The sequence below is a fragment of the Cetorhinus maximus genome, chromosome 3 (genome assembly GCF_964194155.1).
Source record: "Cetorhinus maximus chromosome 3, sCetMax3.hap1.1, whole genome shotgun sequence".
In the NCBI taxonomy this organism is placed as follows: Eukaryota; Metazoa; Chordata; class Chondrichthyes; order Lamniformes; family Cetorhinidae; genus Cetorhinus; species Cetorhinus maximus.
This window is the reverse complement of record NC_135881.1, coordinates 94,999,749-95,143,927: the sequence shown is the minus strand read 5'-3', so window position 1 is coordinate 95,143,927 and position 144,179 is coordinate 94,999,749. Positions and strand designations below refer to the sequence as shown.

General features: G+C 43.6%; 1 protein-coding gene across 1 annotated transcript; it reads right to left on the bottom strand.

Moving 5' to 3' along the window:
- Positions 1–75,002: 75,002 nt before the first annotated feature.
- Positions 75,003–138,509, bottom strand: galnt12 (UDP-N-acetyl-alpha-D-galactosamine:polypeptide N-acetylgalactosaminyltransferase 12). Its single transcript, XM_078538742.1, has 10 exons — positions 138,060–138,509; positions 110,205–110,374; positions 105,236–105,425; positions 102,105–102,290; positions 93,329–93,446; positions 92,172–92,348; positions 91,768–91,899; positions 83,842–83,955; positions 78,741–78,896; positions 75,003–78,266 (listed from the first exon to the last, which is right to left on the bottom strand). Exons 1-10 carry the CDS (start codon positions 138,443–138,445, stop codon positions 78,126–78,128), a joined length of 1,770 nt encoding a protein of 589 aa, XP_078394868.1. The 5' UTR covers positions 138,446–138,509; the 3' UTR covers positions 75,003–78,125.
- Positions 138,510–144,179: the final 5,670 nt, after the last annotated feature.

Below are 144,179 nucleotides of genomic sequence, written 5' to 3'. Positions count from 1 at the left end.
GCCCACTGTTATTGGGGCCAGAAAATTCCACCCATTACTTCAGGATCAAGGATGACTTGCTTCCAGTTCGTTGGGTTCTGAGATGGCTGATAAATCCAATGTGCAATCTGCAGATCTGCCACAGGCGGGGCAGGTGGTACTTGAAGGGTCAAGTAGATGAAGTGTTTGGAGCCTTGTGCAATTAACTAATGTGATGTACATGGCGTACACTTAGGGCCTGCTCAAAGCTGTCATCTATCTCTCCTATGCCCTCCACTTCCTCCTCACTTACAATAATGCTTCATCCGGTATCCATTCTTTAAACTTTGGGGTGCTAGTTGCTAACTTTTGAAGGAGTGTTTGTTGTAATGTACAGTGCTGCACAAAAGATTGTTTTTACTTGGCACAGCACATAGCAACAGCACAGATGAAGGCCATTTGGCCCATCATATCCATGTTGGCTCTCTGGAAGAGCAGCTCAGCTGCTCCATTCCCCCACCTTTTTCCTGTGGTCCTGAATTTTTTTTCTCTTCAGCTGCTTATCCATGAAAGCCATGATTGAATCTGCCTCAACCACATTCTCAAGCAATGCATTCCAGATCCTAACTACTTGCTGCATAAAACAGTTGTTCCTCATATAGCTATAGGCTCTTTTGCCAATCACTTTAAATCAGTGTCCCCAAGTTAAACTATCCTGCCTCTTCCTTCCCAGTCTGTCTGCAGCCTTTGACAGGATTGACCTCCCCATTCCCTTCCAATGTTGTCTAGTTGGGTGGGACTGCACTCACCTGGTTCCATTCCTATCTATCTAGTTTTAGCCAGAGATAACCTGCAATGGCTTCTCTTCCTGCTCCCACACAGTTACCTCTGGCCTCCCTAAAGGATCTCTCCTTGGCCCCCTCATGCAGATTGCCCCTTCGGCAACATAATTCAAAAGCAAAGTGTTGATTTTCACATGTACACTGACAACACTCAGCTGTACCTCACCACCATCTGTCTCAACTCCTCCACTGTTGCTAAATTATCAGACTGCATATCTGACATCCAGTAAGGAAGAACAGAAATTCCCTCCAATTAAATATTGCGAAGGCTGAGGCCACTGTCTATGATTCTCACTACAAACTCCTTTCCCTACAGTCCGACTTCATTCCTCTCCCAGGCAACAGTCTGAGGCTGAACCAGACTGTTCACAACAAAATAAAAACAGAATTACCTGGAAAAACTCAGCAAGTCTGGCAGCATCGGCGGAGAAGAAATCAGTCAACGTTTCGAGCCCTCATGGCCCTTCAGCAGAACTGAAGCATAGTTTCAACAAGGGAGAAATATAAATTGGTTTAAGGTGGGTGGGGGGGAAGAGACACATTGAGGGTGTGGTGTGGACTGTTCACAACCTTGGTGTCAGATTTCGCCCCAAGGCGAGCTTCCAACCATATGTCCAAGCCTTCATTATGATCACCTATTTTCACCTCCATAACATTACCTGACTCTGCCCAGCCTCAGCTCAAACGCTCTGTAGCCCTCATCGTTTCCTCTAGACTTAACTATTTCAAGACACTTGTAGCCAGCCTATCACATTCTACCCTCCATAAACTTGAGGCTATCCAAAACTCTGCTGCCCATTCACACATCACGCCTCTGCTTCCTGACCTACATCGGCTCCTAGTTAAGCAATGCCTCAATTTTAAAATCTCATCCTCATTTTCAAATTGCTCCATGGTCTCTCTCACCCCTCCCTATCTCTGTAATTCCCCCAACCCTACTTGCCTTCAAAATATCTGCACTCATCTAATTCTGGTCAATTATTGGTCATCCTTAATTTTAATTAGTCCATCATTACATTGGCAATGGTGTCCTCAGCTAGGCCCTAATCTTTGGAATTCCCTCCCTAAACCTATTTGCCTCACTATCTCTCTTTCTCCCCTTAAGACATTCCTTAAAACCTGCCTCTTTGACCAAGTTTTTGGCCATCTGCCCACAAATCACCTTACCTGGTTCGGTGTCAAATTTTGCTTGATAACACTCCTGTGAAGTGCCTTGGGATGTTTTATTGCATTAAAGGCACTATATAAATACAAGTTGCTGTTGTAGTATCACTACCACTGTGCTATGAGTGTATTGAGAGTAACAGGGTACTTGCCTGCTGTGTTCTCATTTGGCACAAGCAGCCTTGGGCTGCAAACTGAACATAATGAAGAATATGCAGATTAGTACAGCTTCTCAAACAACGCCATTGTGACCACAATTTCAACCCACCTACCTCACCCTCCACCGGCATCACCACTTTGGGAAGAGAGCATATCCTCTTTGATGGAACAGACTTTGTAAATATAAATGAAAGATGTTAGACTATCTCTGTATCTTCCATCACATTTAAGACTACTGTGAAAAGGAAACATGTTTTCATCCTAAACAAAAACAGAATTACCTGGAAAAACTCAGCAGGTCTGGCAGCATCGGCGGAGAAGAAAGGAGTTGACGTTTCGAGTCCTCATGACCCTTCAACAGAAGAAGGGTCATGAGGACTCGAAACTTCAACTCCTTTCTTCTCCGCCGATGCTGCCAGACCTGTTGAGTTTTTCCAGGTAATTCTGTTTTTGTTTTGGATTTCCAGCATCCGCAGTAGTTTTTTGTTTTTATCTCTATGTTTTCATCCTACATCAATGAGAGGGGAGGGTGGAGGGGGTGGTGGGTGTACAAACTCTGTGTGCCGCACCCTTGCTGGAGACGGCAGCAATAAATGTGCAAGGGTAAGCCTACTTACCTTAGCACTTCTGCAGATGCCCAAAAACTCCTTACCTATGATATCACATTCACCTATCTGCCTTCACCTTGCAGGCTATTTGAGTTATTGGCCAGGAATTTCCGCTAGGTTGTGCATGAAATTGGCCAAACCAGTGCAACTGATCACAGAATTTCAAATGCAAATTACGTCCAGCGCAAATCAAGTTTCCACAATCTTTGGCACTAGTTTTAAAACATTGCACTAGAAATCGACTTTATCTACAAAACTGGCAACATCCCACCCCTCTGGATCAAATGAATCACCATAGAGAGTTTACAAACAGTTGTTTGGTAGACAGAACTGGGATATTGCTGAAAGAGAGACATGTTGCTGAAGCTTTTTGGAACAAACGCAAGAATGCCAAATTTCAGACGATCACAACAATTTATACTACAGGAGAAAAGGAGGATCATTGGCAAATTGACTCTGATTGACCAAGGTGTTGCCATGGAGAAAGCAATGGGGAACCATAGGCTCCCCAAGCTCCTGGGTAATTCAGAAGAGGTGCAAGGCTTGAACATATTCCCTTTGTTTACAGAGAACGGGGCCCTGCCTATGAATGTATGTCACTTTGAGCAAGCGTAAATGAGCCACATTAAGAGCTTGACTGATTATCTTAAATTGGTTGTTCATGTAGCAATTAGTACACTCAGGATTGTTCAGCAAGTGCTGTCCAATCACAGGGTCACATCTATTACACCTGACAGTAGATGTTTTGTTTTGGGTTTTGCAAGCACCGACTGGTTGACTGCAAGATGAAAAGCTTCAGCAACATGTCTCCCTTTTCAGCAATATCCATTGTGAGTTTCTGTTAACTGTGTCTTTTATAGGCCTTTTAACAGGGTAGGTATGTTTTAAAAGCTTTTGAATGCAATTTTTTAGTTTATTACGAAATTCGCTTCTAATATAATTGAAAAATAGTTCTGTATAGTTTTTCTTTAAAGACATTTCAGTTATTTAAAATGAGGTTACTCACGGGTGGTGGATTGATACAGTGCTGAAAAATGTTTATTGTTTACAATAAGCTATTTTCTGCTTTATTTATCAAATTGCACCAAGTAATCACTGTGTTGGTTCATGATTTTACATTCTGTAATATGTAAACAAATTTGAGGGTAAACTTGAGAAAGAAAACACTTCTTGAAACTAGCAGCACTCTGGGCTCAATTTGCGCCCGAATCGCCGATTGTCCCCAAAGGTGAAACTCTTGCCCACCCATGTTTACAGGATAGTGACTCCCTGTCCATAAAAGAGCCACCTTCTTTTGTTGCACCTCCACATAAATGAAAGGGCAATTTCACCTCCTTTGTTGTTCCCCCTGTTATTTGGAGAATAAGAATGCATCCTCTTTTAAAAAGAACATCCTCCCTTTAAATGGCTGGATGTATTTTGTGAGTGTCAGCCGATGAATTTGCAGGAAACGTGACCAACATCCTTCTGCTATGAACATAGATGTGTCCATGAGACAAGCACTCAGTGCTCACATTGACAAGACTGCAAATCAGTGCTGTTAGCCATTCAATATATTAAATAGATATAATGGTAATGTAGTGAACATTACAACATTAAAAATCTTGAGCTGAAAGATGCTTTGACAAATCCCTCATTTCCACTCCCCGGTGTTCTAGCATAAATGTTCACACTCTTCATCTCACCTGTACATTATTTTTACTGCTGTCTTGTGGCTCCTTTGTCTCTTTTATGATACAACATGGTCTGCAATGACAGGATCAACGCTGCTATATAAACAGAGCAACAATCTTAACTGTCAGAAACAACTCTTGGAATGGGAATTTTACTCATTACCTCTCACTCAAGCTGCCACTGGCAGCAAATGCAACAAGGTCCACTAATCTAGACTCTAAAAGGAATCCAATAACACAGTATTCAATACTTGGAATAATCTTATTTCGAACTTCATTATCCTTTTCTTTACCTAAGATGGTCTTTAGATGGGAAAATAGATGGAAATAGTCTGTCCTATATTGCAAATTTCAGAGGGATCCAATAGACTACCATAAAATATAATTTGATTTTGATCATTCCCAGTACACAGTATAGTAATACCATTAAACTATTCCCTGAAGCCCATGTGATAATGTCAACCTGCCATTTTTACTTTTTGTTGGTAATTTTATGCTGGTTCAGATAAGGCTATATCTCTCCACATTTAACTATGTTTTTACATCTGCCAGGTATACCAATTATGACTGAAGACATTACACTTAGCATTTGATTAATGTTCCCACCTTTCTTTGAACTTGGTGAACAAAAAATAAATCCAGCACAAAGTAATCGAAGATGCACAATGTGACACTGCAGAAAACTGATTTTGTTCCACAAGTGACAAAAAGCTCAACCCAGCAAAAATTCTTTTCAAAGGTTTCTCTTTTCATTCTTTTCACATTAGGAATAAGAATGCATGAGTTACAATCTCAGTGAGTTAGACATCCGTCCACCTTGGGAGACGATGGACTGCGCTCAGGGTGTATGTCACTTCATGATTGAACATCGTCTGTAGGGCTATAGAGGCCAATTGGTGAGTGGCAATCCCTTCCGTAGTTGGCACAGATGAACAGCGTTGGCCTGAGATCGCTTGATGACGTTTCCTTCCTGCGGGTGCTCTTTTCCGCCATCTGGTCATTTCTTTTGTCTTCTGCTTTTTCCACACCTTTGTCTCCAGGCACTCCAGTCGGCAGCAAAGGCTTCCCATGCATCAGCTGCAATCCCGGTCAATTTGAAGTCTCACTTGCAGACATCCTTGTTTTGCAGACGTGTTTCTGGCAGCTCTGAGAGCATCTAGATTTTGTTTGCTGGGGACTTGCTTGTAGTCCCTGAGGGCTCTCCTCTTGGTTGCAGTAACTAGCTCCATTTCAGTCCAGTACACCTCAAACCAGTCAGCATTCCTCTGATCTCTATTCCGTGCAGAGTTATAGATGTACTTGTTCAAATGATCCCACTTTGACACGCTGGCCTTAGGCTTAATGGCTGAAAAAGCCTGATTGAGGATGTTGAGAAACTCCTGGGTCTTTTCTGGATCAGTGGTATGGTAAGTGACAATCTGAGGATGACCTTTCTTCTTGGACTGGGTATAGTTTCCTTGTCTGAAGCGTAAGCCTTACTACACACCAGGGAGAGGTCAGTGTCACAGTCAGCGCTGTGGTAACTATGAGTGACAAGGACATTATTAAGGGTGGTGCTGCTGGTGATGATGAGGTCTAGCTGGTGCCAGTGGTGTGATCTCAGATGTCTCCGGGACACTTATGGCACAGCTTGGTTTGGAAATAGCTTTCATCACACAGCGTCCATGGTAACAGCATAGCTCCAGCAACTTCTGTCCATTTTCGTTCATCTTGCCAATTCCCTGGTGCCCTGTGCACATTGGCCAACCTATGTAATTGGTACCCATCTTTGTGTAGAAGTCCCCAAAAGGTACAGTCCCTTGGTGCTGGGAGTTCTGCTGAAGGCAGCATCAATGGCCTCACGGAGGTTCATTCATCACTAGTGGTGTGTTTTTTCACCACGAAGCCCATTCCATGCTCATATGTTGCCCATTGGGCTTTCCCCTGCCAGAAGAACATGTGGTGTTTCTTTTTAAGGATCCACTTTGAGCAAGTCTAGTTTCTTGCAGCTCAGTGATGTCCACATTGAGCCTTGTAAGTTCACCAACCTGCAGAAGGTCTTCGGTAAGGCCAGGTCGCTTGGCCCTTATGTTCCAGTTTGCGATGCAAAAGACTGGGTACTTCTTTGTTGAGTTTGTCATACTTGGTGCATACATTGGCAACCCGCCTCTCAAAAGATTGAGGGATGACTCAAGGCTCCGAACATGCATTGAAGTGAGCAGGCCATGATGGGACAGCACCTAATGGACTGGGGGCTGCCCAGCTTGAGGTAGGCAGTAGCTATCCAATGAGACATGATCATCTCTCCCACCATCGGAAGGAATCCCTAATGCTTGTGTTGTACACCAATTGAGTGAGAGCCTTCCACCGTTGTGCCAATGTAAACCATGAAGCTGGAGTGTCGTCTCCAGGGCACAGGCCTGGGAAAATAGAATGGAGACACTGAGTTGCCGAAGCATCAGGGCTGCCCTCTCACTATTGCGAGTATTGTCCAAAGGAAAGGATGAAACCAGTACTGCTTGGTACGAGCTATGCTGCAGGAGTTGCCAGAAAGCTACCTGACAGATTATCTGTGGGACTCCACTCTGGATTTTCTGTCAGGATTTACTCCCTCACCCTTCTTATCTCCTGAGACATCCATAAGATAGTGGGGCTATTTACACAGGTCTTGTTTGTGGGCACCAGGAAGTAACCACAGGCCACTGGGCCTGTTTGCCATGTGCCCAGGGTTCAGGCCCACTCCGAGTCCCCTGTGGTTTAGCCTGGATCCACATAGTACAGTTTACATATGTCGCCATGGGGAGGCACTGCATCAGGCTTGCTGATGAAGAGGCTACTGGCAGGAAAGGCTTATGCCATCTTACATGAGTAAAATAGCTTCTAACTTTCCTCCAGCATTTATAATCCCTTCATCTCAGCAAAGACCTTGACAGCTTTCCCTTTAACAATACTTTACATCTAACCACTCTCTCCCTCTCTCTCTCCAATATCACCTCCAATATGTTCCCAGACAAAAGAGGATCAAGTGGATTTTCAATACAATGGGTGTGATGTGTTTTCTAATTATCCTGACAAGTTAAACATTGCTCGCCCTTCGGTCTCTGAGAAAAACAATTTCCATTTAGAATATCAACTATCTTTTGTCTTAGTGGCTGTTTATAAACTTCTGAGAATAGACAGTGAAAGGGTGTCTAATTTCTAAATTCTCGCTATGAAAAATGGTCAAACTATCCTGAAATTTGACTGTAATGTTATTCTATTGATTTACGAATTAAAAGCAGGAGTAGGTCATTTGGCCCCTTCGAGCCTGTTCCACAATTTAATAAGAACATGGCTGATCTGAATGTGGCCTAAACTCCCGCTTAACCCCAATACCCTTTGACTCCCTTCTTAGTCAAGAACTTATCTACCTCTGCCTTAAAGATATTCAATGACCCAACCTCCACTGCTCTCTGGGGCAGAGAGTTCCAAACACTCCCAGCACACTGGGAGAAAAAAATTCTCCTCATCTCCATCTTAAATGGGAAACCCCTTATTTTTAAAACTGTGTCCCCTAGTTCTAGTCACCCACAAGGGGAAACAAATTTTCAGCATTTACCCTGTCAATTTCCCTCAGGATATTATGGTTCAATAAGATCACCTCTCAATCTTCTAAACTCCAATGGACACAGGCCCCAACTTCTCCAACCTTTCCTCGTAAGAAGGTTTATTAACGAGAAAATAATTACTTTAAGAACTATTAGATTCCATTGGAATCTAAACTTGTTTTCCTTTTATTATTTAAATATATTCATGACTATAAATATAAAGTCATTCTTACAAATTCCATACTAAAATCAGGGTTGTATTCCTATATTCTCTTCTGTGTCTAAGTTCACATATTGCATTTTTCAATACTTGAACAATTTAAACCTACTCTGTTCTAGGTGCAGGACTGTTAATACTGATCAAACCTCAGGCGTAATATTTTCCGCTATAAGTCATATTCTGAGGTATTATCTTTCATAAAGGCGTAAATATTGTTAAAAGAGGAAAGCTTTGTTCATCACATCAGTTTCAGAACAGAGGTAAGTGACACTACCTGTACGACTACTTTCATATAATGGGGGAAGATTATAATTGGATGTCTAGTTTGGCTATCCATTTAATGACCTCCTGATCTGCCGAGTGGAGGAATGAGGTGCCTACCACAGCAGATCTTAGTGGGAAAGTTAATGATGTCATAGAGTCATTGCAGAATAGAGGAGGCCATTTGGCACATTACTTCCATGCTGGGAAGAAGTGACTTAAGTTCAGGCAGCAGTGGTATTTGGCGGCTTCGCCACACTACCACACATGTGTTCCATGGTCTGGGATGCATGGCCACAATCACTTTTCAGGCCATCTCTCATCTTACACTTGTGGAACAGGTGACTGCATTGTCCATGTTCTGTATGGATTTGGTTGAACGCCGTCCAGTGTCTTTGAGGGAAGTTGAAACCAGGAACCTCTGCAATTGGGTTAGTGATGAGGTGTTGGTTTCTTGCACTGCATGTGTCCCATGATTCTGGATAGTGAGCTGATATCAGCTGCATGAATATTAGTTGCAGAATAGCTGGCACCATTTTATACATGATTTTTCCATCTCTCACGGCACGATGGCATCATGGTGAATGGGAGCACCGGGGCCACTCAGTTGGAGTGGTCTTTAGCATCACTGACACTGTCCTCATGGCGGTGTTTAGCTGCATGTCCAAGATCTTTGTGTGGTGGCTGCAGGGCCATGAGGCGGAAAGATATTCAGCAGCAGAATAGACTAGGTTGAGTTAAAAGCAAAATACTGCGGATGCTGGAAATCTGAAACAAAAACAAAAATTGCTGGAAAAACTCAGCAGGTCTGACAGCATCTGTGGAGAGGAAGACAGAGTTAACGTTTCGAGTACGAATGACTCTTCTTCAGAACTAAAGAGAAATAGAAATGTGGTGAAATATACATTGTTTAAGGGGGGGGTGGGACAGGTGGAGCTGAATAGAGGGCCAGTGATAGGTGGAGGCAAAAGAGAGATTGCCAAAGATGTCATAAACGAAAGATCAAAGGGGTGTTGGCGGTGGTGATATTAGCTAGGGATGTGCTAATGGTGACATTAAGGGTAGAAAGCAGGATGAGCAAGTGACAGATAGCCCAAGTGGGGGTGGGGTGGGGTAGGGGGGATCAAAAACTTTAAAAATAATAATAGAAATAAGTGGGAAAAGAAAAAAGTATGTATAAAAAATAATTATTATTATTAGAAAAAAGGGGATCAAAAAGGGGTGAGGATGGAGGAGAGAGTTCATGATCTGAAGTTGTTGAACTCACTGTTAAGTCCAGAAGGCTGTAAAGTGCCTAATCGGAAGATGAGGTGCTGTTCCTCCAGTTTGCATTGAGCTTCACTGGAACATTGCAGCAGGCCAAGGACAGACATGTGGGCATGAGAGCAGGGTGGAGTGTTGAAATGGCAAGCAACAGGAAGGTCTGGGTCTTGCTTGCGGACAGACCAAAAGTGTTCTGCAAACGGTCACCCAGTCTGCGTTTGGTCTCTCCAGTGTAGAGGAAACCACATTGGGAGCAACGAATGCAGTAGACTAAATTGAGGGAAATACAAGTGGTGCTGCTTCACTTGAAAGGAGTGTTTGGGCCCCTGGACGGAGAGGAGGGGGAAGTAAAGAGTCAGGTGTTGCACCTTCTGCGGTTGCATGGGAAGGTGCCATGGGAGGGGGTTGAAGAGGTGATGGAGGAGTGGACCAGGGTGTCCCGGAGGGAACGGTCCCTACGGAATGCCGCCGGGGGGTTGAAGGGAAGATGTGTTTGGTGGTGGCATCATGCTAGAGTTGGCGGAAATGGCGGAGGATGATCCTTTGAGGCTGGTGGGATGATGTGAGGACAAGGGAGACCCTATCATGGTTCTGGGAGGGAGAGGACGGTGTGAGGGCAGATGCGCGGGAGATGGGCCGGACATGGTTGAGGGCCCTGTCAACCACTGTGGGTGGAAAACCTCGGTTAAGGAAGAAGGAAGACATGTCAGAAGAACTGCTTTGGAAAGTGGAATCATCAGAACAGATGCAACTAAGGCGAAGGAACTGAGAGAATGGGATGGAGTCCTTACAGGAAGCAGGGTGTGAGGAGCTGTATTCGAGGTAGCTGTGGGAGTCAACTAGGGTCAGTATTGCGGTGAGAAGTGCCATGGCTGTGCTTTCCATTGAGGTTCCAGTGAGTTTCTGGCCCAGGTTCACTCTGATGTTTTTTTTTTGTCCAGTGCAACCTCTAAAACATTAACTAATTTTTACCAGTAATGATGAGATGAAATTGAGAGGTAACAGTTCCGTCCAGAGTGACACCCAGGTATTTTGGGTGGGAGTCATGAATAAGTTGCCCTCCAAAGAAGGCAAGTTGTGCTCTTTTCTAGTGGTATTGTTTCAGATGGAACGACAATGCAACTGTCTTCTCTGGATTGATGCGGAGATGCTGGTCCTGGAAGTAGCATTCCAGAATGTCCAGGTTGCTGTGAGTATCCTATTTGCTTCCTCTAGAGTTGATGCCTGTGTGAGCAGTGCTATGTCACCAACATGGCCACACTCCTAGGATCTAGTGTGGGGCATGTCTACTGTACAGATGTTGAAAAAGGCTGGTTAGAGCACTGACTGCTGTAACACGAATACATTGTTGTCTCCTTCTCTCACCTTTTCTGCATTTCTCTTTATTTTCCTCATTTTTCTTTCTATTCTTTTCTTCTCATCTTTTTGTCTGTCTTTCTTTTAATCTATTTTTTCTTTTTAACAGTTCAGGTGACTGTGGAATTTATGGTTCCTTTCACTTTCTATGACACGGGACAGAAAGGATGCAAGAAAACACAAGGGACACAGTGCCTTTTCAGCATTCTTCTTGTTTTTATTCATTCAGGGGATGTGGGCATCACTGGCTGGGCCAGCATTTATTGCCCACCCCTAACTGCCCTTGAGAACTGAGTGGCTTGCTAGGCCATTTCAGAGGGCATCAAAATCAACCACATTGCTGTGTGTCTGAAGTCACATGTAGGTCAGACCAGTTAACCTAAAGGACATTAGTGAACCAGATGGGATTTTACAACAGTCAACAATGGTTTCATGGTTGAATGGTTTTAATTCCAGATTTTTATTGAACTCAAATTTCACCATCTGTCGTAGCAGGATTTGAACCCAGGTCCCCAGAGCATTACAACAAAAACAAAAACAAAAATAGCTGGAAAAACTCAGCAGGTCTGACAGCATCTGTAGAGAGGAAATCTTCCTCTCCACAGATGCTGTCAAACTCGTTGAGTTGTTCCAGCTGTTTTTGTTTTTGTTTCAGGTTTCCGACATCCGCAGTATTTTGCTTTTATCCCCAGAACATTACCCTGGGTGTCAGGAGTACTGATCCAGTGACAATACCACTATGCCACCATCTAAAGACCCTAAAATTAAACCAGAAATCATTTCTCTGCTACCTCAAACACTCTCATTCGCCTGCCAGAGGAAGCAGCAGAAATATCACAATTACAGTTGGAATTAACCTTTCATTCGCACATGACATTGCAAAGCTGGAGGATGAGAGACTACAATCCCATGTGTGAGGCTCCCACCAAATGTGGGAATTACCTGAGGGCTGAGTCCTAGTGCCAAATCTAGAAAATCAATTTATAGCAAAAAAGATCACCTGGTCATCATCACATTGTTGGGCGTGGGAGCTTGCTGTGCGTAAATTGGCTGCCATATTTCCCATACTACAACGGTGACCACACTTCAAAAGTATCTTATTGGCTGTAAAGCACTTTGGGACCAATGTTTCATTTAATTTTCCTTCACTGCGAACCACCCATTAGTTGCACTGTGCTCTTCCTTCAAGACTACCATTTAGCTGTAGAGACACACATTTTAAAGGGAATGCTTCTTTTATGCAGCTGTTTTCCCCCTGTGTGGTGAGTCCTGAACTGCTGTATGGCTGTGAAGCTTAGAGGGAACAATGTTTAAGACATCCTGAATTGTCGTGAAAGGTGTTACGTAAATGCAAGCCATTCTTTTTTTTATTCCTATGAACCGCTCTGCAGGATAATAGATTAACTAAATCTTCCCAACAGTCCCTATTCCTTAAATTTTCAGATCACCTTCTTGTCCTGTGGTTTAAGTCTCAGAGGAAGAACTTATTCATTTTCATTTCAATAGTTCTGGTTGTGACATACCTGTCTCGTGATCCCGAGTGTTTGCCCTGACATCCAACAAAATTATTAGTTACCAACATTTTACTGGCAGCCCGAATCCCAGGGATGTTACAGGGATGATTGGATTCAGGCCTGTCCTGCCATTCCCCCACAGATAGCTTTTAATTTTGACAGTGAGGTTCCTAGTGGTAGTCAGATATTTGCCACAGGAAAATGGAAAAGAAAATGATAATCACCATTCAGTAAAGTAGTTCTATTGCAATAGGACCCTTTCATTGCTGTATGACAGCTAGGATAAGTCTGACATTCCTTTTTGTTTTGCAATTAAGCAATGAATCACAATTCAGCCAGCACTCAGGCAAGCCCACAAATGAAGAGCCAGAGGAGCCAGTGGGGAAAAAACAGTAAAGGCTGGAAAATAAGAATCTTGGAAATAAGAAATAAGAAATAAGAACTGGTTGTGTATACCTTAAAATGGAATGCCAGTTCAGACCAGGACCCTTACTTCCCAGTTTTTTTCCTTCAAAGGCAGGAAGTCTTTTTATTCATTCATGAGACATGAACATCACTGCCTAGGCCAGCATTTATTCCCCCTTGTTCAGAGGGCATTTAAGAGTCAACCACATTGTTATAGGTCTGGAGTCACATGTAGGCCAGACCAAGTAAGGGTGGCAGATTTCCTTCCCTAAAGAACATTAGTGAACCAAACAGATTTTTACAACTTTCATGGTCATCATCAGACTTTCAATTCCAGATTTCTCCTGAATTCAAATTTCACCAGCTGCTGTGGTGGGGTTCAAACCCGGGTCCCCAGAGCATTACCCCAGGTCTCTGGAATACTAGCACAGTGATAATACCGTGATAATACCACTATACCACCACCGCCACCACCAAAGGACAAGGGTGTGTACACAACTCCATAGCCACCTATAAGCAGCACTGATCAAGTTTACAAGGACAGCTTGGCCAACTCTTCAGTGGTCTAGGGACATTACACATCAAATATTCTACAGGGAGATGTTGCATCCTAACTACAATGGACAGTGCAATTTTCCTTCAAAATTTATGCAAAAAGATTACTATTTAATAAAATATGAAAACATCCCAAGTGAAGAGTTTGATACCTTGTAAACTGTTAGGATGAAGGAAAGATATGTAGAAGGTACAACTATTAAGGCACAGGAGAAAAATTAGGGGGATGGAAGCATTGTGAGAACAATATTAGCCTAGATATCCAGAGGCCTGGCCTAATGCTCCGGCGACATGCATTCAAATCCCACCACCACTACAGCTAGTGACATATACATGCAATGTATGAATAAATCTGGAATAAGATGCTTCTCTCAGTAATGGTGACCATGAAATTACAAAATGCATGTTTGGAGTGTCCCTTTAAATATTGGAATTGAAATCGACTCATGCAGGTTGTCACCACCACATCAAGCTGATTGGTCAAAAATCTTGGAACTCATATGTTAAGTAGTGAAAGGGTTAAAAAGCTGCTAACAGATATATTACACTTACTTGGGTTTCCCCCATGCTGCCAGATGTTCCCATTCCCAGCACGTCAAGAACTTAAAATCCAACCCAAAGTTCCATCCTTATACCGAGGACACCTTCCATCATTTTGTGTGATATTGCAATTGTACAAAATGGAATAGATTTAGAAGAAATCTAGTAGATCAAAACTGGGCATCCATGAGAACTGTATCATCAGCAGCAGAATTGTATTCAACCAGAATCCCTCTGGTCCAGCATTGCCCTCACTTTACCATCAGCATCAAAGCAGGGGATCAAACCTGGTTTAATGAACACTGTAGGAGAGCATGCCAAGGGCTACAACAGAGGATTATATGCATGCTAAACAATAGAAGCAATAACAGGCATAGCTAAGCGATTCCATAACCAACAGATCAGGTCAAAGCATCACAGTCTGTTCACATTCAAAGTAAATGGTGGTGGACAATTAAACGACTAATGGAATGAGGAAATCCAAGGACGTCCCCATCCTCAAAGATGGGGGAGCCCAGCAAGTCAGTGCAAAACACAAATCTGAAACATTTGCAACCATCTTCAGCCAAAAGTGTTGAGTGGATGATTCATCTCGGCATCCTCCTGAGGACCCCAGCATCACAGATGCCAGTTTTCAGCCAAGTCAATTCACTCCATGTGATATCAAAAGAAATAGCAGAAGGCACTTGATACAGCAAAGGCCAAGATCCTGGATGACATCCAGGTCGTAATTCTGAAGATTCATGCTCCAGAACTAACCATGCCCCTTGACAAGGTGCAGCTACAAAAGTGCCATCTGCTCAACAAAGTGGAAGATTGCCCAAGTATGTCCTGTACACAAAAAGCAGGACAAATCTAACCCAGCCAATTACCTCCACATAAGTTTCCTCTCAATCATTAGCAAAGTGATGGAATGGACATTATTATCAAGTGGCACTTACTCGTCAATAACCTGCTCACCAATGCATTGTTTGGGTTCTGCTATGGCACTCAACTGCAGACCTCATTACAGACTTGATCCAAACATGCATAAAAGAGCTGAATTCCAAAGGTGAGGTGACAGTGACGACCCTTAACATCAAGGTAGTTTTTGACCAAATGTGGCACCAAGGAGCCCTAGCAAAATTGGAATCAATGGGAATCGGGGGTGGGGGGAATCTCTCCAGTGGTTGGAGTCATACCTATCACAATGGAAGATGGTTGTGGCTGTTGGTCAATCATCTCAGTCTCAGGACATCACTGCAGGAGTTTATCAGGGGAGTGGCCTCAGCCCAATCATCTTCAGCTGTTTCATCAACGACCTTCCCCCCACCATAAGGCCAGAAGTGAGGATGTTCATTGATGATTTCACAATGTTCAGCTCCATTCACAACTACTCAGATAATGAAGCAGTCTGTGCTCACATGCAGCAGGACCTGAACAACATTTAGGCATGGTTTGAGAAGTGGCAAGTAACATTCATAGCACACAAGTGCCAGGTAATGACCATCTCCAACAACCTCTCAGTGTCGACCCTGTCAAGTCTCTTCAGAGTCATGCATGTTTCAATGAGATCACCTCTCATTCTTCTAGACTCTAGAAAGGACAGAGGCAATTTACTCAGCCTCTGATCATAGGACAATCTGCTCAATCCAGGAACAAATCTAGTGAACATTCACTGTACTGCCTCTAATGCAAGTATATCCTTTCTTAAATACAGAGACCAAAACTGTGCACAGTACAGCTGTGGTCTCACCAAAGCCCTGTACAATTGTAGCAAGATTTCCTTATTCTTGTATCCTAATCCCCTTGCAATAAAGGCCAGCATGCCATTTGCCTTTCTAATTGCTTGCTGCACCTGCGTGCCAATTTTCATATTCCTTGTGCAAGTATACCCAAGTCTCTCTGAGCATCAGAATTTTAAAATTTATGGAAAAAAAAATTCTGCTTTTCCATTCTTACTACCAAAGTGAATAACCTCACACTTCCCCACATTATACTCTGCCTGCCACTTTGTCACCCCCTCGCTTAACCTGTCTGTATTTCTTTGCAGCTTCTTTGTGTCCTCCCACCTAATTTTGTTTTGTCAACAAACTTAAATGCGTTAGTCTTGGTCTCTTCATCTAAAACAGAGGTGGCAACCTTTTTTAGCTGAAGAGTCTACTTTAAAAAAAAAATTGTCTAAAGTCATTCAGAGAGATGATGCAGACATGATGGAACATCCATGACATGCTGGGTGGATTCTCATGGACATGGCTCTGCTGCTAAGCAACTCACAGAAGTTGGAAAGTCATCGTTGATGCTCACAACGGCTGATGGCTGAGGGGGTGGGAGAGTAAGGTCTAGGATTGACTGTGAGAGGAAGAGATGTCAGGGGGTGAGGTTGGGAGGGGGGAATGAAGGGGGAAGGTTCGGGGGGAGGGAGTACAGGGGGAAGAAAGGGTAATAAGGGAGAAGATGGCAACTGGGGAGGTAGGTGTGAGTGGGGTGGAAGGTTTAAGGGAAGGAGCTCGGAGGGCAGGAAGGAGTGCAGAAAGGGGAGGGAGTCCGGGGGGAAGAAGAAGTAAGGGTGGAGGGAGAAGTCGGGAAGGGGGAAGGCTGCAGGAAGGAGTTGGTGGGGAGGACTAAGGGTGGCAGAAGAAGTAAGGGTGCCTGAGGGGGTCAGGAAGGGGAAGGGGCTAAACAGGGTTGGAGTGTGGGGGGGGTGCAGTTGGTGGAAGGACTAAGGGGAGGGAAGGGGCTCCAGGGGGAAAAGGGTCCAGACGGGGGGGGAAAGGTCTGAGGAAGGGGTTTCGGGGGTGGGAAGGAGTTCTGGGGAGGGGAAGGGATTCCGGGGTGGAAGGGGTCCGGAGTGGGGATGCACAGGTGAACGCGCAAGGGAGGGGACTGATGAGTGCATGACTGCCTTTTGGGGAGCGAACTGAGGGTGGGTGTGGTATGAGGGAATGGTGAGAATGACCGAGGGCAGAGTGAGGTGAGGGTTCGATGGTAGCAGTAGAAGGGACGGCGAGGGTGGGGACTCAAGTGCAGACATGGACCCTGGGGCTAGGAAGGAGGACGTCAGTGATTTTAATGTGAATGGGGGTGGGATTTTTGGGGAGGAAGGAAACGTGGACGTTCACCTGGACATCCCCAAAGGAAAAGGGTTGTGGCTGGTAGGTCACAGAGGGGAGGTGGAAGGTGATGCCGGGGGGTCAACTGAGATGGGGGAAAGGAAATGGGTGATTGGGGGAGGGGAAAGGACGAGGGAGCGAAAGTAAAACTGAATTAGCACCATGATGTCCAAATCGAAAGTGAAACGAGAGTCATGGTGGGCAAGATCAGGTGGTGCATGGGAGTGTGATCAGTGGGTAGGTGGTGATGCAGATCAGTTCAGATGGACAACTGAAAATGAACCCCAGCAGGCAGCTTTGAAAATGCTCAGGACATTGAGATGAGTGTGATACAAGAAGGATCTGCAGGTGAGGGAGAGTGCTTGCACAAGGCTCCAAAAAGCCCTGCCACACACACACTTCTCCCTCCAGAATCACTCATGGGCCGGCTGCTCCCTCTGTGGTGACAGAGGATGAGGTTGAGGGGCTCACAGGCAAAGGGGACTCGGAGGAAATGGGTAGCCTCTTCGGTTGCTGAGTGATTCCAGGGGTGTCCAGCTGCTGCCCCTCCTCCCTTCGGATGCCCAAGGGCTCCAGCCTGACTCCTCGAGCAGAAGGAGCACCTGGAAGAGCATTGAGGTGCCCTATTTCCCTCTCACGTTGCCACTGCAGGAACTCACCCATGGCTCTTGCAATGAGCGCAGGTCTGCGTGCATCTCTGCGTCCTGCTGGACCAGGGTCACGATGGCGTCCGCCATCCTCCCCATGAAATCTCCATACAGGCTCATGTGGACACCAGTTCATTAGAGAGCAGATGGATGCACTCTTCTGACTCGCAAGCCACTCTGTTGAGGGCTTCCAACAGCTCTGCGTGATGTTCCCTCACTTTCTGCCGACTCTCCAGGATGAGTTGGGAGGTCAAATCCAGAGGCTCTTCATCTGACTCGGACGTCATGGATGCCTCTTCCCCAGCAGCCCTCCGAGTGCCAGCAAGCTCGGCCGAACCTGCCTCCTCCTGCTGCGGATGCATGTCCTGTGGTGACCACCGGACTGTGAACTCGAGCCTGCTCTAGGTCTAGGTCCCACTGAGGGATGTGTCTCTGCGCTGGTGCAGGGTGTGGGTCAGTGCTGTGATGGATCTTCCAGGCTGTTTATTTCCAGCTCTTCAATGGAGGAGGTGCCCTCTTGGCTGGAGGTGAGGACATGGATGGAGCTGAGGGACTGGCTGGCTGAGGGTATCGGTCACTTGGCAGAGCTCCCTGTGAACCAAAGTAGAGATAATTAGTTCATGGCAGCAGAGTCAGAAACAGGAGAGAGAGCACTCACAGTTGCATTGAGAGAGGGATGATGTAGTGCAGGATCCTCTGGTGGGTGCTCACTGCCAACCTCACCATCGCCTCAGGGAGGGTCCACATCCTCACCAGTCAGCGCGATGGCACACTCCTCAAAGTGAGTGATGGCCTAATGTGGGCCAATCCACCCCTGGTCTGGGACCTCTTCCTGCTGATGTGAGCAGGCTCCTCCTGCATGGAAATGGATGGAGAGAGTGTGAGCAGGACACATGGCACTGCGTGGAATGTTTGTGTGGTGAGTGGAGCCATGCATGGGATAAGGAAGCGAGCTCGAGAGGATATGAGCCTAATGGAGATGTGAGGGTGTGTGAGAGAGTTAGTGGTGTTGTCCCTTGGGGTGTGAGATTCCTGTGGATGTGTGTGAAAGAGTAGGGCCCATAAGGGACCAAGGGGGCAATCTATGCATGGAGCCAGAGGGCATCGCTAGAGTGTTGAATGAATACTTCACATCTGTCTTCACCCAAGAGAATGAGGATAAAGGTATCGAACTCAGGGAGAGAGACTGAGGTTCTTAAGCAAATTGATATAGGGAGTGACAAGGTATTGAAGGTGTTGGCAGGCTTAAAAGTGGACAAATCTCCAGGTCTGGATGATTTGTGTCCCAGACTGCTGAGGGAGGCAAGGGAGGAGATCGCAGGGGCTCTGACCCAAATTTTTAATTCCTCTCTGGCCATGGGGGAGGTGCCAGAGGACTGGAGAACAGCTAATGTGGTTCCGCTATTTAAGAAGGGTTATAGAGATAAGCCAGGGAACTACAGGCCAGTGAGTCTCACATCAATGGTAGGGAAACTATTGGAGAAAATTCTGAAGGAGAGAATCTATCTCCACTTGGAGAGGCAAGGTTTGATCAGGGATAGTCAGCATGGCTTTGTCAGAGGGAGGTCATGTCTAACAAATTTGATTGAATTTTTTGAGGAGGTGACTAGGTGTGTAGATGAGGGTAGTGCAGCTGATGTAGTCTATATAGATTAGGTCCCACATGGGAGGCTTATAAAAAAAGAAAATGCACATGGGATACAGGGTAATTTGATGAGGTGGATTCAAAATTGACTTAGTTGTAGGAGACAGAGGGTGATGACAGAAGGATGCTTTACTGACTGGAAGCCAGTGTCCAGTGGCGTACCACAGGAATCCGTGCTCGGTCCCTATTATTTGTCATTTATATAAATGACATAGATGACTATGTGGGGAGTAGGATTAGTAAGTTTGCGAATGACGCAAAGATTGGCCGGGTGGTTAACAGTGAGGTTGAGTGTCTTGGGCTATAGGAAGATATAGACGGGATGGTCTGATGGGCAGTTAAGTGGCAGATGAAATTTAACCCTGAAAAGTGTGAGGTGATATACTTTGGAAGGAGTAATTTGACTAGGAAGTATTCAATGAACAGCATGACACTAGGAAGTTCTGAGGAACAAAGGGACCTTGGCGTGTGTGTCCATAGATCTCTGAAGGCGGAGGGGCATGTTAGTGGGGTGGTGAAAAAGTCATATGGGACACTTGCCTTAATCAATTGAGGTATAGATTACAAAAGTAGGGAGGTCATGTTGGAGTTGTATAGAACCTTGGTGAGGCCACAGCAGGTGTACTGTGTGCAGTTCTGGTCACCACATTATAGGAAGAATGTGATTTCACAGGAGGGGGTGCAGAGGAGATTCACCAGGATGTTGCCTGGGATGAAACATTTAAGTTATGAAGAGAGATTGGATAGACTTGAGTTGTTTTCGTTGGAGCAGAGAAGACTGAGGGGCGACCTGATCGAGTGTGCAAGATTATGAGGGGCATGGACAGGGTGGATAAGGAGCAGCTGTTCCCCTTCGTTGAAGGGTCAGTCACGAGGGCACATAAGTTCAAGGTGAGGGGCAGGAGGTTTAGTGGGAATGTGTGGAAAAATGTTTTTACCCAGAGGATGGTGATGGTCTGGAATGCGCTGCCTGGGAGGGTGGTGGAGGCGGGTTGCCTCACATCCTTTAAAAAGTACCTGGATGAGCACTTGGCGAGTCATAACATTCAAGGCTATGGACCAAGTACTGGCAAATGGGATTAGGTAGGTAGATCAGGTGTTTCTCAAGTGTCGGTGCAGACTTGATGGGCCGAAGGGCCTCTTCTGCACTCTGTGATTCTGTGAATGTGTGATGGGTTTGTGAGTGTGTGAGTTGAGAGTGATGAGAAGAGTGACTTACCCTGGCGGAACGGATGAGACCATTCACCCTCTTGCGGAAATGGGTGGCTGTCCTCTTTTGCAGAACGTTGGCGCTGACCACCGCTGCCACCACCTCCCATACTGGATTAGTGATGTTACTGACCATCCTGCGGCCAGAGCGGGAGTAGAGGACATCATGGCAGTTCTCCAAAAGGCACTCAAGGGATGTGTCACTAAACGGGGGGCCTGCAGTCTTCTTGCCTTTCGGGGCCATGTCTTCCATGCAGCAGTCATAGGCTGGAAGCACTGAGAGGTGTGCACGTGGCTGGATTTTAAATATGATGCCAGGCGTGATGAAGCAGCGAGGTGATGGTGCAACGGGCAAATGAGAGCCTGCCCGCCAGGGAAACGGTGTTTTTCCCGGAAATGCATAATTAATGCGCCGGGTTTGGGATGATATGGCATGAAAAGCCGCCATTGCAGCCGGCAGGTAAAACATCATTTTACCTGCCCACTACCACACAGTGCAAATCTGGGATGATTCCGCCAATTGTTTCTATTTAAATAATCATCTAATGCCCTCTTGAATGCCTCGATTGAACCTGTCTCCACCACACTTACAGGCAGTGCATTCCAGACCCGAACCACTCATTGTGTGAAAAAGTTTGTTCTTACGTCACACTTGCTTCTTTTGCAAATCACTTTAAATCTGTGCTCACTTGTTCCCAATCCTTTTACGAGCAGGAGCAGTTTCTCCCTATCTACTCTGTCCAGCCCCCTTATGGTTTTGCACGTCTCTATCAAATCTCCTCTCAGCCTTCTTCTCTCCAAGGAGAACAGTCCCAACCTCTCCAATCTATTTTGATAACTGAAGTCTCTCATCCCTGGAATCTTTTTTGTAAGCCTCTTCTGCACTCTCTCCGATGTGCTCACATCCTTCCTAAAGCGTGGTGCCCAGAACTGTGCGCAATACTCCAGCTGAGGTCTAATTAGTGTCCTATACAAGTTGAAGTTACTACAGAATTTTATGCAATTTCAATTTTGTATACAGGTTGGGCAAAAATCCAGTTTCTACACTCCAGAAATAGGTAAAATTTGTTCTTTTTCTTTTTAAAGTTGAAACTTGATGCTACCCAATTTGTCTTCAGCTTTGTCAATAATTTTCCTGGAGAATCATAACAACATGTTTTCTCTCAGAAGCTAGGTGATATTTTTCAGCAAGGTTTGAGTTTTGCTAACTCACTGCAGTGAATTTAACTGCCAAGTATTATCTGAACATGTTAAGATATAAGGTCCATGACAGGTGCTCTATATATATCTGGATTACAGTTAAAGCAGATCTTGGATTAATTAATGCAATGATGGCATGAACCGTTAGAAAGTCTTGCTTAACTGCTGCGGTTGACTGAATTGCATGTGTGGGTAAGAAAGAATTCTGCACATTTTTCTGTTTCAAAACACAGTCGTAAAATAGCATGATAGGAACAGAAACGTTGTTCACTAACTGTTATTGCACCATTACAAATTGTTAACTAAAACACCCATTAAACGCAGCCACAAATAGACATTAAAGAATCGCACGTGGCTCCTGAGCCTAATGATATTAAATTAATATAGATTGTAAATAGCTGAGGCCCCAGCACTGATCCTTGTGGCACTCCACTTGTTACAGCCTGCCAACTTGAAAATGCCCCATTTACCCCTACTCTCTGCCTCTTGCTCATTAACCAATTGATTAGCCTGGAACTTAATTAGACAAGCCATATAAATACTGTGGCTACAAATGCAAGCCAGAAGCTAGGAATTCTGCAGTAAATAACTCACTTCCTGACTCCCCAAAGCCTGTCCACCACCTACAAGACACAAGTCAGGAGTGTGATGGAATACTCTCCACTTGCCTGGATGAGTGCAGCTCCAACTGTGCAGCTCTCAAGAAGCTTGACACTATCCAGGACAAAGCTGCCTGCTTAACTGGCACACTCTCCAACAGCTTAAACATTCACTCCCTCAGCCACCAACATTCTGTGGCTATCGTGTGTATCACCTACAAGATGCGTTGCATCGATAACCCTTTCAAAACTCATGACCCCTGCTTCCTAGAAGGACAAGGGCAGCTGGCGGAACAAACACCACCACCTGCAAATTCTCCAAGTCACACCTCATCCTGATCACCTTTACTGAAATCATTTTTTTTACTGTGGTAATTATAACTTTTATCAAAATTGTTATTCCTTCCTTTCTTAATTACTTTATTCTTTCTAAAGATTAATTACTGGAATATATATTTCACTCGCAATGATTTGCAGTTTGATAATATGATATCTGTAATGGTTATGTCACACTATTTAAGTTGAATTTCTGCTTCTAACTCACTTAATTTATTTCTTAAAGCGTATGGCATTTGTGCACAGAACTCTTAATTGGGTAACAGTCCCCACAATATCCATAAGTCAAGCTGATCTTTTTCTCACACTTTTGACCTACAGTGTGGATTCTCTCCTCCCACCTGCTTAACAACAGGATAATAAAGAGTACATACACTATATTTTGTTTTCCGAATCTCATGAGATCATAGATAAAAAATATACACCCAGGAATACTGTCAGATGTACAGTATGTGCCTGTGCTATATATGCATTTGCATTTTCTTAATGACAAGCGTTGTCAATAAATAATTGAAACAGCTTATTCTATCTGGTAGAAACTCTTATGAGCCATCAACTATGCCTATAGCTCAGATACATGAACAGTTAGTGAATGAATTACAATTGTCACAAGTTGAGGTTTTATATCAATGCTTACCTGTACTTCGCAGTGGCATCACAACACACTACCATGGATTAGTGAATGTTCAGACAAATCTCTGGGAACACAAAGGGTAGGTTTACTTATTAGGATTTCAAACTGTTAGCCCTTAAACCTTCACAGAGTCTTCCTGTGGATAAATCTGAGATCTCAACATGAGGGTTAAAATTCAGAATTTGGAGAGCAAACCATTTAAAGGTACAGATGACGGAGATGCTTGGATCGAACAAACTCTTTCACAAACATACCATAGTCTTTGTTGTTATTATTACTTTGTAAAATAATGGAACACAAATTCCTTATGGCTTAATGCATTGCACTTGGATGTTATCTTAACTTGGGATGTGTAAAAAGTGCAGTTTTGGTTTTTCTTTGTCCTCTCCACCCTCAGTCTATTTCACATTCCTGCTCCTGCTCTCAACATTGAGGATCCACTCTGAAGCACTGTGAAGCACCTCACCCAAATGGCTATTCTTTATATGTTAGTCTTAACAGAATACTGGCAGGCTATTTGGATGCAAGGGACATTACAGAATAACAAACAGGAGCAGAAATTTGGGTTGATCTTTCCTCTCTTTAACCCAGAATTGATTACTCTGTGTGGAGAACCAGTACCACAACCTTGTCTGAGACCAGGTAAGTCAACACAGATCAGGGGTCAAACCTGAGAAGCTAGGAATTATCAACCACATGACTAAGTGGCCTGCAGGCAGTGCATTCACCTACTTCACCCCTTTCCAAATTTCCAGCATCTGCAGTATTTTGCTTTTATCTTAGTGTTACAAAAGTAGAAATAGGTGGCCTTAGTGATGGCACAGATATATAAGTTCAGTTCAGGGCCAAATACGACACCAATGTTTTGAAAAGTCTAGCTCAGCCTCAAGTATCTGTCCAAGTCCCTTTTAAAATTATTTATGGATTCAACTTCCAACAGCTTTTTAGGTGGAGCCTTGCAAGTTTTGACAATTCTCTGAGTGACAAAATTCCTTCTCATATCCCCTCTAGGTCTTTTGCCAATGATTTTAAAACAATGATCTCTAGTTATTGACCAACATGCCAGAGTGAACAGCCTTTCTCTATCTACCCTATAAAAACCCCTCAACATTTTGAAATCCTCTATTAGGTCACCTCATAACCTTCTCTGTTCCAAGGAGAAGAGTCCTAACTGAAGGGACCGAAGGTATGATTGCTAAATTTGCTGAAGGCACAAAGCTAGGTAGGAAAGTAAGTTGTGAAGAGGACATAAGGAGGCTACAAAGAGATATAGATAGGTTAAGTGAGTGGGCAAAGATCTTGCTAATGGAGTATAATGTGGGAAAAAGTGAAATTGTCCATTTTGACAGGAAGAATAAAAAAGAAGCATATTATCTAAATGGTGTGAGATTGCAGGGCTCTGAGATGCAGAGGGACCTGGGTGTCCTAATGCATGAATCGCACAAGGGTTACTATGCAGGTACAGCAAGTAATTAGGAAAGCTAATAGAATGTTATCATTTATTGCGAGAGGAATTGAATATAAAAGTAGAGAGGTTATGCTTCAGTTATACGGGGCATTGGTGAGACCATATCTGGAGTACTATGTACAGTATTGGTCTCCTAATTTAAGGAAGGATGTAAATGCATTGGAAGCAGTTCAGAGAAGGTTGACTAGACGAATACCTGGAACGGGCGGGTTGTCTTATCAAGAAAGGTTGGGCAGGCTAGACTTGTTTCTGCTGGAGTTTAGAAGATTTAGAGGTGACTGGATTGAAACATATAAGATCCTGAGGGGTGGATGTGGAAAAGTTGTTTCCTCTTGCGGGAGAATCTAGGACCAGGGTTCACAGTTTAAAAATCAGAAGTGGCCTATTTAAGTCAGAGATTAGGAGGATGTTTTGCTCTCAGAGGGTCGTGAATCTTTGGAACCCTCTTCCTTAAATGATGGTAAACAAAACAAGAATATTATATGGTAGCAGCAAGTACAAGAACAAGCATCAAAAGGTCTCTGCCATTACCAGAAAGCCTTGAGCAGGTCAAAGGTCTCAACCAGGCAGAAGCATGGCTTAATTGACGCCAAAGATTTTCCAGATATCGCACAGCATTGAGCCTCATAGCGAAGCTGAATGCAAGCAGGTCAGTACCCTATTATACACAGCGGGTGGCTATGCAGATAATACCCAGTCAGGCAAGAGATCGTTGAAGAAAAAGTTAGATATGATGAAGTAATAAAAGCACTTGATGCCTTCTTCAATCTGCCTTCAATCTTCATTGCCAAGCAAGCTAAATTTAACAGATGTGCCCAAAGGCAAAGGGAAAGTATTGATACCTTTATCAATGATCTGTATAGACTTTCAGAAAACTGTGAATATGGCAGCTTAAAAGGTGAACTGATCAGGGGGAGAATTTTTGTCAGAGTCATAAAGCAATGTCTGACCACGTGCAGTAGAGAGATGATTTAACCTTAACAAAGGCAATTCAACTGAGCAGACAAGCTGAGGTCAGACAGTAAAGTCGATTGGTGATTCAGGGTGACAGAGAGAATCATATCTCAAGAACAACAGACTCAGTGGGGTATGAACATCAAGGGGCGATGGTTGAATTCTCTCTTGCTGGAGATGGTCATTGCCTGTCCACCATCCTTTAAAAAGTACCTGGATGAGCACTTGGCACGTCATAACATTCAAGGATATGGGCCAAGTGCTGGTAAATGGGATTAGGTAGGTAGATCAGGTGTTTCTCAAGTGTCAGTGCAGACTTGATGGGCTGAAGGGCCTCTTCTGCACTCTGTGATTCTGTGATTCTGTTAAACTTAAAAGCAGAGAGGTGGCCATAAAAAAACAGGGCAGGCAGGAAGAGTGTCTATTGACTACCCCAGCTAACTGTACCCAGTTTTTTTAAATATTCATTCTTGGGATGTGGGCTTCGCTGGCTGGGCCACCATTTATTGCCCATCCCTAGCTGCCCTTGAGAAGGTGGTGGTGAGCTGCCTTCTTGAAACACTGCAGTCCATGTGGTGCAGTTACACCTACAGTGCTATTAGGAAGGAAGTTCCAGGATTTTGACCTGGCGACAGTGAAGAAACGGTGATATATTTCCAAGTCAGGATGGTGAGTTACTTGGAGGGGAACTTCCAGGTGGTGGTGTTCTCATCTATCTGCTGCCCTTGTCCTTCTAGAAGGTAGTGGTCATGGGTTTGGAAGATGCTGTCGAAGGAGCCTTGGTGCGTTCCTGCAGTGCATCTTGTAGATGGTACACACTGGTGCCACTGTGCGTCAGTGTTGGAGGGAGTGAATGTTTGTGGCTGTGGTGCCAATCAAGCGGGCTGCTTTGTCCTGGGCGGCGTCAAGCTTCTTGTGGGAGCTGCACTCATCCAGGCAAGTGGAGAGTATTACATCACACTCCTGACTTGTCCCTCGTAGGTGGTGGACAGGCTTTGGGGAGTCAGGAGGTGAGTTACTCATCGCAGGATTCCTAGCCTCTGACCACAGTGTTGATGTGGCTAGTCCAGTTCAGTTTCTGATCAATGGTAAACCCAGCGTATTGATAACGGAGAATTCAGTGATGGTAATGTCATTGAACATCAAGGGGCGATGGTTGAATTCTCTCTTGTTGGAGATGGTCACTGCCTGACACTTGTATGGCGCAAATGTTACTTACCACTTGTCAGCCCAAGCCTGGATATTGTCTAAGTCTTATTTGGACATGGACTGCTTCAGTATCTGAACATTGGGCAATCATCAGCGAACATCCCCACTTCTGACCTTACGATGGAAGGAAGGTCATTGATGAAGCAGCTGAATGTGGTTGGGCCGAGGACACCACCCTGAGGAACTCCTACAGTGATGTCCTGGAGCTGAGATGACTGACCTGCAACAGCCACAACCATCTTCCTTAGTGCCAGTGGAGAGTTTTCCCCCTGATTCCCATTGACTCCAGTTTTGCTAGGTCTCCTTGACGCCACATTTGGTCAAATGTGACCTTGATGTCAAGGGCAATAATTCTCACGTCATCTCGGGAGTTCAGCTCTTATGTCCATGTTTTAACCAAGTCTGTCATAAGTGACCCTGGCAGAACCTAAACTGGGCATCAGTGAGCAGGTCATTGCTAAGCAGGTGCCGCTTGTTAGCACTGTTGATGACCCCTTCCATTACTTTACTGATGATCAATAGTAGACTGATGGGGCGATAATTGGCTGGGTTGGATTTGTCTTGCTTTTTGTGTACAGGACATACCTGGGCAATTTTCCACATAGCCAGGTAGATGCCTATGTTGTACCTGTACGGGAACAGCCTGGCTAGGGGTGCAGCAAGTTCTGGAGCACAAGTCTTCAACACAAGTTGGGGCCCATAGCCTTTGCAGTATCCAGTGCCTTCAGCTATTTCTTGATATTACATGCAGTGAATCGAATTGGATGAAGACGGCGTCTGTGATGCTGGGGATCTCCAGAGGAGGCCGAGATGGATCATCCACTTGACACTTCGGGCTGAAAATTATTGCGAATGCTTCAGCCTTATCTTTTACACTGCTGTGCTGGGCTCCTCCATCATTGAGGATGGGGGTATTTGTGGATCCTCCTCCCCCAGTGAGTTCTTTAATTGTCCACCAGCGCCTCATGGATGCCAAGTCTTGAGATGCTAAATCTGTTTGAAATCTATCCCATTTAGCCTGGTGCTGGTGCCATACAACATGATGGAGGGTATCCTCAATTTGAAGGTGAGACTTCATCTCCACAATGACTGTGCGGTGGTCACTACTACTGATACTATCATGGACAGATGAATCTGCAGCAGGCAGGTTGGTGAGGATGAGGTCAAGTATGTTTTTCCCTCTTGTTAGTTCCCTCAGCACCTGCCGCAGACCCAGTCTAGCAGCTATGTCACTTAGGACTTGGGAAGCTCGGTCAGCAGTGGTGCTACCAAGTCACTCTCGGTGATGGACATTGAAGTCCCCCACCCAGGGTACATTCTGCAGTCTTGCCACCCTCAGTGCTTCCTCCAAGTGATGTTCAACATGGAGGAGCACTGATTCATCAGCTGAGGGAGGGCTGAATGTGGTAATCAACAACAGGTATCCTTGCCCATGTTTGACTTGATGGCATGAGACTTCATGAGGTACAGAGTTGATGTTGAGGACTCCCAGGGCAACTCCCTCCTGACTGTATGCTACTGTGCTGCTACCTCTGCTGGGTCCGTCCTGCCGGTGGGACAGTGCATACCAGGGATGGGGATGGTGAGTCTGGGACATTATCTGTAAGGTATGATTCCATGAGGATGATTATGTCAGCCTGTTGCTTGACTAATCTGTTAGACAGCTCTCCCAATTTTGGCACTAGCCCCCAGATGTTAGTAAGGAGGACTTTGCTGAGTCAACAGGGACAGGATTGCCGTTGTCATTTCCGGTGCCTAGGTCGATGCCGGGTGTTCCACCCAGTTTCATTCCTTTGAGACTTTGTAGCGGTTTGTTATAACTGAATGGCTTGCTGGGCCATTTCAGAGGGCATTTAAGAGTCAACCACATTGCTGTGGGTCTGGAGTCACATGTAGGCTAGACCAGGTTAGGATGACAGATTTCCATCTCTAAAGGACATTAGTGAACCAGGTGGGTTTTTGAAACAATTGTTTCATGGTCATCATTAGACTTTTAATTCCAGATTTTTATTGAATTCAAATTCCACCATCTGCCATGGCGGGATTTGAACCCAAGTCCCCAGAGCTTTACCCTGGGTTCTCTGGATTACTAGTTCAGTGACAATACCACTATGTCAACAGCAGGAGGGGGCATGTGTTCAAATCCCACCACAGCAGCTGGTGGAATTTAAATTCAGTTAATAAAAACCTGGAATTAAAAAGCTATTCTCAGTCATAGTGACCATGAAATGATTGACGTAAAAACTAATGTCCTTTAGGAAAGGAAATCTGCCGTCCTTACCTGTTCTGACCGACATATGACTCCAGACCCACAGCAATGTGGTTGACTCTGAAATGGCGTAGCAAGACACTCAGTTGTATCAAATCGCTACAAAGCCTAAAAAGGGAATGAAACTGGATGGACAATCCGTCATCGGCCTAGGCATCGAAAACGGCAACCACAAACCCAGCCATGTCAATCCAAGTTCTCCTTACTAACGTTTGGGGGCTTGTGTCAAAACTGAGAGATCTGTCTCACAAACTTACCTAGCAATAGCCTGACAAAGTCATACCGATACACCACCATACCCTGGGTATGTACTGTCCACCGGCAGGACAGAGCCAGCAGAGGTGGTGACACAATGCTATACAGTCAGGAGGGAGTAGCCCCAGGAGCTCTCAGCATTGATTCCAGACCCCATGAAGTCTCATGACATCAGGTCAAACATAGGCAAGGAAGATTCCAGCTGTTTACCACATACTGACCGTGCAACTGCACCCCCCTGCCCCTCAGCTGATCAATTGGTAATCTGCCATGTTGAACACCACTTAGAGGAAGCATTGAGAGTGGCAAGGATGCAGAATGTACTCTGGGTGTGGGACTTCCACGTCCATCACCAAGAGTGGCTCAGTAGCACCACCACAGACTGAGTTGGCCGAGTCCTAAATGATATAGCTGCTAGACTGGATAGTGACGGAACCAACAAGTGGGAAAAACCGAGATGATCTTATCCTCACCAATCTACTTGTCGCAGATGCATCTTTCCATGACAGTGTCAGTAGGAGTGACAAGTGCACAGTCCTGTGGAGATGATGTTCAGTATTCACATTGAGAATACCTTCCATCATGTTGTGTGGTAAATAGGATAGAATTCAAACAGACCTAGCAACTCAAAACTGAAGTGCTGTGGGCCATCAGCAGTAGCAGAATTGTACTCAGCCACCATCTGTAACCTCATGGCCTGGCATATCCCCCACTCTACCATTACTGCCAAACCAGGGGATCAACCCTGGTTCAATGAAGAGTTTAGGAGGTCATGCCAAGAGCAGCACCAGACATACCTAAAAATAAGGCATCAACCTGGTGAAGCTACAACACAGGACTACTTGCATACCAAACAGTGCAAAGCAGCAAGCGATATACAGAACTAAGCGATTCCACAACCACCAGATCAGTTCTAAGCTTTGCATTCCTGCCACATCCAGTCTTGAATGCTGGTGGGCAATTAAAAAACTAACTGGAGGAGGATGCTCCACAAATACTCCATTCTCAATGATCAGGGAGGCCAGCACATCAATGCAAAAGGCAAGACTGAAGCATTTGCAGCCACCTTCAGCCAGAAGTGCCGAGTGGACGATCCATCTTGGCCTCCTCCCGAGGTCCCCAGCATCACAGATTCCAGTCTTCAGCCAATTTGATTCACTCCACACAATATCAAGAAATGGCTGAAGACATTGGATAATGTAAAGGCTATGGGCCCCGACAACATTCCAGCAATAGTACTGAAGACTTGTGCTCCAGATCTTGCTGCACTCCTAGCCAAGCTTTTCCAGCACAGCTACTACACTGGCATCTACCCAGCTATGCCGAAAACTGCCCAGGTATGCCCTGTCCACAAAAGCAGGACAAATCCAATCAAGCCAATTACCAACAAGTCTACTCTCCATCATCAGTAAAGTGATAGAAGATGTCGTCGACAGTGCTATCAAGTGGCACATACTCAGAAATAACCTGCTCACTGATGGTCAGTTTGGGTTCCACCAGGGCCACTCTGCTCCTGACCTCATTGCTGCCCTAGTCCAAACATGGACAAAAGAGCTGAACTCAAGAAGTGAGGTGAGAGTGACTGCCCTTGACATCAAGGCAGCATTTAACCAAGTGTGGCATCAAGGAGCCCTAGCAAACCTGGAGTCAATGGGAATCAAGGGGAAAACTCTCCACTGGTTGGAGCATTACCTAGCACAAAGGAAGATGGCTGTGGTTGTTGGAGGTCAATCATTTCCGCCCTAGGACATCACTGCAGGAGTTCCTCAGGGTAGTGTCCTAGGCCCAACCATCTTCAGCTGCTTTATCAATGACCTTCCTTCCATCATAAGGTCAGAAGTGGGGATGTTCGCTGATGAGTGCACAATGTTCAGCACCATTCACGACTCCTCAGATGCTGAACCAGGCATATCCATATGTAACAAGACCTGGACAATATTCTGGCTCGGTCTGATAAGTGGCAAGTAACATTCCTGCCACAGAAGTGTCAGGCAATGACCATCTAGAACAAAAGAGAACCTAACCATCTCCCATTGACATTCAATGGCATTACCATCAATGAATTCAGACCATCAACACTCTGTGGGTTACTGTTGGTCAGTCATATAAATACTGTGCCTACAAGAGCAGGTCAAAGGCAGGAATCGTGTGAGAAGTAACTCACCTCCTGACTCCCCAAAGCCTGACAACCAAAAACAAGGCACAAGTCAGGAGTGTGATAGAATACTCTCCACTTGCCTGGATGAATGCAGCTCCGACAACACTCAAGAAGCTCGACGCCTTAGTACTGATGAATTAGTACTACTCCATGTTGAACACCATTTGGAGGAAGCACTGAGGGTGGCAATGATGCAGAATATATCCTGGGTGGGGGCTTCAATGTCCATCACACACAGTTGGTCAGTAGCACCAGTACTGACCGAGCTGGCCGAGTCCTAAATGACATAGCTTCTAGACTGAGTCTGCGGCAGGTGGTGAGAGAACCAACAAGGGGGAAAAACATACTTGACCTCATCCTCACAAACCTGCCTGCCACAGATGAGTCTGTCCATGACAGTATAGGTAGCAGTGACCTCCTTGTAGAGACAAAGCCCATCTTCACATTACGAATATCCTCCATCGAATTGTGTGGCACTGCCATCATGCTAAATGGAATAGACTTTGAACAGATCTAGCAACCCAAGACTGGGCATCTATGAGGCGCTGTGGGCCATCAGCAGCAGCAGAATTGTACTCGAACACAATCTGTAACCTCATGGCCTGGCATATCCCCCACTCTACCATTACCGCCAAACCAGGGGATAAACCCTGGTTCAATGAAGAGTGCAGGAGGGCTTGCCAGGAACAGCACCAGGTATACCTAAAAATGAGGTGTCAACCTGGTGAAGCTACAACACAGGACTACTTGCGTGCCAAACAGCATAAGCAGCAAGTGATAGACAGAGCTAAGCGATCCCACAGCTTACGGATCAACTCTAAGCTCTGCAGTCCTGCCACATCCAGTCGTGAATGGTGGTGGACAATTAAAGAACTCACTGGAGGAGAAGGCTCCACAAATATCCCCATCCTCAATGATGGGGGTGCACACCACATCAGTGCAAAAGATAAGGCTGAAGCATTCGCAATAATCTTCAGCCAGAAGTGCTGAGTGGATGATCCATCTTGGCCTCCTCCGGAGGTCCCCAGCATCACACATGCCAGTCTTCAGCCAATTCAATTCACTCCATGCAATATCTAGAAGCAGCTGAAGGCACTGGATACTGCAAAGGCTACGGGCCCTGATAATATTTTGGCAATAGTACTGAAGACTTGTGCCCCAGAACTTGCTGCGCCCCTAGCCAAGCTGTTCCAGTACAGCTACAACACTGGCATCTACCCAGCTTTGTGGAAAATTGCCCAGGTATGTCCTGTACACAAAATGCAGAATAAATCCAACTCGGCCAATTACCGCCCCATCAGTCTACTCGCAATCATCAGTCAAGTGATGGAAGGGGTCATCAACAGTGCTATCAAGCAGCATTTGCTTAGCAATGACCTGCTCACTGATGCTCAGTTTGGTTTCTGGCAAAGCCACTCTGCTCCTGACCTCATCACAGCCTTGGTTCAAACATGGACAAAAGACCTGAACTCCCAAGATGAGGTGAGAGTGACTGCCCTTGACATCAAGGCAGCATTTGACCAAGTGTGGCATCAAGAAACCCTAGCAAAATTGGGGTCAATGGAAATCGGGGGAAAACTCTCCACTGGTTGGAGTCACACCCAGCACAAAGGAAGATAGTTGTAATTGTTGGAGGTCAATCATCTTAGTTCCAGGACATCTCTGCAGGAGTTCCTCAGGGTAGTGTCCTAGGCCCAACCATCTTCAGTTGCTTTATAAATGACCTTTCCTCCATCGTAAGGTCAGAAGTGGGGATGTTCGCTGATGATTGCACAATGTTTAGTACCATTTGTGACTCCTCAGATACTGAAGCAGTCCATATCCAAATGCAGCAAGACCTGGACAATATCCAGGCTTGGGCTGACAAGTGGCAAATGCCAAACAAGGGCCAGGCAATTACCATCTCCAACAAGAGTGAATCTAACCATCACCCCTTGACATCCAATGGCATTACCATCATAGAACCTCCCACTATCGATATCCTGGGGGTTGCCATTGACCAGAACCTGAACTGGACTAGCCATATAAATACTGTGGCTACAAGAGCAGGTCAGAGACTAGGAATCCTGCGGCAAGTAACTCATCTCCTGACTCTCCAAAGCCTGTCCACCATCTACAAGGCACAAGTCAGGAGTGCAATGGAATACTCTCCAATTGCCTGGATGAGTGCAGCTCCCACTACACTGAAGAAGCTTGACACCATCCACGACAAAGCAACACACTTAATTGGCACCACACCCACAAGCATTCACTCCCTCCACCACCGAAGCACAGAGGCAGCAGTGTGTACCATCTAGAAGGACAAGGGCATCATATACATGGGAACACCACCACCTGGAAGTTCCCCTCCAAGCCACTCACCATCCTGAGTTGGAAATATATTGCCGTTCCTTCACTGTCGCTGGGTCAAAATCCTGGAATTTTGCTCCCAACAGTACTATGGGTGAACCTACACCACATGGACTGTAGAAGTTCAAGAAGGCAGCTCACCACCACCTTATTAGGGATAGCAATTAGGGATGGATAATAAATACTGGCCTAGCCAGTAATGCCCACATCCCATAAATGAATGATAAAAAAAAATCCAGGAAAAAGCAGCCCGCTTGATCGGCACCCCATCCACCACCTTCAACATCCACTCCCTACACCACCGATGTACAGCGGCAGCAGTGTGTACCATCTACAAGATGCACTGCAACAATCCACCATGGCTCCCTCAACAGCAGCTTCCAAACCCAAGACCATTACCATCTAGAAGGACAAGGGCAGCAGACACATGGGAACACCACCACCACCACCTGGAAGTTCTCCTCCAAGTCACTCACCATCCTGACCTAGAAATATATCACCTTTCCTTCTCTGTCACTGGATTAAATTCATGGAACTCTTTTCTAAACAGCACTATGGGTGCACCTACCCCACATGGACTGCAGTGGTTCAGGAAGGCAGCTCACCACCACCTTCTCAAGAGCAATTAGGGATGGGATGAAAATGCTGGTCTGGTCTGTGATGCCCACATCCCATGAAAGAATGAAAAAAACACAGGCCAGAATTTCATGTCCTGCGTGCGGGCGCATGCCCGACCCGAACGGGCATGAAATTGCACAAGATGATGTCAGGCGAGCGTCCTAACTTCATCGTGCACTCGCGTGATATTTAACTCGGCAGGCGCGTGAAAAAGTCAGTAGCGTGCCCACTGACAATTATGTGGGCAATTAAGCCCATTAACATCCCAATTTTCAGCGATTTTTCATGGCCCCTCCAACCTTACCGTTGGTGGATGGGCGAATTGGCCAGACAGTCTTTACGTTTTTGATGAAACCTCATCCAAGGGCGGGATGAAATCTCCATTAGAATTTAAAATAAAAAGAAATATCTGGGAACTTTATTTTTTTTTTAGGTCTGCTTTCAGGTGCTTGATTCTGCTGCGTGGACATTTTTTGCAGTCTTTTGGGCTTTATTTTACTATTTGCAGGTTTGCAGCTCCCTGAGGCAGCTGTCTGCCTTCAGGGAGCTCACTGGAAGCGCTCACCAGCACCCACAGTGATGTTGGTGCCCGCCCTCTTCTTGCCCCCTAACGGCAATGCTGAGCCTTTCTCCAGGTGTGTTTCACGCTGGCTGGACGTTAATTGATCAGCCAGTGTGAAAACACGGTCGGGGGCCGATTGCAGGCGGAAGCGCATTTCACGCCAGCTTCCCTGCCCGCCAATTGCACGCGCCCGACAAGCGCAACATTCAGGCCCTTGTGTTTATGATAGAGAGTGTGTGTGACTGTTTCTGTTCTGTGTATGTGTGTGTGTGTGTGTGTGCGCGTGTGTCTGTTCTGGTGCATGTGTGTGTGTTCTGGGGTGTGTGTGTGAATGTGTGTGCGTGTGTGTGTGTGTTCTGGGGTGTGTGTGTGTGTCTGTCTGTTCTGTGCGTGTGTGTCTGTGTGTGTATGTGTGTGTCTGTTCTGTGTGTCTGTGTGTGTGTCTGTGTGGGTGTGTCTGTTCTGTGTCTGTGTGTGTGTGTCTGTTCTGTCTGTGTGTGTGTGTGTGTGTGTGTGTGTGTCTGTTCTGTCTGTCTGTCTGTGTGTGTGTGTGTGTATGTGTGTCTGTTCTGTCTGTCTGTGTGTGTGTGTGTGTGTGTGTGTGATTGCATGGACAGAATTTTACGTCCTGCGGCAGACGTGCGCCCGGCCTGCTCGGGTGTGAAATCGCGCGAAATGATGCCGGCCGAGCATCCTGACATCATCCCACACGGGCAATATTTCAGTCGGCAGGCACGCACTGGCGTCGGGCCTGTGCCCACCATCAATTAAAAGGCCATTAAAAGGGCAATTCACCAAGATTTCACGTTGCCTGTGCAATTTAGCAATCATCGCACAGGCAAAATGGGCAGGTGGGCAGCCAACATTTCGCAAATCCACATCCAAGTGTGGGATATAAAGGGTCAGCAGCATTGCCAATAGGAGTAGTGAGGAGTTTTGGAGATAGTTTGCTGCTGGTTGCTTATTGGTACTTGGCAGCTTCATCTCTGTTTGGGGCTACATTCTCAGCATTTCCAGGCTTAATTTCAGGACTCATTGCTATCTGCCAGGCAGGATTCAGATCATGTGGACCCTTCCAGGTATCAGACAGCCTTCCCTTACCCTGGTAATGGGGTTTGTGGTCTCCACTGGAGGCACCTCCTCTGAGGAGGAAGAGAGGGGCAAAAGGGAGATGGGGCCAGGTGTCCCAATGCAGCGTCCTGTGGGAGGAGAGGCGCAGGCACAAGGGGCGCAGGGCCAGCAGGGAGTCCAAGGCAGAAGGGGCCGCAGAAGTCGCCACTATCCTGCTGCCAGGGTTTACTAGCGGCGATGCAGCTACCTCAATATGTCCGGGGTGCAATGCCGAAAGAGTCTGTGCCTCACCAGGGAGACCATTTGTCAGATGATTGGGCCTGAGATCACCTCCAACTGTGTGGGTGGACACCCCATGCCAGTGGCTCTGAAGGTCACAGTGGCCCTCAACTTCTATGCCCCTGACACTTTCCAGGGCTCAGTGGGGTATCTTTGTGGAGTCTCCCAATCAGTTGTCCACAGTTGCGTCAAGTTGGTGACAGAAGCTCTGTTCAGCCAGGTAATGACATTTATTAATTTCCGTACAGACAATTCCAGCCAGGCTGAGCAAGCCAGAGGCTTTGCAGCAATTGCTGGCTTCCCTTGTGCGCTGGGTGCAATTGACTGCACACATGTGGCCATCAAGGTGCCAGCGGGTCAGCTGGGTGCCTTCGTCAACAGGAAGGGATTCCACTCCATGAACATGCAGATAGTGTGTGACCACAGGATGCAGATTCTGCAAGTCTTTGCAAAGTACCCTGGCAGCTCCCATTATGCTTACATCCTCAGACACTCCCACATGCTGAGGCTCTTCTGTGCTCCAGCCCGACTGGATGGATGGCTGCTGGGTGACAAGGGCTATCCGTTGTAAGGATGGCTCATGGCGCCTCTCCACCACCCAAGAACAGAGGCAGAGCAACATTATAATAGGAGTCATTCCTCCACAAGGGCAGTGATAGAGAGGACCATAGGTCTTCTGAAGAGGCATTTATGATGCCTGGACTATACAGGGGAAGAACTACAATAGCCCCCAGAGCGAGTGTCACTGATAGTCGTTGCATTCTGCGCTTTCCACAACCTAGCACTGGCAAGGGGGGACCCACTGGAGGAAGAGGATCTTGACATAGCTCCATAGGCCACAGAGGATAAGTCCAGAAGTGAGTCAGAAGAGGAGCACGATGAGGAGAACACTGAGGGCATGGAGGCAGTCCCCTGTATCCTTCATGGAGGCATGGGCACCAGGGACCCCTTGATCCAACGCTCCTTCAGCTAGGCTGCCAAAGCCTTGCTTCCACATCATGCCACAGCTGCCACCTCCATCCCAGATGTCTGAAATGACTCTTTCATTTGAACCCAAAGTCCACTCAGTGCCTGTGCAATAAAGTTTAGAGCCACTCGCATCCAGCATTACATACTGGTGTACCCTGCACCAAGAAAATGCAAAGGTGAAGCAGACTTAGGCCATTAGCACAAAACCAAAATCTATCTCATTTTGACAATCCAAAAAAATTAACATCACCTACTCTGGTCTTAATTCCCAGACCAGCCTCCATCTCCTACACTGGAACTGACCACCTGAGTTCTTTGCCTATGTGAGGGCTTGCAGGCCCATGCACAACCCCAGGAAACCCTTGATTCTGTCCCTGGAGCTGCTTCTCCATGAGAGTCGCCACTTTCTCAATGGAGGAGGCAGTGTGCTCGGCCATGAGAGTCAATGAAGTGCTCATGCTCTGCATAGACTCTTCCACAACAGAGACCATGGCACACGTACCCTCACGGATCTCCGCCAGATCTTCCTGCACATCTTGCTGGACATCCAGAACCTGCCTCTAATGGATGATTCCAGAGGCTCATCATCAGCCTTTGACTCAGCATCATCCTGGTCTCCAGCAGTCCTCTGACTACCGGTGCCCTGGGCACTCTCTGCCTCTGTCTTCTCATCAAGTGAGTGTGAAGTGCCCTCACCACTGTGCTCCAACACTCTAGCCCACCGAGCTGCTGGTATCTGCACTGGATCAGAGAGCTGGTGTGACGCAGATGCATGTTAAGTCCAGCGGTCCTCTGGCATCAGGGGTAGCTCTTTGAGGTCCTGCGACTGAGTGCATGCTGGCAAATCTAAGGGAAGAACAACAACATGTCATTGGTTTAAGTGATTACACTGTCACTGTGCATGCCAGGCAACCTGGTGAGGCAATGGAGATCTGCATCATGGTGTTATTGTCTTTCAATAATCAATGGGGAATCCAGCTTTTAGCCTCCCATCAATGATGAGACTGTCATGAAGCTATTAATGTATATAACGTTATTGGAAATTATTTTTTTTATAAATAGAGGGTTAGTCTGTGGATGTCTTAATTGGATTAAAACCAACTAGTCTTAGTGCTTTGATGTGTACTAGTTTTGAGATGTAAGAGAGGTAGAGTGCATTTGCATTTTGTTGAATAGAGCATTCAAGAAGGGGAGTGAAATCTGGCACCTAGCTAGCAGAGACCAAGCAATGTTTATATTACTAATAAAATTGGTCCTATGAAAACACTTATATTGCTAGAAGAGGTGGAGTGATACAATGCTGACAATACAAGAGCTGGTGATACAATGAGAATTTACAGTTAATGAAATGTGCTGGGTATAACCAAAAGCAGTTTTGTGTGTGCAGGGCAGAGGCAATGTAAAATTAAGCCTATAAGCCGACCACTGTGTCTGCAAAGGAATCAAGACGAAGGGAACCTCATTTTGAATTTGTAAAATGAAAATATTTTTCCCGGTCTCTGCTTAAAGTCTATGGGTTGCTGTTGCCTTAATTGAGATTACTTTGGGAATTTGTTAAAAGTTATGATAGCACTAATTTGTAGCCATGTGTGTATATTTAACTTGTGTAAATTAATAAATGTCTCATGTATTTTGATATAAAACCTCTCGAGAACTGATGGTCTGATTCCTGAGTTTAGAGCTGTGTCTCAAACATACCACTTAAAAATATAGGTTATGACAGTTGTTTAAAGTTTGTTATGGGTCGTCTTCTCCTGAAAGGACAGAGGAGCATTCATTAGTCCACTCTCTACCTGCAGCGCCATTGCAGCCTGGGCAAACCCACCTGAGGAACACCTTGCAGGGCACAGCTGAGTTGTGGCCCTTGAGCTGCAAGGCTCAGTCCAAGCAGCCAGGGCTCACCCCCTTGGCCAGCTCCAGCAACATTGACAGTTCACACTCAGACTCTAATGCCTTTGAGCTTTACAGGGGGACAGCCAGCCCTTAACACTTCACCACACTGATCCATGCCAACACGGTACTCACTCTTCCCAAGCACAAAGGTTCTTAAACTTTTTGCTGCACTGCGCCCATGAGTGTCACACCACATTGTGGCTGCTGACCAGCACTGCCACCTCCTCCCAAGCTCTTTTCGTTAGGTGCGGTGGTCTCCTCTTTCCATCTCTGGGACAAGGTTGTCCCTCCTGGCAGCCACTTCCTGCAGGAGGACCGCGAGGCGCTCATCCAAAGACCGGGGTTGGTGGAGGGAAAAGGGGGGGGGGGGGAGGGGAGTGCCCACCCGACCTGCCCTCCCGCCTGGCATCTCCAGCAGCACTTGATGCCATAATTTCAGTGCTCACAATGCAGAAGATACGTTCTTCCCAGGCAGCCTTCAAGGAGCTTCCTGTGCATTCTTTAAATCCTCCCAAAGTCTCCCAAATCAAGGAATGAAGGTTGCGAGGGATAGTTTCCAAAATTTTCATCTAGCTTCATGAAGCTAGAACTCTTTCCCAATTTAGTGAAGCTCTCATCCACAGACGACACAGGATCAACTTTGCGTTCAAGTGCTTTGTTCAGTTGTGTAAGATCTACGCAAATTCTGGTCGATCTGTTGGGTTTTTGCATTTTGCATTTTTTAAACCAGCCGCCAGGTCACCATTTGACCCTTCGGCCGACAGGCCCCCAATCCCGCCCCCGATCCTGCCCGGCCCTTCACCACCTTTGGGAGGGCGCGTTTCATGCTGGGTGGGCCTTAATTGGCCAGGCAGCGTGAAATTGTGGTTGGGGGCCTATCACGGGCAACAGCTTGTTTCCCAACCGGTCAAGGGCCCGCCGATCACACCTGCCTGTCAAGCGTAGAACTCAGGCCACAGGTGTGAAAATTGCCCCGCCAAAGAGGCTGAATGCCATTTTTGCAGAAAGAAGGGTTACTTTCGCACTGTGTGTTGCAGCAAGAAGCCTGTACACAACAAGCAAAAAGAGAATACTTCAAAAGGTAGCAGGATCCTTGAAATGGGAGATATCAATGATACTGATAACGCCTTTCCTTGGATAAATCCAGGAACTACTCGAATGCTGAAAGTAGGGGGAAACAAGGCTCACTTTAAGTTAGAACCAAAACCACTGCATTGTGTCTTACTGTTGCTGAACCGTGGTTGGACAGAAATTCTCTTCAGCCATCATGCAAAAACTACACGGGCCAGGTGGTATAGAACTCAAGGTCATAGGACTGACTGAAATCCTTCAACACATGGAGAGAAAAATCACAGAAACATTATGCGTGATGCTGAGCCAGAGTATTCACTCTTAAGCAGGAAAGCCTGTATCAGCTTACATCTGGTTGGCAGAGTAGAGGAACTGGAAAGCGGAGAAAATCAGCCTGAAAACCTCAGAGCTGAATTTCCACAGCTGCTCACAGCACCAGGAAAGCTGAAGACAACATATCACATCAGTCTACCTCCAGAAACAGAGCCAGTGTTCCTGCTTACACCCAGAAAAGTTCCTCATCCACTCTTGCCAAAGGTTAAAGCAAGGAATTATTTCACCTGTGACTGAACCAACAAGCTGGTGCTTGGGGATGGTCCCAGTGCAAAAACCCAACAGATCGATCAGAATTTGTGTAGATCTTACACGACTGAACAAAGCACTTGAACGCAAAGTTCATCCTGTGTCGTCTGTGGATGAAAGCTTAGCTAAATTGGGGAAGAGTTTGAAGGGTTCTCAAAATTCCCACATTTTTCATATCATCAACAAGGATATGACTTTTGGACTTTTACCTGAAACCAGACAATGAGAGGAAACAGAATACGCATTCTTCCCTTTAAAAAAATCAACACAAAACTAAAGCCCATCAAAATCTTGCATAAATAATCGCTACTAACTATGGGGGCAGGAAGACCACAATCAATGCAATTTTGCGAACCCATCAATACTCCACACATACAATGACTTTCAGTTCAAGACTAGTTACAGGTGCAGGAAGACAATGATAAACATCATGCAAGCCTATTAAAAACAATGAGACAACAATCACCTGGGGAAGCCCACCAAAATCAAACAAAGAACTAACCTTGATTTGGATTGAGATAAGAAATTCCAAAAAAACAGTATAACTGGGCCAGGAGATCTGAAGTGAGGCAGTTTTGGGCAGGGACACAGAAGGGTGAGCAGTTTTGAAAGCTGACACAGGGTAGTGAGCAGTTGGGAGCGGTTGAAGCCGAGTTTAAGCAGGGAGCTGAGCCAAGCGGAGGAAGGAGATCTGGAGGTTTGCAGGCCCACAGGCAACATCACGGCGAGGGGCACAGGGTGGCAGGCTTAACCGAAGACAGCAAGGCCGCATCCGCAGCCCTCCACGACGATCGACCACCCACAGCCGCGCCCTCCACCCAACTGAAGAACCATCGCAGATTCCACAGACCAGGACCACGTGGGGACGACGGGCCCCAGAGGACACAAAGAGCGTACCCCAAAACTGCAACCGGCTTACCTGGCTGGATTTCGAAGCATGATCCCTGACCTATCCTAGTTCCATTTAGTTAGGTTTTGGGGGTGGGACAAGGGTAAGGGGATTAGTAGCGTGATTTTCCCTCATTATGCCGTGTGTTCCCCATTCTTAACTAAGTGTACTTTGTAGGTCTGTATAATATCAGCGTAATCCTAATGTTATAAGTCCAATTGTGACTTCAATAAACTCAGTTTTTTTCTTGCACCAAAACCAGTTGTCTGCTGCACTTTGTCACAACCCCCAAATAAGTCCAAGGTCTAGAACCCAGGGAGTGGGAGCGATTCGAACCGCTCAGAAGTCAGAGGTGAAGCTGACACACACCACCACCCCCTACAAGTTCTAGCTTCATGAAGCTAGATGCAAATTGTGTTTTTTGGCAACTATCCCTCGATGAAAAATCTAAGTTTCTCACAACCTTCACTCCTCTATTTGGGAGGTTTGCTTTAACAGATTACCCTTCAGCATCACATCAGCAGCAGAAATTTTCCAGTGGACAATGTCAAGCATACTAGAGGGACTGGATGGAGTCGTATGTCACATAACTCATGTCCTGATCCATGGATCCACTCAGACAGAATATGACACAAGAGTGCGAGCTGTGCTGTGACTCCTATAGGAAGCAGGACTTAAATTCAACAACAAAGACAAATTTTCACTGCTGACTGTCAAGTTCCTTGGGCATATTGTGGATGAATCTGGTGTCAGAGTTGATCCACAGAAAACAAGAACAATCAAGGAGTTTCCAGCTCCTTGGAATGTGACTGAGCTCCAGAGATTGATGGATATGATAAACCAAGTCGGAAAGTTCTTGCCCAAACCAGCTATTGTCAATGAGCCACTACATCAGCTGTTATGGCAGGACAATACACAGAGCTGCAAGGAAGTACAACAGCGCTTTTATAAGAAAGTCAAAGAGGTGTTGATATCACCTGATATTTTAGCCCGCTATGACCCAGGGCTACCCACTATCATTGCTGCTAATGCATCTTCCACAGGATTGGGAGCTGTACTCTTTCAGATACAGATAGATGGAAAGCATAGACCAGTTTACCAAGCATCCCATTCACTGATAGAGACTGAACAGAGATATTCAGTGATAGAGAAAGAAGTGCTCACTGCTTGTGAAAAGTTTGCAGATTGTATTCTTGGTCTCCACTTCAAGATAGAGACAGACACAAACCTGCAGCAACACCCTTAAATTCTAAGGAGTTGGCAAAAATTCCTTCACGAGTATAACGATTCAGGCTGAGGATGATGTAGGTTTGATGCAAAGACAGAGTATGTTTCAGGGAAGCAGATTACAGCAGATGCTTTGTCTCGTATCCCAGTGGCAATGCCTGAGCAAGGAGATATAGTCGTTGTTGAAAAGGTGGAAACCTTTGCATTGACAACAACTACAACTCCACAACTAAATGAAATCAGAGAGACACAGGAATCTAAAGAAGATTGTGCACAGGTCAGAGAGTGGCCAGCATACATGCCACACATTCCCATTCTCAGATCGTACTATAGAACAGAGGGGAAACCTCAGTGTAGTTGATGATTGGCTCATCTATGATGAGAGATTGGTCATTCCGCGAGTTCACAGATTTGATATACTACAACAACTGCACCAAAGACATTTGGGCATCACAAAATGTTGAGCCAGAGAAAGCTATTCTGTTAGTGGCCAAGTCTCACAAAGTTGCTAGATGAGATTATGTCAGACTGTATTACATTCATTGTCAGGAGCCAAGAGAACCATTGATGTCATTTTCATTCCCATCATGACCATGGGAATGTCTTAGGATGGACCTTTTTGAACACAGAAGTGAGATGTTCCTGATCATAGCAGACCACTACTCAAGATGGATAGCAGTCAAGCAACTACAGGGTCACACTTCTGATTATTGCTGAAGAAGATATTTGCAACACATGGCAACCCAGACATTGTAATCTCAGACAATGAATCGCAGTTTGCTCATGAATAATTTAAAGAGTTCAAGACATTGTCAGGATTTGTCCACGCTACCAGATCACCAAAATACCCTCCAGCCAATGGTGAAGCTGGTGGAGGAGTGTGTACAGTGAAAGCATTGCTAAATAATGATGACACCCAACTTGCACTTCTGAGCTATTATTCGACTGCACTTGGAAATGGTTCAGCAACATGTGAACTCATAATTGGAAGAAAACTGAAAGCTCAACTCCCTGTTCTCCCACACACACTCATGCCATAAGTACAAGCTGATGACTTGGACTAGGTGAGGGGGAAAGAGGATGGGTATAATTTTAGCCTGATGAGGAGCTATGACAAACACCACAAAGCAAGTGACCTGCCAGACCTCCAAACAGGAAAGCAAGTTTTGATCTGATACCAAGCTCACTGTGGACAAGTGGTTGAACAAATCCATGGTCTTATCTCATCCAAACAGAGCATAGCACAGTGAGATGGAACCGAAGAGGCCATCTACGCAGCTGAAGCAGTCATCCACCAAATCGAACTGACCAGAAATGCTGCATTCACTCATCAATCCAGATCACTACTGGACTGGTGAACCTGATTCATTTATTAATCCTTCTTCTGCTCAGCAGACTCTGAGAGATCACACACAGGATTCAAATCCCCAATCTCCTAAAAAGAACCTGAGGACCTGTTCAGGTAGACTAGTGAAACCACCACAGCAGCTGTCCCTATAAAATAGAAATGGAAGTCAGAAACTTAGCAAGAGATGTTGATAATGGAATCAAAGAATCTTGGGGGAGGCGTAGTATAGGGGTTAATTCTAACTTTGTGATAAGCTCTCCCCTCAGCTCTCCTCAGACTCCCACTCCGAGGCTTCTCAGGCCTTGCAAGGGCTCGCAAGACTGCCCTGCAGCAGCAGGGTGTAGCAGCCTGTAGGTCCCCAGAAACCCTTCTCTTCCTTCTTCTGGCCAGAATGCTTCTTCCAGAAATACGGGGCAGAGCAGAAACTCCACAAAAGCAGTAGTAGCAGTAGCAGCAGCATCTCCAGCTCCATAGCTTGAGGAGGGTGCCACTGCCACACAGCAGGTCCCTGAAAGCAGGCTGGAGCTGTCCAGGTCTCAGCCCTCCAAAGGATACCTGTTAAGGTCATCACAGACAGGGCACAGCCATCAGCAGGCTACCTCCATCTCTGCTGCGGATGTCCAGGGAGCAGCAAGGCATAGCGGCAGGGTTAGGAAGGTTAAGAAGATGTAGTTGCACAGCCTGGGCATGGGTGTGAATCACTTGTTCACTATTGTAAGTAAACTCCCAGGAATGTCTCCCTGCCTATGGCTCCTTGTTCTGATGAACAGTGTTCTTGTACCTCAGATGTGAAACCTTTCTGCACAAGATAAAGGCAGGTGTCTCAGTCCAGGGCCTCTTCCCTGTGCTTTGTGCAGCCTTCAGACCACAGTGATGGTCCAGCCTCACACTCTCTGGGCACATTACTGATGTCTGCACCTCGATGGTGCTGGTCATTGCTGCCAGAATGTCGTGGGCAGGTATCACAGAGTTCCATCTTTCTCTCCGTGTGCTCTCAGCACCTTTAAGGTGGGGCTGGCCCCCATCTCTTCAGCATCTGTGACGTTGTGCTCCTGAAGGGCTCAGGTGCTGAAGGCAGATAAAGGATCAGATGCTTTTAAAGTTTCATGGCTGCATCTCTATAATATGACCCTGATCACAGAGCACAAGCGAGCTGCCCTCGGCCAGACAGGAGTCAGGCATTCTCAGAGACTATGTGAAGACCTATGGAGTGTCCTCATTTTTTTTATTCATTCACGGGGTGTGGGCTTCGCTGCCTGGGCCAGCATTTATTGCCCATCCCTAGTTGCCCTTGAGAAGGTGGTGGTGAGCTGCCTTCTTGAACTGCTGCAGTCCATGTGGTGTAGGTACACCAACAGTGCTGTTGGGGGGGTGTTCCAGGATTTTGACCCAGCGACAGTGAAGGAACGGCGAAAAGTTTCCAAGTCAGGATGGTGAGTTACTTTGAGGGGAACTTACAGGTGGTGGTGTTCCCATCTATCTGTTGCCCTTGTCCTTCTAGATGGTAGTGGTCATGGGTTTGGAAGGTGCTATCGAAGGAGCCTTGGTGAATTCCTGCAATGCATCATGTAGATGGTACACACTGCTGCTACTGTGTGTCTGTGAAGGAGGGAGTGAATGTTTGTGGATGTGGTGCCAATCAAGCAGGCTGCTTTGTCCTGGATGGTGTTAAACTTCTTATCCAGGCAAGTGGGGAGTATTCCATCATGCTCCTGACTTGTGCCTTGTAGATGGTGGACAGGCTTTGGGGGGTCAGGAGGTGAGTTACTCAAAGCACGATTCCTAGCCTCTGACCTGCTTTTGTAGCCACAGTATTTATTTGGCTAGTCCAGTTCAGTTTCTGGTCAATGGTAGGATGTTGATAGTGGGATATTCAGTGATGGTAATGCCATTGAATGTCAAGGGGTGATGGTTGGATTTTCTCTTGTTGGAGATGGTCATTGCCTGACGCAAATGTTATTGCCCCTTGGCAGCCCAAGCCTGGATATTGTCCAGCTCTTGCTGCATTTGGACATGGATTGCTTCAGTATCTGAGGAGTTGTGAATGGCAGTGAACATCAGCAAATATTCTCACTTGTGTCCTTATGATGGAAGGAAGGTCATTGATGAAGCAGCTGAAGATGGCTGGGCCAAGGACACTACCCTGAGGAACTCCTGCAGTGATGTCCTGGAGCTGAGATGACCAACCTCCAACAACCACAACCATCTTCCTTTGTGTTAGGATTGACTTCAACCGTCAGCTTTCATTTCTTTTTTGTGACTTTGTAGCAGTTTGATACAACTGAGTGGCTTGCCATTTCAGAGGGCATTTAAGAGTCAACCACATTGCTGTGTGTCTGGAGTAAGGTAAGGATGGACAGATTCCCTTCCCTAAAGGGCATTAGTAAATCAGATGGGTTTTTATGGTCATCATTGGTTTCATCATTAGACTTTTAATTCCAGATTTTTATTGAACTCAAATTCCACCATCTGCCATGGTGGGATTTAAACCCGGGTCCCCAGAGCATTACCCTAGGTTTCAGGATTACTAATCCAGCGGACAATACCACTACGCTGTCACCTCCCCAGTGCCTCCTGCATGTTGTCATCATACTCCTGCAATCGAGCAACTAGTAGGGCCTCTGCTGTGTCTCCATGACAGGAACATTATCACCGAGGGTATTTGCACTGCCGTAAGACAGGCTGGAGTCAAATGCTCATAGATGCAATGTGAGCATCCATGCTGTCTCCTCACTGCCTGTCGTCATCATCCTCCATAAATCTAACAGCTATGAGGGCCTGCCAAGCATGCCTGCCTCATCTGGCTGGTGCGAGGGCCTCATCACCATCATCATCACCTTCAAGGGCCTCTTCATCCTCATCACCATCGACATCCTCCTCATTGGAAGGGACTTCTGCAGCTCCTGCAGCTCCTCCTCAGCCAGCTCCTCTCCCCGTTGCAGCGCCAGGTTGTAAAGGGTGCAGCAGACGATGACGGTGCAGGACACCCTCTGTGGATTATATTGCAGGGCTTCACCAGACCGGTCCAGGCACTGGATCCTCATTTTCAGCTTCCCAATGGTTTGCTCCACCAAGTTACGAGTTGCAGCATAAACCTCGTTATACCCTCGCTCTGCTGCAGTCTGAGGCCGCCGCACGGGTGTCATCAGCTGCGTCCTCTGTGGGCGGCCCTTATCCCTGAAGAGCCATCCCTGCAGCTTCTGTGGACCCTGGAAGACGTAGGGATCTGTGACCAATTGAGAATGTAGGAGTCGTGGACACTCCCTGGAAACCATGCGTAGACCTGCAGGATGCATTTGTGGTGATCACACACCAGCTGCATATTCATGGAATGGAATCCCTTGTGGTTGACATAGTTGACCAAATGTTGCGATGGAGATCTGAGCACCACATGAGCGCAGTCGATGGCACCCTGCACCTGTGGGAAACCCAAGACCTGGGCAATTCGCATCACTCTTGCATCCTGGCTTTCCTGGTCCCAGGCGAAATGCACAAAGCTGTGTGCCCTCATGAAGATAACGTCCATGACTTCATTGATGCATTTGTGGGTGGAGGCTTGTGATATCCCACAGAAGGTCACCTGTGCAGCCCTGAAAGTAGTCACTGGCATAGAAGTTGAGCACCGCTTTCACTTTCACGGCCACCGGCGGTGGATGCTCTCCATGTCCCTGTGGCGCCAAGTCCTGCAGTAGGTGGCAGATGTGACTGACCAGTTGCCTAGACATGCGCAGCCTTCGACAACACTGTTTCTCAGCCATCTGCAGAAATGAAAGATGGCATCTATATACCCTGGATCTGGCTAGGCGCTGACCTAGGGACGGCTCACTGTGGCTCTTCGGCGGTGTGTTTGGGATCCCCGGCCATCCCTTCTTCCTCAGGGTGCTGCTCCTGCCTCCGCACAGCCAGGCGCCTCTCAATTGCCCTCTTCTCCATCGTCTCTGCTGTCTGTGTGCCACAAGGCATACAGCTAGTTCACCAGGCTCCATGATCCCTCCTTCAGGATGAAAGAGAGAGACACATGGTTTAGCTTGGGTGTACTAAGAACCTCTCTTTGTTAAGCCTGAAGGCCCCTTTATTCATCCTGGAGTGTGCTGGCCACCACTTGGATGGCCAGAGATCAGTGCACTGCATGGCTGCCCGAAACCCCACCAACCTCCACCCCACTCCACCTGACCGATTGGCAGCAGTTTTGCCCACTGGACTGCATGCTGTGCTCTCAGCTCAGGTGCAGGCATTCTCCTAACCCACACTGCAAGGCTGCACTGTTAGCTTGAACCATCGGGGAGACTGGTCCAAACCGGGATGATGACATTGCAAGGGGCTGTGAGCACCTCCAGCAGTGACTGCTCCATGGCCAGCTTTAGCAAGGAGATTGTACAATGTGCCCAGTCATCCAACTGCTCTGCAGCCCACTAAAACACTCATTAGTTTGCAGTCTGTGCCCGAGGAGTGAAAAGCTCTGGAGAACTTGGTGGCACTTTCATGCCTCTGCGTTCCTTAAGTCTGCAGATATGCTAGAGGCCTGACTCCAGTCCTATCAATGTGGCTGCACCTGAACTGTCTCAGCTGCAAGGAAATGGTCACTTTATACAAAATATCCCTAATGCGTGGCCACTTCCCTCGCATCCCCACCCCACCCCCCCCACACCCCACCTCCCACACCCCACTCCCCACTCCCCACCCCCCACTCCCTGCCCCCCAACCCCCACACCCCAGCCCCCACCCCCCACCCCCTACACACCACCATCTACGATCTTGCACATGCATGTGCACTACCTTCAACCGCAGGATATCTCTTGCCCCCTCCCGACACCCAAAGTCGCCTCAACCGTAGGGCAGCCTTTGCACCACCACCCCCTCCAAAGCACCCCTACCTTGAAGTCCAACAAGTGCCCCTCCTGAGGACTCCATAATGTTACTGTGCACTCACCTCTGAGTTCAGAGTGCAGCCCTCCAAGTGCACGCCTTTTTATATGCTGTTGTGAAACATGTCGGCATGTAATCACGCCAACGTGGGCAAACAATCTGACGGGGGGGGATGAGCCCGGTGGGCTGGCCTTATAATAATATGCTGATGTATTACAATGAGGTTCTCGACGTCAAATGGTGGGAAACACAACCCGCCATCGATGGGCTGAGCGGACAATCACAAACTGGTTTCACCACATCATGAAATCGATTTTTGGCCTTCTCGCCATATTGTCTGCTCACGCCACCGAATGCGCCCGATGCCAATGGGCAGAGATGATTCTGCCCTTAAACTTAACATATGGGAGCTAGTGCTGGAAAAAGTGGGCATGCCCTGTCTACCCCTGCTCTACAGCTGCAGTGCTGTGATGGAGTTCTCCAATGGATGCAGCACTGCTCAGAAGACCCAGCAAGAAATTCAGAGCAGCATCAGGGCAGGGAAAAATCCAAGCGGAGCAGCAATCCTACAACGATTACCATTTCACAGAAGATTGAGCCATTGGACAGGCCATGCCCAGTAAATTGCAGGTCAGGGACCAGAACTTCCGAGGGATGGCAGTCACAGTCAGATTGCCACTCCAGTCCTTTTTACCTACACTGGAATGCAGCTGCCCAAGCTGCCGACTCAGACCAGGTGAGAACAGTTCACTGCGCGCTGGTTGCCAATACCTTCAGTCGAGTGCAGCAGTGTCAAAGGGAAGAAAGCCACACCTCCTTTTTTACAGCTGCTGTAAAGCAGGTATGTTTAAAGGTCCCAGCCACTTTGAGCAGAGAGGGAGAAGGTAAGTGGGTAAGATTGGGGCAACGTCGGATGGTCAGTGGGGGTGTTGGGTGGTCAGTGAGGAGATCGGATGGTCAGTGGGTGGGGGGCTGGAGGTCGGGTGGTCAGTGTGGGTTTTGGATGAACAGGTGGGGTAGGATGGGTTGGGGAGGGTGGTCAGTGATTAGTTGGGGCATGGGGATTAGTCAGAGGCGGGGTATTAATCAGGATGTGCGGAGGCAGGGGTCAGGAGGGTAGTTGTGGGCTCATCGGGAGTGGAAGGTAATCGGAGGAGGTGGGGGACTAGTCGGGTGATGGGGGGTAGTCGAGTGGGGTGTGGGTAGTGGTGGGGGTTCAGTACTATAGTTACCCAGGAGTTAGAAGTGGTTTTAATTCTTCTAACTTTTCCTGGGCAACTATTCTGGTAAGACAGTCAGAAACATTCAAAGTCTCCAATTTAAATCGAAGTATCGGCTGGTTCCCAGTGCAGAGTAATTGCCCATCAAAAGTTTGAACTTCCCGGGCAATTCCCATGCAGTCCTTGTGTAGGGTTTTCCGGAGGTTCCTCCAGCACATTTTCTGGGGTGCTTCCCGTGTACAGCCCCCTGGAGATCGGAAGTTATGGGCCTGTGTTAGGAATGGTAGTTATGAAACACATAGCTTCTTTTTAACTGTACACCTCCGGTGCCTTGAGGAATGCATTTAAATGAGAATCATTTTAAAAGATAATACAAAAACACTTTTAACGTGAAATGAATATTTAATGCTTGCTATTGACTTTTTATACTGTAGTATTCATTTCAACAAGCATTAATCTTTAATAGAATTGTGTAACACAGCTTTAGATACTATCTTCCCAACTGCAAATAAAAGATGTTAAAATACTTAATGGACAGAATTTTATGCCCGCCCCCATGGGAGAGTTTGCAGGCAGCGGGGGATGGGGGGCTATAAGATTCTGCACGTGCCTTTCCCACCCCTGACCTCACCACAATTGTACAGGTGGCAGGCAAAGCCTAGAATGGCCTGCATGCCCTTGCCCCAGTTGAGGCCTTTAAATGGCCAATTAATAGCCACTGCCTGCCCTGGCTGCAATTTTACAGCCAGCAGGAGGATGTGGGAGTGGATGGGTGGAGGAAGCCCACTCGGGCCTCGGACAGAAAAGGGGGAGTGCCTCCTTCACGGGGTCTTTTTTGCGATCAGAAACCCCTTCTCACCCCTCCCCCGAGGTGCCCTCTCCCCACCTGGGCTTTGCACCCATTCCACACCCCTTCTCCCCGGGGTCTCCAGTCCTGGCCCACTTAGTACCCCCCAGATTTACTTTGCATTCAACTCCTGGCTCTTCTTTCCTGGAACTAGAAACAGTCCTAACAGTGGACAACACTCCCATTCATACTGCTGGCACCAGAGATTTGCTGGCCAATCAAATGGCCTCAGGCCAATTAATGCCCCTCAGAGTATTCAAATGCAGCAGGACTGCCAGGTTGAGCAAGATTGAGTTCCCCACTGACTTTTCCCCCCACCCTTAAATGTTGTCCAATGTTTCCTGTGAGCTGAAACTTGCTGTGCATATATAACATGTGGATCTTTTCCACATTCTGGATCGCTAAAAACAAAGAAGGTAGAATGTGTAGTCCCTGAAAATGGACGAGGGGATCATGATTTGCAATTATCCCACACCCATTCTAGGCAATGAAGGCAACGGGAAATCTTCATGCTGCCTGCTCATTAGCATGATTTCTGCATGCAGTCAGCTCTAACTACATTGCTTATTGGCTGCAGGGTCCCCAAACTGGTAACTCACAAACACTACTTAAAGCTCGCCTGTGCTACTTAAAGCTAAACTGCATCTCTAAAGGGGAGGTGCATTGTGGCTGGAGCAGGCACTTTGGGAGCTGAGGTTGTCCTGGGACAGACAGAACAATGGATGAACATGAGTGAAAGCAGGCACTCAGATTGTATGATGATGCGTTGAAAGTCTTGTTGGAAGAGGTGGAAAGCAGAAATGTTCTGCATCTGCAGGGCACCAGAAGCCATTCCAGACCCACAATAAAGACAATTAGAGCAGCTGATCATGGAGGTTATGTGTTAGGAATGCAGCCCCAATAATCTGGATGCACTGTTGGAAGATGTTTAATGACCTCACACAAGTGGTCATGGTCAATGAATGCACCCTAAAATGCCATATCCCACCAAGTATGTCACTAGCCTCAGCCACTGCTCAATTCACTAGAGCCTCCCATTCACCCACTAGCAATCTCTTATCAATCACATCTCATACCTCACATTCATAGATTCACTTCACCCTCACACACTCAGAACCGTTGCAAATCTCACACCCACACCTCACAGCTTACACATACTGCCAGCTATATAACCATGACAGCCACATCACCCAAACATATTGCACAGCACTCACTGACACACTTGCCCCTCTCTTGCAGGAGAAGTTAATGCATAGCCGGAGTTTCCAGGAGCCAGCTGGAGGTGCAGAGGCATAGTGTTGTGTTCTAGCTCCCTTAGAGGAAAGAATGTTGGCCATTCTTAACAGCCTTAACTAAGGCCAGAGCCAGCGGCAGGTTTGAATACATGAAAAATTATGCTAACTTATACATTATCTTCCTTCTCACTTCCCCCTCATCCCATAATCTCGTTTGATTTATAAGCTGCAAATAGTGTAAACATGCACTTCTTACTTACCCGCCTCCACTCGTGCTTTTTTTCTTTCAGATACCCAAGAAATGCCTAGCCAGGAAGTGGAGGAACATCAAGAAGAGAGTATTGATGAAAGGACAGCTTTCACACTTGATTTCACACTTGCAGCCATCAGCTCAGATACTGGCACTTAACTTATCATAGCATAAAGGAGGGATCGGCTCATGGTGAGACACTGGGTAAGAGTGAACGACAGCCAGGGCGGGGGCGTGGAGGGTAAGGATAATTCAGGTGTCAGCTCACTGGACAGTGAGATCACTCAATAGTCCTGCTGCAGAGGACTCAGATGAGAATTTTGACAGGCCAAGCTACAGGAGAGGACTGATGGTAAGTAAAACAAAATGCTTGGTGCATTGGGAAGCCTTGACAGAAAGTCTGCATTCAATGTCAAGGAGCACAGAGGAGTCTGAGACCAACCTGACTTAGCACTTTGCGCAGTGGGTGGAAATGTTGGCCAACTCCATCAACATACTTGTGGACTCAACCATGATGCAGCCGTGTGATGGCTGATGCATCAGCTTCCAACAAAAGTCCGAGTGCTGCAATGGAAGCTCCGACTGATGTCATCATGGCTGTGGATACCAGTATTCAAAAGGGCTGCAAGGTATCATAGCACTCTAGCATAATAATCTCCTGCAGCAGGTAAGTGGATTGCTGAGGTGCCACCCTGGGAAAGTGGCATGTGGCTCCCTGGAGAATGAACTTGCTGTCCTCTCTCAGCATTCGTCCTCCTAGCACTGTCTTACGGCCAATGCCCTTGCTGTTGCTTGTCAACCAACCAGCCCAGACTACCAAGATGATGCAGTCCAAAGCCAGGCCTTCAAGGTCCAGAGCTTCATGAAGTCATCCTCCAAGGCCATCAGCAGCTTTTCACCAACCTTGCTGTAGCCATTGAAATAGCATTGCTTGGAGCACTGGGACAGGAAAAGGCACATAGAAGATAGACACTAAGGGAATACACAAGAATTATTGGTTTGGCTGTATGCAATATGGCATGATTCCATTCATAAACCTGGTCAGTAATGTCTATTTTGTGTTGGTTTTATTCTTGCATTGTGGTCAAGAGGGTGATGTGATGATGAGAGATGAAGGGAAGTAAAGGAACGTGGGACTGTTGGTGAATGGGGAATTGGGATTGAGGTTACTGGTATGGCAATTGAATTTGGGCAGCCCGGCAACAAAGGGGTTGTCTGAGTTATCGTCTCCCTCCCTCTTCGTGCTCCTCATGCTCCTTAGCTTCTCACTTAATAGGTATTGGCAAGATCTATACCCTCATGATTGCAAGTTTATGCAGCATGCAGCAGACCACCACAAATCTTGACAAGCATCAGCTGAGTACAGCAGGGCTCCTCTAGGGCTGTTCAGGCAACAGAAGTATTGCTCCAGCAGTAAATGATCTGTTCTATCACAATTCTTATGGCAGCATGTGTAGAGTAAAGGGTTAATAGTATTGTTAATGAGGCAATGATGTTAATGATGATGTAAGCATGACATCAGGTCACATGACCAAGAAGCTCCAAGAGAGCAAGAAGCAGAATAGACTGTATCCTTGGAACTAAAAACTTACTATGAAATCTTGTAAATAGTGTAAATAAATAGTTTGTAGAAAAACTATATACCAACTCTTTCAAATCACTCATAGGCTAAGTTAAAACTCTTCAAATCATGGTGGCGGCATTGGAGGCTACAGTTTAAGAAAACTGAGCTCACAGATTGGTAATCCATGGGTGAAGACCTTTGAACAGATCGACTTCACAATGACAAAGAACAACACCGAAAAGTATCGCTGTGAGGGGACAGTGAGGCACACATGTCGTCGATAGCCACTGAACAGCCACTAACCTTTCCACAGCCTTTCCAACATATAGAGGGTCCACAGCAAGGACAATGATGGGAGCTCTCGAAGAGATAGTTCGAAAGGTACAGGACGGCTTCAGGTTAACATGAAAAAGCACAGAAATACCAGGTCTGCACCCTTTTATATGTAATTGAGACCATAGCTGAGATGTCCTGGCATGGCAAGACCTCGGCATCCTATGAGAAGGTTATGGGGGCCGTCAGTGAGTACTTCAGCCCTAAAAAGAAAATAGCCGTAGAAAGTGCAAGTTTCAACTAGGAGAGCCAAAGGCTGAGTGAATCCATTGATTCCTCTAATAACGATTTATATCAATTGGCTAATACTTACAGTTACGGAGCCTTAAAGCATGATTTTATTTGCAACCGCATCATATTCAGTGCACTTGGTGACACGTTGTCCAATCTTTTGCAATCCAAAGAGGATTTTACATAAGAGAAAGCCAAACAGTTTGCAAGGCAGGCGTAGTTGCAACAGCAGGATCAGGGCCTTATTCAAGGAGATGTTGAGGCTCAGGTGGGGTTGATTATGTAGGCCCAAAGTCAGAAGATCCATCCACTGAAAAGCTTGCAAAAAAGACCACCAAAACCGCTGAAGGGGCAGGAAGAACCCTCCACCTATTTTAAAATGCTTCAGATGTGGCGCCAAAACACAGCACCACCCTCAGGAAATGCCCAGCCGGGGGAGCGGAATGTTTTCAAAGTGACATGTCAGGATATTTTAAACAATTCTGCAGATCTAAAATGCAATTGAAAGGAAGAGAGAGGGAACAAGCTTCTCATCATTCTGAAATACAGAAGATTGGAAAAAGAGACATGCAGGATAAAAATTTCCTGGGGTAAATAAAAGATCCCAATAAACAGTTCTGGTCTGTAGAGCCAGATGTAAAAAGTTATAGGACAGAATTTAAATTAGACACAGGCTGAGGTCACAGTCTTATCAGACAAATTGGACTGGCTTAATAATTAATAATGGCTTAATAATCCAGCTGACAAAAATAAAGCTACAGGGGCCAGGAGGCACGGACCTCAAAGTGAAGGACCAGGTCACTACTACCCTTAAATATAAAGAAATTAATGAAACACTTTCTATCCTACAGAATCAGCAACTTTCTCTGCTCACCAGGGCAGTGTGTTCAGGCCTTGGTCTTGTACAAAGGGTCAATAAGGTGACACCAGGCAACAGCAGAGCCGTATTTAGGAATGAATTTTTTAGGTTGTTCTGGGGACTGGGAAAACTTAAAAGTGAGTACCACATCTCTCTACTCCCAGATGCTAAACACATTTGCTTATTTACTCCTAGGAGAGCAGCATACCTGCTGATTGGAAAAGTCAAAGAGTAAATTGACAGGATGCTGCATTAAAGAGCTATGTCTCCTGTTACACTGTCTACAAAGTGGTGCTCAGGTCTAGTGACAGTCCCTAACCTAGTGGCGAAATCAGGCTCTGTGTTGATCTGACAAAGCTAAATAAAGGCGTCCAAAGAGAGATCTGAAGTTGAGTGCCAATCGAGGTTTTTGGCAGATTCCCCTTGACCAACAATCAAGGTTATTAACTATGTTTTGTCATGACCATGAATATTATCCCCAAATTACTTATGGACATATTGAACTTTTAAGTAAGACATGTTTTTTTTTAAAAAAGGGACTTATAAGCAAAATCTGCCTGAGACTGTAAGGTAACCACTTGCTGGAAAATTCCTCTGTGGATTACTTGACCAACTAGTTCAGAGAGAGCAGAATGTCACACCTAAAAGGTGACACAGCCTACTTCAGACAGAGGCACTTCAAAGGAAAAGATACAATGCAAACTGAACTGTAATCTCCTGTGGTTGCAGAAATGATAGAAAAATGATTACCATCTCAACTGAAACCATCTCCTGTCGAGTTGTATCCCAGACTGTGAACATAAACTGAGTTAAAAAGAAAACAGATCTGAGTGAAAGGCATGTTTTTTCCCTTCCAGGAATACACAAGGAAAGGGGTTTTAAAAAACCAACTGCAACTCTAGTTCTGTTTTGCTAGTCTGGTGTTCTGGTGTGGGTGTGCTGTGAAAGTCACAACTGAAAACACCAACAGGGCATCCCTGCAGTTTGTAGGTTAAAAAAGGTCATCTCTCTCTGTTTGCTGGAAGCAAGTCACAAGTCGGCAAAGCCATGGTCAAAAAGGAAATAGGACAACTCCTTTCAGCTAACCTGCAGAACAAAGGATCTCCAACCCAACTACTGAACTGCCAAAGTCAGCGCTACCAGAATCACCCAACTTAGCGGCCGCAATGTTTCACCATCTACTCCTCACGGACAAGCCAAAGGACTGATTCATATATCTTATTAACTTTTATTTTTGCACTCAATTTCTCATTTCTAATCTGTGTGTATGTGTGTAGCATTTTTATTATTTTTCTTTGCATTTAATAACTAATAAACTCACTCTTTCCTTGACTCAAGATAGCCTGGTTAAATTGGCTCCTTTTAAAATGTACATACATTTGGAATGGAAAAATGTATCCACAAGGGAAGGGATCCTTTTTAAATTAACCTTGTTGCGACCAACCGAGGGGATCGAATAAAAAACGGGAGCCAGTTCAGCCCTCCTCACCTGGGAGCATAACAATTTGGGATACCTCATCTGGGATCATAACAAATTGGGGGATCTCGCCCGGTGACTGGTCATAACAGCTTATCACTGCTTTTGGTCGCTTTTGTTTCAATCAACTTCCCTTCGACATTTCCTTTACACCAGAAATCTTTCAACACATTATGTCCAACATTTCTCGAAGGCAACGAAGGCATTATTTGTCACGTGGATGATTTGTTCATCCATGGTACTACTAAAGAGGAACACAACCATAAAGCCCAGGAAGTTTTAAAAGTGCTTGAACAAGCAGGCCTCACTCCGAATGACCAGCGCAAATTTGGGAAGGCCACCATCAGGTTTTTAGCTCACATTATCCACCGAAAAAGTATAACGGTAGATCTGCAAAAGACAAAGGCAATCAAAGAGTTTTTATAGCCCAAGAGCATTGCTGACCTACAATGCTTTTTGGGCATGGTCAATCAGGTGGGAAAATTCATCCCACACCTGTCTGCCATCAATGAACCTGTATGAGACCTGCTGAGAAAAGGTCAGCAATGGTATTGGGGAGTTGAGCAGAAGAATGCCTTTGACAAGATTAATGAGCTGCTTGTCTCTTTTGAAATGCTGGCACATCATGACCCCAAACTGCCGACAATAGTGGCAATTGATGCATCAGTGACAGGGCTTAGAACCGTTCTGCTTCAGGTCCAAGAGGATAGCAGGAAATAATGGTTTACTATGCCTCTTGATCATTAAAAGAAACTGTAAAACATTATTGAAAAGGAGGCATTAGCGGCAACATGGGCCTGCGAAAAATTTTCAGACTATTTAATGAGCTTGCAATTCAGGATTGAGACCGACCACAAGGCTCTGGTCACTCTCCTGAACTCCAAACAAATCGCCAAGATGCCACCAAGGATACAGCATTTCTGGTCGGACTCATTTACTTCAACTCTACAACAGAGTACATGGCAGAGAGAAGTCAGACAACTGCCGACACACTGTCAAGAGTTACAGTCAGCCAGACTACAGGACATCACTTGACACTCCTCTGGGGTGGAAGTGTACACCTCATCAATTACAGATACCCTGTCGGCCTCTGCAAGTAAACTCCAGGAGATCAGACACGCCAGCTGAAGGGCATGAAATGCAGCCTGGTCAGAACATACTGTCGAGAATGTTAGCCTGAATATGTCCCAAGCATCCAGGTTTATTCCATGAACGACAAAGGCATCTGCCAATTGTTGACAACCTCATCTTTAATGAAAGGCTCGTAATCCTGAGAGCGATGCAAGAAGACATTCTCCAAAACCTCCATGCTGGTCATTTGGGCATTACCAAATGCACAACATGGGCACAACAATCGCATTGGTGGATGGGAATTTCAAAACCTATTGAAGCGTTTATTTCAACATACCATACCTGTGCCATCAACAGCCAAGAACCAACAAAACCGTTGTTACTTTCAATATTTGCAGTGCAATGGCAAAGGCTTAGAATGGATCTGTTTAACTTCGGAGGAAAAGCCTATCTTCTAGTCATCGACTATTATTCTCACTGGTTGGAAATCTGCAGTCTCCATACCACAACTGCAGAAGCTGTGGTAAAAGCTTTGAAACACATCTACTCTACGCATGGCATCCTAGATGAGGGAATGTTGGACAACGGTCCAGTTAATGAACGAGCATTTTTGACAATTCACAGCAGAATACGGATTCCGCCACATTGACTAGTTCACTACAACATCCACAGGCGAATGGTAAAGTTAAGCAAGGGGTAAAAACCATTAAAATGTTGATGGAAAAGAACAACGACCTTGAGCTAGCCTTACAGGGTGACATTAATGAATGGCTTTTTACCAGCCAAATTACTGATGGACAGAAGGCTAAAGACCCAACTTCCTTCACTCTAACATCAACTCAGGCCCAACATCAATTTGCAAGGCCAAGGTGCCACAAGCAAACACACAAAGTGAAGCAGTCCAACTGGCAAAACCATCAACATAGAGCAAGAATACGGTCCACATTGGAACCAGGACAAAAGGTCTAGATCAGAGACCATCAGCCACTAGGTACACCAAACCCAGCAGCCTGGTTCATACCTTGTCAAAACTTGGGTTCTATGAAGGAATAAAAAGGCCCTGATACCCCTGGATGATAGAAGGAGCCAATCCTTCCAGCTTTATCATGATGAGGCTAAAAATGAAAAGAGCAAGTCTTCTAGAGAGTGACAATGGGGAGTTAATAGTAGACAATAAGGAAATGACGGATGAAATGAACCAATATTTTGCTTCTGCCTTCACTGTAGAGATACAAAAAACATCCCAGTAATAGCTGTAAATCAGGAGATGGAAGGGAGAGGGGAACTTTGTCAAATTACAATCACTAGGGAAGCGGTACTGAGCAAACTGATGGAGCTGCGGATTGGTAAGTCTCCGGATCCTGATGGACTTCATCTGAGGGTCTTAAAAGAGGTGCTAATGAGGTAGTAGATGCGTTGGTGTTAATTTTCCAAATTTCGCTAGATTCTGGAAAGGTTCCATCAGACTGGAAAGTGGCAAATATAACCCCTCAATTCAAGAAGCAAGGAGGCAAAAAACAGGAAATTGTAAACCACTTATCTTGACATCTGTTATGGGGAAGTTGTTAGAATCAATCTAAGAGATTATAGCTGGGCACTTAGAGAAACTCAAGGTAATCAGGAAAAGTCAGCATGGTCTTATGAAAGGGAAGTCATGTTTAACCAATTTATAGGAGTTCTTTGAAGGAGTCACATGTGCTGTGGATAAAGGTGGGCCTGTAGGCATGCTCTACTTCAGCTTCCAAAAGGCATTTGATAAAGTGCCACATCAAAGGTTATTGCAGAAAATAAAAGCTCATGGTATGGGGGTAACATGGACAGAGGATTGGCTGACTAGCAGAAAACAGAGTATGCATAAATGGGTCTTTTTCTGATTGGCAGGATGTGACGAGTGGAGCCTCGCAGGGGTCTGTGCTAGGACCTCAACATTTTACAATTTACATCAATAACTTAGTTGAGGGGAGTGAAGGCTTTGTAACCAAATTTGAAGAAGACACAAAGATAGGTCAGAAAGTATGTAATGAAGAGCACATAAGAGGGTTGCAGATGGATATAATGAGTGGGCAAAAATCTGGCAGATGGTGTATAATGTGGGAAAATGTCAAGTTGTTCACTTTGGCAGGAAGAATAAAAAAGAGATTATTACTTAAATGGAGATCAGCTGCAGAATTCTGAGGTGCAGAGAGTTCTAGGTGTTCTAGTGCATGAATCACAAATGGTTAGTATGCAGGTACAGCAAGTTATTAAGAAGGCTAATGGAATTCTATGATAAAAGCAAAATATTGCAGATGCTGGAAATCAGAAATAAAAAAACAGAAAGTGCTGGAAAAACTCAGCAGGTCTAGCAGCATCTGTGGAGAGAGAAACAGAGTCAACATTTTGAGTCCATATGACTCTGCTATCCTTTATTATGAGAGAGATTGAACATAAAAGTGAGGATGTTATTCTTCAGTTATCCAGGGCAATAGTGAGATCATATCTTGAATACCAAATGCAGCTTTGGTCTCCTTATTCAAAAAAGGATGTAAATGTGTTGGAGGCAGTTCAGAGGAGGTTTACAAGATTGATACCTGGAATGAGTGGGCTGTTTTATGATGAAAGGTTAGACAGACTGGCTTGTTTCCACTGGAGTTTAGAAGAGTGAGGGGTGATTTGATTGAAGCACATAAGATCTTGAATGGCCTTGACAAGGTGGAAGTGGAAAGATGTTTCCTCTTGTCGGTAAGTCCAGAACTAGGGGGCAGTGTTTCAAAATTAGGGGTTGCCCTTTTAGGACAGAGATGAGAAGAAATTTTTTTCTCTCAGAGGGCTGTGTGACTCTGGACCTCTGCCTCAGAAGATGGTGGAGACGGGGTCATTGAATATTTTTAAGGCAGTGGTAGTTAGATTCTCGTTAGGCAAGAGAAGCAAAAGTTATTGTGGGTAGGTGGGAATGTGGAATTCGAAACACAAACAGATCAGCCATGATCTTATTGAATGGCGGAGCAGGCTCAAGGGGGCCAAATGGCCTACTTCTGCTCCTATTTTATTTGTTCATGAGTCATAGACTCTATTGCAAATGCCCCCAAAAATGATGCTTAAGTCCAGGAACCAGGCGTACTCCAGCAACTCCAACCGAGAATACTCAAGATGAGATCAGGGAAAGTCATCAAAGCACTAGACAGGCTCAACCTGTGACATTATAACTTTGGAGAGAGGTGGCTGGAATGTAAATAGTTTTGTAAATGGGTTTAACAAAATAATTAAACAGTTTTGAGATTATACTTGAGAGGAGATGTAAAAGGTTAATAGTTATGTAATGAGACAATGATGTTAATGATGATGTATGCATGACATCAGGGTCAGATGACTAAGAGAACAAGGCACAGGATAGAATGTGTCCTTGGAACCATGTACTTACTATGAAGTCTTGTAAAGAGTGTAAATAAATTATTTCTAGAAAAACTACATACCGACTATCTCAAGTCACTCATGGGTTAAGTTAAACCTCTTCAAAACAGCATGGCTCCATTGTAAGCATGCTGCACATTTGAGGCTGGGTTGCAAATCAGATGCATGAGCCATGTTGTCAGCACGTCGTCCTGAATACCCAGTAGCCAACCTTTGGTTTCCCATGGTGGCTAGAATGCAACTGGCACAGCAGACTGCTGCACAATGAAGGCATTTTGACTGTTGCCATGATACCAAGCATTGACCTGCATGACTCACTGACTATGGTTACCATGCACCATATGGAAACCTGCACCATATGGAGACCTGCAAACTTTGCAAGCCCACATACTTGTGTCATTTGCTTGTCTCTGGTAAGTGAATTGAGAGCTTAATGCAGTCTTATGCAACAGCTGACTGCAAACAGATTTTTTTTGATTCTTTCATGGGATGTGAGCATCACTGGCAAAGCCAGCATTTATTACCCATCCCTAATTGCCCTCAAGATGGTGGTGGTGAGCTGCCTGCATGAACCACAGCAATCCATCTGGTATTGGTACCACAATGTTGCTAGGAAGGGGTTCCAGTTTTTTGACCCAGCGACTGTGAAGGAACGAGGGTACAGCTCAAAGTCAGGATGCAGTGTAGCTTGGAAGGGAACTTGCAGGTGTGACCTGCTGCTCATTCAACCAGTCATGCTTGATTCCAAAGGCCTCATTGTGCATCCATGTCTGGGAGCAACTGGTCTGTGCTGAAGCTTTGAAGTCAACAAGAAATATTCAGCATTAGCTACATCCCTCCCTGTAGACTTTTGAAAATTAAAACAACTATGGAAAACACCAAAAGCATGTAAAATTGCTGTAGCAGCCCGAAGAAATCAACCAACAACCAGCCTGTAAATAGCCTAGTTTCCCTTTCTTTCCCATACTTTGACAGTTGCTTGATTCAGGAAGCTACTTGCACCATGATGAGACTAGAAAGTGACTGCCTTATTAGTAAGAGAAGAATGCACAACAAATGTAGCATCATTGCTCATTTGAAGATGCATTGATTCAAAAAGCTGTTTGTGCAAATAAGTTAGATGATATTTCCATAACAACACTACTTTCTGCTGTAAACTAAGATTCACTTCAGTGTATTTCAGCAGAAATACATCAAAGAACACAAATGAATGGTTCATGAATATTCACATCAAGGCCAGGTTTTCAAAATCTTAATAAATGAAGCCAGAGCAAATTTAGTCACCCGATATAGGTATTAATATTTTCAAACTCTTGCTTTGATGTAATTCATGGAACAAAATACTTATTGTTTTATATCTATGCAACACTGCTATATTCTATGTTACAAGCCACTTGAAAGGGTCCCTCCTTTGAAAAATAAATTGATTTTTAAACTGGGATGCAAATCTTTGCATACTTGGGTTTCAAGATGACTAGCAGCTATCAGGCATATGCCTTGATCACTGTATGATGAAAATAATTAGTGATATTTATGCAATTGAACTTTATCATGTTAACTTGACATTCAAAGTTGACATTGAAAGTACCCCAATAATTAGAATCCTAGTCACGGTTCTTCGATCCAGTTTTTCCTTCTTTTCTTCCTCACTTGAAGATATGGCTCCTTGCTGGGGTATGATTCCACAGCTTCCAGCCATCCCATGCTACCTCAGCCAAGTGAGCATCCCCAGGCTGCTTGTCTACAAGGGCCACCACAGCGAAACCCAGGACAATCTTCACTTGCCATCCACATGCACATTTTCATCAGAGGTCACTGGATAGCAATCAGGAGCAGGAACCCTGCTTCATCTTTTCCCATCCTTAACCCAGGTCTATCGCTGTTACCTCAGAGACAGCTGATATCAGTTAAATCAATGCAAATTAGGAATCAGATCAGGGACACTTTTGGATTGTATGGTTCCACTATTCATTGGGTATATTCAAAGTACCCTACAGGGAAAAAAAAAACCTAGAGTCAGTCCAATCTCAGCCGTGTCGACCCTGCAAATTCCTCCTTACCAACATCTGGGAGCTAGTGCCGAAATTGGGAGAGTGTCTCACAGACTAGTCAAGCAACAGCCTGACATAGTCATCCTCACGGAATCATATCTTACAGATAGTGTCCCAGACATTCCCCTGAGGGGAAGGTGGGGGCATAGTAGTATTGTCACTAGACTGGTATTCCAAAGACTCAGGGTAAAGCTCTGGGGACCCAGGTTTGAATCTCACCACGGCAGATGGTGAAATTTGAATTCAATATATATTTTTTAAAAATCTGGAATTAAAAGTCTGATGATGACCATGAAACCATTGTCGATTGTTGTAAAAACCCATCTGGTTCACTATTAGGGAAAGAAATCTGCTGCCCTTACCTAGTCTGGCCTACATGTGACTCCAGACCCACAGTAATGTGGTTGATTCTTAAAATGCCCTCTGAACAAGGGCAATTAGGAATGGGCAATAAATGCTGGGCTAGCCAGTGATGCCCACATCCCATGAAAGAATAAAAAAAACCACTATCACCATCCCTGGTATGTCCAGTCCCACCAGCAGGACAAGCCCAGCAGAGGCGGCAGCAAAGTGGTATACAGTTGGGAGAGAGTTGCCCTGGGAGTCCTCAACATCGACTCTGGGCCCCATGAAGTCTCATGGTATCAGGTCAAACATGGGTAAGGAAACCTCCTGCTGATCACCACGTACCGCCCTCCCTCAGCTGATGAAACATTGCTCCCCATGTTGAACACCACTTGGAGGAAGCACTGAGGGTGGCAAGGGCACAGAATGTACTCTGGATGGGGGGACTTCAAGGTTCATCACCACGAATGGCTCGGTAGCACCACTACTGACTGAGCTGGCTGAGTCCTAAATCACATTGCTGCTAGACTGGGTCTGTGGCAGATCGTGAGTGAACCAACAAGATGCAAAAACATACTTGACCTCATCCTCACCAACCTGCCTGCCGCAGATGCATCTGTCCATGACAGTATCGGTAGGAGTGACCACCGCACAGTAGTTGTGGAGACTTCACATTGAGGATACCCTCCAACGTGTTGTGTGGCACTACTACCGTGCTAAATGGGATAGATTTTGAATAGATCTAGTGACTCAAGACTGGGCATCCATCAGGTGCTGGGGCCATCAGCAGCAGCAGAATTGTAGTCGAACACAATCTGTAATCTAATGGCCCGGCATATTCCCCCACTTTACCATTACCATTAGTCCAGGGGATCAACCCTGGTTCAATGAAGAGTGCAGGAGGGCATGCCAGGATCAGTACCAGGCATACCTAAAAATGGGGTGTCAACCTGGTGAGGCTACAACACAGGACGACTTGTGTGCCAAACAGCATAAACAGCAAGTGACAGACGGAGCTAAGCGATCCCACAACCAACAGGTCAGATCTAAGTTCTGCAGTCCTGCCAAATCCAGTTGTGAATGGTGGTGGACAATTAAACAACTCACTGGAGGAGGAGGCTGCACAAATATCCCCATCCTCAATGATGGAGGAGCCCAGCACGTTAGTGCAAAAGATAAGGCTAAGGCATTTGCTACAATCTTCAGCAAGAAGTGCCAAGTGGATGATCCATCTCGGACTCCTCCGGAGGTCCCCAGCATCATAGATGCCAGTCTTCAGCCAATTCGATTCACTCCACATGATATCAAGAAACGGCTGAAGACACAGGACGGTGCAAATGCTATGGGCCCTAACAACATTCCAGCAATAGTACTGAAGACTTGTGCTCCAGAACTTGCTGCATCCATAGCCAAGCTGTTCCAGTATAGCTACAACACTGGCATCAACCCGGCTATGTGGAAAATTGCCCAGCTATGTCCCGCACACAAAAAGCAGGACAAATCCAACCCAACCAATTATTGCCCCATCAGTCTACTCTCGATCATTAGTAAAGTAATGCAAGGGGTCATCAACAGTGCTATCAAGTGGCACTTTCTTAGCAATATATATGAGCAAATGCTTACTGATGCCCAGTTTGGGTTCTGCCAGGGCCACTCAGCTCCTGATCTCATTACAGCCTTGGTTCAAACATGAACAAAAGAGCTGAACTCCCGAGGTGAAGTGAGAGTGACTGCCCTTGACATCAAGGCAGCATTTGACCGAGTGTGGCATCAAGGAGTCCTAGCAAAACTGAAGTCAATGGGAATCAGGGGAAAACTCTGTTCTGTTGAAGAGTCATACGGACTCGAAACGTTAACTGTATTCCTCTCCGCAGATGCTGTCAGACCTGCTGAGTTTTTCCATGTTTTTTTATTTTTGTTTTTGTTTTGAAAACTCTCCACTCGTTGGAGTCACACCTAGCACAAAGGAAGATGGCTGTGGTTGTTGGAGGTCAGTCATCAGGACATCACTGGACATCACTGCAGGAGTTCCTCAGGGTAGTTTCCTAGGCCCAACCGTCTTCAGCTACTTCATCAGTGACCTTCCTTCCATCATAAGGTCAGAAGTGGGGATGTTCACTGATGATTGCACAATATTCAGCACCATTTTTGCGACTCCTCAGATACTGAAGCAGTATATCCAAATGCAGCAAGACCTGGACAATATCCAGGCTTGGGCTGACAAGTAGCAAGTAACATTCGTGCCACACAAGTGCCAGGCAATGAGCATCTCCAACAAGAGTGAATCCAACCATCACCCCTTGATGTTCAATGGCATTACCATCACTGAATCCCCCACTACACCATCCTGGGGGTTACCATTGGCCAGAAACCGAACTGGACTAGCCATATAAATACTGTGGCTACAAGAGCAGGTCAGAGGCTAGGAGTCGTGTGACGAGTAACCCATTTCCTGACTCCCCAAAGCCTGTCCACTATCTACAAGGCACAAATCAGGAGTGTTATGGAATACTCCCCACTTGCCTGGATGAGTACAGCTCCGACAACACTGAAGAAGCTTGACAACCATGCAGGACAAAGGAACCCACTTGATTGGCACCACATTCACAAGCAATCACTCCCTCCACCACTGACGCACTGTAGCAGCAGTGTCTATCATCTACAAGATGCATTGCAGGAATTCACCAAGGTTCCTTTGGTAGCATCTTTCAAACCCACGACCACTACCACCTAGAAGGACAAGGGCAGCAGATAGCTGGAAACACCACCACCTGGAAGTTCCCCTCCAAGCCACTCACCATCCTGACTTGGAAATATATCACCATTCCTTCACTGTCGCTGGTTCAAAATCCTGGAACTCCCTTCCTAACAGCACTGTGGGTGTACCTACACCACATGGACTGCAGCGGTTCAAGAAGGCAGCTCACCACCACCTTCTCAAGGGCAACTTGGGAAGCCAGCAAAGCCCACATTCCGTGAATGAATAAAAAAAAGTTTCATCTTTGCACTGAGGATACCCTCCTACATATTGTGTGGCACTACCACTTGTGCTCAATAAGATAGGTTCAAAGCAAACCTAGCAGCTCAAAACTGGGCCTCCATGAGGCACTGTAGGCCATCAGCAGCAGAAATGTATTCCATCACAACCTATAACCTTATGACTTGGCATATCTTTCACTCTTCCATTACCATAAATCCAGGTGACCAATCCTAGTTCAATTGCAAATGTCGATAAACATATCAGGGGCAGCACTCAGCATACCCAAAGGTGAGATGCCAACCTGGTGAAGCTACAACACAGAACTACATGCATTTTAAACAATGGAAGCAGCATGCCATCTGTTGTGATATTGCTTTAGTGGAATATGTAAATAGTGAGTGTGCATCATGACTGCCGGAAGTGATGTCATACACCACGTAACACAGGGTAGGAGTTGTGATGATTGCCTAGTAAGATGTGCATGTAGAGCTTTCCTGTAACTGGTATATATTCCTTCAATAAAAGGAACCCAAAGCATTTGTTACCATTCATCAATGTGTAATTAGTAAGTTTGTGTGAAGAACTCAGTAACACAACCAATGGATCAGGTCAAAGCTGTGCAGTTCTGCCACATCCACTCATGAATCGTGGTGGACAATTAAATAATTAATTAGAGGAGCAGAATCTATAAATATCCCCAACCTCAATGAAACTCTTTCGAGTTATCAACAGTCACAGATTGCAACTCTTTCGAGTACAATCACAGTTCTTGGTTTTCCGGGAGTGGGACATGAACCCACAACCCCCAACCTCAATGAAGGTGAAGTCCAGCACGTGTTAACAGCATTGGCATCTACTAAGTATGTCCTGACCACAAAAACAGGACAAAGCCAATCTGGCCAATTAGTGCCCCAGCAGTCTACTCTCAATCATCAAAGTGATGAAAGGTGTTGTCAACAGTACTATCAAGCAGCATTTATTCAACAACCTGCTAACTTATACAAAGAACAAAGAACAAAGAAAAGTACAGCAGAGGAACAGGCCCTTCGGCCCTCCAAGCCTGCGCCGATCATATTGCCCGTCAACTAAAATATTTTGCACTTCCAGGGTCCGTATCCCTTTATTCCCATCCTTTTCATGTATTTGTCAAGCTGCCTCTTAAACACCACTATCGTACCTGCTTCCACCACCTCCTCTGGCAGTGAATTCCAGACATTCACTACCCTCTGCGTAAAAAACTTGCCCCTCACATCTCCTCTATAGTTTTCTCCTCTCACCTTAAATCTATGTCCCCTAGTAATTGACTCTTCCACCCTGGGAAAAAGCTTCTGACTATCTACTCTGTCCATGCCACTCATAATTTTGTAAACTTCTATCAAGTCGCCCCTCAATCTCCGTCGCTCTAGTGAGAACAATCCGAGTTTCTCCAACCTCCCCTCATAGCTAATAACCTCCAGACCAGGCAGCATCCTAGTAAACCTCCTCTGCACCCTCTCCAATGCCTCCATATCCTTCTGGTAATGTGGTGACCAGAATTGCACGCAATATTCCAAGTGTGGCCTAACCAAGGTTCTATACAGCTGCAGCATGACTTCCCAGCTTTTATACTCAATACCCTTGCCAATGAATGCAAGCATGCCATATGTCTTCCTGACTACCTTATCCACCTGCGTTGCCACTTTCAGTGACCTGTGGACTTGTACACCCAGATCCCTCTGCCCGTCGATGCACTTAAGGGTTCTGCCATTTACTGTATAATTCCTGCCTGTATTAGACCTTCCAAAATGCATTACCTCGCATTTGTCCGGATTAAACTCCATCTGCCTTTTCTCCGCCCAAGTCTCCAACCGATCTATATCCCGTTGTATCCTTTGACAATCCTCTTCACTATCTGCAACTCCTCCAACCTTAGTGTCGTCTGCAAACTTACTAATTAGCCCAGTTACATTTTCCTCCAAATCATTTATTTATACTACAAACAGCAAAAGTCCCAGCACGAGAAGCCATGCAGCATTCTCCAGGATGTGTAAAGGGGCCTCCAGTCTAAGCCAAGAGAGAGGTTCTTAGTATACCCCAAGCTAACCCATGCATCTCTCTCTTTCATCCAGCAGGTGTAGTGCATCAGGAGCATGGAGCCTGGCCAACTAACTGTATGCCTGGTGGTGTACAGGGAGTGGAGACGATGGAGAAGAGGGCAACAGAGGTGCCTGGCTACACAGAGGGAGGGACAGCACCCTCAGGAAGAAGGGGCAGAGTGGACTCCTGAACATGCTGTTTAAGAGCCACAGTGAGCCGTCACTGGTCAGCACCTAGCTAGACCCAGGGTCTACAGACGTCGCCTTTCATTCTTGCAGATGACCAACAACTGGTGTTGATGAAGACTGCGCATGTCTAGGGAACTGGTCGGTCACATCTGCCAGCTACTGCAGGATTTGGCACCACAGGTACATGGGAGGACATCCACTGCCACTGGCCATGAAAGTGACCAATTTTTACATCAATGGTTCCTTTCAGGGCTCCACAGATAACCTCTGTGGGATATTCCAAGCCTCCACCCACAAAAGATCCCTGACATCTTCCAGGGTCCACAGAGGCTGTAGAGATGGCTCCTCGGGGACAAGGACTACCCGCAGAGGAAGTGGCTGATGACACCAGTGTGGCGGCCTCAGACTGCAGCAGAGGCTTATGCTGCAATTCGCAACTTGGTGGAGCAATCCATCGGGATGCTGAAAATGAGGTTCCAGTGCCTGGACCAGTCTGGTGGAGCCCTGCAATATCGTCCACCAAGGGTGTCATGCATCGTCATCACCTGCTACACCCTTTACAACCTGGCATTGCAACAGGGCGAGGAGCTGGCTGAGGAGGAGATGCGGGAGCTGGAGGGCTCCTCTGATGCGGAGGACATCGATGGTGATGAGGGTGAAGTGGTCCTCGAAGGTGATGAGGCCCTCACACTGACCAGATGAGGCAGGCGTTCGGGAGTCCCTCATAGCTGCTAGATTTATGGAGGATGATGACAATGACATGTAGTGGGCAGACACCATAGATCCTCACATTGCATCTATGAACATTTAACTCCAGTCTGGCTTATGGCAGTGGACATACCCTCTGTGAGAATGCTCCTGTCATGGAGACGCATTGGAGGCCCTAATAGTCTCGGTCTCAGGAGGATGATGACGACATGCAGTGAGGACACTCTATAGATCTTACATAGCCTCTGAGGTCTGACTCCTGTCTGACTGAGGGCAGCTCGTTTGCACACTGTTATCAGGGTCATATCATGGAGATGCAGCCATCAAACTTTAAATGTACCTGATCCTTTGTCAACCTTCAGCACCTGACCCTTTCAGGAACACAGCATCCAAATACTTCTTAAATGTTATGAGGGTTTCTGCCTCCAACACCCTTTCAGACAGAGTTCCAGATTCCCACCACGCTCTGGTTGAAAAAATTCTTCCTCATGTTCCATCTAAGCCTCCTGCCTCTTACCTTAAATCTATGCCCTCTGGTTATTGATCCCTCCGCCAAGGGGATAAGTTCCTTCCTGTCTACCTTATCTATGCTCCATAATTTTATACACCTCAATCATGTCCCCCCTCAATCTCCTCTGCTCCAGGGAAAATAACCCCAGTCTATCCAATCTCTCCTCATAACTAAAACTCTCCAGCCCAGGCAACATCCTGGTAAATCTCCTCTGCACTCTCTCTAGTGCAATCATATCCTTCCTATAATGCAAATTCCAGAACTGCACACAATACTCTAGCTGTGGCCTAACCAGTGTTTTATACAGTTCCAGCATAACCTCCCTGCTGTTACATTCTATGCCTCGGCTAATAAAGACATGTATCCCATATGCCTTTTTAACCACCTTATCTACCTGTCCCGCTACCTTAAGGGACCGGTGGACATGCGCACCAAGGTCCCACTGATCCTCAGTACTTCCCAGAGTCCTACCATTCATCGTGTATTCCCGTACCTTGTTTGTCCTGCCCAAGTGCATCACCTCACACTTATCTGGATTAAATCCCATTTGCCACTGATCAGCCCATCTGACCAGCCCGTCTATATCCTCCTCAATATTTACCACCCCACCAATTTTTGTGTCATCCGCGAACTTACTGATTAACCCTCCTACATTCAGTTCTAATGAAAGATCATTGGCCTGAAAAGCTAACCTCATAATCCTGCCTCCATAAACCCTGCCTAACCCGCCAAGTGTTTCCAGCCTTTTTTGTTAGAATTAGGAGATGGGACAAACAGCTTATCGAGAGGAACAGGGCCAGGGAGAAAGGGGTGAAATGAGAAAATAAAACAGGTCTGTAATTAGATAGGTTACCAGGGAATTATTAAATGACGTGATAAAAGGATCTGAAGAAAAACAGTATTGAAGTATTGAAATTTTACAAATTTAAGATGTGCCTTAGACAATGCACTGCACATCCTCTACATGTAACTGTATACATTTATTGCTGAGTATTTGGTTATACAACAAAATCCAAGGACCATAACAATTCAGACCCATCAATACCTGTACCGGATAACATGATTTCACACACACAGTTTCTTCCACCTCTCAAAAGGCAAAAGAGATGAGGCCAATAGTAAACCAATAAATTTATCATCTATTGGCTTATTTTACACAAGCCGTGTGACATAACTGAACAGCATGATTTACCTATTTCCCTTTGCTCCTTGTCAGGTGTAAAGAAAAAAAAGGACACAAACATTTCCCTCAATATGAGTAAGTCTTCACTTTACAAATTAGTTGTCACTGAACTGACACTAACTTTTGAAAGAGATTTCTCTACCGTCACATTTCCATATTCAAAACCTGCTGCGGACTGACATCCCCCCAGCATCTACCCTCTCAAGCCCTTTAATATTGCTGAAAAAAAAAGAGACTTCTCCGTCTTGCACTCATCAGGACACTTCGCAAGAATACCAATAAAAGGGGAAAACTACAAATTTTGATCAACAGGTGAAGCTAGCCATTTCATGCTGCTAGTATGCAATAGCAACACGAGTGGGATTAGCCACCAACAGGATGCTGCCATCAAGTCAAAAAGATGCGTTGCCTATTACACAAATGAGTAATGTGGTGTGTGAATTTCAGTGCCAATGTGATGCTAGGTATGTAGGCCATACATCCCAAAAACTGGCAGATCGTATCAAACTGTTCACAGTGGGCTAGGTGCTGTAGGATCGAAATCCCCTCCAACTGGGAAATTTATGGAACATAATTTCAAACCCACAGACATGTTTTGACCTCATGATTGGAACTATAAATTTCACAAAGATAAGCTGCAGTCAGCTTTACAGGGTTGGGCAGCAAGGGGTTAATTCGGACATTTGGTGAAAAGAGTGTGACTCATCAAAAGGATAAAGGCAAAATACTGCAGATGTTGCTGGAAAAACTCAGCAGGTCTGACAACATCTGTGGAGAGAAAGACAGAGATAACGTTTCAAGTCTCCACAGATGCTGTCAGACCTGCTGAGTTTTTCCAGCAATTTTTTGTTTTTGATTCATCAAAAGGGTTTGGACATTGACTAGCGCAATCAAAAAGTCTGATTACCCAATACAAATTGCACAAAGGGCATATCATTAATACAATACACTCAAGAAATTATTCAACCACCACAGACAATAGTACTGGAATAGGGTCATTCAAACCCTCATTAACTTTGGTGCCAGCTGTTGTTACTGTGCCACCTCAAACCGCAGAATTGCTCATACAATGAGAACTGATCATATTCGTCTGGATACATCTTCCTTGGAAAACCCTATATTGTTTCAACCAGCAGGAGCTGATGACATTTGTCTGGACTTTGCGTGGAATCAACTAAATGGACATCGGAACAACAGGAAATTTGTTTTGACATGTCTGAGTTAAATTATTACAAAAGCAGAGCAGATCTGAACATCTGGGCTACAGTTGAAGGAGGTGTCATTTTGGTCACCTTGACTCCTATAGTCAACACCGGGCAGACCAGCCGTGCTGGGGATTGTGAGTGTTTTCAGCCATACCGTGGTGATACTGGCCTGAAGGCTTTGGGCTGCAGTCAGAAGCAGGGTCAAGTTTGGTCACCTTGACTCAGGTCTACAGTCAGCACCGGAAAGACCAGCCATGTTGGGGATTGCCAAGTTTCAGCCAAATCATAGTGATATTGGCCTGAGGGTCTTGTGAAGGTATGGGTGAAAACTTGGTGTATTTTGCTGGTACCTTGTAGCTTGTTTCAGCCATATCTTGGTGATATTGGTCTGAAGGTTTTTTCTCAAGCTTTCAGGACAGGATGTGGTGTTTTGCCTGTGTTTTTGTAAGTTTTAACCAAGTCGTGGTGATTGTGTCGGGTACTGGGAATAGGTTATTTTAAAGTTGGGATTTTAAACTGTGGAGTTGTGGATGATTCAATAAAACAATTGTGAATTATCAGAAGAAACTTGCCTCACTGGTCATTCAGTTCAAGCCATACACTTGTGAATCTGGTGTCACGAACTTGAGTGTGGGGAGGGTCTGTGAGGGAAAAGGGGAACCCCCACAGTGCAGACCGTACCCAAACAGCTTGTGCTTGCAAAACTCAAAACACAGTGTCCAACATTAGATGTGATTCTGCAATTGGACATTTGCTAAATAATCCTCAGTGTGCTAAGAATTACACTAACAACTAATTTAAGATTGTCAGTCGGGCTCGCAATGTGGTGCATTTGCGTGTACTGAAAGCTACATATACAGATCCCTGGTCTTTGCTGACAGAAAGAACATGTGCACACGTCTGATTTAAATTTCAAACTATGCTCATCAGTTAACCATAAGTCACCATCACTGATGCATTCTCCATGGCAACGCCTCTACCAATCAGAATCCATTTGCCAATCAATCAGCACTCTCTTCACATACAGTATAAATTGTTGTTTTCTCCCTATACTGGTATTCTTGCAAAGTGTCCTGATGAGTGCAAGACAAAAAGGCTTGACATGTCTCAATACTCTATGCTAGCCAGTTCCACATTCTCACCACTCTCTGGTAAATAATTTTCTCCTGAATTCTTTATTAGGTTTATTAGTGACTATCTAGTGTTTATGGGCACTGGTTTTGAACACCCCCACAGGTGGAAACATCCTCTCCATGTCTACCCTATCAAATCCCTTCATAATTTTAAAGATAGCTAAATGGTCTCCTCAGTCTTTTTTCTAGAAAAAACCACCAGCATGTTCCGCCTTTCCCATCAGAAATAGTTCATAGCTCTGGTATCATCGCATATCGATTAACCCTTTCTCCAGTGCTTCTGTATCCTTTTTATAATATTGATGTATATCCAATATTTGTCAAAGTATTACTGAGGAAATAAGCAAGATTGTTTAATATTTCTATCGAAAAATATAGCAAGCACCTAATCTTATGTGCCACACGTTCCCATATCTCTCGCCCCTTTAATTACCTATCTGACCTATTATTAAATATTATCATCTCTGCTTCAATCACCAACTCTGGTAGTGCAATCTATAGCCTCACAACCCTTAAGTGTAAGGACATCTGCACTATACCAGGTCCACTGCCTCACAGCCCAAACCTTCACACAGTACTTCACTGTGGTCCTAAATTTTTTTTAATAGGTTCATCATTACATCCTGATAATCAAAGGTCCAAGCAAAAAACAGATCTCTCAATTTTTAAATATATAAATTGCAGTTCCCTGCAATAATTTTATTGCTGAAGAAAATGGCAGGACACAGTTGTGCATTTTGCAAAATTATTCCCATAAAAACTCTTAAAGACATACCTGAAAGTGTGGGGCATTGTTTTTGCAATTTGCAAAAAATATTTTATTTTAAAAAAAGTGTTCGTTCAATGTTCAAATCAGTTGGATGGCGAATTCTCAGAGAAAAACCATTGTCTCAAATCTGACCAACATCTGTAGAGCACATGGTGTTTGTGACTGTACTCTCAAAATGTTATTGAAAAATCCATCAGATGTTCATTTTATAATAATTAATGTTAATCAATCCATTATTTCTCTCGCAGCTGCATTTAAACTTTAGTTAGCCCGCCAGCGAGCGAACAACTGGAGAATCAAAAATAAATATCCTCCATTTTCATTGCATTAATGCTGGGACATCTCTGGGCAACAAAGCGACCTCTGTAAGAGGCTGTGCATTCTTTTTGCTGAGACTCGGGTTAAATGCTGGAGAGTAGCAATGCTATGACTATTTATAAAACGGGTTGATTAGAAAGTTGTGTTCATTAAAAAAAGATATGCACCAAAACTTGACAAAATACAAATTCTCACATTTAAATTCACATCCAAAGTAGTAAACTCTGCAAACATTTGCAGTCACAACCCAGTTCTTCTCAAGACCAGGTATAGTTCTAACGCCAACATGTCTGCTTGGCAATAGCAACTGAAACATTTTACAATCTTTCACCTTAATTATAAGTCCTTAAAACTGCTGCACAAAGATATGTCAATACAAGAACAGTGAATAGATTTATCAAATATTACACATTATGGAAGCCCAAGAGATAATTATTTTTTTAGAAGTCAATAAAGCCCTTTAGCACAGTGATTTGCTGCCTGGATCAATCAATATCTATCAAAAGCAATTATTTAAAACTGTTTAGTACATTCTCCAGTACATTCAGGATACAGTTAGTTTTATGTCAAAGGTAAGTAAGGAGAGGAAGGCCATTCAGCTCATCCTTCCACAGGCTACTATATTGCTATGGTTTGGTAAGCAAGTCTTTTCATACACATATGCAGCATTTGTAAATTCTATAAACATTTTTGGCTACTTAGTTCATTTTATAAGTTGTTGGGGAAGAAAATAGAACATATTTTCTACACAATATGAGATTAGCAGTAACTCTCATAAGATAACGACATTTTGCAATTAGAGTGCAAAAATAGAGCTCCTTCAAATTTTGTATCAAAATAAAAAGCATCTACTGTATTCAAATGAGTCATTGCACATTTTCACTTGTGACATATGATGTTACAGTGACATATGGAGGAGTGATCCAATGTACATTAACCTAAAAGGAGAGAACGTGAAATCATTTTTTGTCACAATCTACCCTGCCTGGTGTGGTTACAAACCAAAATTATAGGTAGAGGTCTTCCAAAACATTTTTAAAAATTAATTCTCATCAAACTGAAGCACATTTATCATCCCACATCCAGGCATAGAATCGTTTAAAAATGTAAAGCTTGAGCTTTTCCAGACCCTAATCTCAAACCGACTGCTGGCGATTTTGCCACAAGTGCTCACATATATAGTTAATTCTAAATCAAAGACTAATTGGGGCAGTGAGATTTAGCAATATGCTTGAGTCACATTGTAATGATTCCTCTCATGTCCCTATTTCACACCTCATTTAGGTTAGGGCCTATGTTTTAAGGGTAAAAAAGGGTTCCACCATTGCAGTTGGTCTCAGTGGTAGCACTTTCGTCTTTGAGTCAGAAAGTCGTGGTTTCAGTCCAGGAACTTGTGCCTATGATCTAGACTAACAGTTCAGTACAGTATTGAGTGAGTGTTGCATGTTTGAGGTGCTGCCCTTCAAGTAAGATATTAAACCCAGCCCCATCTACCTATTCAAGTGAATGTCAAAGATCCCAAGGCACTAACTGAAGAAGAGCAAAGGAGTTTTTTCAGAGTTCGGGTCAATCTTCAACCCTCAATTAACACTGCCAAAATAGATTAAAAAGTAATTTACCTTATTGTCTGAAAAACAACAGCAAATGCACTTCAAAAATCATTCCTTGGCTGTAAAGCACTGCACAAAACATATTTTTTTCCTCACTGGGCCTACAAAACCAGGTTGTGTTTAGAGAGCTCTGTCCGACTCTGTAGACTTGGTACAAGACCTCAGTTTACTCTTAGTGTTCTCCATGCATGGTGCAAAAATTCAAACCTCCTCACACCAGAATCAGGGCAAAAATCGGTCTCAGTTCCAGCTGTAAATTTCAGATATTCTCTCTCCTCTCACCCCTTTTAAACCCTACAGGTATTTCCTTGACATTTCTACTGCTGAAAGTCAAGTGTTAAAATAAATATTACAAGAACAACTTCTAAGACATGTCTTTAGTTTCAAACTGATTGTGGACACCGAGCTTCAATTTCACAACAGGCTGGAAGGCGGCAAGATTATGGAATTTGAAAGATCAGTATCAAAAGATATAATATTCCCTAAAGTGCACTAAATCAAGCTGATACGCTCAAAACTGCAAAGTTTCACTGAAAAATATCTACATTTCCTACCCCTTCCTTGTCTCAGCCTTGGCAAAAAAAAAAAGTTGTCTGTTGTTCTTTTAAATGAGCCGGGTATTGCAGTTTTGTCTCCCTTTACATAGCTGTAACATCATAGATCACGGACTTCAAAAATACAAAAAAGGACTTGTACAAAGTTCACTTTTAGTTTCCAAACACAAAATTGTTTTAAAGCCTTTAACAAGTCATATTGAAACCAGTAGATTCTTCACCATATATATTCAAATAGACACACCGTCAGGTCACCAATGAATTGCACAAATAAACGATGCACTTAAATTATTCTTTGGAAATTTAGGTGGTTTTTTTGTAAGTTCAAGGCATTGTTAAAAATAAATTGCTCTCAGTGATAAAATCAGTACAAAGATCCTACTATATTATGCAAATCTTAAAATCCCATCCTGAAGTATTCTAAGGGAGAATATTCAAAGATCTGATATGATCATATAGTTCATAGTAAAATTCAGTAGTATTTTTGGTAACGGTAGCTTTCTGAAGTTGTTAATGAATTTGAATATGTACAAATCATTTTCTTTCTTGAAAGAACCATTTCTGGTGGTCGATATCTGTACATGGCCGTAGTAATGGTCCTGGACGACCATTACTGAATGCATTGGGTACAGCCTGCAGACATCTCTGCGTTTGGACATGGTAAATCGAGCCATCCTTCAAAGACAAAAAAAAGTTCAAAACAAAAATAATCACAATTAAAGACTAATTAAAATAAGATTTCCAACTGAATGCAGTCCTGTAATCTTGCCTTAACCTTCACATCTGCAATTGTCATAATCTTACAACAGAAATTAAAGTCTATGACTATATATATTTCTCACAAGTTTTCATTGTTATCGAAAAAAGAATAATTTGCTGCTTAAAGCAAAATAGCGGTAGTCTCACTCTTGGGAGATTTTTATATGTGGCACTTGTTTGAAGCTTTGGCACCCACTACTGACAGGCAGTTACTCTGTCATTCTTAACTCACATTACCACAGCTAGCTGTCATCTAGCAAAAATATGGAAGTCTTGAAAATTAGAAAATGTATACATGATCATCACCTTTGGAAGCGCATCATGGATAATGAGAGTAGTTTAAAATTTATATTTTTAAAAAAGCACAAAATCTTTTAGAATGGGTCTTACCTCCTTAAAAATGAATTTCTGGCTTTCAGGTACAGGCCAATTAGTCTCTCGGCAAAGGTACAGTGTCAGATAGTCATTTCCAGCATCTGCTGCAGCACATGACTCAGGTTGGCGAGTATTATAACGGATTTCATTGTGTGACGAGAATTCAAAAAACTAGAAACACAAAAGTGTTTGTTGTTTAAAGAACACCAATGGAGTCAGAGTTTCATTTGTGATAAGTCGGAGGTTACTGCAATGGCTGCCCAACCCTCTACACATTGGAAGCACTATTCTGGAATCTAAACTTTGGTCAAGGATTCTTAAATTAATTGTCTTCTGTTGGGTCCCTATGGCATGAAAACAAATCCAAAACTTTATTCTTTTGCCATTTTTAAAACATGGACTTTCTGCTGAACCAAAAAAGATGGCTGCTGCAAGTCACATGACCACAGTATTGGCCTTTTGTCCTGGGAACTACCACCAGGAATTACAAGAACAAAAGAATTGTGGAATCTCACCTCTAATGGTACAGGCCCCTTGTAATCAATGAAACCAGAGGAAGTGTAGAGAAACTGGCTCCCCAACCTAAACTATCACAAAAGTGAGGGAGATCGAAACTCCTTTTCGGGAAAGGGATGCTAATAACCACCTCGTCTCCCTCCTAAGGAGGAATAATGGAATGCTGCCCAGAAGCACAGAAACTGATTGTTAAGCTCAAATTAACCATTAATACGTCATGACCCAAGCCTCTGGCCTTTTGGACAGTTTTAACATTACATCTTTGGCCTCACAGGTAGTCTGCTGTTTAACATCCAACCGGTGAACCACCAAAAGAGAGAGCTCCAGGCAGAACAACAGCCTGCTCCTCAAAACCCGTCTCTGCTGGATGATTTCCTATCATTGCCTGCAGAACTGACCCAGTCTCTGTGTACCTACTTCATCTGCAATATCAGCACCAACTGTAAAGTGAACTTTACCACTCCAATTGTCAGCCAGCTGAATTAGAGCTCTTACGTGAAAGAACTCCTCATTGGACTTTACTCTGGAAATCACGTGCACTAATATCCATTTGTGGTTCTTGTACTGTTGCTATCCATAGTTGTAAAACTCTTTTTTTCTATCCAACCCGCAACCTCCCTCCCCTTTGCTATATGCGTGTAGTAAAGTGGGAAGTAGCGAACACTCCTCCCTCAGGTTTTGAGTGTGAAATAAACTAACCTTCTGAGTTAATCATAATGCGAGTTTTCTGTAGGTTATTAGTAAACTGGATCACACAAACAGAGGGTTTGGGAAAACTCACCACCGTATGCTTTAAAAATAATTCAAAATACCTCATGCTTACCGACAGTTAGAGAGAGGAAATAAGTAGTTTGCCTGTCTCTCTCCTGCCCATCACACTTCTTAAATTGATGCATTGTAGTTAAGGAGGAGTCCGAAATATTGGATATGTTAAACATAGGGAGAGAGGAGGTAATAAGGGGATCAGCATCCTTGAAAGTGGATAAATCACCAGGGCCGGATGAAATGTACCCTTGGCTGTTAAAAGATACCAGGGAGGAAATAGCAGCTGCTCTGACCATCATTTGCCAATCCTCACTAGATGCAGGTATGGTGGCAGAGGATTGAAGGACTGCTTAGGTTGTACCTTTGTTTAAAAATGGAGTGAGGGATAGACCGATTAATTATAGGCCAGTCAGTGGGCAAATTATTGGAATCAATTCTGAGAGACAAGATAAACTGGCACTTAGAAAGGCATGGGGTAATTAAGGACAGTCAGCATGGATTTAAGGGAAGATAGTGTCTGGTTAACTTGAGTTTTTTGAGGAAGTAACAAGGTGGATTCATTAGGTTTGTGCAGTCGATGTGATCTATATGAATTTTAGCAAGGCTTTGGACAAGGTCCTACATGGCAGACTGGTTAAAAAAATGTCCATGGGATCCAGGGGAATGCAGCAAGCTGGATACAAGATTGACTCATTGTCAGGAAACAAAGGATAATGGTTGACAGGTGTTTTTTGTGATTACAAGGTTTTATCCAGTGGGGTTCTGCAGTGCTTAGTACTGGGTCCCCTGCTTTTTGAGGTATATATTAATGATTTGGACTTAAACGTAGGGGGAACGAACAAGATGTTTGCAGCCGACACATAAATTGGTCGCATAGTTGGGGAGGGAAGCAGGAAGATATCCATGGACAGATCAGGTGGGCAGGAAAGTGGCAAATGGAATTCAACCCGGAGAAGAAGTGTGAGGTGATGCATTTGGAGAGGTCAAACAAGGCAAAGGAATACACAATAAATGGGAGGAAATTGAGATGTATAGAGGAAGAGGGAGACCTTGGAGTGAATGTCTACAGATCCCTGGAGGTAGCAGGGCAAGTCAAGAAGGAAGTTAAGGCAGCACATAGAATTCTTTCCTTTATTAGCTGAGGCATAGAATACACAAGCATGGAGGTTATGATGGAGCTTTATAAAACACAAGTTAGGCCACAACTTGAGTACTGCATGCAGTTCTGGTCCTCATTACAGAGATTACAGAGGGGTGTAATTGCATTAGAAATGGTACAGAGGAGATTTACAAGGATGTTGCCAGGACTGGAAAATTGCAGCTATGAGGAAAGATTGGATAGGCTGGGGTTGTTTTCCCTGGAACAGAGGAGGCTGAGGGGAGATTTGGTTGAAGTGTACAAGGTTGTGAGACGTCTGGATAGAGTGGATGGGAAGGACCTATTTCCCTTACCAGAGAGGTCAGTGACTAAGGGGCATGGTTTTAATGTGCTAGGTAAAAGGATTAGAGAAGAGATGTGGAAATATTTTTTTCACCCAGAGGATGGTAGGGATTTCAAACTCACGGCATGAAAGGGCAGAAACTTTCAACTCATTTAAAAAGATGTCCAGATATGCACCTGAAGTCCTGTAACCTCCAGGGCTACAGACCAAGTGTTGGAAAATGGAATTAGGCTGGGTGGCTTGTTTATTGGCTGGCACAGACACAGAGACAGAGTGGCCTCCTTCTGTGCTGTAATTTTTTCTACATATTTCAAATTATTGAACCGGGGAATGTGCAGGGATGCAGGAAGAGTCCGGCAGTATGCGAATTGCTCTTTAGGAGAGCCAGCATGGACACGATGGACCAAATGGCCTTCTTCTGTGCTGTAACTATTTTATGACTTTATGATTCCATAATGAAATGAAGGACATCGGAAAAGGAAGTAAATGGTAGCTATCATTTTTGTTGAATTCACTTGCAGGATTATAACAAAAATATTCAAAAGAATGCTGCATGAATATAGAATTGGCTCAAAGCGAAATAAGCTGACGTGGCATTAAGAGGAATCCAATTGACAAGAATGTGGTTTGAATCCTATGAAAAGACCTGAAGATCAGGGCAGAGTGGTTTGTACAGACCGTTCTTGATGCATTGCAATGTAAACACAATAATCGCATCTGCATCACTATGTATATAAGTTTCAAAAAAGTAACAAAAAAATCCCTATACAAAGTTATAAATTTCACAAATACCTCAGGAAGCCTCATTAATAGGGTAAATGAGCTGCACCTACACAAACTGTCTGATTTCCATGATGGGCAGGGGAATAATTTTAATTTAAGGCATTCATTCCTTCCTTCTCACCAAGTACTATAAGAAGATTACATGGATAGAGAATGCATTTTCTCTCTCAGGGAAAACTATTTCACTTAACTGAGGCAAAAATAGCTGTAATGAGACTGGTCAGATCAGAATTCCCGGCTCATATTAGTCAATAAGGAATTAACATAACACTTTATATCCTTTTTCAGAGTGGTGGAAGTGGACAAAATGTCAACACTACAAGTGAACTTAAACATAACTTACAGGGGGAAAACTTAGTTTTAAATAATTCAAGTTAAAAAAGAAAGAAAATAATGAGATTTAATATCAATACATCTTCAAGACTTGATGGTTTTCACCCAAAATATTTTTTAAAATTGGTGTAGAAATTGCAGGAGCGTTTATCATAATTTTCCTAAATTCTCCAGATTCAGGAAATGCGCCTTTGGATTGGATTGGAAAATTGCAAATGTCACATTATTTAAGAATGCAGTAGATGGAGAAACCAGGTAATTATAGACCTACCAGTTTAGTATAAATTGTGAAGAAGTTAGTGGAATGTATCAGAGACTGAGTGACTGAGCATGTGGACAAACATAAGCTGATAAAAGAGAGTCAGCGTGGAAGTGCAAAGAGTCAGCATGGATGTGAGAAAAGTAGGTCATATCTGACTAATCTCGCTGAATTTTTAAAGATGTTGTCTATATGGCCGTCCAGAAGACATAAGGTTCTGCACAAGATATTAACAAAAATGACATGGGTTGAGAATTGGTTGGAATATAGGAAGCAAAATGTAGGGATAAACCGAATGTGTTCTGATTGTTGGGATGTGACAGGAACTGTCCCCCGAGGATCTGACAAGCAATACGGAGTAGATTTCATCCTCGAATCCAGGGATAGCCGATGTAAGATTATTCTTCAAACGCTGGGAAGTAAACATAGTAAGCTACCAAGCATACAAAATTCTGCTGCCTGCACCTTCAACAACTCCCACTTATCCATCACCCCTATCGTAAGTGGATCCCAATCCCTACCAATGCTTCAGATTAAAAATGCTCATCCCTCTATTAAGTCCCCTCTTGGCCTACCTCTTCTCATCTCCCTTCTAAGGGAGGACAAAGAAAACGCTACAAAGACACTCTGAAGCTCTTGAAGTACAGTGGCATTGACCTTAAATGACTGGGAGGAGCTTGCTACCAATCGCTGAGAATAGCAACAACTTGTCCATCAAGCTGCAGGCTCGAGTCCCTGCTCCTTAATGGTGAAACTGGGCAGCAGTAGAGGAGGAAAGAAAAGGAAACAAATCCTGCACTTCGGATCCCATCACACCGTGGGAAGTCCTGCTTCACATGCCCAAAGATCTGCAAGTCAAGTATCAGCCTACTTGGTCACATAAAGATCCATGGCAGAAACAAGCAACCCTGAGTAGATGTCATCCTTGAACTGAGGGACAGTCAACCTGGCAATATTATTTAAACATTGGTAAGCAAACAAAATCGTTGGTAAGCAAACAAAATAAGCTACCACTCACCTGATTTTGGCCCATGCCATGACACTGATACAGGATGATTTTTCCTCCTGCAACATTGTGTTCATTTGGTGGATTGTAATCAAAGCAGTAGTTCATCATCCCCTTGTTCTTTAACTGGGGAAAACAAACAGAAGGGTGGATATTAGGTTATACTGCAGTGAACAGGCAGTAAGGTATAGATCCCTATTCATTTCTGAAAACTGAAATAGAATACTTTTTTAAAAAGCAAAACTATAATGTTCTTGGTCAAATTGGTGTTACATCAGCCAAAACCTCCCTCAGTTTGAACTGTATAATGAAAATAATCTTTAATTGCAGTAATTGTGCTTTCCACTATCCAAAGACAATAATAATGGTAAATGGTTGAATATTCCTTAATGTGTTCATGGGGTAAGGGCTTCTTGAGATCATAGTGAAAAGACATTTTAGCCAATATCCTTAAGAGGCAATTTTAAAGCATCAACTTAAATAGTTAATTTCTGGAAATTACTTCAAGACATGAGCTAGTTTCTTTAAAAAAAAACAACTATCTATATTTCTTCATAAATGCAATGAAAAAGCCAAGGGTATATTTTCCCCACAAATTTCAAATGGAAAATGCCATCTTCAGTAGCTCCTTTCCCTGCTATGCTATCCAACTTCCTACCTGCAAGGAAAGACCAGAGAGAGAAGAGAACAGAGAAAAGCAAAGGGTTAAGAACATAGAAACAGGAGTAGGCCATTTAGCCCCCCCGAGCCTTTCCTTCCATTCAATCAGGTGATGGCCAATCTGTGACTTAATTCTATACACCAACTCGCCTTTGTCCCACATTCCTCGACACCTTTGGGTAGCAAAAGTATATCAATGTCAGTTTTTTAAAATAAGCAATTGATCTAGCATTAATTGACTTTTCAAAGACAGAGCCAACTCTACCACTCTCAGTTTGAAGTGGTTCCTAATTTCACTCGTGAAAAGTCTGGGTCTAATTTTTTGACTATATTTTCTACTCCTAAACTGCCCAGCTAGCAGAAATCATTTCCATTGACCATGGGTGTTCCCCTTAATATTTTGAAAAGAAGGCCAGAATATATAGAGAAAGACCGACCTTATCCTTAAACTTTATACAGAAGATATATCAGTAATCTGCAATGTGTGTCCACACAGATATTGCATTGGCAACTATAGAAAATTCTAGTCATGAAGCACAATCAAAAGGACCACAGTGGTTCAAGACAGCAGCTCAACACCATCACGTAAGGTCAACTAGAGATGGGCAATTAACAAAGCCTTGCTATTGTTGTCCACGTCCTGAGAATACTTTTTTTTAAAATTATTTGCTAGGGATGTCCCCATTCTTTTGAAATCGTATGCATTCTAAGAGAAACTGTAGGCTCTAACCTAACCTACATCTATGAAGAATGCAAGAACACAAGAATTAGCAGCAGGAGAAAGCCATTCGGTCCCTCGAGCCTGCTCCACCATTTGATAAGATTATGGCTGATCTGATTGTGGTCTCAACTCCATTTTGTCTGCCCCCCATAACCCTTGGCTCCCTTGCTGATCTAAAATCTACCGAACTCAGCCTAGAACATATTTAATAACACAGCCACCACTGTTTTCTGGGGAACAGAGTTGCATAGACTAACAGCCCTTTGAGAGAAAAAAAAGTCCTCTTTCTCTCAGTCTTAATGGGAAACCCCTAATTTTTAAAACGTGTCCCCTAGTTCTAGACACCCCCCTCAAGGGGAAACATTCTCTCAAGTCCACCCTGTCAAGTCCCCTCAGGATCTTATATGTTTCAATAAGATCACCTCTCATTCTTCTAAACTCCAATGGGTATGTGCCAGGCTTGTCGACCCCTTTTGCGTGGGGAGCACATTTCCATTTTTTTCCTCACTCGGTGGGGAGGGGATGACAAGATCACATAAAGCAATAAATTGATATTTTTTAAAAAGTGTAACTAATAAAAATGTGTTAGGAAATAGAAATAGTTTAAGTAAGTTATATTTATATTTGGGTGTGTTAAGGATAAGGTATCTTTCAGTTAAGGCTGATTTGTGTTTCTGCTTGTGTGTGTTAAAAAAAGAAGTTGAGTTTGTAAAAAACATATCTTTTTATTTTCTGTTGGATTGTGGATTAAAATTACAATGGTAGCAGTTTGAAAGACATGTCCACTGGAACAGGAGGAGAGATATTTACAATGTTGCAGTCCTGAAACAGAGTATGCCATAAAAGACAGGATGGTGCCAGAAAGGAGTCCTGAACCAAGGGAGCTGCCTGGCAACAACATCTGAATTGGCTCCTGACCAGGTGACCAGGGTTTGTGTGAGAAGCAGTGCAGCCGAATGGCTCCTAGCCTGAAAGGAACAAGACCTAAAACCTCTTTCTCCTGCGTGCGGAAGATTCCAGTAATTCCATAATAGCAGCTAGCTGGCTTTTCTCCTTATATCTCTACAACCTGCTCTCTCTGGGAAAACCCCTGTCAAGAGGCAAAGGGGAAAATCATTGTTAGAGGCATTGAAAGACAAGTGCTCAACCAGTGAACTAAATACTGTAAGTGCAGGAAGACCACCTCGTGTCATCAACAAGAACTGAAAGGAATTTGGAAGACATCAACCAAAATAAACCCATTGACCCTGTACTCCGGAATTGGTGCTATTGAATTGTTTTATCCCACCCTTAAAACCCATGTTTTGTGTGTCTTGTGTGTGTGTGTGTGTGTGCGCGCGCCCGTGTGTGTATATATATTAAGAAGGATTTAAGGGGGTAGAGTTTAAGTTATAGTGTTAGAAGTTAACAGTTCATATTTCTTTCTTTTGCCACTCGTTAACAACAGTTTGTTCAATAAAGTTATTCACTTGTTAAGTTTACAAACCTGGTGCTCAATTTCTGTTCACCTAAATTAAACAGTTGGGTAGAATTGGGGCAATCTGGTGGTTTGGTCAAACTTTTTCACATTTTTCACGGCTCGGGGAACAGTGGGGCTTGATACTACAGCCCTCTATCCCCGGTGGCTCGTAACAAGTTGCAGTTCAACTTTTAAAGGTGCCTGCATTGTAATGAGATTTTTATGACTCTTGAAGGGAACTCAAAACAAAGTAAAAAAGAACTGCGCTGGTGCCTAGCAACAGGGGCCCAGGGAGACAGATGCACACGCACACACAAGCAGTTTGAGTACAGTTGAACGCAGCTGCCAGAGAGAGACAAGGAGGAACAGGAACCTGGAAAAGCTCCTGTTAAGTGAAGTTACGAGTGAGGAGCAGAGGAAGGCTCCAAGCTTCAAGCTTAAAGGGAGAAAGCTGCAGGAAGCAGATTTAAAATGATAAAAGCTTGCAAGAAGCTTGAAGGTCCAAGGTGATAGCTGAAGGCCTGTAACTCTTTGCTATCGGCATGTGAAGCAGTGGTGTACTGTTGATGGTTGAGTCCATGAGAGAGAGTGCATGGAAGCAAGCTTGAATGCATGTGGTGTCCCAGGAGAGAGGAACATGGGTTCGAAAGCCAGGAGGTGGACCCTTGCGGAAAGCATCTGAGAGAAAGCGTCGGTTTGGGAGAAAATTTCAGAAGCAATTTCTTGGAAATTGGAAACCCTCGTGTGAAAGACGGAGTTCAGTGAGACTGGTTGGCTCACAGTGTGACAAGGATGTAGGGAGAGTTGAAGAGAGATCCATAGTATCTGTTTGGAGTGGTATCTGTCACTTGGTTTCAGAGTGTGGTCTGTCTGACCACAGGTCGCCTATTGGTTTACATGGACTGTGTGCTTACTGTGAACATTAGTGTATAAGGTGGTTTTTGTAACTTGTGTTATCCTTACAAGTCTTTATATATCTGTAAAAGTATAGTTGTGGATTGTTACAAAAGTACAATAATTTTGTAATATTTTTCTGGTTTATTATAAAGTAGGTTTATGGGTGCCAGTATAGTGAGTCTCTCTGTGTAATTTAATTACATTTGGAGTCAGGCAGATTGCAAGTTTGGAATTATCAAAAAAAGCTAGGTGTAGAAATGCACTTGAAATGCTCATGAGTAAACATAGATGCTGGCTTAGCATGTAAGGTGTGAAGGAAATTTCCATTTTTTAGAAAATGAAGGGATTGTTTGGATTTCAAAGGGATGTTAGTCTGTCTACAACTAGCCAAATAAGCAAAGCTAAAGATTATGCTTATTTTTCCCCAAAGGTTAATGACAATATTGGCAACATGAAAGTTTCTATATTATGAGAAAGGTACAGTTTCAACAACATACGGAACAATAGAATTTACATATTAAAGAGGGAGAAACGTATATAAAGATGAATGAAAGGCTATCTGAGGAGAGGGCCTTTTTTTAAAATTCATTCATGGGATGTGGGTGTTGCTGGCTAGGCCAGCATTTATTGCTCATCCCTAAATGCACTGTTCAGAGGGCATTTAAGAGTCAACCGCATTGCTGTGGGTCGGGAGTCACATGTAGGCCAGACCAGGTAAGGGCAGCAGATTTCCTTCCCTTCCCTCTCTCTCCCCCTGGGCCCACAGCCTGCCCCTCTCTCTCCCCCTCCAGGCCCTGCAGCACCTTCTCCCTTCGTGCCACACAGCACCTTCTCCCCTTGGGGTCCCATGCACAATCTCTCCCCATGTCCCACAGCACCTTCTTCCCTCGGGCCCCGCAGCCCCTTTCTCTCTCCCTGTGCCCTGCAGCACCTTCTCTCTCTTCTTTCCCCCTGAAATCCTCTCTCTCACCGCACAATTAGGCCCATGGATCGTGTTGGGCAAGCCTGATAATAGGCCAACCTGCTCAAGCTTAATTGTGCAATGAGAAAGGGTTAATTAATAATCTTGATGTGTGGGGTCCTCTAGGGAAGTGACCATAACATGATTGAATTCTTCATTAGGATGGAAAGTGAAGTAGTCTGTTCTGAAACTAGGGTCCTAAATCTAAACAAAGGCGTGACGAAGGTATGAGGCATGAGTTGGCTAAGACAGATTGGGGGACATCATTAAAAGGCAATAGCTAATATTTAAGGAACAAATGTATGCATTGCAACAGTTACACATTCCTTTCTGGTGCAAAAACACAACAGGAAAAGTAGCTCAACCATGGCTAACAAAAGAAATTAAGGATAGTATTAGATCCAAAGAGGAGTCATATAAAGTTGCTAGAAAAACTAGCAAGCCTGAGGATTGGCAGCAGTTTAGAATTCAGCGAAGGTGGGCCAAAAGGTTAATTAAGAGAGGAAAAATGGAGTATGAGAGTAAACTTGCAAGGAACATAAAAGCAGACTGTAAAAGCTTCCATAGGTATGTAAAAAGAAAAAGATTAGTGAAGACAAATGTAGGTACCTTACAGTCTGAAACAGGAGAATTTATAATAGAGAACAAGGAAGTGGCAGAGCAATTAAACAATTGCTTTAGTTCTGTCTTCACAGAGGAAGACACAAATAACTTCCCAGAAATACTAGGGAACAAAGCATCTGGTGAGAAGGAGGAATTGAAGGAAATTAGTATTACTAAAATAATAGTGCTGGAGAAATGGGACTGAAAGCCAACACATCCCAGAGCCTGCTAATCTACATCCCAGGGTACTAAAGGAGGCGGTCAAGGAAATAGTGGACGCGTTGGTTGTCATCTTCCAAAATTCTGTAGATTCTGGAAAAATAACGGCAGATTGGAGGGTGGCAAATGTAACCACACTATTTAAAAAGAGAGAGAAAACAGCGAATTACAGACCAGTTAGCCTAACATCAGTAGTAGGGAAAATGCTAGAATCTATTATAAAGGATGTGATAACAGCACACTTAGAAAATATCAACAGGATTAAACTGTGTCAACATGAATTTATGAAAGGGAAATCATGTTTGACAAATCTACTGGAGTTTTTTTGAGGACATAACTAGCAGAATAGATAAAGGAGAATAGCAGATGTGATGTATTTGGATTTTCAGAAAGCTTTTGATAAAGTCCCACATAAGAGGTTAGTGCGTAAAATTAAAGCACATGGGATTGGAGGCAATATATTGGGATGGATTGAGAATTAGTTAGCAGACAGGAAACAGTAGGAATGAATAGGTCTTTTTCGGAGTGGCGGGTGGTGACTAGTTGGGTACCACAGGGATCAGTGCTTGGGCCCCAGCTGTTCACGATATATATCAATGATTTGTATGAAGGAACCAATTGTAATATTTCCAAGTTTGCTGATGACATAAAAATTGGCGGGAATGAGAGTGGTCAGGAGGATGTTAAGAGCCTTCAAAGTGATTTAGACAGGCTTAGTGAATGGGCAAATACATGGCAGATGCAGTATAACATGGATAAGTGTGGAGTTTTCCACTTCCGTAGGAAGAACAGAATTGCAAAGTATTATTTAAATAGTGATAGGTTGGGAAATGTTGATGTACAAAGGGACTTGGGTGTTCTTGTACACCAATCACTGAAAACAAGCATGCAGATGCAGTAAGCAGATAAGAAGGAAAATGGTATGTTGGCCTTCATTGCGAGAGGACTTGAGTACAGGAGCAAGGATGTCTTACTGCAGCTGTACAGGGCCTTGGTGAAACCTGGAGTAGTGTGCGCAGTTTTGGTCTCCTTCCCTAAGAAAGGATATACATGTCATAGTGGGAGAGCAGCGAAGGTTCACCAGACTGATTCCTGGGATGGCAGGATTATAGTATGAGGAGAGATTGAGTCGACTAGGCCTGTATTCACTGGAGTTAAGGATGGGAGGGGTCTCATTGAAACGTATAAAACTCTGACAAGGCTGGACAGATTGGATGCAGTGGTGATGTTTCCTCTGCCTGGGGGGTCTAGAATAAGGTCACAGTCCCAGAATATGGGATAGATGAGGAGAAACTTCTTCACTCAGAGGTTGGTGAACCTATGGAAGGCTGTGGAGGCCAAGTCACTGAATATATTTAAGAAGGAAATAGATATATTTCTGGACTCTAAAGGCACCAAGGGTCATGGGGAGAGAGTGGGAGTATGGCGTCGAGATAGAGGATCAGCCATGATCATATTGAATGACGGAGCAGGCTCAAAGGGCCAAATGACCTACTCCTGCTCCTATTTTCTATGTTTCATAAGATAACCCCTTCATCCCAGGAAACAGTCAAGTGAACCTCCTCTGAACTGCTTCTAATGTAATTTTATGCTTTCTTAAGGAGACCAAAAATATACACAGTACTCCAGATGTGGTCTTACCAACGCCCTGTACAACTGTAGCATAACCTCCTTACTTTCATACTCGATTCCCCTTGCTATAAAAATGTCAACATTCCATCTACCTTCCTAATCACTTCTGCACCTGCATACCAACATTTTGTAACTCATGTACCAGGACACACACATCCTTCTGTACTGTAGGGCTCTGCAGTCTTTCGCCATTCAAATAACATACTGCTTTTCTATTCTTCTTGCCAAAGTGAACAAGTTCACATTTTCCTACATTATACTCCATCTGCCAAATTTGTGCCTACTCACGAACTATCCAAATTGATCTGTAGACTCTTAATGTCCTCTTAAAAATTTAGTTTTCTCCCCATCTTTGTGTTATCAGCAAATGTAGCTACTAGAGGCAAGAGAATTTGTCCAAAAATTCAGTAATAAGAGTTTTGTTGCAACAAGCAAAAAACATTTACTCAGGAGGGTAAAAGAGTAAGGCAAAGTTCTTTGATGACACCCCTGATAGTGCAGGGCTCCCTCAGTACTGCACTGCAGTGTCAGCCTTTGATTTTAGTGCTTAAGTGTCTGAAATAGGACTGGACCCCACAACGTTCTGACACAGAGGTGAGGATACTACCAACCAAGCCATGGCTGACAAACAAACCAAACTGAAAAGAAAGTAGTTTGCCCTTCTAGTGCAAGTGCAAAAGTTCAGTGAAGACCTGTAAAGTTTATCGGTTCAGATAAAACTGACACTTGGACAACAACTCAGTATTTGGGATTGGGAATTGCCCAGGTTTAGCACAATATATTTACCATTCCAAAGAAACCTGGTCGATCCTCAGGTACATGGATATCTGGGTAAACATTCTCCAATAACCATTTGAAGTTTTTACATTGTAGCTTCTCTCTGAGTTTTCTTCTCTCTGTTACATCACCATATGGCTCCTGTAAATCCAGAAACGTGGGGGAGAAAATTAAAGCCATGTCACAGTAACTTCAAAAATATGAAATGACAGTTATTTTGCCTCTGCATTTTTACCAATTTTAAACCAGCTTACTGATTCCTTACCTTTCAAAAATCAAAAAGTGGGTGTCTACACTTAATCAAGTTCAACTCCTAAAACAGGTACAATGCTTTAAGTTTTAAAATCAGCTATTGTATACTGGTAATATTGGAACACTGACTTAACTATACAACTTTAATGAATACAACTCACCAAACGGGCATGTGGATTTCTGTGAAAATACAGTTCTTTATATTCATCCATCCAGACTTCTGCAGCACGTACGCTATTTGCCAGGGCTTTACTCCTTGAATAAGGAGCTTGTTTGGGAAAAACATGACCTACATGAGAACAGGGATGAATTTCTAAGGAACCTCCACACTGCCATATCTGAAAAACAAACAAGTTGTTTTGATAGAATATACACAAATTTAGGTTTTAAATTGACTAATATTTTATACTCCCATTAGTTACATCTTGTATATTACATCATTTTCTGGACTTGCTCCAAATTGAATTTTCCATGCTATGATTCCTTAAACTTGAGCATTTCTAGGATGGGTTTTTTGGTGGGTGGGGGGAGAAGAGAGAATGGAGGGGGGTCGTGTATGAACTAGTGGTAATTAGGACAAGAGCACTGGCCAATTTTTCTCATTCCTTGCGCAGATGTTGAGATTAATTGCAACTTCCCACAACCATGACTGAGATTAGTGCACAGACTAGGGATCAGCGCCAAGGCGTCCCAGGTCTATATAACTCACCACCAAGCCAAGAGTAAATTTAGACATTTAGCTAGCAGAAGACCTTCATCTGAGGCATTAAAAAGCTTCAGGAACTTTCAAGGAATTGCTATGTGCCAAATACATTCACAGAATCAAAAATGCATTTAGTATCTTATGACATTACTAAGTATAGCATGAATTTAGGTACCTGTATGTAAACAGCAAAGAGTTTGTAATTAAATGATTCCTTAATGAAAATGATTTAAATTAAATACAGAATTGAAATAGTAATACCTGGGCACACCAGCACCAAATCTAATTATATTAACTTTTTCCCTTTAAATCAGGAAATGAGGCAAGGTAATTAAATCACAGGTCTGTCAGGAAACTGGCGTGACAGTTTTGAAAATTATTTTCTGCTCACCCCAGCCCCAACTATACTGCAATGAGGTGGCAATGGGTATGAGAAAATTAGGGGAAGATCAAATGTATGTCACTGCCATTACCAAAGCAGTACCTCAAGCAGGACGGGTCCCCTCTGGAAAATTAGCCCAAGACCATCTAATTTTTCCTCCAAAGTGAGGCCAAAGGAATTATTTTCCATTTAAAATTCAACATTTCTAATGTAAGGACAAATTAAGCTCTTACTCTGAAAGAAAATTCCAAGTTCTCTCCTCCCCAGACCTCCATTCCTGTGTCATACGTGCCCAGATACTCAAAGTACTTCTTACTGACAGCGAACAGTCCGCCAGCCATGGTGGGAGATCTGGTGAGATAGAGCTACTTCAATTATTTAGAAATAACTTTTATGACTGGATTCTAATCAGCAAAATACATGATCAAATTAGTAAAAGCTGTAATTTTAACCAATATTCCCATTTATCTGTTGAGATAATCTAAAGCACACTCCTCAAAGAACCAGTTCTTTGTGCTGATTATAAGCTAACATTTGAATAGTTCCATTAAGCATTAGTTTTAGATGGTTAATTTTAGGTCACATGCTGTTTATTAGACACAATGCTAATATAGTAGCACATATAGGTAAGGAATCACTTAATGAATAAGCTTACAACAGGGAACAAATAGCAAATTAATAGCTAGCTGACTACAAGACAGAAAGCAGGCAGAGGTAAGTGGTGGTTATTCAGAGTGCCAGATGGTAAAACATGGGGTCTCAAGGATCAGTGCTGGGACCACTGTTGTCCACAATTTATATCAGAATTGAGGCTTTGAAATCAAAAACACAATTTGAAATTTAGTGGCCATCACAGTCAACACTGAGGACTACAACCAATTACTTGAAGATACTAATAAACTTGTAGAATGGGCATATATTTGGCAAATGAATTCCGACATGGGTAAGTGTGGTACTACATTTTGCTAAGAAAAATAAGGAGGTGCCACATTAATTGGAAAACAAAAGTCCAAATGTGGTGGAGGAGCAAAGGGATCTGGAAGTACAAACACACAAATCACAAAGTTGTGACATAGTTCAATAAGGCCACACCAAAAGCAAATCAAGTACAAGATTTATTTCTAGAGGGATAGAATTGAAAAATAGAGATGTTAAAATTGTATCAAAGCTTGGTTAGGCCACACTTGTGTACAGTTCTAGTTGCTATGCTATAAAAAGCATAGCGAGACACTTGGAGAGATGCAAAAATGATTTACAAGGGTGATACCAGAACCACAATGTTATAACCATCAGGAAAGGATGAACAGGCTGGATGTTTTTTTCTCCTGAAAAAATGAAGGCTTAAGGAGTAACCTAACAGCAGTCTACAAAATTATGAAAAGCTTTGATGCAGTACACACAGAGGGTGTTTCCACTTTTGGAGAAAAGCAAAACTGAAGGCCATCAATCCAAGATTGTGAACAAGAAACCAGATAGGGATTTCAGAAGAAACGTCTTTAACTAGATGGTGAGAAAGTGGAATTCACAGAGCACAAGCAGGAGTTAAGACTAATAGTATGGATGCACTTAAGTGAAGCTAGAAAAGCATGAGAGAGAAGGAAACAGAGGGCTGTATTGATAGAGTTAGATGAGGAAGGAGGCTTGAAAATAAATTACAAACTTATATCATTCATTAAACACTAAATTTGTGTTTATACTAGAAGATACCACTCTCAAAACCATGAATAAAGTAACTTAGTAGAAAAGCACAGATCTAATGATTATGGAGGAGTGGAACCAGTGGGTAAACTACATGAAAAGAAAAATACAACAGGGGATCTTTCCTGCAAAAACAGAAGGCAAGATAATTTATCCAAAGATTATTAGAATGATTATTTAAATACATCACACAGCTCTCACGCATTGGCTTCAGGTCTGCCCACCTGGGGATGACAATTTCTCACAATGTGTCTAGTAGTATTTTTGTCATTTCAAAGGCCATGTTAAAAGTATTACAGTGGGAATTTATAGATTGTTTTCCTCAGAGATCTCTTCTGGGAATGTGCATGTCCATCAAACAAATTTCATAATCAACTATATCCTTCAATAAAGGTTCTGTGTTAGACATCCATTGTGGCAAACAAATGTCACATTTTCCCTCCAATTTAATTGACTGACAAACTTGTGTATTTTAAAATATTGCTAGCAAAAAAAAAATTAATCACCAAGTTCCTCCACGGATGGTGTCACATACAGCAGACTGCTTTAAATTCTCACAAAATTAAAATGAGTTCTAATATAACAGATGGCGTATCATTAGTATTAGTTCGGGAGGTGGGGCTTTCGGGGGGGGGGGGGGGGTGCGCGGCGGGGACAGGATGTATCTTACACATAGGTGGTACTAGAGCTTAAAATTTCCACTGTGATATAGAAGGTTCTAGCTTCAATCTCCAGTTGGTGCAGAGTTTGTTGATCATAGCCAAAATAATCCTTTAGGCACAACAGGCATCAGCACTCAGAAGCTGATGGAGAAGGCAAGGTGAGGCTCGGTTCTCAGTCCTGATTGCTATCTAGTGAGAGCTGTTGAAACGTGTGAATGTTAGTTGTGAACAGGATCCAGCAGCGGTGTGATGTTCCCAATGGTCTGTGACCAAGGATACATGAAAATGATTGTGAAAGTTTATGCTGGCTAACTCATCACTGTCTTAAAAGGGAGGAATAAAAACAACTTTCGCTTCATAAGAATGACTAAACTCTACCAGCTACTTTTGTTTTTAAATGATAAAAATGCTTGCAACGTCGCTTAATTCTGTGGTCCAGTTTATTATACACTGGATATATTCCTGCTAGCAAGCATGAACCAGTAGGGTGGACTAGAGAGATACCCCACCATCTGTATTCCAAACCCTACTAAGAGACAGGTACAGAGATATGCTTGCAGACTCTGAAAAAATTATCAGACCTACCAATCTTGATACATTGGAAACAAAATTTGGCCCAGTGGCAAATAAACAGCACCAGCCATTCAGAACAAAACACCTGCACATTAACTTTCTACGGGATATTGCACTGGAATTTACTTTGGACAGCCAAAATGGTATTGCATCTTCCATAGGGGATCTGGAACCTGTGTGAACAGGACAAGCAACTGTGCACCAGCAGCACAGAGTCTGAACTTTAGAACTGTTTGTTAAAGTGAAATACAGGGAAGAAATATGAGATTAACAGTGTGAGATAAGAGACAGAAAAAAAAAAGTGTTTAAAGAAAAATGTTCTTTTAAAATCTCCAAAAACTGAAAGAATGAGGCTCTATATCTGTAAAAGTCAATTTTCAGTGGCAGAGAGGTTGTTTGGCAGGAATTAAGACTTATCACATCATTAAAAGCTGGCTTACATTGGAATGGGCAAGCCCAGAGGGTCTCCTTATCCATAAGTGAAAGGCTGGAGGCCTTTCAAGTGGGAAGCCTGCTTAGCAGGGCCGAAGCCTACAACAAGTCAGTATATAAGGGGTGTGATGGAGGTCATGGTATGTGTGCATGCACATATTTGGGGTGGGGGGGTGGCGGTGAGGGTCGGATGGTGGTCCATATTGTTCTAAATTGTGGAAGGGGGATAGGATGGTGTTCAGGACAGTCGGAGCACACAGATCGCAGGGCAGTGGGGTGGGAGGTAAGGAGAAGGAAGGTGGCATATTAAACAGGAGTAAGCTTGTTGCTCCTGCTCCTTCTGGCCCATAAGCAGTATTGTAAAAGGGATTTAACTCATGGATTAAGCCTTTGTCACACCTTTAACTTGCCAAGTTTCCCAAGGCCCAGAGAACACTTTGGTTGTCACAATTGTAACAACCAACCTCATTATAATATTTAAATAATCAACCCTCTTCCTTTTAGGAAGTTGCCATACACACACCTCCTGCATTAAAACCAAAGTTGGCAGGTTCAGTTTCTGTTCTAGATTTTTTTTTGTACTTGAACCTTTGAGACGATCTGAACTTGTCCATTTTTGGGAACTAAGTTGTGTGTCTTAGTGTTTTTTTTTAATTCTTTCCTGGGATGTGGACATCATTGGCAAAGCCAGCATTTGTTGCCCATCCTGAATCGCCCCTTGAGAAGGTGGTAGTGAGTCACCTATTTGAACTGCTGCAGTCCATGTGGCGTAGATACCCTCACAGCGCTGTTAGGAAACGATTTTCAGGATTTTGATCCAGTGACAGCAATATAGTTCCAAGGCAGGATGGTGTGGCATGGGGGGCGGGGGGGAGTTTGCAGCTGGTGTTTCCATGCGCCTATTGTGCTGTCCATCTAGGTGGTAGAGGTCGCAGGCTTGTAAGGTGTTGAAGGAGCTTTGGTAAGTTGCTGCAAATGCATCTTGTACATAGCACACATTGTTGCCACTGTGTGTCAGTGGTAGCAGAAGTGGATCTTTAAGGTGGTGGATGGGGTGCCAATTAAGCATCTGTTTTGTCCTGGATGGTGTTGAGCTTCTTCAGTGTTGCTGGAGCCGCACTCATGCAGGCAAGTGGACAGTATTCCACCACACATCTGACTTGTGCCTAGTAGATGGACAGGCTTTGGGGAAGTCAGGAGGTGAGTTACTCACCACAGGATTCCAAGCCTCTGATCTGCTCTTGTAGCCACAGTATTTATATGGCTAGTCCAGTTCAGGTTCTGGTCAATGGTAACCCCCAGGATGTTTATAGTGGGGGTTCAGCCATGGGAATGCCACTGAATGTCAAGGGTAGGTAATTAGGTTCTTTCTTGCTGGAGATGGTCATTGCCTGGCACCTATATGGCACAAAGGTCACTTACCACTTAGCAATCCAAGCCTGAACTTTGTTCAGCTCTTGCTGCATATAGACATGGACTGCTTCGGTTTGAGTTGTGAATGGTACTGAACACTGTAATCATCAGCAAACATGCCCATTTCTGACTTTATGATGGAGGGAAGGTAATTGATGAAGCAGCTGAAGATAGTTGGGCCTAGGACATTACCCTGAGGAACTCCTGCAGTGATGTCACAGGACCGTGATGTTTAGCCTCCAACAGCCACAACCATCTTCCTTCGTGCTAGGTATGACTCCAAATGGTGCAGAGTTCTCCCCACGCCGCCCACCCCCAACCACTGATTCCCATTGACTTCAATTTTGCCAGGGCTCCTTGATGTCAAACTCGGTCAATATCTGCCTTGACATCAAGGGGAGTCAACTTTCACCTCACCTCTGGAATTCAGCTCTTTTGTCCATGCTTGGACCAACAATGAAATGAGGTCAGGAGTCCAGTGGCCCTGGTGGAACCCAAACTGAGCATCAGTGAGCAGGTTGCTGCTGTGAAAGTGCTACTAGATGGCACTGTGAATAACACTTTGCCGATGATCGAGAGGAGGCTGATGGGGTGGTAATTGGCTGGATCGGATTTGTCCTGCTTTTTGTGAAAATACTGGGACAATTTTCCACATTGTCAGGTGGATACCACTGTTGTGGCTGTACTGGAACAGTTTGGCCAGGGACGAGGCTAGTCCTGGAACACAAATCTTCAGCATTATTGCCTAAATGTTGTCAGGGCCCAAAGCCTTTGCAGTATCCAGTGCCCTCAGCCATTTCTTGTTATCTCATGGAGAGAATCAAACTGAATTGGCTGAAGACTGGCATCTGTGATGCTGGGAATTTCAGGAGGCAGCCAAGATGGATCATCCACTCGACATTTCTGGCTGAAGATGCTTGCAAATACTTCAGCCTCGACTTTAGCACTGATGTGCTGGGCTCCCCCATGATGAGCACAAAGCCTCCTCCTCCAGCCAAGTTGTTTAAATGTCCACCGCCGTTCACAGCTGGATGTGATAGGACTGCAGAGCTTTGATCTGATCCCCTGGCTGTGGATTCACTTAGTTCTGTCTATCACTGTTTGGCATGCATGTAGTCCCATGTTATAGCTTCACCAGGTTATCACCTCATTTTTAGGCATGCCTGGTGCTGCTCCTGGCATACCCCCCTGTACTCTTCATTGAACCAGATTTGATTCCTTGGCTTGATGGTAATGGTAGAATGAGGGATATGTCAGGCTATGAGGTTACCAAGTGTGGTTGAATACAATTCTGCCGTTGCTGAAGGCCCACTGCGCCTCACGGATGCCGAGTTTTGAGCTGCTTGATCTGTTCTGAATCTATTCCATTTAGTACAATGATAGTGCTAAACGACATGGTGGGGGGTATGCCAAGTTTGAAGACTTCATCTTCACAAGGGCTGTGCGGTGGTCACTCCTACCTATACTGTCATGGACAGATGCATCTGCAGCAGACAGATTGGCGAATACCAGGTCTAATAGGTTTTTCCCCCTTGTTGGTTCTCTCACCACACTGCAGGCCCAGTCTGCAGATATGTCCTTCAGAATTCGGCTGGGTCGGTCAGTCATGGTGCTACCAAGCCACTCAATGACGGACATCGAAGTCGCTAACACAGAGTACATTTTGTGCCCTTGCCACCTTCAGTGTTTTCTCCAAGTGTTCTTCAACATGGAGAAGTGCTAATTCATCAGCTGAAGGAGGGCCGTAGGTCGTAATTACCAAGTGATTTCCTTGCCGTTGTTTGACCTGATGGAAACCAGACCAGGTAAGAACAGCAGATTCTTTCCCTAAAGGACATTAATATAAAAGAACAGAAAGCAAGCAAGCACAAACTATCCATCAGACAAACTCATCCTGTTCAGATGCAAGACATACCTGCTAAAGAAACCTGCCCAGTTATGGGAGCATTATTTAAGTTTTTGACAAACTTGCGTTTTATACAGAATTGAGAGTCCTGGAGAGGAAAAAGATGCTTGCTGTGAAAGAGATCGGGCTTCCTGGAGGCTGTTTCAGAGGAGGTATGGGAGTTCCACATAAGATCAGAGAAGAGAGTGAGAACAAATATGTTACTCGACTGGGAAATGACTGAAGACTAAAGCAAAGATGAGCTGTGATAACCTTTGGTGGCATAAAGCAGCTGAATGTACAAAAAAACAAAGGGCAAAATTTTTAGTTCGGTGGGTGGGCACATACGCGATCTGCTTGAGCGTAAAATGACGCGCGTTGATGTTGGGCAAGCATCCTGACGTCAATGCGCATTTGCGTGATATTTCGTTCAGCGGGCGCGCGCCAGAGTCGGCAGCACACCCACCGACAATTAAAATGCCTATTAAGGCCATTAAGAAGATAATTGAGCGAAATTTTTCACTGCTTGTCCAACCTTACGGTTGGCGGGCAGACGAAAGGGCCAAACAGCTTTTGCACTTCTTAGGAAACCTCAACCACATGTGGGATGACATTTCCTATGTAAATAAAAATAAAATTAAAAATTAAATTAATAATATGTCCCTGCTCATGTGACAGAGTCACATGAGGGGACATGTTTTATTACATTTTTCATTTCTTTATTAATTTTTTTAACACTCATCTCCAAGGCAGCTCTGTGCCTCAGGGAGATTATCAAGCACGCACTCACGTGCACACACGAAGTTTGCGCTCATCCTGCTCGCAATTCCCCACCCCCCACCGCCCACACAGGCAGCCGCCTGCATTTCATGCTGGGCGAGCTTTAATTGGCCCGTCAGCGTGAAATCGCCTTCCGGCCTCAATCACGGGCGGCAGTCAGCTTCCCGAACCATCCCCACCCCAACCTAGCCCGCCCAACAAGGGCAAAATTCTGTCTAAAGTAATGGGATTTCAAAGTAACACAAGTTCAATGTGAAGAGGAGCTAATTGTAATGATTTATACTTTACAAGAGAAATGGAATTTCATTTTTTACCAAAAAAGCAAAAAGGAATTGCACAATTTTTGTTGCAGCAAATATAAGCCATTAGGTCTACTCTTGCAATACAGAATCTCCGAATCCCTTCATTTATTTTTATTGCCTTGTAGCATTCACCAAACCATTAGCACACACAATGCAGATAAAATTGTAGCTTTATCTGTTAGGGCTGGAGGGCTATTTATTTTATTTTAAAAGGAAGTTTTTCACCATTTTTTTTTCTAAAAATATTCTGAAGGAAAGGCAATACTGAATATATTTTAAAAAGACAAGCACAAAGTAGAGCAACAGGGAGTGCATCTCAGTTTGAGTTTTAAAGGGAAAAAACAATCTTGTTTTACTTGTTACTTTTGGCCTCAGTATTGCAGCCCCTGGAAAGGCAATATTGACTGGTATAGACACAAGCTACATCAATAGATGCAATGGTGCTAGAAAAGCCACAATTTAATAGATGTTTAAAAATTTAGACAATATCCTATAAAATGGCGACAATTTGTTTCCTAATGTATTGTTTGCAATGGTCATCGTGAATTAGCATTTGTAAAACTTTATTTTTTTTCGCTATTGCAGCATAAAATTCAGATATTTATTGGGATGCTTCAATAGTTTACAATGTATGATATGCAACGTCAGAATTGCAAATATAAACTTCATACAGAATTGCTATTAATGCAGCGTATGTTAAAATACATGATCCATTTTCTATTAATCTGCATATCAATTTATTAACTATTTTAGACAGAATTGAACACAAGTAGTTGTCAAATATCAGTTGTCTGTACAATATAGAAATAAACTAAATTAAAACAAAGGAAATACTGAAGCATCTATTAAACTGGAAATGTCACTAGTGACCACAAAAAATACTCCCATGAAAAAAATTTTTTTTTAAAGTTTATATGCTCAAAAAAACCAAAATCAGGCTGCAGCCTTACTCTGAATCTTCAAAGCAAATTCTCCAAGGCTGTTGTAATCTCTACATCCATGAGGATCAACCTGGAAATACATCTGTTCTCACTGCGGTTCAAGCTAGCTAGGTTCTGTCATACTATATAATAATTCATGTCTTATATATGGCCAATGCACTGTTTCTAGAAAGCTAATTTTCAAAAGAACCAAGCAGTATGATCTCTCAATTTGTTATTAGTGTCATGTTATCCATTTAACTTTAGTGAACTAGTATAAGAATTGTTAACGTTATTGTATTCATCCTATATCTACCACCATTAAGCAGTGAACTGCAACTCACCTAATCACATCGATTGGGGATCGCCTTCGTTTTCGTTCATGGTCAGGAACTACATGCCAAGTAAAGACCAGCCTCCAGTCAAACCCACCAATCTGCGGCTCTCCAGAATTTCCCAGGAACTCAAAAGTATTCCAGTCAATTACATCAATAACAGGACATACCACAGCACTTTCTTCCTCCAGGATTCTGTCAGAAGAAAACGCAAATCAAGGACTAGCACAAGCCACAGAAATGCCCTGCATATTCCCAATCATTGCAAAGGTTCTTGCTTTGAGCTGAAATGCTGCCAAATAATGCTGCATTATATATATCCACACTACTTTTAATAAATAGTTGATTATTGGGGAGAGTGTATTACAGCAGCACTAAAAAACCCTCAAACACCATCTTATGGCCAACATTAGGTAAACACCCTATTAACCAAACCTTGCCATTTGTGATTAAGTGAATTGGAAAAATCAAATAATAACTTTAGAAGGTTCAACAGATTGCTTCAAATATAACGCAAGGAAATGAAGACTCACAACTTCCACTATATAACTTAATATTCATGAAGCTGTTTCACTGAAGTAAAATCACAAAATTCTCCACTGAAAAAACATCACAGAATAATCACTAGTATATTAGAATAGTCCTCACTTTACCAGAGGGTCATTCTCAGTATTCTACTCACATCTTAATCTGTTAGCATATTTTTTTAAAGCAAGCTTGTATAACATATTCTCATGGAGGTGGCTATTCACTGTAGATTTGTGAGGCGAGGAGGAAAAAATAAAGAGCCATAACTTCCAACTAGCGTTGGAAAGAGGTGGCCCACAGGAATTAGAAGAATACATACTTACCTGCCCTTGAAAATTACGCTGACGCTTCTAGTTCACAGGAGCTGCTTGGGGCCTGCATCGAAAGGCTCATCGCAGGCCCAAGCGAAGGGCAGCTCCGGTGGATTCAAGGAGGCCACACCCCCTTTTTTTTTAAAACAGCATTTGCTGCAGTAAAGCAGGTAAGTTTAAAGGGCCTGTGAAATTGACACCTAATGCTAGATCACATTAGTAGTGTGTACTGTGTGCAGTTCTGGTTGTCATATTATAAAAGTGACATAGGGGGTGCAAAAAAGATTTACAACAATGATACCATAACTGGGGTCATACCTTTCAGGAAAGAATAAACAGCTCAGTCTCTTTTCTCTTGAAAAGAGAAGGCTGAGGGTGACCCGATAGAGGTCTTTAACATTGTGGAAGGTTTTGATAGAGGGTTGAGTTCTCATTTTAGGGACAGGACCCTTTTTAGGTCTTAACACTGCTCTAAGTAACTCTTTCGAGTACGTTCACAGTTCTTGACTTTTTTTTTTCCGGGAGTGGGACATGAACCCACAACCTTCTGACTCAAAGGCAAGGGTGCTATGAACTGAGCCACAGCTCTAAGTAGGTGCCTGACCGCCGATGCCATTGTCAAAGAGGGGGACAATTAGTGGTCCAATGGCACATCTGACATCTAATTAGGGGAGGTGAAGGTAGGGAGGAGGTGCAAATTGAATTGGTTTAAAGAGCATACAGCAGCCATTATTGTGGTCAGTGATTATTTAGGAATGGAGGGGAGAGACAGGAGAGCAGTGGGCCAGCAGAAGGTCAGGCTCCTATGCAAGGGCAGCCCCACAATTTACAGATGCCACCCTAGAAGTACTTTTAGAGGCAGTGGCAGCATGGCAAGTATTGACCAAGCAGGCATGGCTGGAAGGGTTTCCTGAAGTGAACAGCTGCAGCGTTCTCAGCAGGACATTGGTACAGTGCTGGAAACGCTTCAATGATCTTCTGAGAGCTGGCAAGGTGAGTGCAACATGACATCCAGAAGACAGACCTCCAGTTCTGTAGTGAACAGCACACCACAAGTTGAGCAGCCAGAAGGAACAGTGCTCAGGAACGTGGAATATATGATTGCCTGGGGCACTACTGCGCCATTGGCAAAGCTCACACCACAAGTACTTGAGGAGGTAACAAGGCAAAGAAGTGACGTGTTTGATCTGCTGTAGGTGGTGAAGAAAGGCACCATGGTCTTAATTCTCTCGTTCTTTACCTTTCAGGAGAAGAGCAAGCAGCTCCAAAGGGAGGGCTTGTTCAGGCTCTCTTGCAATTTGAACGTCCAGGGAGGGGGTGGCCCTTCACATTGCCTGGGTGGCAGCACAAAGGAAGTCTGCACTGGAGATGGGGATCTGTCAAATACAGGTTGAAATGATCCTACCATCTACAGGTGATGGGGATGCTTCCTTCCTCTTCATTTCCCTCCATGCCGAAACATAAGCTCAAACTAGCCTGCTGCAGCTCTGCAGAAGCAGGTGCTGACAGGCATGTGTTCCTAACCAGCTGTCTACTACAGTGCCAGGTGCGGAGGGGAAGCCAAGGTTTGCCAGTGTGATACTACCTTAAGCAGAGGAAGAAACAACCCAATGAGCACCTTCACATCAGTCAAGCGCAACCATCAACAGCCCAGATACACTCACCTAGGTGGAGCTTCACGCCATTTTAGAGCAGATAGCACAGGGTGACCAACACTTCACTGAGGTGGTAAGGGAAGCTGAGGCCACTGTAGGCAGTCCCCCTCAGAGGATGGGGGACAGACACAGAGATGCTTAGCTGAGCGCAGATGCAGAGCCTCAGGAGTCACAAGAAAGAAGGCTCCACTTTGGCCAGCAGGAGATGTGTACCCAAATGTCAACATTCCCAGAGACAGTGCATCGTCATGGGCAGACAATGGAGGAGTCCAATGGCGGGCTCTATGGCTCAGGCCTATGAGTGAATGAGCTCATCATTTAAGAGAGCGGCCAACCTCTGAAGAGGGCCAATCTCTGGGTGGAGAAATGCTGAACATACCTCCAGGGGGAGCAGTTGAACTGAATAGTATGGATGCATTTAAGGAGAGGCTGGGTAAGCATGAAGATGAAGGAAGTAGAAAGTTATGGTGATCGAATTGGACAAAGGATAGGAGGTTCAAGTGGAGCATAAATGCCAGCATGAACTGGTTGGGCCGAATGGTTTGCTTCTGCGCTGTAGATTCTACCTAATTCTACTTAATCAACACCCAAAAGCAACATGAACACTATTATGTTGGGACATACCAGAACAGAGAGTTCAATCTACCTTTCCAATAATGGTTCCAGCCAACCAATATGGCACTCACAATGGCAGTCCAAGAACGTCAAGACATCACCTGTTGCTATGGATGCACCCAGCAATCGTGCACGAACTAAACCTTCTCTCTTTCGTGCGCGGATCAACCGCACTTTGCGAAGACCAGCTACATAGTCTTCTAAAGGCTTCTTCAGGTGTTCTGTTAAAACAAATAGAAAATTAAAGGTTAGAAGTAAAGCATATGGGTTTCTGATTTGTAATAAGGCACTTCACTATATCAGACTCATTGTAGCAACACACACACACACACAAAACTGTTCTTAATACTTTCTTCAGTTACAGCTTTAAATCTCATTCATTGAGGCCTTTATGTGTGGGAGGCAATTTTTCTTTCACAAGATTCACACATCTTGAGCAGGAAGGAAAATTTCCACTTTACTTATGCAATAAAGCATATTGGAAACAATTTATACACCGGATACAAAAAGAAATTAATGAAAAATATTTTCAAAGGACAATGAGATAGAAGGATATTACTTCTTAAGAGTGTCATTATTTACAACAGAAGAACACTTTGGAATTTGTCTACATGGCCCAGCTTACTGTCATTGTCATTACCCTTCCCGTATTTATTGTATTTTAACAGCCTACAGTAATTCCAACAACTAGCATTTATATGTATTAATATATTTCTCCAGATGTTTCAGTAAGAAGGGTGGATGCCAAGCTTCTGTGGGAAATGAAAAGATGAGTTTTCAAAGGGCTTTTAAATGCAGGGTAATAGGCAGAGAAGTTTAACAAGGTTAATTCAGAAAGCTTTGTTGAGACTGCCAATGGTGGAGAAGAAAGGAACAGGAGATTGAGGATTAGGTACATAAGACTGGAGAAGGGTACAGCAGTAAGATGGGTCAATGCTATGGAGGGATTTGTACAGATTCAATGCATTAGAAACCATGATGCCATGGAGGAGAAAGGAGAATAGGTTAAGTTTGTGAAGGGTTCAGATTAGGAGACCACTGCAATTCTTGAGAAATCCTTGTGTAGAGCTATAAAAAGGAAACACCAACTTCCAAAATAAGTTACTTGCTCACACAACCAACTTATGTTCTCATATTTCGAACAAGAACATGGCCTTGTAGGATCCATATTTCATTTTCCCCTTCTTACCAAAGGGCATTAGTCCTGTTCAAGTTACTTCAAAGTAAAGGCTTTACACGTTAACGCAATGAACCCTGAAACTTCCTCCATCATCAAAATTGGGTGTCTGATTTGTTTTTCTATTTCCCCCTTGAAATGCTAATACTAATTCATATTCTATAGCCATTACAAATTTACATTCCTGCACTTCATCCTCCACCAACCTATTGGTGGCTTCTGCTGGTTTCATGACATTTTTAAAAAATTATATCCTCTTGTACAGCTTTTAAGTTTTGAAGTACCTTGCCAATTGAAGCAGTTTCTTATAATTATTGGCAAGATTCAGTCCGCCTTGAGTTTATCACCAACATAGAAAGCTAGAAAATAATCATTTTGTTGCCATCTTGTTAAGTTACCTCAGGCTGGTATTTATTCTGCAACCCAACATATGTAAAAACAAAATTAATTATTCAGATAATAGCTTCTCTAAACCTCTCTCCTCCCTTAATCAATAGCTCCTTAAAACCTCTCTCTTTGACCAAATATATATCCTTATGTGGCCCAGTGTCAAATTTAACATTCTTGTGAAGCTCCCTGGGATGTCTTACTACGTTAAAGATACATTTATATTGTAAGTTGTTGTTATATAATTAAACAGATAAGACAGTACTACATATTATAAGTTCACATATTTTGTACAAAATATTAAAGCAACCAAGCAGACTTAGCAAGCTAAGTGAACTTTCAGAAAGCTGTATGTATACCAGATCAGCAGTCACTGAACAACTTAATTACTACGCACTGGAAAAGGACAAATTTTTGTTTAAAAATTGTAAAACATGATGAATAGAATTTAAAATAATAAGAATATAGAGGTTGAAGAGCATGCTAAATTTGGAGCTTACTTTGCCTTGTCAAGCCAACATGAACATGGAATTTTTTCTATTGCAGAAGTACTGAAGTAAGAATGTTAAGCAAACCTTCTGTGAACAGTACCTCTCTGAGCTTTGCAGCACCATGGGAAACTCAATGAAAACTTTGAACAGCGTATTCAAGGATCAATAGATCTGTTTCCTCACCAAGCACTTCTCTGAAGATAGATGAAAAAAGAAAACTGCACCACTACCACTGGATTACTCCTCAGTTGAGAGAGAACTCAGAAGGAAGCAGCTTTTCAGGATTATTTGAAAGTATTTAGATGGCATAACTATTCTCAAACCCATCAACTTAAAAGTAGGCTTTGTAATTGCTACAAAAGCCATTTGCTTATCCATCAAGGATTTGAGGATTCAGAGACTCCTGAACCTTGAGCTCTGTTAAATTTAGCTCCATCAAAAAGAAAATATGTAAGAATATCTACAGCACGTTCATAATAGATCAGAATCTGAAGTAGCAAAGATAGCAAGCATGTTGACTGGAACACATTCATAGACCATAAGATCATAAGACATAGGAGCAGAAGTAGGCCATTCGGCCCATCGAGTCCGTTCCGCCATTCACTGAGATCATGGCTGATCTGCTAATCCTCAACTCCACTTTCCTGCCTTTTCCCCATAACCCTTGATTCCCTTACTGATTAAAAATCTGTCTATGACCCAGCCTCTACAGGCCTCTGTGGTAAAGAATTCCACAGGTTCACTACCCTCTGAGAAATGTAAGAGAAAGACAGCCAGGGAATTACGAGTAAAATGCAGCACTACACCAGAAGTACAACTACACCAATGTTGTAGCTTAATGTAGTTATGTTAGATTAGCAGCTTTGCATCATAAAAAAATAATTATTTGCTGTCAAAGTATTTGGTATATCACTGCATACTCCTCGAATCACCATGATTTTTCTTTAGCAATTGCTTAAAACTCCAGGCAATACAGACCTGAAGTTGACAGAATATGCAAAGTATGCACCAATGTACAAACATAAGAACACAATCTAGGAGCAGGAGTAGGCCCCTCGGCCCCTCAAGCCTGCTCCACCATTCAATAAGATCATGGTCAATCTGACTGTATCCTCCCGCCTACCCCCTTGTTAATCAAGAACCTATCTACCTCTGCCTTAAAAATATTCGAAGACCCTGCTTCCACTGCCTTTTGAGAAAGAGAGTTCCAAAGTCTTATGACCCTCAGAAAATATTTTTCGTCATCTGTCTTAAATGAGTGACCCCTTATTTTTAAACAATGCCCCCTAGCTCTAGATTCTCCCATTCACTCTATCCATGCCAATATGTTACCCCTTACACCATGAGCTTTTATTTCCTGCAATAACCTTTGATGTGGCACTTTATCAAATGCCTTCAGGAAATCTAAGTACCATACATCCATTGGTTCCCCTTTATCCACAGCACATGTGACTCCTTCAAAGAACTCCAATAAATTGATTAAACATGATTTCCCTTTCACAAAGCCATGTTGACTCTGTCTGATTGCCTTAAACTTTTCCAAGTGCCCTGCTATAACATCTTTAATAATAGCTTCTAACATTTTCTCTATGACAGGTGTTTGGCTAACTGGCCTGTAGTTTCCTGCTTCTACCTCCCTCCCTTTTTGAATAAAGGGGTTACATTTGCTATTTTCCAATCTAGTGGAACTTTGCTGAATCTAGGGAATTTTGAAAAATTAAAACCAACGCATCAACTATTTCACTAACTACTTCTTTCAAGACCCTAGGATGAAGTCCGTCAGAACTCGGGGGTTTGTCAGCCCGCAGGTCCAACAATTTGCTCAATACCACTTCTCCGGTGATTGTAATTTTCCTGAGTTCTTCCCTTCTTGCCATTACCTGATTTACAACTATTTCTGGGATGTTACTTGCATCTTCTATAGTGAAAACCGATGCAAAATACCTATTCAATTCATCTGCCATCTCCTAACTTTCCATTATTAATTCAGATCATTAACAGCATTTAGAAGTAAGAGTCAAGGAAGTATTGGTACTTAGATGATATGAAAGAGGAAAGCCTTGTTCTACTGGTTTATGCAATCTAATTTTTTTTTAATTGGGTCACTGCCCTGCATTCGTTCACATCAATTTGCAAAATCCCTTTGCAAAATAACTTTAATATATTGTATCCTAGCCACAGCATTTTAAAGAACAACTTCTGATAAAGATCACTTGGAGCATAATACTAATGCTACCATAAGGCAGAGCATTTGTAGCAAACAATAGCCCCTTTTCCAGCAATTGGAAGAGGAGGTGACATAGCCACTTGCTTGTATATAAGATATGCCCACAGAATATTTAAAAAGACTCCAAGTTGGCCAACTGCAAGGTAAAGCATAAGCTTAGTAGGACCCGATTAAATGGAACATCTTATGCAATTACGCAACCATAAATAGACATCAGATGCAGTCACTGAGCTTTAAAAGAGCTAGGATTCACCGAGACATCGGGGCTAGGAGAAAGAAAAAAAGATTTGCCGCTAGAAGTCTTGGAAGGTCTGAGTGTAGTGTCTGGAAGCAGAACAAGTTTGGTGGAGCTGCACAAACATTTACAGAAAATAATTTCTGCTTAGAAGCAATAAAACCAGACCAACAGCAGAATTTTATTTTTAATCAGGAATACTTACAACTGGATAAATAAAATGACTGCAGAAGCACATAACTTCAGATAATATCACATGGACAACCGTTATTTGACCTTTGGGTTATATTTTGGGACTAAATGATATGGGGAGAAAAACAGAACTCAAAAATTCCATTCAGTATTTCGCCTAAAACTGAGCATATAACTCAAATAGAATCTTTAAGGAATTGCTTTACAAGTAGAAGCCAAATCTGTGTATATAAACATGCATTTGTTTCAAATAAGTAAGGGAAACTTTGCAATTAACAAGACTGTATCTACCTCGATCACTGTAATCATCCACTATGATAAGCTCTCTCAACAGAATATCAGGTGAAGTATCAAGAACGCTGTGTACTGTCCGCAGGAGTGTTGACCAGGCCTCATTATAAAATGCTATTACCACAGAAGTGGTTGGAAGGTTTCGATAATCATACTTCTTCTCTTTACACCTGAAGATATAACATAATAAACATTAAAAACAATATCATGTACATTTGCAATAGTATTGCAACATATTACGCACATTTGGCACATTCATTACATGTATTTCACACAATATGAACATTCTGAAAACAGACATTACCTGTAGTTTGTTTTTACTGGGATAGAGCGCCTCAAATCCGGCAACCTCGGAACAGAGTCCAATTTCAGTACTTGTTGATTTTTGGAAAAAAATCAGAACCCGTTAATTCAGCAAACAGGGAACACAATATGATTCCTCTTCTCTCTGGGTTGATGGGGTCAAGGGTCACTAAGCCCAGTGTTCGGACGACGCCGGTTTTCAGGTAGCCGGATTTGAGGTGTTATACCTGCATCACCATCCTCCCATTCCCAAGTAGAAGTATGAAATATATTCAACGTTCTTTTAAGATTTTCTGGCTCAAAGAAATATTTAAAATGTATCTTCAAGTGTAATCACAAAATAATTGCACTTTATTGATCCTAAAAGATAATTTAAAGGAATTCATAATTGTGAGCGCAGTTATCTTTTTCATAGTCATTTTTACTTTACTTCCAAATCAATTATTTATGTATAAACTGAATTCAGATCCTCAAACTGCCATGATGGGACTGGAACTCATGTTCTCCAGATTATTAGTCCAGGCATCTTAATTATAAATCCAATAATATAAAACCACTTGACTACCATACATTCAACCACAGATAAGAAAATCTTGAGCAATTTTATCCAGTGTGTAACTGAGTCAAACAGTCCAAGGAGGTTTCAAATTCAACTCTGCTCTGTACGAATTTGGCAGGCTGGATTTGGCACTCACTGCTGGCATCGAACAAAGCTGCCAACAGAAATCTAGTGAGCTCTATGTGAAATTTATCTTTCCCAACATTAATTTATTTTTGACACCAGCTCTTGGGGCTCTCAGGCATCCAACAACTCTGATGTCACCAAACAGGTTAAGCAGCCAACCACACTGAAGATTCGCACAGATAACAAAACTAGAAGCAACAAGTAAGTTTTATCATTCACGTTGTAAAATTTTACGGAGAGTGAAATAAAGATCAGGAAATACACAAGATTGAAGTTAAAACTTGAAATATCAAGCTTCCAAAAAAAAGTTATTATTTGAAATGGAGAATGGAGAAGTTTGGCATTCCAGGGATATGAAATTAGTTTCTCAAGGCCAGGAAGATGGTTCAGCAATGATTATGGCTTACGACGTCATTAACAAGGTGCAGCCAATCGAAGAATTTTGACAGCAAGAATGATAATGTGAAACGTGCAAGTTCATGTTCAGCAATTTCTAATTGATTTCTATTTTCAACAGCACACCATACAGGTCATAATCTCAACTAGTTATTTATCACAATAAAATGATTTCAAGCAATGAGAAAATAAGTTGAGAAAAAAATTCCTGCGTGGTAAAACTTTCACCCTTAACCTCAAGAGACTGAAGCTTTAAAACTTCAGATGTCATTCTATATTATTTCATTTTAAACGATTGCATACCACACATTACATTTTCATGGTCCTAACAGCACAGTAATCTCTGTAGTATAGCCTAAATCCTTATCTGCTTTAGCCATCCAGCTCTTTTTAAGAGGATTTAAAAACACATGAAAACCTTCTTTATCTATCTGGGAGTTACTTGGGTTTTGGGATGGGGTTATAGTGAGATTTCTGGTCTTTTAGAGCCTTATTTGAACATATTTTGTACTTTCCTCTGATTCTACAAACTTTTTAACTGAAATAACTCCAGGTGGATTCCCATAAAATTGCCCTGACCTCCAAATAGAATCTGATCCCAGCCCAAACATTGCTAGATCCTACACTCACCTCAATCTCATACAACTCAATACTCCTCTCCCCACTCCTCACAGATGCTCAGCATTCCTCTTCAGTACTTCTAGACAGGAACGTCCAATGTTTGCAACCACAGAATCCCAGCACTACTGGATGTGATAAAAGTAAAATACTGCGGATACTGGAAATCTAGAACAAAAACAAAAATACCTGGAAAAACTCAGCAGCATCTGCGGAGAGGAATACAGTTAACATTTCAAGTTCGAATGACTCTTCATCAGAACTAAGGAAAAATAGAAAAGAGGTGAAATATAAGCTGGTTTAAGGGGGGGTGGGACAGGTAGAGCTGGATAGAGGGCCAGTGATAGGTGGAGATTGCCAAAAGACGTCATAGATAAAAGGACAGAGGTGTTGACGGTGGTGATATTAGCTAAGAAATGTGCTAATGGAGACATTAAGGGTGGAAAGCAGGACGAGCAAGGGACAGATAGCCCCAGTGGGGGTGGGGTGGGGGAGGAATCGAAATAGGCTAAAAGGTAGAGATAAAACAATGGATGGAAATACATTTAAAAATAATGAAAATAGGTGGGAAAAGAAAAATATATATAAATTATTGGAAAAATGGGGACCAGAAAGGGGATGGGAAGGAGGAGAGAGTTCATGATCTAAAGTTGTTGAACTCAATATTCAGTCCGGAAGGCTGTAAAGTACCTAGTCGGAAGATGAGGTGCTGTTCCTCCAGTTTGTGTTGAGCTTCACTGGAACAATGCAGTAAGCCAAGGACGGACATGTGGGCATGAGAGCAGGGTGGTGTGTTGAAATGGCAAGCGACAGGGAAGTCTGGATCATGCTTGCGGACAGACTGAAGGTGTTCCGCAAAGCGGTCACCCAGTCTGCATTTGGTCTCTCCAATGTAGAGGAAACCGCATTGGGAGTAGCGAATGCAGTAGACTAAATTGAGAGAGGTGCAAGTGAAATGCTGCTTCACTTGAAAGGAGTGTTTGGGCCCTTGGACGGTGAGGAGAGGGGAAGTAAAGGGGCAGGTGTTGCACCTACTGCGGTTGCATGGGAAGGTGCCGTGGGAGGGGGTTCAGGTGTAGGGGGTGATGGAGGAGTGGACCGGAGGGAACGATCCCCGCGAAATGCCGCCAGTGGTGGTGAAGGGAAGATGTGTTTGGTGGTGGCATCATGCTGGGTGACCGCTTTGCAGAACACCTTCGGTCTGTCCGCATGATCCAGACCTTCCTGTCGCTTGCCATTTCAACACACCACTCAGTGAAGCTCAACACAAACTGGAGGAACAGCACCTCATCTTCCCACCCGCCTTTAAACAAGCTTATATTTCACCTCTTTTCTATTTTTCCTTAGTTCTGATGAAGAGTCATTCGGACTCGAAACGTTAACTGTATTCCTCTCCGCAGATGCTGTCAGACCTACTACTGGATGTGAGATGTGCACAGTCACAGACTGGCTCGATATAGCAGTAGTTTACTCATGGGAACTGTCTTGGTGCTCTTCAAGGGGGCCGTTCATTGGCTTTAAACAGCAGAAATTGCTTTCAACCCCTTGCAGCTCCAAGTGACAGCTGCAAATGTCGCAAAACCTCTTTTCAGTGCCACCATTTCCCAGCCCCAACGCTCCAATCTATCAGGAGAATCCTCCCAGTTCTCTCACACCAAGAAAATTGCTCCTTCAATGGGTGCACAGCCCATCTACCATCATCCCAGTGGCGCCACAACCAAGGCTCTACAACCATCATGCACTTCAATCCCCCGTCACACTCAAGACTTCACGGCTGCTTATTGCTATTCAAAGGCCGAAGGAACTGCTGCCTGCAAACTTCTAAATTCCAAAACTCCTCTTACACGCCACCATTCTTCCCAATAACCCCTTTGATCCACATCAACACCTCTCCACACACAGTATTTCTAACTGCCTCCCACTCACCTACCACTTGAAACAACTTTTCACCGTCTTGATAAAGATTCTGGGCTTCAAAGTAATACATTAAGTATTGTATACAGTTAAACAGGTTATTCAAATTACACAAAAGTAAACACTACAACATTGAAAAGGATGCTAACACTCCACATTAATTTGTTAAAAACAAAACTACTTATTGATGCACTATAGATTAGTCATCCTGAAAATGTTACATAATACACACCCTCTGATCAAGGTTCCAAGAGATCCAGTAGGACTAATAAAAGCTGGAGCAGGATTGCCTAGTAACTATCCCAATAGCACAACTAACCCAAACTAACCTTATAGTACAGCACTAGAGTACTCAGCTTCGAAACAAAATGTCATGGGTCACAATTGCCTCTTTGGCACTTGACCAATCTAATTGTGAAATACAAACTCAAATCAGTTTTTGGCAAGGTTGCTGGATTATCTGAAGTTGCCAGTAGGCTATCTACCTATGTAAAAGTCTGAACAGCATCCAGCTTTCTCTCCACCCTGCAAAAAAATAAAATAAATCAGGCTCTAAGAAAATTGCAAGATCAAATGCAATTTATCGGTCATTTCTCCTTGGGGCAATGGGGGGTGGGGACATGGTGGTGGTGAGAGGGAGGATCAACGTTTTGTTTTTCCACAAATGGACGAATAGCTTGCCTTCTAACCAGAAGTAAATTACTAATCTTCTATTACAAGCTGCAAATGCTGCAGTATTTAATTGATTGTGGGAATATATGTTGCTATGTAACTGAACAAAATCATATCCTTTTGACTTGATAGGATCACACTGCTTCCGCCGTTCCATAGACTCCTATCATGCCTGAGCCAGTTCTTTGAAAGAGCCTTCTTTCAGTTCTTCTGAGAGGACTTTTGCACATTATTTGAGCATATTTGCGTCTATAAAAATACCAAGGTGGATAGGGCAGATAAACAAACTATTTCTGCTGGTTGGGGAGTCTCAGGCTAGGGAACACAGTCAAAAAATTAGAGCCAAGTCCTCCAGGAGTGAAATTAGGAAACACTTCTACACATAGGGTAGAAGTAGTTTGGGTCAATCTTTCACAAATAGCAATTGATGTTTGATCCATTGATAATTCTAAATCTGAAATTGATAGGCTTTTGCTGATCAAAGATATTAAGCAATGTGGGAAAAGACATTTGTGGAGTTATGTTGTAGATCAGCCATGAACTCACCGAATGGTGGAACAAGCTCAAGCGACTCAATGGCCTACTCCTGTTGGGAGGAAGAATAATACTTATCGCTTAAAAAGGTACAAGTCTAGGTGGGATAGAGGAACAAAGGGATCTTGGGAGTACAATTACATTAATCACTAAAAGTTACATCACAGATTAACAAGGGTGTTTAAAAAAAGCAAACCACGTACTAGGCTTTATTTCCAGAGAGATAGAAATGAAAAGTAGGGAAATTATGCTAAACCCTGTAACGAACCTTGCGCCGTACTGCAAGTGTGCCTTAACCAGAGTTCTGGTTGACATATCATTAAAAGGATCTGGGGAGGGTGCAGAGAAGATTTACAAGGGTGACACTAGAAATAGGTGGTTATATATATCAGGAAAGGATCGATAGGCTGGGTCTCTTTTCTCTTGAAAAAAAGGCTGAGGGGTGATCTAATAGAGGTCTTTAAAATTATGAAAGGTTTTGATAGAGTGGATACAGAGAGAATATTTCCTCTTGTGGGGAAGAGCATAACTAGAGGCCATCAATATAAAATAGTCACCAATAAATTCAATGGGAATTTCGCAAGAAACTTCATTAGCCAAAGGGTGGTAAGAATGTGGCACTCATTACCACAGGGAGTGGTTGAAGAGAATGGTATAGACTCATTTAAGGGGAAGCTAGACAAGCATTGGAGGGAGAAGGGAACAATGGTCATGATAGTAGATTTATATGAGAAAAGTTAGGAGGGAGCTCGAGCGGAACATAAACACTGGCATAGACTGGTTAGGCTAAACTGCCTGTTTCTGTACCGTATATCCTATATAGCCCTTAGTTCTTAAAGATCATTGTTATGAGCAGAAAACACTGTACTACCCTACTTGGCCACCTGAACAAAAACTCAACACTCTATTCTCAGTCGGTGGCAGCAGACACCATTTAAGATGCCATGGGGGGCTGCTGCACCAAAGGATATTTTTGTTTTAAAATCGAGGCCACCACACATGCAAATCAGATAAACCAGGCTCATGTAGGAATCAAAGGTCCTCCTTCAGAGAAAAATTAATGGTGAAGAGTTTTGTGTTTATACTGTATTCAGTCACTTATCGATAATTAAAGTGACTGCACTGGCAAGTCGAAAGAGTACTACTGCCCTCCAGTGCCATATATGGAAACTGGTAAATTTCAAGCATTCTGAAGACAAGAAAGTAAAAAGAACTACAGAGGCAAATTTACAAGTTCATCAGGTTTCCAAAATCAAAAAATCTTTCATAGCACGTGAATTAATACACATTCTATTGAAACATATAAATCAAGAAAATGCATAAGGTAAAGAAAATTCTCCATTTAAAAAGTGTAATGCAATTTTTCTTTATTAGCTTAAATTGGTTGAAGAGCAAAAAAAATTACTTGGTTAAATATTTAGTGTATGTGAGTCCATGTTCTAAATGATTGGCTGCTATACTGCCTGTATAACAGCAACTGCATTTCAAAAGTAATGCAGAACATAAACGGATAGGTCAGGGGAAAACATCTTGGTTCATTCAGCCTGTCCAATACAATGCGTCAAGGAACCAACTAGAGAACAGCCTATTCACAATCTGAATAAGAAATAGGAGCAGGAGTGGGTCATAATAGCCCCTCAGGCCAGCTGATTGTCAATACAATAATGTTTGATCTTTTGCCTGAACTCCACTTTCCTGCCTGCTCCTCATATTCCTCCATTCCCTGAGAAATCAAAAATCTGTCTATTTTAGCCTTAAATATATAAAGCATCCACAAAACCCTTTGAGGTACAGAATTTCAAGGATTTACAACCAAGTGAAGGAATTTCTCATTTCAGTCTGAAATGATCGGCCCTTTATTGTGAGGCTATGACCCTGTATTCCAGGTTCCCTAGCCAGGGATATTTTCTCGGAGTCTACCCTTCGGAATTTTGGGTGTTCCAATGAGGGCGCCTCTCATTCTTGAGTGTATAGAAAAAATTTACTCACCACCAGTACCCCCCCCCCGCCACCATTATAGTACAACCCTCTCGTCCCAGGAACCAATCTAGGAACCCTTCGCTTAACCACCTCCAAGGCAAGTATATCCTCCTTAGATATGGAGATCTTCCATTGTGCAATATGACAGGGTTAATTAGTAACTTATAGCAAAGAATAAGAATAAACAGAATTTCCTGGCTGGCAGGGTGCAACTAGTGGAATGCTGCAAGGATCAGCTTTTTAAAATCCATATCAATGACTTAGGATGAGGGAAACAAGAGGACACAGACATGCTGAATGGGTGGACGCATGTCAGGTGAAATTTAATGCAGAAGTATTTTTTTTATTCATTCATGGGATGTGGCTGTCACAGGCTAAGCCAGTCTTTATTGCCCATCCCTAATTGCCCTCGATAAGGTGGTGGTGAGCTGCCTCCTTGAACCGCTGCAGCCCATCATGTAGTGTGGGTACACCCACAGTGTAATTAGGGAGGGGGTTCCAGGATTTTGACCCAGCAACAGTGAAGGGGCAGCGATATATTTCCAAGTCAGGATGGTGTGTGACTTGGAGGGCAACTTCCAGGTGGTGGCTTTCCCATGTATCTGCTGCCCTCGTCTTTCTAGATGGTAGCGATCATGGGTGTGGAAGGTGCTGTTTAAGGAACCTTGGCAAAGTCCTGATGTGCATCTTGTAGATGGTACACACTGCTGCCACTGTATATCGGTGGTGGTGGGAGTGAATGCTTGAGGGTGGGGTACCAATCAAGTGGGTTGTTTTGTCCTGGATGGTGTAGTGCTTATTGAGTTTTGTGGGAGCTGCACTGATCCAGGCAAGTGGAGTGTATTCCATTACACTCCTGACGTGCCTTGTAGATAGTGGACAGGCCTTGTAGATAGTGGACAGGCTTTGGGGAGTCAAAAGGCGAGTTACTCGCCATAGGATTCATAGCTTCTGACCTGCTCCTATTGCCACAGTATGTATACACGAACATACGAACAAGGAGCAGTAGGCCATTTGGCCCCTCGAACCTGCTCCGCCATTTAATAAGGTCATAGCTGATCTGACAATAACCTCAAATCTGCATCCCACCTGCCCCCAATAGCCTATCAACCCCCCTTGATAACCAAGAATCTATCCACCCCTGCCTTGAAAACATTCAAAGACTCTGCTTCCACAGCCATTTCTGGAAGAGAGTTCCAAAGACTCACGACCCTCGGAGAAAAAATTTTGTCTCATCTCAGTTTTAAATGGGCAGCCCCTTATTTTTAAACAGTGACCCCCTAGTTCTAGATTCTCTCATAAGAGAAGACATCCTCTCCACATCCACCCTGTCAAGTCCCCATAGGATCTGAAATGTTTCAATCAAGTCGCCTGGCTAGTCCAGTTCAATTTCTGGTCAATGGTGACCCCCAGGGTGTTGATTATGGGGGATTCAGCGATGGTAATGCCATTGAATGCCAAGAGGCGATGGTTAGATTCTCTCTTGCTGAAGATGGTTATTGCCTGGCACTTGTGTGGCACAAATGTTGTTTGCCACTTGTCAGCCCAAGCCTGGATATTGCCCAGGTTTTGCTGCATTTGGACATGGACTGCTTCATTTTTATTTATCAGTGTATATCAGTGTAAATGAATATTTTGTTAGGAAGAATGAGAGGCAAGATAAAATAGGTACAATTCTAAAGTGGGTGCAGGGACAGGGAGACCTGGGAGAATATAGGCATGAATGATTGAAGGTGGTGGCAGGACAGGTTGAGAAAACAGTTAAAAAGGCACATAGGATATTGGGTTTTTATAAGTTGAGATAGAGTACAAAAGCAAGGAAGTTATGGTGAACCTTTAGAAAAAACTAGTTCCGCCTCAACTATAGTACGGTTTCCAATTCTGGGCACTGCACTTTAGGAAGGATGGGAGACATTAGACAGGTTTCTGAAAAGATTTACAAGAACGTTTCCAGGGATGAGGGACTTCAATCACATGGACAGATTGGAGACGCTCGAGCTACTTTCCTTAAAGAGAATGTTGAGGGGAGATTTGATAGAGGTGTTCAAAATCATGAGGTGCCTGGGCAAAGCGGATAGAGAGAAACTGCTCCCAATGGTGAATGGGGTCAAGAACCAGAGGACAACAATAAGGTGAATGGAAAAAGAACAAAAGGCAACATGAGGATAAACTTTTTAATGCTGCAAGTGGGTTAGGGTCTGGAATGCACTCTGGAGCTTAAAAGAATAAAATATCTAATTTAAACATAAAATTCTTAAAGGCTAGATACGGAGAGGTTGTTTCCCAGGCTGCAAAGTCCAGAACTAGGGGGTACAGTCTCAAGATAAGGGGTCGACCATTTAGTATTGAGATAAGGAGAAATTTCTTTACTCAAAGGGCTGGAATTTCTTTACTTGGAAGTTTATGGAAACTTAGTTGACAAGTATATTCAAGATCAAGGTAGAAACATTTTGCTCTTTGGGAATTAAGGCATACACAGATAGGGTGGGAAAATGGAGTCGATGCAGAGGTTCAGTCATGATCATATGGGGAGACAGTGGCATTGTGGTAATGTTACTGGACTAGTAACCCAGGCTAATTCTCCAGGGAAATTGGATCAAATCCCACCACAGCAGCTGATGGAATTTAAATTCAATTAATAAATCTGGAATTATAAAGTTAGTCTCAATAATGTTGACCATGACAAAGCTATCATTGATCGTTGTAAAAATCCATCTGGTTCACTAATGTCCTTTAGGGAAGGAAATCTGCCATCTTTTTCTGTCTAGCCTACATATAACTCCACACCCACAGCAATGTAGCTGACTTTTAACTGCCCGCTGAAGCGGTCTAAAAGCCACTCAGTTCAAAGGCAATTAAGGATGGGCAACAAATGTTGGCCTTGTCAGCAACACCCAGATCCCATGAAAGAATAAATAAAAAAATATTGAAAGGCAGAGCAGGCTTGATGGCCTTATGGCCTATTCCTGCTCCTTCTTATATTATGATGCCTTGTGAAAATTTTAAATTAAATAATGTACTTCATATCATTCCAAAGACATAAGAGCAATTAAATCATTTTTAGTTCTTTCTTTGAGGTAGACTGTTGTTTAAAAGGAACATTTTAGAGTTCTAGCCCTCAACTGCAGCCGGTCAAGTCAAAAATTAATTTTTTAAAAAGCAGTCATCTGTACAATACACAGCAAGACATGAAAAGCAATTAATACTGTAATTTGTGCAACCAATAATGTCGGTGTGTACAATGCATATACATAAATAAATAAGTTTTTTCAGCAGCTTTTGCTAATAGCAAGTGCTGCTGGAGCTGTTTTCATCCAGACAAGTGGGGACTATTTCATCACACTGCTGACATGTGGAACGGCCTTGGGGAGTTGGAAGGAGAATTTCTTACCACAGAATACCCAGCCTTTGACCTGAGCTTGTAACCACAGTATTATGTGGCTGGTCCAGTTAAGTTTCTGAGCTATGCGGACTCCCAGGATGTTGATGGTGGGGAATGCAATGATGGTAATCGCATTGAATGTCAAGGGGAGGTGGTTAGATTCTCTCTTATTGGAGATGGTTGTTGCTTAGCACTTGCATGGTGCAAATGTTACTTGCCCATATCATTCTAAGCTTTAAATGTTATTTTGTTCATGCTACAGATAGATTTGGACTGCTTCATTATCTGAGGAGTTGTGAATGGAACTGAACACTGCAATCAGTGAACATCCCAATTTCTGATTTTTTTGCTTGAGGGAAGGCCATTGATGAAGCAGCTGAAGATGCTTCTGCCTAGGACACTAAACTGAAGAACTCCTGCAGTTGAGATAATTAACCTCCAACAATCCTAGCACAAAGGAAGGTGGCTATGTATGACCCCAAACATTGAAGAGTTTACCCCAATTCCCACTGACTTCGGTCTTGCTAAGGCTCCTTGATGCCACACCATTAAAAGCTGCCTTGATGTCAAGGGCAGTCATTCTCATCTCACTCTGGAATGGAGCTTTTTCATCATACTTGGGTCAAGGCTGTAATGAGGTCTGGAGCAGAGTATTCTGGCAGAACCCAAATCGCTTTATCAGTCAGCAGGATGTTGATGAATAAGTGCCGCATGATTAGTGCTACTGACGTCAAGAGCAGACTGATGGGGCTGTAATTAAGAATATTGGATTTGTCCTGCATTTTGTGGATAGGACAGACTTGGGAAATTTTCCACTTTGTCAGGTGGATGCCAGAGTCGCAGCTGTATCAGAACAGCTTTGCTAGGGGCATGGCTAGTTTTGGAGCACAAGTCTTCAACTCTATAGCCGAAATGGTGTCTGGAACCCCAGCCTTTGCTGTAACCAATAGGCTTGGCCATTCTTGATCTGAGGTGGAATTAAGCCAATTGGTTGAAAACCAGCAAATGTGATGCTGAGGACCTCAGCAGAAGGCAGAGACAGATCATCCACTTGGGCTGAAGATGGCTGCAAAATTGCCTTGTGATCGAGTCATTAGAGCACAGGAAGTCACCTGTCAATCTCTGTACAGCAACCCAAACAGCCCAGTCAGTCCCATTCCCTCACTTTGAAGTGATTGGTCATCTCCACTTCCACCACCCTCATGGACAGTGAGTTGCAGGTCATTTCCACTCATTGCATAAAGACGTTCTTCTTCACATCACCACCAACTCCCAACCCCCCTACATCTCTTGCCCAAAAACTTAAATATCTCCCCTAATCCTTGTAGCATCAGGAAATGGGAAAAACTTTTGTCTAACTTTTCTAAACCTGTCATAATCTTATATCAAATCTCCCCTAGATCTCCTTTGCTCCATGGAGAACAACCCCTTGTTCTCTTAACGTTGCAGCTAAAATCCCTCATCGCTGGAGTCATTCTGGCAAATCTCATTTATATCCTCTCAAGGACCCTCCCATCCTTCCTAAAGTGTGACCACCAGAACTGGATGCAATATTTTAGTCCTGACCTAACCAGAGTTTTATAAAAGTTTGGCATAGCTTACTTGTTTTTGCACTAAATGCCCTTATTTATGAAACTCAAGATTTCATGTGCTTTGCTAATTACTCTCCTATTATGTCCTGCCACCTTCAAAAATGTATGTAAATAAACCCCCAGACCCCCTGTCCCTGCAGAGTATTTAGAGCTGTGCTTTTAAAACTACAATGCTTCTCCCTATCCCTCATTGAGGATGGAGATGCTTGTAAGCCTCTTTTCCCCCACCCCCAGGTAACTGTTTAATTGTCCACCACCATTCACAACTGGGTGCAGCAAGGCTGCAGAGCTCTAATCTGATCCGTCGATTGTTGGATTGGTTAGCTGTCTATAAAATGCTGCCTCCAATTTTAGTATGCATGTTGTCCTGTGTTGTAACTTCAGCAGGTTCACAGATGTTACTCCTGGCATACTCTCCTACACTTTTCATGGAACCACAGTTACTCTACCATTACCATCAGGCCAGGGGATCAAGGAAAGTGCCAGGCCAGGAGATGATGCCATGAGACTACCTAAGGCCTGGAATCAATGTTGAGAATTTCCAGGTCCGCTTCCACTCTGCTGTAAACCACAGTGCCACCACCTCTGGTGGGTCTGTTCTGCTGTTGGACAGGACACAGCCAGGGATTATGACGGAGGAGTCCACGACACTGACTGAAAGGTTTGATTATGAGAGCATGATTATGTCAGGCTGCTGTTTGGCTAGTCTGTGGGGCCGCTTTTGTCCCAATTTTGTTTCCCACATTAGTCAGGATAACTTTGCTGGGTGTGCCTTTGCCATGTTCAGTGCTTCTGTTGTTCCAGTTTAATTCTTTAGGCATTTTTTCGTAATTTTTTGCTATAACCTAGCGGATGGCTGGCCATTTAAAAGGAAGTTAAGAGACGTACACATTGCTATGGGTCTGGAGTCATACTTAGGCCGGACCAAGTAAAGATTGCAGATTTCATTCCCTAAAGGACATTAGTAAACCTGATGGGTTTTTACAACAATCCCAGTAGTTTCATGGTTACCTGGTTGATACCAGCTTATTTCACATTTATTTAATCAATTGAATTTAAGTTCACCACTGCTGTGATTAAATTGAACTTATCCCCAAATAATTGGCCCAGGCTTCTGGATTACTAATCCAGTAACATAACCACTATTCCACTGCTCCCAACATGTACTTCATTCAACTTAGTCTTGTGTGTGTTACTCACAGCATAATCTCCACTACATTGGGGAGAATAAGAGAATAAACTAAATTACTGACCACTCAACACTTCCAAGCTCCCACGTTAGCTAAGCATTGTTAACAATTCTCTCTCCTCAGATTCTGCCTCTGACTCCTCATATAACTAAACCTTGACTCCTCCATCCTTGTAAGTGACCAACCTATCTCCAAAGTCCTTCAACATGTTATCACCTCCCAAATCTATGCCTACTTCACCCAGAACTCCATTTTTGAATCCCTCCAATCAGATTTCCACCCCAATCAGAATACCGAAACGGCTCTTATCAAAGTCACAAATGACATCCTATCTGACTGTGACAAAGGCAAACTATCCCCTGCTCTTCCCTCTCAAGCTGCCTGTAGCCTTTGACACAACCATTCTCTTCTAATGCTGCTCCACTGTCATTCAGCTCGGTGAGACTGCTCTCAAATGGTTCCAATATTATCTATCTAATCACAGCCAGAGATTCACCACCAATGGCTTCTCTTCCTATTACTGCACAATTACCTCTGGTGTCCCCCAAGGATCTACCTTTGGCCCCTGCCATTTCTGATCTTCATGCTGCCTCACGGTGATAATCATCCAAAAACGTAACATCAGTTTCTATACTTATGGCGACAGCATCCAGCTTTACCTCACCAACATCTCACTTGACTCCTCCACTGACTCTCAATTATCAGACTGTTTGCCTGACATCCAGTACTGGATGAACAGAAATTTCCTCTTTAATTGAGAAGACTAAAGCCATTTTTTTTAGTCCCCACTAGAAACCCTGCTCCAAAGCCACCAACTCCGTGCCTCTTCCTGATAACCATCTGTGGCTGAACCAAACTGTTCGCAATCATGGAATAATATTTTATTTGACCACAAGATGAGCTTTGAACTATATATCTGTGCAGTCACTAGAATCACCAATTTCCAACTCCTAAATCGCAAGGCTCCTCCCCACCTCAGCTGTTCTGCTGCAGACGCCCTCATGCTTTTAATACACCAGATTTGACTATTTCATGGCATTCCTGACCAGCATTCCACCCTTCAAAATTGCGGTCATCCAAATTCTGCAGCCCGTGTCCCAACTCACACGAAATCCTGTTCATTCATCGCTACTGTGCTCGTTGATCTACACTGGCATCTGGTTAAGAAATGCTCCAAAGTTAAAATCCTCCTCCTCATTTTAAAATCCCTCCATGGCCTGGCCCTTCCCTATCTCAAATTTCCTGCAACCCTACAACCTCTTGAGATATCTGCATTCCTCTAAATCTGACCTCTTGAGCTTTCCCAACTTTAATTGATCCACATTCTTGGCTGTGCCTTCAGCTAGGCCCTAACTTCTGGAATTCCCTCCCTAAATCTCTCCGCTTCTCCTTAAAACCTACCTCTTCAAGCAAGGTTTTGGTCAGCTGCCCTAATGTCAAAATATAAAAGCAAAAAACTGCAGATGCTGGAAATCCAAACCAAAAACAAAAATACCTGGAAAAACTCAGCAGGTCTAACAGCATCTGCAGAGAGGAACACAGTTAACGTTTCGAGTCCGTATGACTCTTCAACAGAACTAAGGAAAAATAGAAAAGAGGTGAAATATAAACTGGTTTAAGGGGGGGTGGGACAGGCAGAGCTGAATAGAGGGCCAGTGATAGGTGGAGATAACCAAAAGATGTCATAGACAAAAGGACAAAGAGGTGTTGAAGCCGGTGATATTATCTAAGGAATGTAATCATAAAGGTACAGATAGCCCTAGTGGGGGTGGGGTGGAGGGGAAGGGATCGAAATAGGCTAAAAGGTAGAGACAAAACAATGGATGGAAATACATTTAAAAATAATGGAAATAGGTGGGAAAAGAAAAATCTATATAAATCATTGGAAAAAAGGGGGATCAGAAAGGGGATGGGGATGGAGGAGAGAGTTCATGATCTAAAATTGTTGAACTAAACATTCAGTCCGGAAGGCTGTAAAGTGCTTAGTCGGAAGATGAGGTGCTGTTCCTCCAGTTTGTGTTGAGCTTCACTGGAACAATGCAGCAGGCCAAGGACGGACATGTGGGCATGAGGGAAGGGTGGAGTGTTGAAATGGCAAGCGACAGGGAGGTCTGGGTCATGCTTGCGGATAGACCGAAGGTGTTCTGCAAAGCGGTCACCCAGTCTGCGTTTGGTCTCTCCAACGTAGAGGAAACCGCATTGGGAGCAGCGAATGCAGTAGACTAAATTGAGGGAAGTGCAAGTGAAATGCTGCTCAAAGGGTCATCGTCCGCCATTTCCGCCAACTCCAGCATGATGTCACCACCAAACACATCTTCCCTTCACCCTGCTCTCATGCCCACATGTCCGTCCTTGGCCTGCTACATTGTTCCAGTGAAGCTCAACGCAAACTGGAGGAACAGCACCTCATCTTCCGACTAGGCACTTTACAGCCTTTCGGACTGAATGTTGAGTTCAACAATTTTAGATCATGAACTCTCTCCTCCATCCCCACCCCCTTTCCGATCCCCCTTTTTTCCAATAATTTATATAAATTTTTCTTTTCCCACCTATTTCCATTATTTTTAAATGTATTTCCATCCATTGTTTTATCTCTGCCTTTTAGCCTATTTCGATCCCTTCCCCCCCACCCCACCCCGACTAGGGCTATCTGTACCTTTATTATCACATTCCTTAGATAATATCACTAGCTTCAACACTTTTGTCTATGGCATCTTTTGGTTATCTCCACCAATCACTGGCCCTCTATCCAGCTCTACCTGTCCCACCCACCCCCCGCCCCCTTAAACCAGCTTATATTTCACCTCTTTTCTATTTTTCCTTAGTTCTGTTGAAGAGTCATACGGACTCGAAACGTTAACTGTGTTCCTCTCCGCAGATGTTGTCAGACCTGCTGAGTTTTTCCAGGTATTTTTGTTTTTGCCCTAACGTCTTATGTGGCTTGGTGTCACATTTCGTTTTATGCCCCTGTGAAGCAGCATGGGATTCTTTATTATATTAAAGGTGCTAAATAAATACAAGTTATTGTTTTATTTCAGATTTATAGCATTCGCTTTTCTTTGGTACAGTTGGCAGAGCTTTAAATTGTACCAATTTCTGGAGTGTGCTTTACTCTACAAAAAGAAGAAAAGTCTGACCTTCCATTAGTAGCCCCCTACAATTAATCCAACCAATTCTGGGTTCCCACTAGCAACCAGTGTCTCCTCATTGTTCTTTGGAACTATACTGTGCCATTAGATTGCTGAATATAGAAAAAGGCATAGGGATGTTTTCATGACACCCAAGTTTCAAGGCACCACTAGAACCAGGAACAGGAGTATAATGTACAGTTTATTGAGCCTGCTCCATGATAACAAGGTTATGACTGAATTTCTACTTTCCCACCTAACCAATATACCTGGATTCCCTTAATGTCCAAAGGTCCATGTCTCTTGGCCTTGAATATCAACTCCAACTCGGCACCCACGCCGCACTAGAACAGAAAATTCCAAAGACTCTCAATCCTCTGCGCATAGATTTCTTCTCATCTCAGTCCTAAATGGCTAACCCCTTATTCTGAGTCTGTGGCCTAGAGTTCTGCACTCTCCAGCCAGGAGAACCCACTTAGAATTTAATAAGTTTCAATAAGATCACCAAAAGATGGATGACATTTAGACTTCCTTAAAAACAGCACCACTACCAAGGAGGTGAAAAATCATAAAATTATACTAAAATAGTAGAGTGACAAAATATCAGAAAGGAACAAAGAAGCCTCATTAGCTACCAAAAATGCTAACTGGCCATCAGCTCTGGCCTCAAAACAGCACAGCCTGCTCAAATAAATTGAACATAATTTTACTTTTTAAATCAAGTATACAGAGAAACAGACAGCAGTTACAATACAAAAACAGAAACAGAAATACCTGGAAAAACTCAGCAGGTCTGGCAGCATCGGCGGAGAAGAGCACAGTTGCCGTCATGAGGACTCGAAATGTCAACTGTGCTCTTCTCCGCCGATGCTGCCAGACCTGCTGAGTTTTTCCAGGTATTTCTGTTTCTGTTTTGGATTTCGAGCATCCGCAGTTTTTTGCTTTTAGCTCAGCAGTTACAATACATTCTGCTCAGTCAAAGTTATCTTCTACATGAAGAAATAGTCCTAGCCAAATTACCCACCCTGTTTCTGTTTCTCTCTAGCTCTTTCAGCATTGCCATTCGCTTCCTGCTCAAATTTAAGGCTCTGCCAATTGTATCAATTTCATAAGCATGCATGAGACTATTGAAAACAGAGGAGAACGTGAAAGGTTTGCATTGTTCGGACTTTAGAAATTCTTCACAGACTCTCATGGGTGAGGGGGCTGGGGTGGGAATATGTTGTCTAATGCCGCACTTCAGAAAACCTACAACGATGCTTTTTACCTTTCCTGCCTTTCACTCTATCATAATTTTAGAATTGTGGCTAAAGACTGAGCAATGCCTGCTGTGGTAGTGGCTATGGTGCAAATACAATACGTTCACAAATATCACATACACACAAATGCAAGTAAGGAATCCAAATAACTGATCCATAAGCATGCTGATAAAACAAAAAGGTAATCAAATATCCACAAGCTCAAAGGTTTTCAAATTCTGTTACCCAAGGAGCTGTAACATCTGCCTGGCAGTTATTGAAACATATACAGGATATCCTGGTAGCTTAGTGATGTGTTTACAATGACTACCGGCCCAACATAAAATTTAGGGTGCGTCATCAGAATCCGAGACTCTGAATGCATCCTTCCTCGAACCTAAAGGTTTGTGGTTTTAATGTTCAAATAATAGTCTTCCTTCCCTAAACATTAGTGTGTATGTTACAATTTAAACAAAGAAAATCCACAAAACCATTATATCTTGTTTTTTCTTCAGTTACTCAAGTTCCTAAGTTATCCCATTTGTAAGCAACATATTTCAGTTCAAAAGTAATTAACTGCAAGAGTCACTTTGAGTTGCTATAGCATAACAAAGGTGCTATATAAATGTAAATGCATTTCAGATAATTTCCTATGGCACTGCATTAATTCATACTCACAATGGTTACTATCATAAATCCCTCTAACACATAGATACACTAATCCAGAATTCAGAGCAAGAACATGATATACAGGAGACAAAATAGATATGGTACAGAACAGTGTTACACTTCAGTGGACATTTTTATAATTACTAAGCTAACTTGTCTTTGGGTGTTGACTACAGTTGCATACGGTACCCCTATGTACATAGGTTTTGCTGTGAAAATGTAGCAAAAAAATGTCCCAGTTTGATTAAATATTGGAAAGGTAGAGACTGCCTCATTTACTGCCATGTACATCACGAACAAGAAGTTTGTTGATACATTTTGTGAAAAAAAACTTGGCATAACACAGACTAGCGAGTAAAATATCTATGAAGTATTGTGCACCTTACAAGTATAATGCAGCACCTTCTGTGACAACCTCAGTGTTTTAGTGGTTCCATTCAGCCATTTGTGCTCTGTGCAAAGGCAAGACCATGGCTCATTGTCTGCTGTGCTTCATCCGAGCCATTTTTCTCCTACAATTCTAAAGTTGAACATACTTCTGTGACTAAGATCTGATATTTGCTATTAAAGAATGGCATAACTAACTTAATATTTAGCATCACACCTAAAAAATGGTAAGTGAGGTATTAAGGAATGTGCCAACCAGTCGCTGTCATCTCCTAGAATTTGTTTGGAGCATATTCCCCATATTCCTCCCTACTGCTGTGGAACTAGACTAGAGTATTTTTTCTGCTGTTTGTACCTCCTCTCATGAGTTTGTGTGGTGGTTGGGGTGTTCAGGCACAGCAATGGGGTTATGGTGTTAGGTTAACCATGACAGTGTAGAACAATCTTGACTGACCAGCTAGTCAACCTATCCAGCAGTTTTGTTTGTTCACATACATGCATTATATGGAAGGTAATGAAGCAACAAGGGTTTTTTTTCCCTAGAAAAATATCATCCTGCTTAACATCTTACTTGTCCTCATCTCCTTGTCTGCAAAAATCAGGTAAAATGACTAAAAACCCAAGAATCAAACTGGCACATGCGGTCCTGTGGGAATCATTTTGAGTAAATTGTGAGACGTGTTCCTAGAGTCCTCTATGAACAAAAACAGATAGGTAGCTCGGGATGTAGAGGAATAATCAGAATTTTATTTGAAGCTACAGCTTTAGGTTAATAATAGAATACTAGCAATCCCTCATTCAAAAATCTATGCTAAAAGAAAACAAGTGGAATAGATTGGTTACAAAAGTGCAAGACAGTCAATGCTCTGAAATAGGCAGAAATTATTCATTTGAATGAAACAATTATAGGTAATGCGTCTACCTGCTGCTTTCACATTAAAGTGAGCTTTAGATACTGAGATAAAAACAAATTCTCCTCACAGCTGTTCATATTGTGCAATATGCATACACCCTTCTCTAAAAAGCACTTAGTTTGCTGGGCCATAAATTTTTAATGACTGCTACAGCGTCTCAACAGTTACAAGGACTTTAGACGAATCTCTATTTCTACAGTAGCACAATAATTACTCCTACAGCACAACACTTCATCAGTCCACAAAGTTAGCTCAGAATGCTAGGAAAGCCTCAGACCACTTGCAAGCCTGTAAAATCCTGGCCTGGATCTCAGTTCCTCGTACACATGAGTTCACATGCAGAAGTGACCATAATTTGCTGAACCTGGTATACTGGAGCAGACATTCAGTTGAAGGGAATCAGACTTACTCATCGGTATACAAGCAATCTTTCCAAGTATTTCTATGTTCCTAACCTTCAGGTTTAACTTCATGAGGCACCTGTTTGTTATCAATACTCACTGTTACTCTTATCAGAAATATAACAATTACTGTGCTAACCATTTGGTGTTTATCAGTGAGTAGGATTGCATACAACATTTATTAATGTAGTAATTAACATTTTCCCAGACCATGGCATCATGAAAGGTAACTCTACAAGTTAGATTTCCTACACAAACTTCAAACACTTACGGAACATAAGCCTGAAACTAATGATAAGTTTTAGACAAAACATCAGTTCTCTTAGCAACTGTTCAAATTGCACAATATGCATATGCTCTCCTTTAGAAATCATTAAGTATACTTGTGGCTATAAAATCTAGACATTGCATTTTCTACATCAAGTCACTGGATAGTAACGAGAAACATGAATGCTGGGTGAGCTTTGCAGGCTGTAGGGAGAGTGGGGGAGGATAACAAGGAGCATACAACACAAGAGGCAGCCATTCAGCCAATCACGCCAAGCCAGTTTTGAAAGAGCTTTCCAAATAGTCCCACTCCTAGATCTTTCCCAACATCCAGGCAAATTTCTCCTTTTTAATTATAGATCCAACTCCCTATTAAAACTTTTGAATCTGCTTCCCCCACCTATTCAGGCAGTGCATTCCAGATCATCATAGCTTGTTGCTTAAAAAGAAATATAATTTCACACCTAAAAGTGAAGTAAACTTTGTGCTCATTGCTCAAGGAGATGCACAGCATATGCAAGTTCACTCTGAACACAATGCCTAACCTGATAGTATACAGACTAATACTTAGAATTTTGACAGGATCCAAAATGTTACTGACATTTGTTAAGAGTTGAAGTCAAGGCTGTGGAGCAAATAATTCACAACAAAGTTGCTGCTCTTCAGTAAAAGCTACTGGACTGTAAAACACCGGGGGGTAAAAAGGATGCCTGAATGTTTTCTATGAAAGTTACACTTTAATTTGTGACCCAAGATCAATGAACACATGTAATTATGGACAGTCTGTTAATCCTTCATACCAGCCTTAAAAATAATTTCTTAATTTGACTGGGAGAAAGTTGGATGTTTTCTGAGCTCAACCGTCTTGGTCTATTGAACAAGAATGTTAATCAAATAAACATTTCTTGTAACTTGCTCGTAAATGTCACTCCATTGTTACCAATCCATTGTGTTATGATCCTCATGGGGGAACCGTAAACCAAAATAACCTAATTGATGAGCCCCAAACGAAGAAATTCCCAACAAGGTTCCACTTTTTGTAGATTATAGTTTAACACAAAATCGGAACAAAGGCTAATTAAACATGAACTGACATTCAAATGATACTTTCAAATAAAAAGGTAGATTTCACTTTAAATAGTCATATGTCTTACACGGCCAGAAGCGCCCGTATCACTCACCACACAAATGTGGCACCATGTGCAGTTCCAAAGTTCCCTAACTCTGCCTCTCATTAGATCTCTCATTTTGCCACTCAACTGACTTGACCTTCAAGTCATGTTCACTGGCAGCTGTATTCTATCCGATGTCTACAGCAAAGATTGTCATCCAAATGGCACACTCTAGCACAAACTCCTTAGCTAGGTTCACAACAGTTTTGCTGGCACAGATTCTCCAGAGGCTCATTTGTCCAACCTCTTTAATAAAGCCTGTTAAACAGTCAGGTCGGCTCTGGCAAAACTGAAACAGCAAGAAAATGTCCAATTCAAATCCCTGCCCTAATGTACTTGGCTGTCTTGTTTAACTGTATTACACACACACACACACACACACACACACACACACACACACACACACACACACACACACACACACAACGCTCCTTGTAAATGTGCCTTCTCTGTTCACCTCTTTGCTGCAGCTTTATATAGATGCTCTCACCCACATCAAGGTACTACTGTACTTAGCCGTATGAAGTAGAATATATATAATAATTAGTCACAGTGCTTCAGGAACAATATCAGGAGTTTTATGTATCCAAATAGATCTGAACTCCTGATTTGATCCTAATGATCCATGATCTATCACTGCCCAGATACCATAGATGGCAATAGCGGTTTATGACGCTCAAGCACTATGATTAGTATTGATTTAGAATACTTATACACATCACTGCAGGATCTGAGGAAATCAGGGAAACAGGTTTAGAGTCGACAGCTCCAAAAGAGCAAAGACAGTGGATCTTAGGCGTCTAATGTACTGAAAATTCTATGATTCTATACGCTATCAACACTTAATAACAGTAAATTACTTTAAAATCTCCTGTATATCTTGTATTCTTCATATAGAAAACTGATTTCCAAAGTTAGATACAAAAGCAGCAACTGCCTGTCTATTAATCGTGAACCAGTTCATATTGTGGCAAAAGTAGTACAAAACTGTCAAATTAATTCCAAATTTGTGCAGATCTACTTCTTCCAATTGGTTGTTTTCCTCTCTTTACCTAACTCACTCCCATATCTCTCTATTAGTCTGCATCCTTACAATTTTTAAATGTGCTTCTCGAAAGTGATTTTGATTAATTGACCTTCCATAAAGCCAATGTTTAGCCAAAGCTATTCTAATTCCTGAAAATGAGCCATTAAAAAATCTCAATGTTAAACACAGGTTTACTGGCAAATATAGAAAACAGATAAACAGATGTAGTACGAACACAACGTATGCAAAGAACTCATGTGGATTACTTATATAATACACTATTTCAGCCTTGGCTCAGTGGTAGCACCTCACTCAAGTGAGAAGTTTGTGTTTCAAATCCCACTCCAGACACTGAACACATAAACCAAACTACAGTACTGAGGCAAAAACAGAATTACCTGGAAAAACTCAGCAGGTCTGGCAGCATCGGCGGAGAAGAAAAGAGTTGACGTTTCGAGTCCTCATGACCCTTCAGCAGAACTGAAGGGTCATGAGGACTCGAAACGTCAACTCTTTTCTTCTCCGCCGATGCTGCCAGACCTGCTGAGTTTTTCCAGGTAATTCTGTTTTTGTTTTGGATTTCCAGCATCCGCAGTAGTTTTTGTTTTTATTACAGTACTGAGGGACTGCTGCACTGTTGGAGATCTCATCTTTCAGGTGAGATATCAAACCAAGATCCTGTCTGCCTTCTCAGGTGAACTTAAAAGGTCCAATGGCACTATTTGAATAAGGGTTGGGGTGTTCTCTAGTATCCTGTCAAATATTAAGCAATCGGCGGTAGCAAAGTGGTATTGTCACTAGACAAGTATTCCAGAGGCCCACGGTAATGCTCTGGGGACCCAGGTTCAAATCCCACCACGGCAGATGGTAAAATTTGAATTCAATAAAAAAAAAATCTGGAATTATAAATCTGGTGATCACCACGAAACCATTGCTGATTGTTGTAAAAACCCGTCTGGTTCACTAATGCCCTTTAGGGAAGGAAGTCTGTCATCCTTACCTGGTCTGGCCTACACATGACTCCAGACCCACAAAAATGTGGTTGACTCTTAAATGCCCTCTGAACAAGGGTAATTAGGGATGGGCAATAAATGCTGGCCTAGCTAGCGATGCTCATATCCCATAAACGAATGAAGAAAAAAAAAAACAGCATCCACTGAAGCAGATTATCTGGTCATCTTATTTGTTTGAGAGAACTTGCCACGGGGCAAATGGCTGCCTTCTTTGTTACATTACAAATGACCAGGGTTCAAAGTACATGGGCAGTGGGCAAATTCACCCTCAAAAGCCCCCAGAACAATCCAAGGCAAAGGAAAAGAAAGTTGCCCCATAAGTTGGAGAAACAGAATCTGAGCAGTTGCTCCTCCAATCACAGGTTCCCTCTCGCAGTCTTGCTGCTCCTTCAGAGACTGATTCTATGATTGGTGGAGCAGCAAGGGCAGGAAAGAGGGAACCTGTGATTGGCAATGCTGGAGCAGTTATTCTGGCAGGTCCCGTTGAGCTCAGACCAGGGCGAGAGAACAGGATAGTAACAAGCAGCAGGAGGCTTCACTCAGCAACAACCACGCAAGATCAGCGGCCGCAGTGCCCAAGTTGGGGCGGGACCTGGCTCAGGCTCAGAGGATGGGCGGGTGGGAAAGAGAAGCAGCAGTAGGGGCTAACAGAGGCCAAAGAGGTGGGGAAATAGTGGGGCCTCCATCTGAATGAACTCTTCTGTCTGGCTCCCAAATTCTTTAAATATTCTCTCAAATGCATTGACTTGGAGAAAGGAGAATCACTGAAATGTAAAATATATGTGACTTAAACCATTCGTTATCTGAAGGTTAGCTTGGTACTGCTAAATTAATTTGTGCACATTCCCTTTGTTGCACAATTAGACCTTTGGAAGTCAGTGTCCTGACATTTTTGTCAGCACTCATTTTAAACAGAAATTGAGGGGAAAGAATTTTGAAATTGGCAGAACAAAACCAAAGAATGCTAGAGACTGCTAATTGCTTGCAATCAATTTTTAAAAGGAGCTGCAGATGTGAGACTCATTCCCAGTAAGTTCTGACTGCTTGGCACAAGGTAATTTTCATTTTGGAAAGAGTATGGAAATTAACAAAAAAAATTCATAGATATTTATAGATTCTAAGTTAAAAGATTTTATATATATTGGATACACACACACCCTTTGGTATTTATGCAACCTATCGATAGGAAACCCTAAAAAAAATGAATATAGAAGGTCATGTTACTATGAAACTGCATCACCTAATAAAAGAGAATGAAAAGAACCAAAAATGTAGCTCTCAAGAAAATCTCAATAAGAGTCCTCAAGTGACTATACTTCAAAAGTAATTAACTCAGCTCTAAAGTACTTTGACATTCTGAAGTTGTGAAAAGTGAATTAGAAGTGCAAGTCTATGTATGGTATAACATTCTATCATTACAAAATACCATATCAGCTGACATACCATAATCAACATTTTGTCAATTTAGATAAGCATTGTAAACTTTTTTCTACACTGAGAAAATCTGGCAATTGGAATATTCCAGGGTTTAATCAATTTTGTTCTGTCCTTACAAAATCTGGATCAACAGTTAAAGTGCTGCAGAACAGCTACAACACTGGCATCTATCTGGCAATGCGGAAAATTGCCCAGGTATGTCCTGTCCACAAAACACAAGCAAATCCAACCCAGCTAATTACCATCCAATTAGCAGCCGTCCATATATCAAAGTGACGGAAGGTGTCATTGACAGTGTTATCGAGTGGCATTTTATACTGCAATAACCTGCTCACCGATGCTCAGTTTGAGTTCCGCCACGGCCACTCGTCTTCAGGCCTCATTACAGCCTTGATACAAATATGGATAAAAGAGCTGAATTCCAGAGTGACTGCCCTTGAAATCAAGGCAGCATATGACCAAGTGTGGCATCAAGGAGCCCTAGCAAAACTGGTCAATGGGAATTGGAGGAAAACTCTCCATTGGTTGGAGTCATACCTAGCCCAAAGATAGATGGTTGTGGTTTTTGGAGGTCAATCACCTCAGTCCCAGGACATCACTGCAGGAGTTCCTCTGGGTAGTGTCCTGGGCCCAACTATCTTCAACTGCTTCATTAATAACCTTCCCTCCACCATAAGGTGGGGATGTTCGCTGATGGTTGCAGAGAATGTTCAGTACCATTTGCAGCTCCTCAGATACTGAAGCAGTTCATGTCCATGTACCACAAGACCTGGACAACATTCAGGCTTTGACTGATGTGTGGTGTGAATGTTACTTGCCATTTAAGTGCCAGGCAATGACCATCTCCAAGAAGAGAGAATCTAGCCACAAGTCTCCCTTGGCATTCATTTGCATTACCGACACTGAATCCCCACTTTCAACATTCCAGGGTTTAACATAGACTTGAAACTGAACTGGACAAACATTGTCTCTACAAGAGAAGATCAGAGACCGAGAATTCTCCCCAAAGTCTGTCCACCATCCACAATGGACAATACAGGAATGTGGTGGAATATTCTCCATTTGCCTGTATGACTGTGGCTCCATCACACAAGAAGCTCGACACTATCCAGGACAAAGCAGTCTGCTTCACCAGAACCCACCCACCACTTCCAACATTCATTCCCTCCACCACTGACACAGTATGTATGCATATAAGATGCACTGCAGCAACTCACTAATGCTCCTTCAACAGCACCTTCCAAACTTGTAACCTCTACCCTCAGAAGGGCAATGGCAGCAGGTGCATGGGGACACCATCATCTACAAGTTCCCCTCCAAGCCACACATCATCCTGACTTAGAACTATATCACTGTTCTTTCACTGTCGCTGGATCAAAATCCTGAAACTCCCTAACTCCCTTCTTAACAGCACTTTGAGTGCATCTACACAACTTGGACTGCGCCGGTTCAAGATGGTGGTTCACCACCACCTTCGAGGGCAATTAGGGATAGGCAATAAATGTTGGCTTTGCCAGTGACACCCACATCCCATGTAAGTTTTTTTTTAAATCTCACTTTCCACTAGATGTTATGCACAACAATTAAGCAACAAGGGAAAATAGGTTTAACTCATGCTTCTGAGTGATTTTTTCCAAAGCTTTTAGACTCAAAGAACCAGTAAACTTTATTTCTCTCCATTTCTCTTAGAGCTCAGTTGGGAGTAAAAAAAAAGCACAAAAATTTTGTTTGACTGTCATAAATCATTTCTTTAACACCACAGCTGATTTAAATCATTGGCCTGTGAATTTTCCTAACAAATTCATTTGTCGTGTCTATATACTGCTACGCGTACACAGACTGGTTGAGGCGTCAGCTGTGGCTCAGTTCATAACACCCTCGCCTTTGAATCAGAAGGTTGTGGGTTCATGTCCCACTCCCGGAAAAAAAAAAGTCAAGAACTGTGAATGTACTCGAAAGAGTTACACAGACTGGTTTGTAAACAGTGTGACGGGGCACAGAGGAAGGCAGGGTGTGGTGGGGCATGTAAGCTAGCGACCAAGCTCTACCAGACCAACACCTCTAGTTGACAACTCGACTTTCCCTAAATTGTTAGGCTGCTTGCCCAACATCCAGTACAGGGTGAGCTGCAATTTCCTTCAACTAAACATTGGAAAGTGCAAAGCCATTATCTTCCTTCCCTAACCAACTCCATCATTTTCTCTGGTAATATTCTAAAGCTGAACCACACTGTTCACAACCTTGGTATCATACTTGACCCCAAGAGGTGATCCAGACCACATATCTGCACCATCACTAAGCAGTAGTACTTACACCTTTGCTTCATTGTATCTGATGCTGAAACCCTCATTCATACCCTTTGTTACCTCTGGGCTTAATTATCCCAATGTACTCAATGCCAATCTCCCACCTACCATCTTCAAAAAACGTAAAGTCACCCAACACTATGCTGCACCATCGCATTCACCCACGTACTCACTGACTTACACTAGATCCCAGTTGAGCAACATCCCGATTTTAGAATTCTCATCCTGGCTGCAACATTATTCCATTGTCTCACCCCTGCCTATCTCTCTAATCTCCTTCAGCTCAATAACCCTCCAAGATTTCTGCATTCCTCAATTTTTGGCCTCTTTGGCTCTGCCTTCCACTGCCAAACTCTCAAGCATCTGAATTTCCTCCCTCCTGTGCGTCTCTTTTCGCTTCTTTAAGCTGCTCCTTATAAGCTACCTCTATGACCAAGTTTACAGTCATGTGTCATATTATCGCCTTAAGTGGTTCAGCATCCCTCCTGTGAAGCGTCTTTGGACATTTTCTTATGCCCCAAGGGAGCATAAAGACATGTCCTATATAAATATGTAAGTTGTCGCTGTGGGGCACCAAGGAGTTTGGTGTGTGGATCGACGCTTTGAGCCCCATGCCCTCCTTTCACTTACAGGGGGTTCCATCTCTCCGGCAGTCGGCGGCGCAGCGAGATCCTGTCGCTCACATAAGTGTTAATCTGATGTTTGCTGATACTCTCCTCCTCCTTCTTCTTCTCTTCGCCCTGCAGGTTCAGGTGAACCGCTGCGCCCAGCTCTCCCAGCCCATTCACATCCATCGCAGGCTTCTCATACACGGCTCTCTGTAAACGTTCATACTCGGACTCGCTGAGAGAGTCGGGGCCGCCGTCAGTCCCAGCTGCCCCGGCAGCTCCAGGAGCCTGGTCCCGGCGCTCTGTTTCCTGCTGGCCGCTCCGGCTGAGAATCACGAAGCCCAGGGCGATCATCCCGCAGCACAGCAGCAGGAGCGGCCTGGAGCGCCGCCGCCTGCCCAGCAACATAGTCCCCAAAGCAGCAGCAGAGGGACACGGACTGGGGGGAGGGGGGGGGGGGGGGAAAGGAGGCGAGTGCCGGGGCTTCAAACTCCAACCATCAGGCGGTGAGGCCAAAGCTCCCCAAGCAGGAAGGCTGCGGTCACCGAGCCCGATTTCAGGCACAGGTTTCACTCCGACTCCAGCTCCAGCTCCGGACCCGCCGAAGCCGCTCCTCAAACTTTCTAATGCAAATTCCTCCCGGATGTTCCGTCATAGTGTGGGCGGGACCTGTCGCGGAAAGGGGCCGAATGTTGAGCCGTTTCCCTGGAGACGGGGGTTTGAGGGGGGGCGGGGCGCTGAAGGTACATGTGCAGCCATAGAGGAGGAGGGTAGATACCAGAGGCTGGAGGAGATTACAGGGAGGGATTTGAAAACAAAGATGAGAATTTCAAAATCAGGCATTGCCTAACCCGGAGTCAATGTAGGGATGATAGGAGATCAGGACATGCTGCAAGTTAAGACTCTCGACAGCAGAGTTTGGATTAAAAGGGTGGTAAAAGGAGGAATAGGACTAATTAGGGAACAAAAAGGGAATTTAAGCATGGAGGCAGAGGCATAGCTAAGGTATTAACTGAATACTTTACATCTGTCTTTAACAAGGAAGAGTTACCTGGGCCATGTTGAAAGAGGAAGTAATTAATACACTGGAAAGGTTTTAAATTAATAAGAGGTACGACAGGGCATGTCAGTATAACTTTGGGGGAGGGGAAACTTCTAGAAACAATAATCTGGGACATAATTAATAGTCACACAGACAAATGCAGGTTAATTAAGGAAAGCCAGTTTCTCAAGGCAAAATCGTGTTTAACTAATTTGTTGGAGTTTTTTGAAGAGGTAACAAAGAGTGTTGATGAGGTTAATACTGTTGATGTGGTGTACTATGTTCCTCTGTTGGGTCACTTTGCTCAACACGTCTATCTACTGGTAAGTGAGTTGGTAAACAAGATACTGCAGACAGAGACCCATGTAAGATGAAGCACATGCTGTTAATACAAGTAACAGAGCATGTGTGCTTGTCAAACCAGTCTCTATTCTAAACTACTGATTAACATTGTAGGCCGTGCCACACAGCAATTGGGTAATACAATCACGTGGTTAAGAGAGGTTAATCTGGAGAGACTACTGAGATCTCAATCAGAAGCAGGAAATGTTACTGTTTTGAAAAAGGAGTATGTAAAGACTCAACAAAAGGAACTCGTAGAGGTGATGCTTCAGGATAGAGTTCAAGTTGAAGTCAGTAACCTCCAATACTGCCATTATTATTGCAGGTTTTCTCTGTTAAACCATTGCTTTTTGCTGGTCTGTTAATGGTGGCTGTTTCCTGCCTTTCCACAGAGCCCTGCCCTTCCACGCCATTTCTAACCGGTGCTTCCCTCCCAACGTGAAGGGTGGCACCATTTTGTGCTCCTTTGATTGCTTCTGAATCTCTTGACTGTGCTCTCCATTGCGAGCACCAACTCCAGTGCCTTGCTGAGGTCTAAATTTGTTTCTGATAACAACCTTTTTTGAATGGTGTCTTCGTTAATCCCACATACTAACCGGTCTCTTAACATGTTAATCAACGTCCAGAACTCACAGTGCTCTGTCAGTTGTTTCAAGGCTACTACATAGCAAGTGACTGTCTCTCCAGGAGCATGACAGCTCGAATTAAATTTAAAATGCTGCATTGTTACTGAGAGTTTCGGCTGAAATTGCCATTTCACAAGATTTACCAACTCATCAGAGCTCTTGGAATCTGGGGCATTGGGTGCCGTTAAACTACGAATTAGGCTGTATGTTTCACTGCCACATGTCGATAAGAGGATCGCTTGCCTCTTCTCCTCCCCTGATATGTTGTTGGCCAAAAAGAAAGCGATTCATTCAATATAATGTGACCAGTCATCGGTGGTCTGATCACACGGTTTGATATGGCCAAACTGTGGCATACTGGAGGGAGATAACTTCGATGACTATGATGAAGGCTGTACTTACAATTGCCTTGCAAGGTACGGCTGATTTACTTCTGTTTCATTTTCGTGGCTTTCTTTGGTGTTGTCGACTGGTTGTGTTTTGTCTTGTCGCCAGTTGTTATGTTCCTTCTCTGTCTTTGCTCAGCGAACACAATTGCACACCTATCTACTACTGGTGAGTGAGTTGGTAAACAAGATACTGCAGATGCAGAGACCAACGTAAGATGAAGCACATGCTGTTTATTAACACAAGTAACAGAGCACTAATACATATGTGCTTCTCAAACCAGACCCTATTCTAAGCTACTGATTAACATTGTAGCCTGCGCTACACAGCAATTGGGTAATACAGTCATGTGGTCAATCTGCTCACATTCTCTTAAAGGTGTTTCACACCTCAGATTACCACACGGTGTTCATAGATTTCCAAAAGCCACTTGATACGGTGCCACACAACAAACTTGTAAGCAAATGGATAGCTCATGCAATAAAAGGGACTGTAACAACATGGATATGAAATTGGCTGAGTGACGGGAAACAGAATCATGGTTAAAAGAATGTTTTTCAGGCTGGAGGAAGGTTTGTAGTGGAGTTCCCTAAGGGTCAGTCTTGGGACCCTTGCTTTTCCTGATAGATATTAATGACCTTGACGTTGGTGTACAGGGCACAATTTCAAAGTTTGCAGACAATACAAAACTTGGAAACATTGTGAACTGTCAGGAGGATAGTGTAGAACTTCAAAAGGACATAGACAAGTTGGTGGAATAGGTGGACAGGTGGCAGATGAAGTTTTAAGCAGAGAAACGTGCAATGATTCATTTTGATAGGAAGAAAATGGACAGGCAATATACAATAGCCGGTACAACTCTATAAAGTGGGTGCAGGAGGAGAAGGACTGGGGTGTATATGTGCATAAAGCATTGAAGGTGGCAGGACTGGTTGAGATAGCGGTTAATAAAGTATACAGTATCCAAGGCTTTATTATTAGGGACACAGAGTACAAGAGCAAGGAAGTTACATTGAACTTGCATAAGTCACAAGTTCAGCCTCAGCTGGAGTGTTGCTTCCAGTTTTGGGTGCCACACTTTAGGAAAGATGTGAAGGCATTGGAGAGAGTGCAGAAAAGATTAACAAGAATGATTCCAGGGCTGAGGAACTTCAATTATGAAGACAGAGTGGGGTAGTTAAAATTGTTTTCCTTGGAGAAAAGAAGGCTGAGAGGAGACTTAATACAGAGTAGATAGGGAGAAACTATTCCCACTCACGAACGGATCGAGAATGAGAGGGCACAGATTTAAAATAATTGGTAAAAGAAGCAAAAGTGATATGAGAAAAATCTTTTTCATGCAGCGAGTGATTAAGATCTGAAATGCACTGACTGAAAATGTGGTGAAGGCAGGTTCAATCAAAGTATTCAAATTAGACTGTTACCTGAAAAGGAAGATTGTGCAGGGTTATGGGGAGAAGGCAGAAGAGCACCAAGTGAATTGCTCATTCAGAGAGCTGGTGCAGACACAATGGGCCAAATGGCCTCCTTCTGCACTGTAACGATTCTGAGAAAGGGCATGAGAGGAAATAGGTGAGCAACTAGAGAAACACATGAGATCAGGGTGAGGGCTTGAGGGAGCATCAGATAAAGTCTGGACCAGTGGGCTACCAGGAGGGATACAGCAGGGGCAGCTGATCGAATGGTCTCAAGCTCAGTAACCAAGAGGTCCATGAGTTCCTCGCACTTATTGTTGAAGGTGAGGGCGGAAGAGACCAGAGACTGTGGTTTAAGAAGATCATTTGTAGAGAAAAAGAGGACAGGGGGTTTTCTGATCATGAAATAGTGAACAGTTTTAGCAGACAATAGTAGGACCCAATGTTGTGTGGTCCAGCAAGATCTGGCAGTGATGACTAAACCATTTATCCACCATATTCTTTCAAATCTGTGCAACCGGACTTAAGGAATAAATTGTGAAAATGCATTCACTGATGTTGACCACCCACGTGAGTTCATTTGACTTCTCGTGGTACTGCATCCTGGCCGTCCATTTCCTCTGTAGGATAGTCCTAGAGGACCTTCTGACCCTAAGTGGAACCATGAATCTCTGCTCATGCCCACCTCCACCACTCATGCCCGAGCACCATATCTGTCATTCTGGACCCTTCTCTCTGCCCTGATGTTCAGTTTGGCATAATTTAAATTGCAGTAACATTCTTTAGTGCAGCTTCACTTTAAGAGGGAGAGCATGCATGTTAGAAGAGCAGGCTGGCTGCACTACATGGTTTGTGAATGTTACTGGACTCCTTTGTTGAGTTCAGGATGCAGTGTGGGACCCACTCAGCTCCACGATAAAATCACGCGGATGAGGTAGGTACTCAAATTTGCATGTTGCCTACCTCGGTCTGAACGGGCATGGGCAGGTTGCAAATCATAACCCCTGTGGCAAAAACATGGGGCTATCCAATAACTCACCCCATCCACAGATTTGCTCCCAACCCAGCGCAGGATTATGTATAGTTTCAAAGGAAGAATTTTTGTATCACGCATTGTCCAACTTATGACCAGGAGGAACTTCCAAAGTTGTTTTCTCACAATTAAACTGGCTCTGATGTGCCATTTCTCATAACGCAGCCAAAGCTAAATAAAATCCTCTATAGTGAATCCATGTTGGTAGGCTCTGATGAAAGATCATTGGCGTGATGAAACATTAATTCTGTTTCTCTCTCCATAGATGCTGCCAGACCTACTGAGCATTTCCAGCATTTTGTTTTTATTTCATCTTTGTGGACTGCTTGCCTAGACAAGTATTGGAATCGTAGAACACGGAAAATATCCAGTTTGTCCCACTCCCTTGCTCTTTCTCTATAGGGTTGCAAGTGTTTCCTTTTCAAGTATATATCGACAAGCAGCAGCATTTATACATTGTCTTAAATGTCACAAAGTCCTTCACAGGAGCATTATCTATCAAAATGTGATACTGAGCCCCATAAAGAGAATCAGGACAAATGAGCAAAAGGGGTAGGATTTATAGAGAGTCTTAAAGGAGGAACGTGTGTAGAGAGACAAAGAGATTTAGGAAGAGAATTTCAAAGCTTTGGGCCTTGGCAGATGAAGGCACAGCTGCCAATGGAGGAGCAGTTAAAATTGGGGATGCAGAAGAGACCACAATTGGAGGAGTGCAGCTACCTCAAAGGGTTGTGTATCTAGAGGAGGTCACCGAGTTAGGGAGGGGTGAGGCTATAGAGGTATTTGAAAACAAGGATATCGTTTTTTTTAAAATCGGGGTTTTACTTAACCCAGAGCTGATGGAGGTCAGCGAGCACATAGTTGAACAGCAGTTGGTTAGCACTCAGTGACAAAAGTTTGGATGAGTATAACTTTATGGAGGGTGGGAGATGGGAGCCTAGTCAGAAGTTTACTGGAATAGTCTAGAAAGAACAAAGGCATGGATGAGGGTTTCAGCAGCAAAGCTGAAGCAGGGACAGGGTCAGGCAATGTAACAGAAATGAAAAATCACCAAATTGTTACAGCACAGAAGGAGGCTACTCAGCCCATCCTGTCTACGCCAGCTCTCCGGATGATCAATCCATCTGGTGCCATTCCCCCACCTTCCTCCCTGTAACCCAGAACACTCTTCTTTTTCAAATAACTATCTAATACCCTCTTGAATGCCTCAATTAAACCTGCCTCTACCACACCCTCTAGCAGTGCATTCCAGATCCTAACCACTCACTGTGTGAAAAAGTTTTTCCTCATGTCCCCA

Excerpts from the sequence above, each read along its gene's own strand:
- galnt12 (XM_078538742.1), bottom strand. The coding sequence starts at position 138,445 with ATGTTGCTGGGCAGGCGGCGGCGCTCCAGGCCGCTCCTGCTGCTGTGC. Across the intron at positions 83,956-91,767 it reads GACCAGGTTTCTTTGGAATG|TTAAAGAACAAGGGGATGAT; the intron begins GTAAATATATTG and ends TGTTTTCCCCAG. Across the intron at positions 78,897-83,841 it reads ATGGCATGGGCCAAAATCAG|TTTTTTGAATTCTCGTCACA; the intron begins GTGAGTGGTAGC and ends TTGTGTTTCTAG.